This window comes from Notamacropus eugenii, chromosome 2 (genome assembly GCF_028372415.1).
Source record: "Notamacropus eugenii isolate mMacEug1 chromosome 2, mMacEug1.pri_v2, whole genome shotgun sequence".
Lineage (NCBI taxonomy): Eukaryota > Metazoa > Chordata > Mammalia > Diprotodontia > Macropodidae > Notamacropus > Notamacropus eugenii.
In genome coordinates, this window is record NC_092873.1 from 102,268,973 (window position 1) to 102,389,913 (window position 120,941).

Here is a 120,941-nt window from a genome sequence, read left to right on the forward strand (position 1 = left end):
AGAAATAAAGAAATAAAGAATATGACCTAAAGAAATCCTTGGATACTTACAGAACTTTTCATTCTGTAAAATTTGGATTCAGTCAAAAGACTGCACTTAAGGATTTAGAAGGCCACATGTGGCCTGAAGTCCACAGGTTTCCCACCTCTGATCTAGGAAGTCTTTCTGGACTAAAATGAGTAGGCTGAAGAGACAGCGCCTTCCCAAACCCATCCCCCATTCTCCCCTGTCTAAGGCTACACCTTCCCTGAATCCTGGCATTCCTATCCTCACACTACATACACCACCCTCTTGCAGGGCCCCATTAAACTGTAACTGCTGAGATTCATTTCATAGTGTCTGGATCGTGGTTTCTATGACCTTTCTTATGGTGCACATAAGGATATGCTTGTCTCTCAGAATTTGGTAACCTTGAGTGTTATCTTTTCTAGGGAATATAAATGGCTAATATTTAGCTCATTAGAAAATATATACACACAGATTATGAGACCTATTGAGACCTATCCCCTGATGTTAGGATCTTGGTGTATGGGAAATTTGTTCTTTGCTCCCTCCCTTAAAAAATCTGAGTTAGTATTCTCATATGTAGAATTTCATGGGAGAAGTCTAAGCACTGCCATGAAAGGGCTTTTGATCCTGACTTGAGAGAACAAACCAAGGCCATCCACCTAATAATGGCCAGGCAATGTAAAGACAGAACTCCCTGGGAAGATTCATAGCCATATTAATTTGTTTTTATCTTGTATACCTCTGTAGTTTTAATTGCTTCTCATTTTCTTTTGATGTAATTTTTGGGGTTTTTTTTTTTTACCCCCTAAAAATCAGCTAAGAGGTCTTTTCCTGTGACTCCAATTATAACTTCATAGGTAAGTGTTCACCTGGGCCCAAATGGTGCCCTCGCCCCAGGGATCATAGATAAGATCCTTCACATTCCCTTGTTAGACCTCAAGAAAATGAGGAAATACTTCAGTCCTGTATTCTCATGTTTCTTCAATGAAGCATTGTTCTTAAAGATGCCAAAACATAGGTCTGGAAGCAGAAATAATATAAAACCTGCCTCCTCCACTGCTTACCATTCTAAACCGCCCCAAAAGCAGAAAGTACCCCTAACAGAAGCCAGAGACGGAAATTTTCCTGTACAAAGAGAAAGATGGGAAGCCTTATTGAAGCTGTCACACTATCACCTCAGTCAGTTTGGACTCAAATTTGGAGGATCTTGGCACTCACCTCCAATCTCCAGTCCTCCAGAGGCCATGGGTGGCTGTACGGAATAACCTCTAACAAGTCACATTTGAATACATGAGTCTTAAGGTATAAGTTTTCTCCTTTCCTCTTTGCTGTGCCAATGCTAAGTTATCATATAATCATCTTTTGGAAAGACTTTTTCCCCCAAAGGTAGGAATTGAAATGATTGGAGAAATTGATCAGTCAAGTCACCAGTCGATACATGTTTATGTGCCAGGCCCAACAGACATTGTGCTACGCACTGGGCTTAAGGAGAAGTAGAAAAACAGTTCCTGTTCTCAAGAGGTTTATATTCGGGGTGGTGGTATAGAATAAAGAAAGAAATTATTATAAATAATTAATTGTGAAATATTATAAATAATTAGATACATACATATAAAGACCAAACTCACACAGAGAGATTTCATTCAGGCTGCCACGGTGAAGTGGCCCCAATTTACATCTGCTGATGAGAAAGCCAAGGCTTGAAGTTTCTATGTCCTGGATAAAGAAGGTCATCAGTTCATTCCTTGTGTACTTCCCAAGATTTTTATATGATGTCATAGTTGTGAAAAGCCTTAGAAAATATCTTTCTCAATTCCTTCATTTTACAAATGAGGAAACTGAGACCCAGAGTACCAAAGTGCTTTACCCATGATCATACAGGTAAGTAACAGAGATGGAATTTGAAATCCAGTACTGTGGCTCTGTAATTTGAACCCTTTCTACCACACCGTACTGTTCTATTATTTTACAAGGGCAGAAATAGATGTCCTGGAGCCACCTCTGCCTCTGCTTTCTGGAGGCAAAGGAAGGATGGAACCTTTGGGTCTCTACATCACTTTCTTCTCCCTGACATCCCTTACTCCTGAAGAAAAGATGTAATATAATCTCTTGGCAGACCTCACTTTCCATTCTTTAGAGTCTTGTTCCTGTGTAGATGACCAGTTGAACCAGCCCTGAATACCTTGTCCTACTGTCATGTATGATCTTCTAAATCTCAACCCTGGTTCACCCCACCATCTACCTGCTCTGGTCATACTGGATCCTCTGAAAATTAATGTTCTTTCATCTTGATAGGGCGTTCACTGATACATGACAAATATTTTATTCTTCCTCAATTGACTGTCCCACTCAGTAACTGTTTCAAACTTTTTCTCCTCAAGCCCTCAGTGCTCCCTCACCAACCCTCTGTCAGCCAATGGTTGTTGGGGTTTTTTGTTGGTGTTGTTTTGTTTTTTGGGATGGAGAAAATCTGGATTAAGTGACTTGCCCAGGGACATGCAGCCAGTAAGTGTCTGAGGCTGGAATTAAACTTAGGTCCTCCTGACTCCTGGGTCAGTGTTTTATCCACTGTGGCACCTAGCCTCCCCATCTGTCTCAGCAGATGTTGATGACTCCTACTTTACTGAGAAAATAGAGGCCTTCATTCATGATGGTTTTCTCCTTCACTTCAAATGTCCCAAACCTCTCCACACTTTTACCTGTACTCAACCTTAACTCCTGTGTCTGAGGAAGAGGGAGCCTTTCTCCTCAACAAAGTCAACCTATGTCCCTGATCCCAACACTTCCTCTACAGTTTACCCAATCAACCATTCCTTTCCTCTCTCACCTCCAATATCTCTCTAACCACTGACTCTTTTTCCAACCACTACAAATACTCTCAGGTTTATCCTATTAATAAAAAAAATCTTCACATCCTCCTTCATCATATATTTTTCACTGTAAAACTCCTAGATTTATCTACACTCACTTTTTCCACTTTCTTATCATCTAATCTCTCAATCTCTTACAATTTGATTTCTAATCCCACCACTCTACTATATTCCTCCAAAGTTGTCAATCATCCATTTAACTACTAAGTTCAAAGGCTTTTTCTTAATTTTTTTCTTTTTCTTTTTCTTATTCTCTAGACCTCTTTGTGACTTTCAATATCAATAATTTCTCCTGGTGTATTGTTAATGTATTTTTGCTTAATTTGAAGATCTTTCCCATCCATTAATAGGCCCATGTGACCTGCTTAAATCATATGGAAGCCTAAGTCATATGTGGTGTGGGGAGTGTGCTGAATGAGTGGAACAGGAAGGGTGGAACACAACTGGGAGGAAGTGAGTGAGAGCAGTTTGAGCAGAGGGAGAGAGAGGATGCAGGCAGGCAGAAAACTAGGACTGTGAGTGTTTGTGGGAAGGCCTCAGCAGGAGGGGATGGCTTGGAAATGGAAATGTTCCCTGCAGGGATAACGTGTATTAGCTTCTTTGTTGCTATGATGGATTTGGTTTTCTGATGTTGAGACCCGGCTTTCTGGTGTCTAAATAAATATTTTTCTTCTGCCTTCTATATGGAGAGTCTGTTATATTTTGTGATTGAGAACAACTCTGGCATATTCGCAGTCAGCACTGGTGCTGTGAATATGGCCTTGACAATATACCTGGATACTCCCTCCTCCCTTGGCTTCCTTGATACTGATTCTGCTTCTACCTGCCTGGCCAACCTTTTCAGTATCCTTTGCCAGATCATCACCCAGATTCTTTACCTTTGGAATGGTGTTCCCCAGAATTCTATTCTAGACCCCAGCCCTGAGAGGCCCATGAAAAATGTAGAGGATAAAAAGGAAGTAAAGATTTAACAAGTACTTTGTCTATGCTCCACTTAACCTGCCTTCCACTACTGGGCCCATCTTGTAACTTGGTGGGTGGGTACGTTGCCACTGCACACTCTCTCCTGTTTGTTACATGACCTGCAGCAACCAACCAGCATAAGTCTATTTCTAGAATGAGAGGGGCTAAAATAGTATCTTTTTGCTGTGTTTTCAGATGTTACTAAATATAAACAGTAAGAAAACTTGGAAAAAAAAAGTATTAAAACTTGTACCACTTAGCAAAGTAATTTTTTAACATTAATGTGATTTCATGATAGATAAAAATCTTAAATAATAAATGTAATTAACTGATATTAATTGAAATTTCTCTTTTTTTATATGGCTTATTTGCAAAATAGTTTCATTATTAATTATACCTTTACTTGAAAAGTAAGCTGCTAAAAACTTATCTGCATACCGAAGTTCAACCTATTTTAATTTTGGCCCCTAGCTACTGCCAAGTTATGCAAGTCAGTTAGACCCTTTTTTCTCTGTAGACTTTTAATGATCTCATGACTCTCAACTCTACATATCTAGCCCTAATCTCTCTCTGAACTTCAGTCGGGAATCAACTTTCTCTTGGCTATCTTCCCTCAGATACCTCATTGGTACATCAGACTCATTACATCCAAAACAGAGGTCATTATTTTCCACCCAAATTTCTCTGTTTCTATTGAAGGCACTACCATCATTTTAGTGACACAGATTTTCAGAGTCATCCTTCCTCCCATATCTGATCAGTTAGTAGTAGTTTCAATTTGATATGTATAACATCTTCCATCCATCCATCCTTTCTCTCCACTCTAACCCTCATTGCCCTAGTTCAAGTCATTATCACTTTTAGCCTACACCAGAATTGTAAGATGGGGAGGGACACCAAGGCTTTGCTTAAGGACACTAAAATTTAGAGGATGCTAAAAAACATTTAAATACTTTAAATTCAGTGATTCATTAAACAAACATTTAAGTAACAACCTAGGTATTCCGCAATATCCTGAAAATACAAAGACAAGTAAAATCATTCCTACCATCAAGTAGCTTATGTCCTGTTGGGGATGCAAGGTACTAAGTATGTACAAAGCTATGGGGGTCTTTGTGTTTTGTTTTGTTTTTTTCAATTTTAATTGGCATAGGGAACTCCCATTGTAGAACCTTTTTCCATTGACATAGGCGGACATAATTTATAACTTAGAGTTCTGAAGGTATATCTGGGCATTCTAAGGCAGGTGGCTCTCTAAGTATAGAGAGCACTGGGCCTGGAGTCAGGAAGCTGAGTTCAAATCCAACCTTGGACCCTAGCTGTGTGACCAGTCATTTGATCTCTGTTTGCCTCAGTTTCTTCAACTATAAAAATGGGGTAATAATAGCACCCACCTCGATCAAATGATATATTTGTGAAGCACTTAGCAGAATGTCTGGCATACAGTAGGTGCTAAATAAAAGCTTATTCTTTTCCTTTCCCCATCTCTTCTAAGAGATGTATTGACTTGCTTATGGTCACACAACTAGCATGTATACTATGTGTTACAAGCAGGAATCAAACCCAATTCTTCCTAACTCCCTTTACCCACCATGCCACAGTGCCTCTTCTGTACAAAGTACAGAAAAGAGGGAGAAAGGGTGAGGGGAAAGCCAGAAAAAGTCTCTTAAGCATCAGACCTATGCTTTGAAGGAAACTAGGGGTTCCACTAGGCAGAGGTGAGAAGGGAGGAGGAACCATTAGTGCAAAAGCAAAGAGGCTGGAGCTTTTAACACTGTGTTTGCAGGATAGCTAGCAGATGAATTGGAATGGAACAGAGAGGATGCAAAGGAAAGCAATAAAAAAAAAAAAGACTAGAAATGTATTTCTGAAACAGATTGCAAAAGGCTCTAAATACTGGGCCTTGGTATGCTAAGGAGTTTATATTACAGACAACTGAAATTAGCACCTATTTAGCATGAATAATTAGTTGAAATAGGAAGCCACCAGATGTCAGATTTCCTTCTCCCCTCCCCACTTTCTGCAACACTCCAGGTGAACTCTTCCCCAGCCTGGCCTGGCATGGCCTGGCCTGCTCTCTCCTCAGCCCCATCTTCCTTATATCCGTGGGTGTCCTCCTCCAGAGCCTAATGTCCCTAGGGCTGAAGTCTCTCTCTGGGGTCACACACACACACACACACACACACACACACACACACACACAAATTAAATTTATCTTGCTGTTTGACAGAGGTGAATTTTGTGGCACTTGACTCAAGTGACAGAATTACTAGTTATGTTTCTGACCTAGACAACCCTAGCAGCCTTTTAATTGGCCTCTCTGGCCCTAGTCTCTTCCTTTTCCAATCTGTGCTCCACACAGCTGCCAAAATAATCTTTCTAAGTCACTAGAATGACCCTGTGGCTCAATTCAGAAACATTCAGTAGTTCCCCATTGCTCATAGATTGAAGTGCAGAGTCCTTGGCCTGACATTTAAGACCCTCCACCATCTCTCTGTCCAGCCTTATTTCACATTACTTCCTCCCATGCATTTTTCTTTCCAGCCAAGCTAGATGACTAGCTTGTTTCTGCACTTCCAGAAGAGGTAACAAACTTTCCTCTGACCACATGCTTTCCATCTCTCACTGCCTGTATCCCCTGAAGGAAGGTGGTGGCAAGGGGCCAGGCGGGACTGACTTCTGTGCCAGCACGAAGCAACTTCTACCTCCAGTCACCAGCCTGGTCTCCTAAAAGTGATGTGGACAAGTCCTAATGCAACGAGGACCAACCTTCCTTCTGACCTCAGGCCTTCCATCTCCTGATTTGGCCCCTTCCTTGAGGGAAAAGGTAGAGGAAAATAGAGAAGAGCAGGTTTGTTTCTCCTGCTGTGCAGGTTCTACTTTCTCTCCTGCTGCCCTGTTTCTTGCCTAATCTCCAGGCTTTGGAGGGAAAAAGAAGAGTGAAAGGGCATCCTATCTGACCATCTGATTGGGAGCATTGCATCTCATACTGCACTTGTCTCATCTCATACTGCACTCCTTTGGGAAAAGGAGTAATGCCTTCCACCTGATGATGAAATCCTTGCATCTGGTCACAACCTACACATGCCAGTGATTCTGAACCCCTGTGGGTCATCATCCAAACCTTATTCCACATCCTTCATCACCTGATTCTTTTCTCCCATCCATTCAACCTTCCCATCCCAAAGTTCCAACCAAAAGCCACCATCCACTTCCACTGTGCCCTCTGGAATTCCTGTTCCATAGGCAACAATCTTCCCATCATCCTAAATCTTTTCCTCTCTAACTCCATCTTCTTGTAATTGCCAATATTTGTCTCCTTCTTGGTGGCACTGCCTTTCCAGTCCTGGCTACACCTTCACTCATTCCCCTCCACTCAATGGTTGAGGTGAGAGAGTTAGATTATTCCTTGTTTCCCATTTCCACTTCTGGGTCCCCTCTTTATCTCCATCACTCGGTAATACTCCTTCTCTGAGGTTCATGCTATTCATCTCTACCATCCAAATAAAATTCTGGTAGCTATTGTCTATAGACCTCCAGTTGCTAAGAGGGGCCTCTGAGTCTGAAGGTTTGAGTCCTGCCTTTGATTCATATTGCCTGTGTGACCCTGGGAAAATTACTTAACCTCTCTGTGCCCCCAGACAATTCTCTAGAACTATAAATTACAGAGGAAGTACCCAATTGTTTGGGAGATGGAGTTTTCTCATTAAGAATTCCCTGGCCCTGATGAAATCACAGGCCTGAAAAAAACCCAACTCATAGCCTGGGAGGGCTGGAAGCAATCTTGGAAATCATGTCATCCAACCTCTTCATTTTCAACAAGGGAAAACTGGGTGAAATTATCCAACCATTCTGAAGAGCAATTTGGAACTCTGTCCAAAGGGCTAAAATTGTGCGTACCCTTTGATCCAGCAATGCCACTTCTAGATCTGTTTTCCAAAGAAATCATAAAAATGGGGAAAGAATCTGCACGTAAAAAAATTTATAGCAGCTCTTTCTGTGGTGACCAAGAATTGGAAATTGACAGGATGCCCATCAATTGGGGAATGACTGAACAAGTTGTGGTATATGAATGTAATGGATACTATTGTGCTATAAGAAATGATGAACAGGCAGATTTCAGAAAAACCTGGAAAGACTTGAATGAACTGATGCTGAGAGAATTGAGCAGAACCAGGAGAACATTGTCACAGTAACAGTCACGTTGACTTTGATAGACTGGGCTCTTCTCAGCAATATAATGATCTAAGACAGTTCCAAAAGACTCATGATGGAAAATACCGTCTACGTCCAGAGAAAGAACTATGGCATCTGAATGCAGATCAAAGTATACTATTTTCCCTCTCTTTTTTAATTTCTTCTTTCTCATAATTTTTCCCTTTTGTTCTGACTTTTCTTTCACCACATGACTAATGTGGAAATACGTCTAATATGATTGTACATGTATAGCTCATATCAGATTGCATACCGTCTTGGGAAAAGGGGAGAGGATGGAAGGGGGAAAATTTAGGATGCAAAATCTTATAAAAGTGAATGTTGAAAATTAAAAATTAACTAATTTTTTTAAAAGGAGAAACTGGAATGCAGATTGGAGAAGTGATTGGCTAAGGTCATACAGTTCATCAGTGAAACAATTACCAGCCTAGAGTGAATGACTGAGTATAAAATAGAGTTGAGAGAGAAGAAAACCATGATCATAACCAACCTTTTGGGATCCAACTCTTAGTTTCTCAAGGGCATCTCAGGGTGAAGTGCTAAGGGCATAATGTACAGGAAAGAACAGGACATTTTGATTCACAAGACCTGAATTAGAACTCTACTTCTACCCTCTGTGTGGCCTCTGCAAAATCAAGGGTTTGAATTTTGACTTCAGAGAACCTGAAGGTGAAGCATACCTTCTGCCTTGCAAAGAGGTGGTAGACGGTAGGTACAGAATGAGGCATGCATTTTCAGACCTGGTCGGTTTGTTGAATTGTTTTGATTGACTGTAGTTATTTGGCAGTCAGATGGTGCAGTGGATAGAGATAGAGTGTGGGGCCTGGGAGTCAGGAAATGGTTGTTATTGTTTAGTTATTTTTCAGTTGTGTTCAACTCTTCATGACCCCATTTGGGATTTTCTTGGCAGAGATACTGGAGTGGTTTGCCATTTCCTTCTCCAGCTCATTTTACAAATGAGGAAACTGAGGCAAACAGGGTGAAGTGATTTCATCAGGGTCACACAATTAGAAAGTGTCTGAGGCCGTATTTGAACTCAGGAAGATGGAGCCATGTCCAGTTCTCTATCCACTGTATCACCTACCTGCCTACCAGAAGGAATGACGTTGAAATCCAGTCTCAGATACCTATAAGTTATATGATCCTGGACCAAACACTTAACCTCTACCTGCCTCAGTTTCCTCATCTATAAAATGGAAATAATAATGTCACTTACCTCTCTGGGTTGTTGTGAGGATCAAATGAGATGAAAATTGTAAAGTGCTTAGCATAGTGCCTGGCACCTAGTAAGCAGTATTTAAATGTTAGCTCATTATTTTTTTACAAAAAGGGTATTCTACAATGAGAAGAATTATTGGGATGTAATTTAAGAAAAGAGCATTGATGAAATTTTTTTTTAAATTAAAAAAAAATAAAGGGGCATGATTATATGATCTCTTAAGTCTAACCAGCCCAAAATTCCACTGCAGTCTCAGTGTTTTTGCTCCCAAGGGCAAGAGAAATTGCTGCTGGAGGAAGGGGCCAAAATAGAACTAGGGATCTGGGTCTTCCTGGTTCCCTGCTTGCTTCCTTCTACAGTTTCTCCTAAGCCATTGTTTTTCTCTCTCCCTCCCCTCTTCTGTTCATCTCCCCAGGTCCTTTTCTAAGAACTGTGTCTGGTCCCTCAGGCCCAACTGCTCCAAACCAGGATGCCACCCCTCTTCTAAGTAGGTCAGATCTCTGCCCTGAGCTCTGAAACAGGGTGGGAATGAGGATGGCAACAAGGGAACGTGGAGAAATGAACTGAAGCCCACTGAGTGCTCCCTGCTGCCTTGGGATACCTCCATCTATGCCCGTTACTTGGTCAGCGCCCCCTCCAAACCCTTGGTGAGGTCCTAGGGATTTATGAAAGTGATATCATCAATTAGGTCAGTATCCTCACCACCACCCCCTGTTCATTATCTGAAAACTGTTACAGTCTAATGCATAGAGTCCTCTGGGTGCGAGGCATCTGTGTGTGCGTGTGGTCTTGTCTGTTGCTCCATTTCTGACACATGCTGTTTCCTCCTCCCCTCCTCCATAGCATCCTGCCCTTTCTCTCTTTTTATCTGAGTCCTTCTCACCCTTTGGGTCTCTCTAAAACCATTAACTGCCTGAAACCTTCCCTGAGTGCCCCAGCAGACAGGGGCAATCTCTTTTCTGAACTCCTGGAGCACAGACCAATGACATCACTTGCTGGGTGTTCAACATGTAATGTTTTGTGTGATTTGCTAGGTGTTTATCTGTGGAAGTGTTATATCCCTAGATTGATTAAAAGATCCTTGAGGGCAGTAACTCTGTTATGTTTCTTGCATCTTTGCTTATGATAAGTATTCAAGAAGAGCTCTTGATTCTAACTTCAGCTCTTCTATTGATTAGTTAAGTGACCTTGACCCTTCACCTCTAGGCTTCAGCTTCTTTTCAATATATTTTTCTTACATAGATATGCAAAATAGCTCTTTCTCTGATGGCTTCACAAGGATTTTTGAATATGAAATGAGATAGAGGATGTGAAAGTGCTTTGTGAACCGTACAGTATCTTATAAAATGAAAGGAATTATTATTATATTTTGGTGACAATAATAAGCAAAATTAATACAGCACAAAACTTGAGAGTTAGAATGACCTGCATTCATTGTTTTGAGATCCTGGGCAGTCACATAATCTTTGCATGTCTCAAGCAACTAACTAACCCCCTAGCACAGATACATCTTTTAGAAAAAGAATTTCTCCTACCTCAGAATCCCTGCCATCCCCACTCTGTTGAAATCACAAATCCTCCTGTTTAGTTGTATCTAACTCTTCATGCCCCCATTTAGGGTTTTCTTGGTGAAAATACTGGAGTGATTTGTCATTTCCCTCTCCAGCTCATTTTACAGGTAAGGAAACTGAAGCATACAGGGTTAAGTAGCTTACCCAGACTCACACAGCTAATGCATTTCTGAGGTCAGATTTGAACTCAGAAAGATGAGTCTTCCTGACTGCAAGCCTGGCAATCTATCCACTGTGCCACCTAGTTGCCCCTGTAATATAGTATTTGGCTAGTAATAATGCCTTTTCTTCCCTGAATATTCTTGAATCTCTTGTCCCTTGGCTTTTGTGTGGTCACATCTCAACCCTGGGATACTCCAACTGTCTCCTCAGCTTCTACATGTGTGGCTGACAGAGCTGGAGGAAGTCACAGACATGACTGAGTCCACTACAATCTCAACTGGGCGCTCACAGTCGCAAGGTAATCCTTTTATTTCTTCCTAAATGATTCTCAGCATCTCCTACCTCCCTCCACACTCTCAGCTGACTCCCCTCATACTTTACCAAGAAGGTAAAGGCCATTTGCCTTGAGCTCCCTCTTTTCTACATCTCAGACTCCCTTGACATCATCCCACCTTCTTTCTTCCTTTCTGCTAGTCTCTGATGAAGAGGTAATCCTTCTCCTTGCCAAGGCCAATCCCTCTACATGTACCCATGATTCCAAATTCTTCTCTATTCTCCATTAGATCACCCCCAACATCGTCCCTTCTCTTTTTCTAATCTTCAACAACTGCCTATCTACTGATTTCCTCTTTGTAACCAATAAATATGCCCACACCTCCTCCATTTGGGAAAAAAATTCATTATGCTAAACCATCCTCCTAAGCTATTATTCTATAACTCTCCTCCCTTTTCACAGACGAAATCCTAGAAGTCATCTACCCTTGTTGTCTCTACTTCCTCTCCACATACTCTCTTCTAAACTTTCCCCTAGAATCTAACTTCACTGACAATGCTCGACTGAAACTGTTCTCTTCAAAAAACCAGTGGTCTCTTAATTGCAAATTTGATGGGCTTTTCTTGTTCCTCCTTCTTCTTGACCTCTCTTGAAGCATCTGTCACTGTAAAACACCCTCTTCTGTTGGTTGTCCTTGTTGAATCATTCGGTTGTTTCTCACTCTTCATGACCCCATGGACTATAGCATACCAATGCTGTCCATGGGGTTTTCTTGGCAAAAATGTTGGAGTGGTTTGCCATTTCCTTCTCCAACTTATTTTACAGATGAGGAAACTGAGGTGAACAGGGTTAAGTGACTTGCCCAGGGACATGTATTGTCTGAGGCTGCATTTGAAGTCAGATCTTCTTGACTCCAGGCCCAGCAATCTATCCACAAAGCCATGTCTCCAACTGGTGACTTTGTCTTTTTCAGTCTTTTGTGACACTGGTTCTACCTATTTGCCTACTCCTTCTCAGTCTCTTTTGCTATTTCTTCCTCCATGTCATACCTACTAACTATGGCTGTTTCATAAGGCTTTGTCCTTATGTCCTTTTCTCTTCTCTTTATACTCTCTTACTTGGTGACTTCATCAGATCCCATGGGTTTAATCATCATTTCTGTGCAGAAAACACTCAGATCCAACCAGTATCTCTCTTGACTTCTAGTTTAAAAGAATATGTGTGTGTGTGTGTGTGTGTGTGTGTGTGTGTGTGTGTATATATGTATATATATATATATACATATATATATATATATCCACATTGATCCTGTTGTGAAATTGAAAAATTGGAACAAAAGGGAAAAACCATTAGAAAGAAAAAACAAAAACAAGGTGAAAATAGTATGCTTCAATCTGCACTCAGAATCCATCATTCTTTCTCTGAATATGGATAGCGTTTTCCATCATGAGTCTTTTTGGAATTGTCTTAGATCATTGTATTGCTAAAAAGTCCATAAAAGCTGGTCATTGCACAATGTTGCATGTACCATGTTCTCCTGGTTCTGCTCACTTCACTCCAGATCAGTTCATGTAAGTTTTTCCCGGTTTTTCTGAAGTTTGATTGCTCATCATTTCTTATTGCACAATAGCATTCCACTGCATTCATATGCCACAATTTGTTCAGTCATTCCCCAATTGATAGGCAAACCCTCAATGTACAATTCTTTTAACATTTATAGTATTTAATATTTGCCTTACACTGTGCTAAGCACTTTATAATTATAATTATTTTATTTGATCCCAAACAATAACAACAACACTCAAAGGAAGACGCTATTATTATCTCCATTTTACAAATGATAAAACTGAGGAAAAATTTAAGTGACTTGCCTAGGCTCACACAGCTATTAAACATTTGAGACCACATTTAAGTTTTCCTGACTTTAAGAGCAGCACTCTAGCCACTGTACAACCTAGTTGGTCTATCTTATATACATATTGTCCTTCATGCTAGAAGGTAAGTGCTTTTTTAAAAATTTTTGAAAATTTATTTATTTATTTTTAGTTTTCAACACTCATCTCCACAAGATTTTGAGTTCCAAAGTTTCTCCCCATCTCTCGCCTCTCCCCACCCCAAGACACCATGCATTCTGATTACCCCTTTCCCCAATCTGCCCTCCCTTCTATTACACCCCTACCTTCTATCACACTCCTCCCTTCCCTTAGCCCCATCTCCTCTATTTTCTTGTAGGGCAAGATAGATTTCTACATCCCATTACCTGTATATTTTATTTCCCAGCTGCATGTAAAAACAATTTTTTAACATTTGTTCTTAAAACTTTGAGTTCCAGCTGCTCTCCCTTCCTCCCTCCCCATCCATCCTCACTGATAAGGCAAGCAATTCAATATAAGTTATACATGTGTAGTTATGAAAAAGACTTCCATAAAAGTCATGTTGTAAAATACTAACTATATTTCCCTCAATCCTATTCTGTCCCCCATTTATTCTAGTCTCTCTTTTGACCCTGTCCCTTCCCAAAAGTGTTTACTTCTAATGACCCCCTCCTCCTATTTGCTCTCCCTTCTATCATCCTCCCCACACACCACTTATCCTCTTCTCCCCTACTTTCCTGTAGTGTAAAAGATTTTCATTCCAAATTGAGTGTTCATATTAGTCCCTTCTTAAACCAAATCTGATGAGAGTAAGCTTCATTTCCCCTCTCACTTCCCCCCTTTTCCCCTTCATTGAAAAAACTTTTTCTTGCCTCTTTTATGAGAGATAATTTGCCCCATTTCATTTCTCCCTTTCTCTTCCCAATATATTCCTCTCTCACTCCTTAATTTTATTTTTTTATATCATCCCTTCCTATTCAACTCACCCTGTGCCCTCTGTCTTTATGTATATAATCCCTCCATCTACCCAAATATTGAGAAAAGTTTCAAGAATTACAATATTATCTTTTCATGTAGGAATATAAAGAATTCAACTTTAGTAAGTCCCTTATGATTTCTCTTTCCTGTTTACTTTTTCATGCTTCTCTTGATTCTTGTGTTTGAAAGTCAGATTTTCTATTCAGCTCTGGTCTTTTCATCAAGAATGCTTGAAAGTCCTCTATTTCACTAAATGACCATTTTCTCCCTAAAGTATTATACTCAGTTTTGCTGGGTGGGTGATTCTTGGTTTTAGTCCTAGCTCCTTTGACTTCTGGAATATTGTATTCCAAGCCCTGTGATCACTTAATGTAGAAGGTGCTAGATCCTGTGTAATCCTGATTGTAGTTCCACAATACTTGAATTGTTTCTTTCTGACTGCCTGCAATATTTTCTCCTTGACCTGGGAACTCTGGAATTTGGCTACAATATTCCTAGGAGTTTTTCTTTTGAGATCTCTTTCAGGAGGCAATTGGTGAATTCTTTCAATATTTATTTTACCCTCTGGTCCTAGAATATCAGGGAAATTTTCTTTGATAATTTCATGAAAGATAATGTCTAGGCACTTTTTTTGATCGTGGCTTTCAAGTAGTCCCATAATTTTTAAATTGTCTGTCCTGGATCTATTTTCCAGGTCAGTTGTTTTTCCAATGACATATTTCATGTTGTATTCTAGTTTTTCATTCCTTTGGTTTTGTTTTATAATTTCTTGATTTTTCATAAAGTCATTAGCTTCCATTTGCCCCATTCTAATCTTTAAGGAATTATTTTCTTCAGTGAGCTTTTGGATCTCCTTTTCCATCTGGCCAATTCTGCTTTTTAGGGCATTCTTCTCACTGGTTTTTTGGATCTCTTTTGTTATTTGGGGTTAGTCTGTTTTGTAAAGTGTTATTTTCTTCAGCATTTTTTTGGGTCTCTTTTAGCAAGCAGTTGACTTGTTTTTCATCATTTTCTTATATCACTCTCATTTCTCTTCCCAATTTTTGCACTACTTCTCTTACTTGATTTTCAGAATTCTTTTTGAGTTCTTCCATGACCTGAGACTAATTCATATTTTTCTTGGAGGCTTTGGATGGAGGAGCTTTGATTTTGTTTTCTTCTTTTTGCATGTTTTGGTCTTCCTTGTCACCAAAGTAAGATTCTACAGTCTGATTCTTTTTCTGCTTTTTTCTCCTTTCCTCAGCCATTTACTTGACTTTTAAGCTCTTTGTCAAGATGGTTCTCTGCTTCCAGTGGAGGTAGAGGAATGTACTGTCAGCCGCTGAATTCCCCCCACAAACTGTGGGCCAGAAACAGTGGCTGCAGCTGCCCCTGCTGCTGCTGTGGCTGCTGCAGTTTCCTCCATCCCCTCCACCCTCTGCCTCTGTGGGACTGATGCTCAACCACTCCACATTCCTGCACTAGTCCCACAGGATTTTCCCACTGTCCTTCCAATTTATCCTCAGCGTTTTGAGGTCCTGAAGTCTGGAAACTGCCACAGGTGGGAAAGATTAAGTCTCCCCAAGGCCTGATCAGGTCCTCTCTGTGCCAATGGGGCCCAGGCTGGACTACACTCTGCTTCCAGCTTGGTAGGATAGACACTTCCCGGCTACCTTCCAGGCTGTCTTGGGCTAGATATTTGCTTCACTCTGTCATTCTGTGGGTTCTACACCTACAGAATTTGTTTAGAGCCATTTTTACAGGTGCTTGGCTGGACGTGGCTGGAGTGCTCTTGAAAGTCAGTGCTGTTATTCCACCATCTTTGCTCCATCTCTTCAATGTACAATTCTTTGCCACCACAAAAAGAGCTGAACTCTAATTCTACATAAATAACTGTCTATTGGATATTTCTGTCTGTGTGCCCCAGAGATACCTCAAATTCAACATTATCAAATGTAAGCTTATTATCTTTCCCCTAAAACCCTCCCTTCACCCCAACTTCTCTCTTTTTGTTGAGTTCACCAGCATCCTCCCCATTACCCAGGTTTGTAACTTCAGTATCATCTTCCACTCCTTTTTCTCCTTCATCCCGTGTATCTAATAAGTTGCCAAACCTTGTTGATTCTACCTCCATATTATCTCTCAAATCTGACCCCTTCTCTCTACTCATACAATCATACCCATAATTTAGACTCTCAGCACCTGGACTATTGCAATAGCCACCCAATTGATTTCTCTTTCTCAAGTCTCTCCCCTCTATAATCCATCCTCCACCCAGCTACCAAAGTGATATTTCCAAAGTACAGGTCCAATCATGTCACACCTCTGCTCTGGTTGGTCCCTATTATTTCTAGGGTAAACCTTTGTCCAGCGTTTAAGTTGTCTCATTCCCTGGCTCTGACTTAACTTTTCCAGCCTCATTATATATTTCACCTCTTCATGAACTCTCTGGTCCAGCCAAATTAGCTTTCTTTTATATTCCTTAAGGGAAGAAAAAGAAATAAGGATTTCATTGTTGTTCCATTGCTTCAGTCATATCCAACTCTTTGTGACCCCATTTTGGAGTTTGCTTGGCAAAAATATTGGAAGGAGTTACATTTTCCTTCTCCAACTCATTTTTACAGATGAGGAAACCGAGGCAAATAGGGTTAAGTCACTTGCCCAGGGTCACACAGCTAGTAAGAGTCTGAGGCTGGATTCGAATTCTTGAGGCTGAGTTTTCCTAAGTCCAAGTCTAGTGCTCTATCCATTGCATCACCCAACTGCCTAATAAGTATTTATTAAACATGTACTATGTACTAGGCACTGTAAAAAGTGCTTTACAAATAGTATCTCATTTAATCTTCACAACAATTCTATCTCCCATCTCCTGTCTCTATACATTTGCACAGGCTCATCCCATGAATGAATGAATGAAGCATTTATTAGCATTTACTAGAAATAGTGAAAGACAAATAGAAAAGTGAGACAGCCCCTGCTCTCAAGGAGCTCACATGCTAATGGAAGAGCCATGTCAGCTGTAAATCAGATGGAAAGATCTCATGGTACTTAGGGTACAAAACAGATGCTAACTGCTCCTTGTTAATGCCTTTTACGCCAATAAAATCATTTCCATTCCTGATCTTGAACCATTTGACTTTGGTGACAAGAGCTTTCTTTCCTGGGTCTTCAATAGAGCAGTGACCAGGATGCATTTGCATGGGGGCTGCTTCCCAAGGTGATGGATGAAGCGGGTTGGGCTAAAAGCATTGTTATTCCAAAGACTTTTGTGTTCAGGATCTTGGGTTTGCTTCATTAGGGTCTGATGGAAGATGGTGGTCAAATTGGAAGTGGCAACCTGGCACATACCACCTCCTGTCTCTCCCTCAAAGGGTCCTGCTGCTTCAGCCAGGCCAGCAATGAACTACCTTTGTACCTACCACCTTCTATATTCCCTAATTTCCTTTAGAGCTCAACTCAAGCATCCCAATCTCCCATTCTCTGGTCCCCTACTTCCCACCTATTTCTCAGGGTTGTTGTGAAGAACAAATGAGGTATTTGTAAAGCACTTAGCACAGTACTTGGCACACAGGAGGCACTTAATAAATACTTATTCCCTTCCTTCCTTTCTTTGCATTTAATAAGTGCTCAATAAGTGTTTACTGAATTGAATTGGGGGGTTTTCATGTCTTCCCAGCTCAACAGTGCAACTCAGCAGCCCCCAAAGCTGATGATCTCCAAGGCTGCATTAGTGGAAATATAACATCAAGAGCTTGGGATATGAGCATCTAGGCTTTCCTCTTCCTCTACTCCCTTCCCCATACTGAGCTGGCCTTTCTTGGGCTAATCCCTTGGCAATTTGAGTTCAATATTGGAATAAAATGAGACCCTCATAGATTATTCAAAAGTTAACAGAGAGAGATTTACTTAGCAACATAGAATATTCAACAAGGTCAGGCATTGAAGACACCTCAAGATGATTCAGCTAAGAAATGTTCTTTTACCTGAGTCACCTATGATTCTTCCACCAGCCAAGCATTAAAGAATGTGCCTGGAGCTCCTTGTGACTGCTTTGTACTTAGATGATGAGAAAGTAACATCAACAGACTGAGCCAATCAAGTCTCAAGGAAGATTTAATGACTTTTAAGGAAAATGAAGCTTAACTTGCTGAGGGGAGTTGAATATTGCTCCCAACACACACACACACACACACACACACACACAATTTTGTTGTTGTTCAGTTGTTTCAGTCATGTCCAGCTCTCCATGACCCTATCTGGGATTTTCTTGCCAAAGATACTATAGAGGTTTACCTTCTCTGGCTTATTTTATAGATGAGGAAACTGAGGCAAACAGGTTTAAATGACGTGCCCAAAGTCACACAGGTAGTAAATGTCTGAGGCTGGATTTGAACTCAGAAAGATGAATCTCCCTGATCTGGCATTCTATACACTGAGCCACCTAGAGGCCCCCACATATAATTACCTTGTTTTTTGGTATACATCTTCCCTCTGAGATTAGCCATATTGTAAGCAGTACTGTATGCATTTTAAGTGTACATAGATGCCTAAGTTGAGCAAGGGGGTGAGCATGCATGTATGCATTCATATGTGTGCCTATCCATGAGTGTATACTGTGTGGATATATTCAACATGCAGTATGTAATTAACGCATGTATTGTATGCCACTAGATGTAGTTGTAATAATAATAACACATTATATAGCACTTTAAGGTTTGCAAAGTGCTTTCCATATATTATTTCATTTACGCTTCACAAAACCCTGTGAGATCGGTATTATCCCTCTTTTACAGATGAGGAAACTGAGTGAGGTTCAAAGAGATTAAGGGACTTAGTGCAGTGGAAAGAGAACTGAATCTAGAGTTCTAGAAGAGGCAGGTCTTCTGACCTGGGTACAAATTCCACTTCTGAAACTACCTTTGTTATCGTGGGTAAATTTCTGAATCTCCTTGGGCCTCAGTTTTCTCATCTATAAAATGAAAGGTTTGGATCACATGGACTCTAGACCCTCTTCAACTCTACAGCTCTGACTGTAGGACTTTCTCAAGGTTGCACAGCTAGTAAATACTGGACAAAGAATTCTATTCAAGGTCTGCATGACTCCAAGTCCAATACTCTAAGCACTATACCATGCTGCGAATCTGTGCATGCAGTGTGAGGGTGTTTGTGTAGACTGTGATATATATCCATGTGTTTTCATTGTGTATATACACATGTATGTGCAATGTCTCTCTGTGTACCATGTATCTACATGTGCACAATATGGATCTATGTGTGCAACATGTGTATATGTATATATGTAAATGTATGCATATTATTTATCCCCAGAAAAATTGTGTGTGTAGCCATGCAACACCCATAAACTCATAGGCTATTTGAGCTAAAATGACCTTAAAAAATCATCTGGTATAACCCTTTCACTTTGCAGGGTAGGAAATTCATAGGTATATATGTGTTCATAACACAAATATGTATGCACGCATACATATAGCTATCCTTTTATTGTGTAGATCTATCATGATTGTATTATAATAATACAATAATAAATAAAAAATAATAAAGCATTTTTATGGCCTGCAAAGCACTTTGCAAATATCATCTTACTTGATCCTCACAACAACCATAGGATACAGGTGCTATTATCATTGTTCTCATTTTACAGATGAGGAAACTGAGGCAAAGATCAGTTAAGTGACTTGCTAGCTAGTAAGTGTCTAAAACAGGAATTTAACTCAGGTCTTTCTAATTTCGACTGATATGTTCTATCCACTGGGCCATCCAGTACAGCCCCCTCACTGTATAAACAGAAAATTGAGTCTCCCAGAGGTTGAATGACTTCCCCAAGGTCACACATCTAAAAAGAGAGGCAGGATTTGAAGCAAAGTCCTCTGACTCCAGCTCCACTGTACCAAAATACATCCCTGAATACATATATGTTCATGTTTGTGCACATTGTAGATATGCATTTTCATAGGTGTATAGGGGGATATTTGTGTATGGTGTATGTGTGGTCCAAGTATATTTTGTACCCAGTGTGTAGATTTTTATGTGTACATATGTCTACACGTGTATGGACAATCTGCATGTGCACAGGTGCTCATCATGTTCTGTATTCATTGCACAGCGGTTTTGCCTGTATTACAGGCATCTATGTGTATATGTATGTTCAGAGTGTGTGTGTCTGTATGTGCATTGTGCGTGTGCCTCTATGTGTGTGGAGTGCTTTCCCAGTAGTGTTCCCAGGGTGTGTGCATGAAGCACAGGTCTGTGGCCCTTCAAGGTGCACGGTGGGTAGGGGGTCCTTTTCTGGGCACTGCCTGGGCCTAGACGGGCAGGGATGGGGGAGGTGTCTCTGACAGTGAAGCCAGGGGCGGTGTTGGGGGGGTCCCCTCCTTCCTGGCTGTGACTGAGCCCCCGCTCTCCCACCATGCCTGCCAAAATACAGTGAGACAGGGCGTAATTACCGCCACTTACCGCGGCCATTACCCTCAGCGCAGCCGCCACCGTGACACACGACCCGTCAGCTCCTCATTCACGCCATTAAGGGGCCTCATTAGCATCCAGGCTCAGGAGCAAAATTACCCTCACTGCTCATTTCAAGATGTCATCAATTTTAATTTAAGGCCCAAAGATAGTACAATGGGAAGGCACTCTCCAGCCAAGGAACACACGGAGAGGGAGGAGCGGGAGGGAGGAGAGGAACAGGGCAGAGAAGGGGGATGCAGGGAGGAGGAAAGAGGGGATGAGACAGCAGGCAGGGGAGAGGGGGCAGGAGGGGGGAGAGAGAAGGAGAGAAGGAGGGGAGAAAAGGAGGAGGGTATGAGGGAGTGGTCAGAGGAGGGAGGAGAGGAGGAAAGAGGGACCAAGAAAAAGAAGAGGGAAATAGGGGCAAGGAAAGTAATAAAAAGGGGACGAAGGAGAAGAGAGAAAGGGGAAAGAGAGAGTTAAAATGAGAGAGGGAGAGAAAAGAAAGAGGAGAAAGGGAGAAGGGGAAAGGAGAGAAAAAGTGAAGGGAAGAGGATGAGGAAGAAAAGATGGGGAGAGAAGAGGAGAGGTGCTGGGAGACAAGGAGAAAGAAACAGCAGGGAAGGAAGAATGAGAGGAGAGAGGAAAAGATTCAGAGGGAATAATCAAAGAAGGAGAGTGAAGAGAGAGGGGAAGAAAATGAGAGGAGGTATTTGGAAATTCAGGAGACAAGGCCAGGTGATAAAGGAGAAGAGGAGAAAAGAGGACATTTCAAGAAGTTAAGTATAATGGAATCAGTACTGGATTTGGGACGGGGCGGCTGCTTTGGAATTACAGCTCTCCTGCTTTCTACCTTTGTGACTTTGGGGAAGTCCCCTTTCACCTTTCTGGTCCTGTTTCTTCACCTGTAAAACGAGAAGGGTGGACTGGATGATCTCCAGCTCAAAATCCTATGATTTGAATGAAAGGAGAGAAAATAACCCTTTTCCCCTTCCCCATTCAAAGCTTTTCCCAAGTGACCCTCCCCCCTTACAGGAGGGGCCCAAGGCAGCCCAAGTGAAGGCCAGAGGTCCCTCCACCACCCCACACCCTAGGAGGCAATAAAGGAAAGGAAGGAAAAGAAAATCATATAACCCAAATAAAACTAAGAATCAGCTTCAGTGCCTTCTTCAGACAGTAGGAACATGAATTTGTGTATACGTATATTTGTGTGTGTGTGTGTGTGTGTGTGTGTGTGTATACTACCTGTACAGGATCCAGCTGTAGGGATAGTGTATTGATTCCACCACGTTTGAGTACCACCCAGAGCCAAGCATGATATTGACAATCTGTTGATACTCCAGCTCTTATACATTAAGGTCAATAGGGTCCTAGAGATGCCAGGCCTTATCCACAGGTCCCCAGGAAACTCAGGTTAGCCCTAAACCACCACCATGAGGTCACCAGTTTCCTTCAGCTCCTTTTTATCATAGCCTCCTGTTTGCTTGTTATTATTTAACTAAGCAGGACAAGTTAGCTAGGGGAACTCTAGGTGTTCCTCAGCTCCATTTTATAAAGAAAGAAACTGGAGCAAGTGAGGATGAGTGAATTGCCCAGCATCACATTTAGCAGTATCTAAGGCTGGATTTGAACTCTAGTTTTCCTGATTCCAGGTTCAATATTCTAAGCTGCACCATCTATCTAATACCAATGAAGTGAGCTGTCCAGGGTCACTTAGTAGATAAGTAGCAGAGCTGAGATTTGAATGTAGGCCTCTGAATCCAAAACTGGCCTGTCTTTTTGTAATTTGACTTATCACATGGCAAAAAGTATAGCTTTATATATACCAGAAAGACCTGAGCTTGAATCCTGCCTCAGACATTTAACAGGTGTATAAACCTGGGCAAGCCACTTAATCTGTTTCAGCCTAAGTTTTCTCATCTGTAAAATGGTGTAATAGCATTACACCATTACACCAGAGTAGGTGAAGTAGGTGCTGTTACACCTACTTCACAGGGTTGATGTATGGATTAAAGAAATAACGTATGTAAAGCATTTATAAATTTTAAAGAATTATATAAATGTTTTTATGTGTGTGTTTTTGCATATACGTATATTTATATGTGTGTGTATGTATGTGTATATACATACATATATATGTATATGTATATATATATACAGAGAGGGAGAGAGAGGAGGTTTCTATGTATATATGTGAACATCTAAGTGTTACAGTGGATAGAGTACCAGGCCTGCAGTCAGGAAGACTCATCTTCCTAAGTTCAAATCTGGTCTCAGACACTTGCTAGCTGAGTCACCCTGATCAAGTCACTTAACCTTGCTTACCTCAGTTTCCTCATCTGTAAAATGAGCTGGAGAAAGAATGGCAAATGACACCAGTATCTTTGCCAAGAAAATCCCAAATGGGGTCATGAAGAGTCGGACATGTGTGAAAAACGAAACATTATTACAATACTATTTAAATAGTAAGGTGGCCTTGTTGTAGAGACGGGTCTGGGGTCCAAGACCTGGGTTCAAATCCCTACTCTGGCACTCAGGACCTATGTAATCTTATTTAAGTAACAAACTTTTTAGGCCTCAAATTCCTCATCTAGAAAATGATGAGGTTGTACTAAATGATCACTAAGGTATCAATAATCTCCCCAGTTTTGCTCTGAGATCCTTTCCACTCTGAGTAGACATGCCTCTTTTCAGTGGTATTCAGACCCTGGCAGCAGAGAGCAAATCTGAAAACATCAGGTGCGGGGGAAAGGGAATGAGGTCTGTCTGCTTGGGTAGGGCCAGGCCCAGAGGAAATTATGAAGCAGGAATTTTTGTCTTCAGTGCCCTGAACTCTCTTCACTGCCTCATCCTAGTACCCAGTGCTAAGTGTCCAGCCAGTGTCTTCTGAAGGAATAAAATAAATCTGAAAAATTCATTCATGCTACAATTCAGTGTTACTGATCCTGGAGGCTTTCACATTTTAAAAAGAGGACCAGGAAATGTCAGAGATGGAAGGGGCTTCAGAACACTGGCCATAGAATTTCAGAACTAGAAGGGATCTAAGACTTTCAGAATATAATACATTGAACACTAGAACTAGAAAGGACCTTAGAACATAGAATGTGAACAGAACACAGAACAGAGGATGTCAGATATTTAAGGGACCTGAGAACATGGAATGCAAGAATATCGAACAGAGGATGTCTAAACTAGAAAAGACCTTGGAACCTGGAATATGAAGACATAGGATGTCAGGTATATGAGGAACCTTAGAGAACACAGAATATGAGAACACAGGACAAGAGGATGTCCAAACTAGAAAGGATCTTAGAACCTGGAATATGAGGATATAGGACAGAGGATGTCAGGTGTGGAACGTTAGAGAATCCAAAACATGAGAACACAGAACAGAGTATGTTATGGCTAGAAGGGACCTTAAAACACAGAATGTTAGAACCTAGAGCACAGGACACATGTCAGACATAGATCATAAATACAAAGGATATAGAGTTTCAAAGTTGAAAAAGATCTTGGAAACCATTTATTCCAACCCCCTCATATTACAGGATGAACAAACTGGAGTCCAGAAAAGGAAAAATGACTTGTCAAAGACCTCACAATCATTCAGTCTCAAACCTAGTTTTCCTGACTCTCAGGCTCTTTCCACTATACTACAGGAGCCAGAAAAGAGTAATAATATCTTAGCCCCAAAAGAATGAATTTCTAATCATAGTGCTTCAGGCTAGTGGGACAAGTGTATTGGGGAAGGGGATCTTCCCAGATCTGGAGTATTCACTTGGCCCCAGCCCATCTTTGAGGCTGAAAATGGAGGAGCAGAGGGTGGAGAGGTGAAGGCAGACTCCTAATGCTATAGAGGACTCTAACTAGGATGGCTGGGGAATATACCTTGTCCTTCTTAAACCTGTCAGTCCTCCTTGCTGACCCTCCCCCTCAGCCCCCCACCCCTGCTCTTTCCATTTTTCTATTCCTCCCCATCTCCTTATCTCCCTAAAGCCAGTCTCTCCAGATCCCTCATCTACTGCAAAGGAGAAGCCTGGGCCAGGAAGGGGGGGCCAGCAGGTTGAAAAGAATGAAAAGGGCCCTATTCTGTCCCCAGCTTGGTGTCAGGCTGGCTCCTGGGCGCCGGCTCCCCCTGGCCTCTCAGAAGACAGATCGCTCCCTTAATCACTCTGGAAAAGAACCCCAAGCCGATATAATATTATAATTAATTAATTCACTAAAAAGGTATTAAATTTCTCTCCCCCCTGTGGATATTATCTGAATTCATTGACCTTTAGAAAAATCACCCTCTAATTGTAACCAGGTTCAAGTGCATTTTCAGCCCTTCCCTTTTACATTAATAATATCTTCCCGGACTCAGCTTTGGCTGCTTAAATATTGTATAAATTCCACTGCCCCTTTGGAAAAGAGAGAGCAAAGAAAAAGAGAGAGGCAGAAGGAGCCCAAGTCTATAGCGGGGTGGGGAAGGAGAGGACTAGATTGAGTCCAGATCTGGGCTATACTTTGGGGTGAAGGGCCAGAGTGCAGGTTGAAGGGGATTCTTGCTCCCTACCAAAGATTCATGGTCCCTGAAGACTGATCTGGGTAGAGAAGACAGAAGTTTGGGGGTTGGGATGAGTCTGTGAACAAGGGTTTGGAGAGAGGGCACTGAGAAAAAAGGGTCAAATAGGAGGGTTTATAGAACCATGAATGGGGGGAAAGGGCCAGGCAGGAGACATTATAATCTATAGAGCTCTGGCTTTAGGTTCTGATTGTGACATGTTGACCTTATCTATGACCCCAAGCGAGTCCCTTGACCACTCAGTGCTCTAGGCGGCTCTGTAAGAGGTGCTAACCCTCCTTGGGAGAGGGAGTTTCTCCATCCAGGCATTCTGTTGATGAGTGCTATAGCAACTGGGCCTATCCCTATCCCTTCCATGCATGACCCGGGGAAGTCACTTGTCTGTGCTTCAGATTCCTTCTCTGTAAGAAGAGGGGGCCTAATCTAGATGATCCCGGAGGTCTCTTCTAGCTTCTAATCTACAACGCAGCTAAAAACCCGGATTAGGGTGGAGAACCTGCAGGAACAATAAGGGGATTTGTTCTGTAAAGTTTGGATTCAGTCAATGGACTGCCCTTGAGGACTGAGAGGGCCACATGTGGCCCCAAGGCCACAGGTTCCTCACCCCTGGCCCAAATGCTCTCTTGCTGGAGAGGCTGTGGAAGGGATTTGAGCTTCAAGTTGGGGAGACCCTATTAGGGGGCCTCCAATCTCCCTCCCAACCCTTGATTCTGTGACTAAAGTAGAAGTGGAGTTGGAAGAATGATGGGGAAGACGGGGTTGGGAACGTGGGCCTGACCTCTATGGAGACTGCAGCACATCTGGAGGAAAGGGTCCCTATTCCAGAATCAGACACATTCTATGAAAGGATAAGCTACTGCTTCCCTTCTGTCCTTAAAGGGCACCTTGAAGGCAGTTCAGCCTCACTAGCTGATTGCTGTATTTTTAGGGTGAGCACTTACACCTCAGTTCTACAAATCACTGTTGATTTATTGTTGTGTTGATTGTCTAGACTTAAGAAAGTAATAGAGAAGATGCTAATAATGCAGATTAAACTTCAGTGTGTCATATATAATCATGTCATATAATAATATGTAGTGTATTATATGTATATATGTTTAACAACCAGCTCTCTCTGTGTATATATGTATGTATATATGAAGAGCTGGTTGTTAAACATTTACCAGTACACTCCCCTTGGGGTGTTTCCTATTCTAACTGAGGCAACCCCAACAGAGATAGATCAGCTTATCCAACAGTTCTTCCATGGGAAACTCAGCAAATGTGAAAGCCTCAGCATTTCAAAGTGATGTTTAATTTCAATCTCATCCTGTTTTTATTAGGGCTGGGATGACACAAGACCAATAGTACACTTGTAGGCCAATAACACACTGCTAAGCTCTCATTTTTGACCAACACCTCATGAAATTTTAACCCCAGGGAGACTTGATGAGCTACCAAAGAGTCAGGCATGCATGTATGTGACAAAGAGGCTAACTCACTTCCCAGGGATGGAACTTAGCAGGTTAGAGCTGAGAGGGGTCTTAGAGAGCATATGACTCAATTTTACTAAAGAAAATGAAGCCCAGAGAGGGGGGGAGATTTGCTAAAGGTCACACAATGAGTTATCCGGCAGAGCTTAGCGTAAGATCCAGGTTCTCCTTCTTGACCAGGGAAGCTTGGATAAGACCCCAGCTCCCTTGGGGTACAGCATACTTGGAGATGGGGGGCAAATCCATAGGTGGGAAGGAAGTGTACTGAAATGATGGAGAGAAGATGGCAGGAAAGTGGGGAGGTAGTGATAAGGCTAAGAGAAAGGAGAGGAGGGCTCAGACTCCCCCCCATCCCCAAAGGCACATGCCGGGTTTGCCTTGATTTGGATTGTCCCGCCCTCTGATGGACACAGAAGAAACTGCGGCTCATACTCCCTAGTTTTGCCAATGTCTCCTGGTTACTGCTTTCTGGTTCTACCCTATGTTATAAAACGATTGGGAGGCGGCAGCACCCTCCCGTGGGAAGGATCTAACATTACACACTTCAACTAGGTCCCTCATCCCTAGCATTCAGACATTCCCAGGGCCTCACATTCTTGCCCTGTGTCCTCATCATTTCCCCACCCAGAATCCAGAATTGAAAACCTATGTAGGCGCAGGACAGGGTCAGGTCATTACTGCTAGAGCTCCTAAAGGAGCCTGAAGAGAAGGGAAAGAGGGATGAGGCATGAGGAATCAGGTGAGATGGGAGCAATAGATCCTAGAATGTAAGAGCTTGGGGGTGGGGGGGAGGCGGCTGCGTGGAGGAGAGAGGGGCGGAGACTGTGGTCAGGCAAGAGAGATTATCTAATCCAATTTCTTCATTCTGCAGTTGAAGCAGCTGAAGCCGGAAGAAGGCCAGTAACTTGTTCAAGGTCATACATAGTGATGGACTCAGGAGTCTTGGTCCCAGGTACCAGAGTTCTTTCCCAGGACCATGCTGTGTCTCTGGTAATTCACTTACTGTGAATGGGACCTTCTCCTCTATCTGTCACAGAGAGCGGAGCCCCTGTGAGCTCAGATCCTACCCAGGAGACATCTTATCAAACTCCACCAGCACCCAGGGTGAGTGGAGAGAGCTCAAGATAGGATCAGACAGAAAGAGAGGCAGAGACAGACACAGAAAGAAGTGGGGAGAGACATAAGAGCTTTAGATTCTTAAAGGAGGTGGAAGGCAAGCTACAGAAAAGGCTCTCCCAGGCCCCCCCAGAGCACACACCTTTAGTCCTAACACAAGTGCATCTGTCTTCACCCATCTGCACAGCCTCCTCATCTAAGCCACGTCTCTGAACTGAACTCCTGCACCCTCAGCAAGGCCTGGCTCCAGGGGACTGGACCCTGGCAGCAGGTGTTGGTGGGGCCGGGCCAGGCCGCTCCCTCCTTCCCGCTCCACAAGGTCATCCTCATCTCCATCTGACCTTCAGACTAATCCTGGGAGCCTCCACCGAGCCGTCATTAGCACCAGCTCCTCCGCTAGCTCTCCCCTTCCTCACCCCACCCCCCACCCCCGCCTCGAGCCCCCTTTTCTTCTCTCCCCGTGCACATTAATTGCTCAGCGTTGATTTGATCTCCCTATTCTGCACAGAGGAAATTGTCTTCTTCTTGCTCCATTTTCCTCCTGTTTTTTTTTTTTAATTAGGCCCCTCAGCCTCTCAGGGCCCAGCTTGGGGAGGGGTGAGGGTAAGGGACATGGGGGTGGGGGTGCGGGTGTGCAATTTTTAGGGAGGAAGCCATTTTGATCTTTTTGTGGATAAAGCATGTAGAGGGGAACGAGGGGGGCCCCAGATATGGGCTTCATGACAACCCACCCCTCCCCAAATATGCCCTAGAGGCCCCCCATCACATCCAGGACCAGGTCAAGTCTCCAGTTCCCAATTCCCTCTGACAGACCCAAAGAATCCTTTCCCTAGTTCCCCAGAAGAATAAGGCAACTCCCTTGTTTCTGACATAATGAAGTGGGGGAGGCTGTTTTAGGAGGAAGGACAAAGATTCTTCTCTAGAAAAGAATGAATGTGAGGAGTGAATGTGGATACACTATCTCCTCCAGAAGCGTTCGTATCAAACATTGGTGGTCTTTTTTGGAGGGGCATAATGGAGAAACACAAGAATGACCTGTCTTTGAGGGGTGGGGCGGAGAGGAAAATCTCAAGCACATCAATAGCCTTGCATTTTCAGTTGGGAACTGGTACTGGGGTAACATCCCCATTACGGAAAGGGGCTCAGTGGGAGAAGTGATTTCCTCACTACCACCACCACCCCCTTGCCCCATAAGATGAACGGAGTTGGGTCAGTGATTTCCCATTAAGGAGCATTGGGGTAGAATTAGCTTAGCGTGGTCCCAAGCTGCACCCCCCTAACCCCTCCCTGTTTCCTCTCTATCCCCTCCAGCAACATCTGGAGTTGCAAGACTAACATAGAAGCAGCGCCATCTTGTGGCCACATTGGGGGACAGCATCCACTCCTCCCAAATTCCTGCCAGTCATAGGGTGATGGCATGGTTGGAGCATTGGGGAGTGGGAATGGGAAAGGATTGGACATAGGACAGAAGGAAGGTTGCTAGGACCAGGAGAAACTGATCCTGTTCTCTGTCCTAGGGGTGCTTCCCTTCCCACCCCCATTTTCATAAACAGGAGTTTCGAAGCCTAGTACCCAGAAAAGGGAATTCCAGATGTGCTCCCCATCCTCAGGCTCTTGTGGTCAGCTTCTCCTCCTTCCCAGCCCAGCCCCAGAGAGATGGAGAGAAGATATCACCCTGCCAAAGACCCCCAGAGACACAGCACACAGGGGATATACAAAGCAAAGTGTTTTACTAAGGCACAAGGCGGAGGAGGCCAGAGCCTGGCTGCCTCCCCCTGACAGCGCACCCTCACCCCAACCCCACCCCCTGCCCTGGTACCAGCCCCTGTTAAGGAGCTGCCCCTGTGCAGGTGCAGCCACTGGTCTCCCCTGTGGCCCGCCCTCACAAGGTCCTGGGAAAGGAGGCAGTTAGCACCAAAGTAGGGGGCCACTCCAGGTCTGTGGCAAGAGGGGAGGGGAGCACTGGGCTCAAGTCCCTCTCTACAGGGGTCCCAAGACACTGATCTCCATGGAACCAGAGCATTATTGAACCATTGGTGGGGACGAAGAGTGGGGAACAGGGAGACCCTCCCTGGAGATGCTTCTGCTCTTCTCCCTCTACATGTGCACACTCCCCTGGCAGACTCATTGGGGGAAGGGGCCAGGGTCAGAGCTGTAAGCCCCTTCAGAATTCCTGCTCTATGCTGCCACCTGGCATAGCTGGGCCTCTTTTCCCACATTAGACATCCCACCCCATTCAAGCTGATCTCAGCCCTCAGGGACTAGCCCTTCAGGTCTCTCTGTGCAAGAGCAGACAGACTCCTGCCCACGCTAGCCAACTCCATCCCCGCAGAGGGGGAATGGGAAGGGAAGAGAACTATGGGGAACTATGGGGTCCTGGGAGCCAGACTGGCACCCCATGAGATCTCTGACGCCCCGTGGGAGCTCCAGCTCCCAGTCCCTTGAAGCACGTCCTGCATGTCAGGGGCCTGGCTGGGCTGGGAGGCCTAGAATTGGGAGCACAGGGTCTGGAAGAGTGGGGGAGGCAGGAGTGGGGGAACCAGTGTCCACACAAGTCGCTAATCACACACGAGTGCAGATTGGAGGGAGGTGAGAGGAAGGGAGGACTCTCCATCACACATCCCTAACTCCCAACCCCCCAGGGCTTGTCCCTCCTCCCCAGCTCTGAGGGGTGGGAGGGGGGTGGCTGGGGTCACAGCATGTCCCCTTCCTCCATGCTGAAGCTGCTACGCCGGCTGCTGGCCTTGGAGGCCTCAGGTGACATGTTGGAGAAGAGGGGGTCAGAAGCCAAGGGCAACATGGAGTCGTCCAGAAGCATCAGATGGTCCAGCTCTTTCTTGGACAGGGAGGGGAAGAGGGACCCATGCTCGGGCCCCAGGGGGTCAGGGAAACCCTGGGGCCCTTCACCCCCACTGAAACTCAAGTTTTGGCTGAAGTCCAGTTGGTATGGAGACTGCGGTGGCAGTGGCGGGGGTGGTGGTGGTGGCTGAGGAGGCAGAGTCAGAGAGGGCTCTTGGTCAGGGAGCTCAGCAGTGGGGAGTAAGGGCTCCCCCAGGCCCTCCTCGCTGGGGAGCTCTTGTTTCACCACCTGTTGGGCCAATTCAGCCATGTTAACACCAGATGGGGAAGCTGTGGGTAAGCCGTGGACTCGGGCCTGCATCTCCAGCTCCTGCAAGAAATGAGAAAGAGCAGTGGGATTGGGGGAGCATACCCAAGACACCAGTCCTGGCTTCCACAGGATGCCAGAGATAGAAGGGGCCTTAGGATGAGGATGATGGAAAGAGACATAGGACATGGATTCAAATCCCATCTCTGACATTTAACTATCTGTGAGACTTTGGTCAAGTCATCAGATAGCCCTGGGCCTCCACAAAATTAAAGGGTTGGGTTAAATGGTTTGTGAAGTCCAGTTTCTAGATATGTGATCCTCTAGATATGTGTGATTCTTGTTTAAGTAAGAGAGGAGAAAATGGAGTCCCATAGAAGGAAAGTGATTTGTCCAAGGTCTTTCAGTCACTAAGTGCCAGAGCCAAGATTAGAATCCATATCTCCAAATTCTGGGCCTGGCACCTGACAGCTCCATCTCCACCCAAGTTCCCTGTAGATCTCCCAGGAGGTCCAAGGCTAAAGGACCACATTTTGGAGATCATGAGATTCTCCACACTAGTGTTAAAGGCCAGGAGGTGAGACCTGAATGCGAAGCCACAACTGCTTGTTTGTCATCTCCAGGCGCCGAGAGTGGTTCTCCAGGTCCCTGGATTTCTGCAGATCCTTCTGCATCCGACGGATATAATCAACTGAGGCCTTCAAGATAGTCCCCTTGTTCCAGCGCACATCCCTGAAACAAAAGATGGTCACACACGGCCACTTTTGCCCTCCCTGGCCCCAAAAGCAAGCCTTCTTTAGTAGATGTTTCTAATCCTTGTTTCCAGTCCCCATCCCTGGGGAGGGGCAGAGAACCAGGATCCTGCCTCTGCTGCATCTAGACTACTGTAATAGCCTCCTACCTGGTCTCCCTGCCTCTAATCTCTTCCTTCCCCATATGGTAGCCAGTTTAATCTTCCTAAGACAGATCTCTGACTTTGTCAGTCTCTTGCTCAAAGAATTTTATCAAGACTTTAGGATCAAGATCAAATATTTAAGGCCCTCAAGAGCTTGGCTTGAAGCTACCTCTCCAGTCTTTCCTCCCATTACTGTCTTACCTTACACAGGCCTTATGCATTCCAGCCCTTGAACTTTGGCTCAGATTGTACCTCCTTCTGCCATTCCTCTAAGCCCCACCCCCTCCATGAAGCCTTCCCTGACTACCCTGCCACATCTCCCCCTCCTGTGAGCAGAATTAATAATCACTGACATTTACACAGAACTCACAGTGTGCCAGGCACTGTGCTAAATATTTTTACAATTAACTCACTTGATTATTGTAAGCAACAACCTTGGGAAGTAGGTACTACTGTTATTCATATTTACAGGTGAGGAAACTAAGGCAAATGTGGTAAATGACTTGTTCTGGATCACACAGCTATTAAGTGTCTGAGGCCAGATTTGAACTCATGAAGAGGAGTCTTCCTGACTCCAGGATCCTCTATCCACTTTGCCACCTAGTTTCCCTCTATAACTTACTGAGTTGCCATGCTCTAGGCACCAAGCTTCCACTACCTGGTATGGATAGATGGATGGCTGGAATTTATAGTAAGTGTTGGCTCTCCCAACTAAATTCCAAGATGACACCTCACTCTTCTATGTGTTCCCCATAATTGGGTAGCCTGCCCTTCTTAATCCTTGATTCATCAATGATGGTTTAATGTCCTAATCTTATTACTATGATGATACTAAGCTCATCTTTTAGTTTTATTTTTACAAATTCCTGATTTTTCCTGGATTTTCCTATTTATAAAATTTATTCCCTAAAACAACCCTATAAACATGTAGTCTTCATTTATCAAAAATTCATCTATCTGAGACTCAGATAAAATTATTTAACTAAAGTTATATAACTAGTAATAGGTAGATCTAGGATCAGAAATCAGACCTTATGGCTCCTGATGCTCAGTCTTCTATCCCATGTAGCAGCCACACAAGATCAAGACCTTGGCACACAGTAAGTCCACAGGACATCACAGTTTCCTGATGCTCGCCTAATCCTGACTTCTCTAACTTCACTCCTTCCCCACTCCACTCCCTTTCCCAAAGTCTGAACTCACAGGTCATTGGCCTTAGGAATCAGCATGCCCAGTTCTTTGATTCGATCATTGATGTTGAATCTCCTCCTTCTTTCAACTAAAAGTGAAAGATAAGATGGGAGGTGGATGAGGAAGAGACAAATGGTTAAAGAGAATCAGGACACCTACCTTCATCCTGGGGCCCCAAGGTATGACTAGGGGAATCCCTAAAGCCAGAGAGGAAGCATAACTCTAAGACTCAGATGAGACACAACCAATCTCCATCTCTCAGATAACAGGATCCTAGATTTTGAGTGGCCACTGAGTCTAATACTTTTATTTTATGGGTGAGGAAACAGGGTCTGATAGAGGTGAAGTAGCTTGCCCAGAGTCACATAGCAAATGTTTGAGTCAGAATTTGAAATCAGGTCTTCTTGATGTGAAGTCCAGAACTCTATCCATCAGAGCTACCAGCTGCACATCCCATGTAGGTTATAGAGTCATAGGATTATAGTTTTAGAACTGAAAGAAACTTCAGAGGCTATCTGTTCCCATTCCCTCATTTTGCATATTTAGAAACTGAGGCTCAGGGAGGTTGTGACTTGCCTAAGGTCACACAAGTAACAAACACCAAAAGTAGGCTTTGAACCCATGATCTCTGCTTCCAGAGCCAATGCTCCTTTCCTGATACTAACACAATGATATTCCAGAGTTAGAGAACTCATTACCTTCACACAGAAGCAGCCAATTCCTCTTTTGGACAGTGCTCTAACTCTTTGGAAGTTTTTCCTTATACTGATCTGAACTGAAATATTTCTTCTCTTTTCTCCCCTTGGCCTCAGTCTAGGGCCTGAGTCTAGTTGGGGTGAAGGTAAGGAAGACACCACAATTCAGAGTGGAGTCATATTCTGTGACCTTGCTACAATCCCACAGCAACTATCTCCTTGAGGAGAGGGGATAGTGGACATGGGAGTTAGACGGAAAAGAGGACTCAACACAAGCTGTTGGAACAGGCAGAAGGGGAAAGGAAGGCTAGGCAGGAGGCATATAGGGAGGCAGAGTTGTTGTTGAGTCACTGCAATTGCGTCTGATTCCCTAGGACCCTATCTGGGGTTTTCGTTGCAAAGATACCAGTTTGGTTTGCCATTTCTTTCTCCAGCTCATTTTATAGATGAAGAAACTGAGGCAAACAGGGTTAAGTGACTTTCCCAGGGTCACTTGGCTAGTAAGTTTCTGAGTTCAGATTTGAACTCATGAAGAAGAGTCTTTCTGACTCCAGGTCCAGTGTTTTATCCACTGTACCACCTAGATGCTCAGAGGCAAGGCTGGCCCTAGGCAAAGCTATTTAGTAACTGAAATATCTTCAGCTAACCCCTGTTTCCCCACCCCTCACTCTAGTGCACCTTCTTCCCCTTTCAACGTAGGCTTAAAGAATGTCACAACTAGTAGAGAACATGAAAATCATCTGGCCTAACCTCTTTATTTTATAAGTGAAGTCCGTACGGGGGCAGTGACTTGCCCAAGGTCAGTCATAGGTAATTAATTGCAAAGATGGAATTAGAAATCTAGTGCTCTCACTCAGACTAGTGCTTGTCACTGCACAGCAGGACCCCTTCCATCAAGAAGCCCAGGGTGTCCATGTTACTGCCTCTTTCCCATCCTCTAAGGTAGGAGGAAGTCATCTGGCACTCCAATTTGAACTAAAGTATAAAGGCTTAAGCACATCTCAAAGGGACATCAGCCTTTAAAAAAAAAAAAAGGACCAGAGAGAGAGGGTAATGCTTAGTCCTAAGGCTAAAGTGAAGATTCAGATTTCAGGCCTCAGTGGGGGAAGAGACTTGCCAGGGAAGGAACTTTCCTTTTGGGTTGTTTTCTCTTTTTTTTTTTTTTTTTTTATAAAAATCAAACCATGGGGGTAAGAGGCAGCTAGGTGATGCAGTGAGTAGAGCACTGGCCCTGGAGTCAGGAGGACTTGAGTTCAAATCCAGCCTCAGACACTTGACATACTTACTAGCTGTGTGACTTGGGCAAGTCACTCAACCCCAACTGCCTTGCCTTCCCCCCTCCAAAAGAGAAAAAAATCAAACCATGGAGAACAGAAAAGAACAACAGAAAAGGACCTCTAGAGTTAGAAGATTCCGGTTCAAAATCTGCCTCTGGTACTTATTAGCTTTGTGACCCTGGGCGCTCCCTACACCTCAGTTTCCTCATCTGTAAAACGAGGAGGTTAGACTAGCTAGTGTCTGAGGTCCCTTTCAGCTCTACACCTACGTATGAGCTTATGATCTTATAAATCCACTTAGACAGCCTCTGAAGTTGGCTGAAATCAAGTGGTGGGGGTGACATCAGGAAACAGGGATATGTGCTTCTGGACGGATGGAATGGGGAAGAAGATAGGGAGGGGAGAGTAAGGAGGGGTCAGCAGGACTCACTGAGGTTGTGATTGTCTTTCTTCTGTCGCTCCTTGGCCAAGGCTCGGCTCTCAGCATCTGTAATGAGATGGGAGAGGAGAGAGACAACAGCAATCAGTAGCAACATTGACCATGGGTGCAGGGGTAGGAAGGAGGGGGAGACAAGGTGGGGAAGGGATGTAGGAGGCAGAGTGGGTCTTAAACCTGTGAGCTCTCTCTTCTGGGCCAGGTCAGCAGGGCAGGAGCTGCTGGTGACACCTACAAGGGAAGCCGTGACTTGGGGGTCTCCACTGTACACTGTCAGGTGGCTGCTGGACAGAGGCAGCTGTGGGATAAAGGAAAGAAAGGTTTGGGTGAGAACCTCCCTCATCAGAGAAGGGACAGCCTTCAAAAGGGCTCTTTACCCTGGGGAGGTCATCGCAGGAGAGGAGTAAGTTGGATGTAACCAGAGAACTTCAGAGAATCAACAGTGAATACCGTATCTCCTCAGCACAGAGGTGGTGGACTACAGGTATGGAATGAGGCACACATTTTCAGACATGACCAATGGGTTGACTTGTTTCTACGTAACTGTGCTTATGTATCGAAAAGGAAGGGAACCAGAGGAAGAGAGGGAAGTCATTAGAAAGTGCCAATAATGAAAGGAAGAAAGAGAGAAAGAGAGAGGAAGGAAGGAAGGAAGGAAGGAAGGAAGGAAGGAAGGAAGGAAGGAAGGAAGGAAGGAAGGAAGAAAGAAAGGAAAGAAGGAAGGAAGGGAGAGAGAAAAAGAGGAAGGAAAGAGAGAAGGCAAGAAAGAAAAGAGCATCAGTAAAATATTGAGAGAGACAGAGATAGAAAGAGATTGAGGAATGAGTTAGACAAGATCATTTTAGGGAAAGTCACAAGAACCGAAACCTGGGACCCAGTCTTCCTTTAAGAATCTAAGATTTCAGAATTTAACGTCTAGAAAGTGAATAAATTGTTCATGCCCTTTGAACCAAAACTTCCATTACTAGGCATCAATGACCAATAAGTCAGAGACGGAAATAAAGGTCCTATGTACACTAAAATATTCATAGCAACCCTTTTTGCAGTAGCAAAAGCCTGGAAACAAAATAGGTGTCCCCATACCAGGGAAAGGGTGAATAAATTGTGGTACACAAATAGAAAGGAATTATACTGCTCCAGGGGCAGCTAGGTGGCTCAGTAGATAGAACACCAGCCCTGGAGTCAGGAGGGTCTGAGTTCAAATCCAGCCTCAGAGACTTGACACATATTAGCTGTGTGACCTTGGGCAAGTCACTTGATCCTGACTGCCTTGCAAAAACATTAAAAAAAAGAACTATATCACTCCATAAAAAATGAAAAATAAGAGGGAGTTGAGAAACATGAATTGATGTGGAAAATAAAGCCAAGTCAGGAGAATAATATGAACAACTGATAACAATCACAAATTGAAAATTACTCTAAAAGGTGGTGGAAGTCAACTTAAATGCCATGACCAATATGGGTCCTAACACACTTTCCTCTTCTTGACAGAGAGGTAGGAGACGACAGGCATAGGACAGTGCATATGTCCTCAGGCACCCCTGCTGTGTCAGTAGGTCTGGCCTAACTATTTTTCCTTTTTCACAAGGGAGACTCTGTGGGCACCTTTGTTTCTGTTTTTGCCCTCCCTGTCATTGTCGCCCAGTAAAGGAAGCTCTGGGTCTATGGTTTTAACTAAGTCACCTTCTAGGTCCTTAACTCTAAAATCTTCAGGGTGGTTTGGAGTGTGTCTTCGTGTGCATGTGTATGTACATGTATATGTCTGAGGAGGACAGGAGGAAGTAACTGGTGTAAAAAACAAGAACCAGTAAAACAAACAAACAAAAAAAGAATTCAGTGTCTGAGCTACCCTTTTACTGGATTTCTAGCCTTTCTGTTAAACCCTAAGACTTAGGGGCCTTCTGCTCATACTGATATGCTCATGCAGTGCACAGACAGGCAGATGTATTCAGTCAAGAACACAGAATAGGTGTAAATGTACACAGGCATATACATGTACACTCAGCCTTCTCAAACTCTTCTGTTTTTCAGCTCAGGCCCAAACCAGCTCAAGCCAGCTCCGGGCTGCTAACTTACTGAGCCTAACTACTTCTAACAGAAATCAGATTTTCCCTTCACTGGCATGGGCCAGGGGCCAGGAAGCCTGGGAACAACCAGTTCAGCCAGGTGCCCAAAGCTTAGGCAGCAGGTATGAGATGGGGAGATCTATGAGGAAAGGACAGGGATACTTCCTGAGGAAGGGGAGAACCCCAAAACCTCACCTTCCTGGAGTGGCTGCTGTTTCATCAAACTCTTTCAAATCCTATCCTTTTTTGAGCCTCACAAATCCCTTCTGGGGAAAGCTAGGCAGGTTGATACGATTGATTGCCATTTTACAGATAAGAAAATCGAGTTACAAAGAGTCACATGCCCAGGGTCACAGCAGGAATTAGTGTCAGAGCTAGGGCTTGAACTTAAGTCAGCCAAATCCTAAACCAGGATTCTTCCCAGACATTACCCCTGGATGTCGGAAGGGCCTTTCGCCAGCTTAGCTGCCTGAGGGTCTGTTTCCATGGGACTGGGCACTGGGTATACCTCCCTCCTCCTCCCAAAGAGAAGAGCACCTGAACTTACCCACCCAGGCCAGGAGGAGATGACAAATACTAGTACTCCACTCCTCATCTAAAAACACAGCTAGGCCAGTCCTCTCTGTCCTACAGAAACACAGTACCTAATACCACCTCCATGTCTTTGTTCATCTTGTCCCCCTTGGCCCCAATTCTCCCCTATTCCCTGCCCCCCCCCCCCGCCCCCTTTCTCACTGACTGCAAACCCTCCGACTCTTTCAGGGCTGGATTCCAATCCTACCTCCTCTGGGAAGGCCTCCTCCTTGTCTCCTCCAGTGTTCATTGAGTTCCCTCTTCTATTAATTCTTACAGTATTTATAGGCTGCGTCATATAATCAGTCACTTAATTATATTTTGTATCTTTCTCTGTTTGTCTTATGTGTGAGTATGGTAAATAGAGTAAACAGAATGCGGTAAATAGGTAGGAAGCACACTGGCCACTTATTATCTGTGTGACCTTAGGCAAGTCATGTTCCTTACTAGACATTTGTCCCCTCCTCTATAAAATGACAGGGTTAAACCAGTCGGGAAATTCTGGCGCTGTCTCATCTCCTCAGCTAGCATAAGCTCTCTGAGCTTAGGGGCTATGTCTTACCTTGCTCCTATATCCCCCCAAATATCTACTACCTACTCACTGTTTGCCCCACCCTACCCCCCACCCCCACCCTGGCTGTCAATACCGTGTTGGGCATCTGAATCTCCGGATTGATGTATCCCAGAACGTCATCCAAGCGCATGATGTTGTCAATAACATCATCAAGCTGGAAGAAAAATGGCGTATGTAAGTCATATGTCCTCAACGTCTTCTGCTTGGGGGAAGGGGGGATAGATTTGGGATTGGGAGGTACCAGAAAGGGCAGGGATCTGCCTCTAAAGGTGGACAGATAACAACCAGTCACCTAGGCCAGTCACCTGCTGCTCTGTCCCACCTCCCATCCAGCCTGGCTCCTTTGTCCTTAAGGCTAAGAAACCCCAGGGGGAGGGACAGACACAGATTTGGGCAATCTAAGGGAATGGTAACCAACTTCCAACTCCTAGGAATCCTGATTAACAGTTCCTAGAAGACTCAATGAGGGCAAAGCCCTTGTTTTCTCCTAACTTTGTATCTCTCCCAGGCAAGTTTTGCTTAGAGGTAGATGGTGCATGGATACAGCGATAGATCTGCAGTAAGGAAGACCTGTATTCAAATATGGCCTGGGACACTTACTAGCTCTGTGTTATTTAAATTCTGTCTGCCCCAGTTTCCTCATCTGTAAAGTGGGAATATCACCTACCACCAAGGTTGTTGTAAGGATCAAGTAAGAGAATATCTGTAAGGAATTTCCTACAGTACTTGGCACATAGTAGGAGCTTAATAAATGCTTGTTCCCTTCCTTTCTTGCATAGTAAGCACTTAATCTCTTTTTACTGAATTGGGGGGGAGGGGCTTCCCAGCTCAACAGTGTGACTCAGCAGCTCCACAAGCTGAGGGTCTCCAAGGCTGCATTAATGGAAACACAACCTCCAGAGAATGGGATCAAAGAATCCCCCCTTTACTCTGCCCAAGTGAGGTCACAGTTGTGGTCTTGTTTGGAATACCACATTTTAAGGACAGTTGACAAGCTGAAATTCATCCCAAGAAAGGAGACTGGGACAATAAGGCGACTTGGGACCAGGCTAGAGCAAGATCAATTGAAGAAACTTGGGGTGCTCATTTATCGTGAAAAGGAAGAAGCCTGAGGTAAAGGTGAGACATGACCACATTTTTCAAGTATCCCAAGACCTGTCTATGGAATAGAGACTAGAGATATGTTTTATTTAGCATGAGAAGGAAGAAGTAGAAAAAATGGGTATATGGAGAGAGATTTTTGCCTAATGGGAGTTGAACCTGTGATCTCACTGACATAGGGAATTCCAAGGCCAAGAGATATCATCTACCAATATCAGGAAAAAGTTCCTAAAAATCCTTGTTGTTCACCTTCTGCTTCAAAGAGGACCAAAGACATCATGGGATGATGTCTTGACTTGTGCATGACTTAGATTTGAGTGAGGCAGTTTTGTACAGAGTCATCAGCCTCTCTCTCTTTTCCAGACTCATCAAAGTCCAGTGGCAGGACAAAAGTCAGGATGATGGCGATGACCCAGGATGCCATGGATGACCTTGACAATTCTGATGTCTGACCAACTTTGACCTTCTTCATGGCCATTGGAACAAATTGTTTTCATCCACCCATTTTGCTAGGAGAAGCAAAGCTATCCAAAAATGGAATGAACTTCTTCAGGAGATATGAGTGCCCTATCACTGGAGGGAGGACAGGAGCCCAGATAGCCACTTGTCAGAGATAATACAGAGGGAACTCCTATGGAAGCCCAAGTTGGATAGATATCATCTCTGAGGTCCCTTCTAATGCTGAGATTCTCCGACTGGTAGACCTGATGCCATCATCAAGTCACTGTCACAGCAGAGACATCATAAGGCAGCTGGGAAACTAGGTGAATTTACCATCTACCCCTCCCCTCCCATCTTCACTCTGACAATGATGACTTTCAGAAGGTCTTGAAGGGACCCTATTCTCATACTTTCCTCAGTGATTCTCAACTACTTATTGGCCCAATGCTTTGGAAGCACATATTAATCATACTTCTCTGTGTTGCTTGCTTTTCTTTATCAGACTGGGAGTTTCTTTAGTCTAAGAACTGTGTTCCTCTCATCAAAATGGGGGCTATTTAAGGCTATTTATACCAAGGTCTCCCCCATCAGACTGTGGGTACCTGAAGGCAGAGACTGCATCTCTCCCATTGGACTGGAAGCTCCCTGGGGGTAGAGATTGGGACCAAATCAGACTAGCTATTCCTTGAGAGCTTAGCTCATGTTCCCAGGGAACCCTATTCTGACCCTTGAACCCAACCAATCCATGGCCTGACTCACCTCCCTCTCCGGATTGGAGCCAATATTGAGCATAGCCATAGGGCTATTGGGGGCACTATTGCCTGCAGAAGAAGAGAGTACATGGCTGGGCCGGACCCCTGGGGAAGCAGCTGGAGGCGGCTTTGGGGAGCTCTGGGCAGGGCTGATGTGCGCGGCAAACTTGTTCCCGTAGGTCTCAGACAAGTACTCTCGCACTTTCTGGTCTCGTGACTGTTGCAGATGGTAGGAGGTGGGGTTCTCCAGGTATGACTGCACCTACAGCCCCAAAGAGAAAGGGGGAGAAGGTGTCAAAGAGCCCTAGGAGGGACAGCAGTATTCCCACGGGGGAAAGGATTCATCTAGGGTGGGCAGTACCTTCAGGACTTCTCCTGGCACAGGAGGTGGGGACTGGAAGTGGACTGGGGTGTTGATGGCTGGCGTGGGGGGCCCTGGCAACTGCTGCTGCTGCTGCTGTTGCTGCTGCTGCATGTAATGCATCACAGCCTGTTGCTGCATCCGCTCCCGCTGCTCCTCCTGCTGAGCCTGCTCCCTCATGAGCTGCATTCGAAGGCCGATGCGGGACGCCATGGCAGCTGGCTGCAGGCGCCCCAAGGCAAGCTGGATTCCTGTGGGAGAAGCAAAGGACCGATGGAGCTCATGCTCACCCTAAGGAGCAGCCCCACGCTAATGCACATTTACAGTACACTTGACAGACACTCCCTGGTTTGAACCCCAGAATAGCCCTATGAAGCAGATGCTGATATTATCCTCATTTTACAGAGGAAGAAACAGATTCACTTAACAAAGGTTAAGTGACTGGTCCAGGGCCACATAGCCTGTAAATGTCTAAGGCTAGATTTGAACTCAGTGGATAGAGTACCAGGCCTGGAGTCAGGAAGTCTCATTTTCCTTAGTTCAAATCCAGCCTCAGACACTAGCTGGGTGACCCTAGCAAGTCACTTAACCCTGCTTGCCTCAGTTTCCTCATTTGTAAAATGAGCTGAAGAAGAAAATGGCAAACCACTCCACTATCTTTCCCAGAAAACCCTAAATGGGGTCATGAAGAGTAGGGTACAACTGAAAAACAACTAAATAACAACTTCCTGAATCCAAGTCCAACACTCTTGGCTGCACCATCAAGCTGCCTCAGAGGTTAGGTCTTTCTGACTCAAGTTCACCAGTCTGTGGAAGGCAGAGGAAAGAATCAAAGGACCTAGGTTCCAGTCCCTCTTCTGCTATTTCTCCCCTATTTGACCTTGAACCAGTCACTACCCCTGGGCCTCAGTTTCCTCCTCTATAAAACAAGGGGTTTGGAACTGGTCATTTCTCACCCTCCTACCACAATGCACACATTGGTGCTTAATTCAGGGCTAATGTTTAACTGTGGCCTAAGGGGCTAGCTGCCATTCAGTAATCAGGGTAGGTCCAGCTACAGAAGAATTCCCTCTTTAAGATGCAGAAAGTCTCATTTAAACAAATCAATCAGAAAAGATATACATAAGCAATTTGGTTCAATTGAACAAACATTTATGGAATATTTAATATGTACTAAGCACGAAACCAGGCCCTAGAAATAACAATAATAGTTAACATTTATACAGGCCTTTAAAATTTGTAAAGTGCTTTATAAATATTATCTAGCTTGATCCTCACAATAGCCCTGGGAGGTACCTGCCTAATTGTCCCCACTTTACAGAGAAGGAAACTGAGGCAAGAGAGTGATTAAGTGACTTGGCAGGGTCACACATCTAATAAGTATCTGAGGCTGGTTACCAGTACCATCCAGCTACTTCAGGAGTTCCCTGAATACTCCCCCATCAGAATGAGTGCTCCTTCTAAGCAGGGTCTATGTTTCCATCAAAGGAAGCAAAGATGGGGTAGAATCCTGGGTTCAAACCTATATTGGGCTGCTAATTAATTATGTGATCTTAGGTGAATCCCTTCCTGATCCTTAATTTCCTCACCTGTATAAATGAGCTCAATCATCCCTTTCAGATCTGACTTTCTATGACTAGTTAGAAGGTTCTCTTGGATCTCACACATATAATATTCGGATGTTTTGGTTTAATCTAAACATAAACCATCCCCTCAGGCTAATACTGTTGGACATTAGTCCATAAGTTGAGTATTAACTATAACCATCTGTACCTGGCCAAAAAAAAAACCTCATACTACTTTGTTTTATACATCTATACTTTTTTTTCTTAAATATCCTCTCACACCCAATTTGACCCTCACACTAACCACATGTTTCCAGCAGCAACACCTGTATGAATCTACAAACTGCCAAAAAATATCAATTCTATTTGGAAACTCGAGTGTGATTTGGCTATGAAAGAGGTGCCACCATATTTGAAATGTTTTCCCAGGTTAAAATCAAAATGCACATTTGTACAGTGCTTTACTAAACACAGTTAGGTCCCAATTAGTGTGAATAATGCAAGTGGCTAAATAGAATGCATTCAAATTTGCATCATTCAGAGTTTTAATTGCATAAAATGTGGTCACTGGTTCCAGCCCAGTAGAAATATGCAATGTGAATTCGAATACTGGCACCACACCAAGGGGATTCCTTGTTATTACTATTCACTGGGACATGGGGCACGGAAATTCACATCTCTCACAGTATCTTCCCCAAACTCTTCCAAAGAGGCAGTAGACCTATAATGGACCACAGGATGTGGCTCTAAGAAGGGCCCTCAAAGGCTAACTGGTTAAATTATCTCAATTTGACTGGTTCTCAGACCTTCATTAGCTCTCATCTGGGCTATTTGCTGAAGCTTCCTACTTGGTCTTCCTGCCTCAAACCCTCAGGAGGCCTTCCCTAGCCACCCCCTCCCCAGCTGTAAGGGTTTTCTCTTCTGTAATACCTGCCAGCTACTCTGCAAGTATCTGTATATATCCATTTATTTACATGTCGTGTCCCCGGTAAGTTCTGCGAAGGCACGGATTGGTTTTTGCCTTTCTTGTATTCCAGAGACTAGTCACAGTGCTTTGAACATTGTAAACAATCAATCAATACCTATAGTTTGCTCTCTAAGAGCTAAAAGAAATCTTAGAAGCCACCTACTCCAACACCCTGATTTTACAAAGAGAAAACAGAAACCCAGACAGATTAGGTGGCTTACTCCAGGTCATACTCACAGTAAAAATCAGAGTGTGAGATCTGAACCAGGGCCATATTATTTGAGACTGTGCCCTTTCAACTGTCCACACCAACATGGCGGCATAAAGCCAGTATTGAAACCCAAATCCCAAGACCCAAACCCATTGCTCTTTCTACTGTTATCTTGTTGGGTTTTTTTTTTGTCAAGGAGTAAAAATAAGGGAGGGAGCTAGTGGCTCAGTGGATAGAGTGCTGGACCTGGAGTCAGGAAGACCCCAGTTCAAATCCTGTTTCATCCATTTACTACCTGTGTGACCTTGGCCAAGTCACTTAACCTCTGTTTGCCTTAATCCACTGGAGAAGGAAATAGTGAACCATTCCAATGTCCTTGCCAAGAAAATTCCCTGAACAGTATTGATATTCAGACCCGACTAAACAATAACAAAAATAGAGGCCATTTCAAAAAACCAAAATGAAACTTCACTTTTTAAAAATCTAAGGAAAATTCTGGAATAAAATTCATTTCAGTTTAACAGCTATGCCATAACTACCATTGGATCCTAAATTTAGAGATGAAAGAAACTTCAGGGGTTATCTAACTTTTTCATTTTACAGATGAGGAACTGAGGTCTACAACTGTTAAGCGACTGGCCCAGTCATAGAGCTGGGAAGTGTCTGAGGCAGTATTTGAATTCAAATCTGTCTCAAGTCCAAGTCCATGTCCAATCCAGACTGCCTGATCCAGATACCACAGACTGTGTTAGTTCTTGTGCTCAGGTAGTCTTTTCTGAGGAGTAGGGATAGCAGCTCTCATTTAAGGAGAGGTAACTGCTATCGAATGAGGGAACAGGCTTAGAGGGTAAATGACTTGTCCAGGGTCATCTAGCTGAGAATAGATTCCGGTATACCAAGCCCAGCTTAATCCAAAGTGCCACGACCACCACAACCCACTACCACCACCACAGCAGCTCCCTCACACTGTCCCACCTGCGAGAGTGCTCACCTTTGGTTTGGGAAGAGTAGTCAATAGGAGACATGGAGGGGGGGGTGGTGGTCCTACACAGAAGGCCCTCACAGCAGCGGTTTTCCCAAGAACAGAGAAGTGGAGTGGGAAGGAGAGGGAATGGAAGAGGGAGCCGACGGGTGGAGGAGGAAGGAGGGGTGGGGGAGGGAGAGGAGGAAGGGAAGGCAAAGACATAAGTCTTTCCCCACCCACCCCCCATGCCAGTGAACTAGATGAGTTGTTTTTCCAGACTGGATCTACTGCAGAGAGGGAGGAATTTCTGTGCCTTTTGAATCATATACAAGGTATATGCCAGATCACTTGCAAAGTATTTTTGAGACAAGAGCTCTGGCAGTTTATCAGGATGCTGGCTGAAGCCAGAGGAGAAGAATGATCTACCCACGTGTCTGGGGCAGGGGGATGGGGAGGAGCCTCTCTCCAAAGCCGGGGTGGAATCCGGAAGAGCTCCTCCAACCCCAGCCCCAGGAAGATCTGATTGGACCCAGGGGAGAGGCAAAGGGGAGGGAAACCAGGGGCAGGCAGCTAATCTCATTAGCAGCTTTCTCTAAATCCTGGCCCCTCTGGTTCAGCTGGAGCTAGGAGACAATTCCAATCCCACCTTGCCCTTCGGCCACACTCATTCTTCTCTGAGGTCCCTGAGAATCTGAGAGCCTCTCTTGCTGGGCCGCTCATCCAACCCACCCTCACCACACCCCCAATACTCCAGACCCAGGCCTGTAGTCCAGACCCAAGCCCCACCTGGCCTGTGCTCTCCCTCTCCCCCTCCCCTGGTGCAGGCAGACTGAGTCTGATTACTGTGAGAGGAGGCTGGTAAGGGGGCTAGTCCAAGGGGACTGGCAGCACCAGCCGGTGTTGGGGGTGGGAGAGGTGGAGGATGGGGGTGTGATGGCAGGGCACTGACAAGGTTCTTGTTCTTCTCCACAAAGGGACCAGGCGCCAATTATGGGGCAAGGAGGCAAAGCTGGCACTGTTGGAATGGGCTGCTCTGGAAAGAGCCTTACCTAGCACCTACGTGGAGGTCACATCTGCAGAGAGACCAGTCACATCTGGGGTAGGAGTCCAAGAAGATAGACCAGGGAGGGTGACTGGCACAGAATCACAGGGTCAGAGCTAAATGGGACCTCTGAGGCCATCCAGTCTGACACCATTTTACAGAGGAAAAACTGAAGAGAGAGGCTAGGGGACTTGCTTCCCACTGTGACCAATGTATCCAATTTTATTTTATTTATTACTTATTCATTAATTTGTTAAGCACCCACTATGTGCCAGTAGCTATGTATGGCAGTGAGTTGGACTGTATAAGGAAAGCTGGCAGAATCAACGCTTTCAAACTGTGGTGCTGGAGAAGACTGTTAAGTTTCCTTTGGACAATTAGGAGATCAAATCAGTCATTGCATGAAGAAATTCAGATTATTCACTGGAAGGTCACCTACTGAAGCTTAAATACTTTGGCTACATAATGAGAAGATGGAGCTCTTTGGAAAAGACCCTGATGTTGGGAAAGACCAAAAGAAAAAGAAAAAGGGGACTGCGGAGGATGAGAAGGATAGATGTTAGGGAGACAATGAACATGAACTTGGATAGGCATTGGGAGATAGTAGAGGTTAGAAAGGCCTAGCATGCTATGGCCTATTGGGGTCATGAGGAATTGGACTAGACAGAGCAACATGTGCCAGGCATAGTTGAGAACACAACTGTGATACGAAAAGAGGTAAAATATAGTGCCTGCCCTCAAGGGGCTTATAGTCAAATGGGAGAAATGGCATGCAAACAAATATATATACGTGTGTGTATGTACACATACATGCACATATACATTGATGTGTTTATGTGTGTGTATATATATACATATATACGAATATATAAATGCAAATATATATATGATAAGTAGGAGACGATTAACAGGAGGTAGACCCTGGAATTAAAGGGCGTTGGGAGAGGCTTCCTGTAGGAGGTAGGATTTTAGTTGAGACTTAAAGGAAGCTAGAGAGGTCAGTAGTCAAGAGTAGAGGAAGGAGAGCATTCCAGGTATGTAGGCAAGCCAGAGAGAATGCTTGGAGCCCAGAGATAGCGTGTCATGTGTGGAATGGCCAGGAGGCCAGACTCACCGCCTCAGAGTTGGGGAGCAAGATGTAAGAAGACTGGGAAGGTGGGAGAAGGCTAGGTTCTTAAGGACTCTGAATGCCCAGCAGAGCGTTTTGTATCTACTCCTAGAGGCAATAGGGAGCCACTGAGCAGGAAAAGGGAAAGCTCATCTAGTCCAACCCTCTCATTTTTCAGAAAAAACAACCTGAGTCCCCAGGGAGGGAAATGTGACATCTAGTTAGTGGCAGAAGCCAGGTTCTCTTGACTTGTGAGTCCTTTCCACTTAAACCAGCAGTTCTCCCTCAGGACAGCAATCTGAGACCAGGGCCCTGAGGGAATTCAGTTCAACTGGTCTTAACCTGAGACTGGGCAAGGCTGTAGAGAAACAAAACCAATATAATCCCCGCATTCTAGGAGCTCTGGCTTTTACTGGGGTAACCACACCTACCTGGGAAAAATATATGTGGATGAGGAAGAAGAGGCACTCAACTTTGGTACATAGGACCACATGAAGAGAGGTTGGGTCTAAGTGATACCACCCTGGAGAACAAAAGGGCACAAAGCACCTATGCTGGAGGTAAGGGTAAGGTAGAGGCAGTTCATTTATTCGATCATGGAATATTGGGGCAGAGCTGGCCTGACCAGTAATTGGATGGGTGAGTACCTCACAAATACTGTTTGCCCTTCTATGACTAGCCAGGGGCATACCACTAACCCTGCCTTGAGCACCAGGCAGGAACCAGGGATTCATTCATCATCTGCCCTAACTATCCCCTCACCCCAGCTCTGGCTTGGGGATGAAAAACAGATCAATTCATTGATTCCATGTTGGGAGCCTCTAGCTCTCCTCAGACTCCAATGGATTCCCCTACCGAATGCTACCTAAGTTCCCTTTTCAGTTCAGTTTCTCATTCCCTCATATTGTTATTCAGTCTTTTCAGTTGTACCTAACTCTCCATGACCCCATTTGGGGTTTTCTTGGTTAAGATACTGGAGTGATTTGCCATTTCCTTCTCCAGCTTGTTTTATAGATGAAGAAACTGAGGCAAACAGGGTGCCCAGGGTCACCCAGCTAGTAAGTGTCTGAGGCTGAATTTGAACTCAGGAAGATGGACTCTTCCTGAAGCCAGACCTGATGCTTTAGGCACTGTGCCAACTAGCTGCCCCTGTTCCCTCTAAGCCATCCATATCATTCAGCCCCATCTTCCTTATGCTCCTAATACACTCTTTCCTCTCCTTCCATTGTGCACTCTGGAATCTTGTTAGTAAACTTTCCTTCATATTATGCATATAGCCTCCTCATAGAAATTACTTTGTAATTTTGTTTCTCATTTTCAAGGTACATATGGTTTCCCCTAGTAGAAAGTAAGCTACTTTAGGGCAAGAATTATTTAGTTTTTATCTGTATCTCTAGAACCCAGCACAGTGCCTGGCACACAGAAGGCATTTAATAAATGCTCATCGAATTAGATGGAGTCAAGTCAGGAGAGGGCCATCGAAAGAGAAAGTCAAAGGGCACTTTCTACACAACTTCATCATTTTACTGAGGAAATGCTGAGCCAGGCAGTGTCTTTCCAAGGTGACCGCTCTCGCCCATCCTTCGCAGGACCAGGCTCCCCAGGGGCTAACTGACTCTGGCTGATCAGAGGGTCATAAATTTAGCCTGGAAGGGACCTCACAGGCCATCTAATGCAACCCCTCCATTTCATAGATGAGGGAGAGGAGCTGACAATCAGGGAAGTTAAAAGGCTTCAACATTAAATATGGGAGAGGTCTTTGAAGTCAGGTCCTCTGAGACTCCTGAGCAAGGGTAGAGAACCAGCAACCTGCAGGTCACATGTGGCCCTCTAGGTCCTCAAGTGTGGTCCTTTGACTGATTGGATTCAAAGGGCTGCCCTTGAAGACCTAGAGGGCCATATGTGGCCTTGAGGTCATAAGTTCCCCAACCCTGGACTAGAAGCAGTGCCCTTTTCACCATGCCCACTGCCCGGTAGAAATGGGGCCCCTTATCAAGATGTCTACCAATCCTAAGGGATTCACTACACCTCCTACAAAATTCCCCTGCATTTATAGAATCAGGCATGCTTTTTCCTAATCCCTTTCCCATCCATCACCTTATCTGATCCTCATAGTCATGTGCCTGGAGAGGTAAGCAAATTATCTCCATGGAAAGATGAGGAAGATGAAGAAAAATGACTTATATAACCACACAACTAGTTGGTTAAGAAAGAGAGTTAGGGATAGAACCTAGGTGTTCTAGGTCTCCAGATTCCTATTCCAAAACTCAGAGATCTCCCAAACAGGGATGAAGATAGGAACTGCAGCTAGGTGGCAGACTGAAAAAAGTGCCAGGCTTGGAGTCAGGAAGGTTCATCTTTGTGAGTTCAAATATGGCATCAGACAATAACTGTGTGACCCTAGACAAGTCATTTCACTGTTTGCCTCAGTTTCCTCATCTGCAAAATGAACTGGAGAAGGAAATGGCAAACTACTGCAGTATCTTTGCCAAGAGGCAAACAGGATTAAGTAACTTGCCCAGCTAGTGTCTGAGGTTAGATTTGAATTCAGGAAGGTGGGAGTTCTTGACTCCAGGTCCAACATTCTATCTACTGCATCATTCAGCTGCTCCTTTATAGATGCTTATTAATTGACTACCACAGAAAGGAAATCCAGGGGTTTGCAACACAATGGGGCAGAAAGATGGCCAAAATAACCTGTTGGTCTGGACTGGGAGGAGTAGAAGAGATTCACCAGGGGGAGGGGAGGGGGGAGCAGCACCTGAAATGAATTGATTTGAATTTCACACTTTCTTCCCCTTACTCTTACCAAGAGAAGAGCAGTAGGATCAAAGATGGAGAGCTGGAAGCAGCTCTTAGGGATCCTCTAGTCCAGCCCTCCTCACTACAAACCAAAGCCAAGAGTTCAAGTCATGTGCCCAAGGTCACTCAGTGAGTGGCTGAGTCAGCACCTGAACCGAGATCCTTTGTGCCTTTTTTACTACACAACAGTATTATAATAATGAACAAGGAAGATTACTGTGCTATCAGAAATGATGACCATGAAGCCTACAGGGAGGCACACAAGGACTTTCATGAAGTGATGGAAAGTAAAGCAAGCAGAGCCAAGAAAGCAACGGACAAAAATGACTTCAGTGATGTAAATGGAAAGAAAAACCACCATAAAAGAATGACATTAATTATAATTTACATTTACATAGCACCCACTGTGACCCTGGCCAAGTCACTTCACCCTGTTTGCCTCAGTCTCCACATCTGTAAAATGTGCTGGAGAAGGAAATGGCAAACCACTCCGGAATCTTTGCCAAGAAAACTCCAAAACTGGTCAGCAGATAATCAGACACAATTAACAACAACAACCAAAAAAGTACCGTGTGGGGCACCGCTCTAAAGGCTTACAACTATTTTCTCATTTGATCCTTATCATAACCTGGGAGGTAGGGGCTATTATTATCATTCCCATTTTACAGATGAGGAAACTGAGGCAAGCAGAAGTTAAGTGACTTGCTCAAAGTCACACAGCTAATAAATGTCTGAGTTGGATTTGAACTCAGTCTTCCTGACTCCAGGCGCAGCACCACTATCCACGCAGCCTTCTAGTGGCCTTAGAGTGGCAAGGGCTCAGTATTCAGAATCAGGCACAGATTTTCTGGGACAAATCAATCAGTCTTTTTGGAGGGAAAATGACTCAGTCAAGATCACACAGCTATTTAGTGAACTCTGGTTCAAGTCCTCATCACCTTTCTCAATTGGACTCTTGCAGTAGCCTCCTAATTGGGCTCCCCTTCCTCCCACAGCAAGTCCCTTCCCTCTCTAATCTGTCCTCCACCCAATTGCCAAAGAGATAGTCTTAAATATCTCTTTGGAACAGGTTTGAACATGTCACTCCTCTGAAAGATTATTCTGTGCCCCCCTATTGTTTCTTGAATAAAATTTCCCCTCCTCTCTTTGGAAAGGAAAGTCCTTCACAATCCAGCTCCAGCCATCCTTTTCTAGGTTAATTACACCTGACTCTCCCTGTACTGTGGCCAAATTGGATCCCCAGCTGTTCCTCACACATGATCCTCCATCCCCTCCCTATGTGGCTTTGCACAGGGCAATCCTCATGCCCCAAGCAGACTCGCTGCTTCTTCAAGCTCCTTGATTCCTTCAAGGCTCAGTCTCCCCTAGTCCCCCATTAACTGAACATTGATTTTGTGCTTATTTTTAATAGACCTCTATAGGTCCATGTTGCCTTTCCTGAGAGAATTAAAGCTTCTTGAGAAGGGAGATAACTTCATTTGCATCTTCATAGTATGTCCATTGATTAGCATAGCATAATATAGTAAGATTTAGCATTTACGAGGTGCCAAATAAATGCTAAATGAGGATTGATTGATGGGTGAGTAACAGCATAGCTAGATTACTACTGTTATAAACCGAACCCAACACAGAACACAGAATGTCAGAGGGGTAGGAGCCAAGAACATAGAATGTTAGGATATAGAACATAGAATGTCAGGGGGCTTTATTACATAGAATGTTAGATCACAGAACATAGAATGTTAGGTCTGGAAGGAGCCTTAGAATACAGAATGTGAAGACTGGATGGGGCCTTAGAACGGAGGTGTTAAAATGGAGAATGTCACAGCTGGAGGAAACCTTAGAACATAGAATACTAGATCCAGAAGGAGTTTTAGAACATAGCATGTCTGGGTGCTTCACCTTAGAACATGGAATGTTAAGACAGAACACAAAATGTTAGCGATGGAAGGGGCCTAAGAAACCATCTATCTAGTCCAAGTCATTCATTTCACTGAAGAGAAGACTCTACGCTAGTTCTATCGGGGAAAAATGATCAAAGAAGGGATATGAACTCCACTTCGGTACAAGCTCATAGGTAGAACTGTTCAACTCCCACTTTGCTTCTTTTTTTCTGTCAAGAAAAATGATTTTGGAACTGGAAAGGACAGAATAAAATTGTCTGTTAGATAACTGAAACCCAAGATAAATAAGGAGTTAGAGAGTACTTAGGTGGCCCCGAAGGCCCATATGAACTACCTCCTGAAACTGGAGGCCTCAAACAAAAAAGTAAACTTTAACTTTGTTTCCAAATAAAAATCTAGAACATACTAATAAACAGATAGTGACTATCTAGAAAAGGAAGTGGCAATTCCAAAACACCAGCAAGGTTTCATCAATAAGGTAAGCTAGGTGGCACAGCAGATAGAGTGATAGAGCCTGCAGTCAGGAGGACCTGAGTTCAAATCCAGCCTCAGATACATAATTGCTGTGTAACCTTGGACAAGTCACCTTACCTCTAGATGCCTCAGATTCCTCAAATGTAAAATGGGGATACTAATAGCTCATACCTCCCATGAGTTAATATTTGTAAAGTGCTTAGCACAGTACCTGGCATATAGTAAACACCATTTAAATGCTTATCCCCTTCGTCATCAATAATAGGTCACGCAAGATTAAACTTATTTCCTTTTTGGCAGTGTTATTACACAGGTTGATCTGTATACCTAGATCTCAGCAAAAGCACCTGACAAAATCTCTCACACTATTCTTGTGGAAACGATGGAGAGATAATGTGCTGGATAATAGTGTAGTTAGGAGGACTGGGAGCTGGTCAGCCCCAGAGTTGCTGTTAACAGTTTTGTATCAATTTGAAAGAAAGTATCTGACAGATTCTATTTAGCTCCGTGTGTGGCCTGGTTTCAGCTGATATTGTTAGCAACAACTTGGATAAAGGTATAGTTGGCATGACTCTAACAATGGCATATAACACAAAGTCAGGAGGGATAACTCATGCTTTTGATGATATTCAGGATTCAAAAAGATCTTGAACCCTAGGCTAAATGTAATAAGGACAAAACTGAACAGAGACACGTCAAGACTTACACATAGACTGGAAAGATCAATTTCACAAATGCAATCTGGGGAAAACATGACAATATCAGGTTGTCTGAAAAAAGATCAGGAGTCAGATGGGGCAGGGGGACAATTTTTTTTTGTTTGCTTGTTTTCTGGGGTTTCTTTGAGACTGGGTCTCCCTATTATTCTCAGGTCAGAAGTGTAGTGGCTACTCATGGGCCTAATCCCACTACTGATCAGCAAGGGAGCTTTGACCTGTCTCCATTTCCAGTTTGGTCCAGTTTGGTCTCCTTAAAATAGGAGGAAGGAATTAAGCCTTTATATAGCACCCACTATGTTTCAGACATTGTGTTATGTGCTTTCCAAGTATTTCCTCCTTTGATTCTCACAACAACCCTGCAAAGTGGGTGCTGTTATTATTCCCATTTTATGTTTGAAAAAACTGAGGCAGAGAGAGGTTAAGTCAGGAGTGGGGAACCTGTGACCTCAAGGCCACATGTGACCCTCTAGGTCCTCAAGTACTGCCCTTTGACTGAATCCAAATTAAGTTCTGTGAAGTTTGGATTCAATCGAAGGGCTGCACTTGAGGGCCTAGAGGGCCACATGTGGCCTCGAGGCTGCAGGTTCCCTACCCCTACATTAAATGATTTGCCTAGTGTCACACAGCTGAGTGTAGATTTGAACTCAGGTCTTCCTGACCTCAGGCTCAGTACTCTATCCACTGCACCATCTAGCTGTCATAGAACAGACAGTGGTCTCCCTTGCTCCCAAGGGCTCCCCATATTGGTGCCAGATTTAGTGTAGACACCTAGTCAGCCTGGCCCACTACAGCTCTGGAGTTCAAGTGATCCACCAGCCTCCGCCTTCTCAGCAGCAGGGAATTATAGGTGTATGCCAACATGCCTGACTGAGTGAAAATCTAACATGAGTCAACTGTGATATATGGTGGCCAATAAAGGCAATGCTATTGTAAAATCAGAGGTGAGAGTCCAACTTTAGTTTGCTCTAGTCAGACCACATCTAGAGTATTGTATTTGCTTCTGGGCACAATTTAAGAAGGAAATAGGCAAGATGAAAAGCATTGAGAGGACGGGGTATATCAGATGAAGAAGGGTTGAAGGAATGGAAGATGTTTAGCCTAGAAAAGAAGAGATTCATGGAAGTATAATACCCACCTTCAAATACCTGAAAGGCTGGGAGGAAGAAGAGTAATCTGATAGGTTCTAATTGGCCCTACAGGGTAGAAAGAGGAGGAATGGAGAGAAGAAAAAAAGGGGTAACCTGAGGTTTGATGTAAGGAAAGTCTCCTTGTGAATTAGAGGAGCTGCCTCGAGAAATCATGGTTTCTCCCTCACTGGCAAAGAATGGATGTCCAGGAATGTCATAGAGAGGGAGTTTTGTTTATATATGGGTTGGACTAACTAGGTTGGTCACTGAGGCCCTTTCCAGCTCTAGAGATTCTATGAGATGCACAGAGGGGAAGTTACACTTCATGAATTCCCATGGGGACATCAAAGAGAAGGCACTTCCTTCCTGTTGAGTACTCATCTGGAGAAGGCCCCAAGGAAAAAACAAAACAGAGTAACTTGGTGATTAGAGAGTTGGACCCTGAAGATGTAGCTTTTGAACATCATCTTCCCATCCTTCTGTGCTGAGAGGATGATCCCAGCTCATCTAATAGTTTAGGGACAGGAGATCTGAGGAGAGAGTCAGGTGAAGTCAGGAAGAGAGAGAGGAAGTAGAGGAACAAGTATCTGCAGCTCTCTGAGCCTGGTTCCTACCCTGCCTGAAATTCTCAGAGGTCAGGCACACCAGCCCCATGCCCCAGCATGCTTGCTCCCCACAGCCCATGTCCCAAGGAAAGCACTGTTGGAGTTGGTGCCTGGTAGGGCTGGGATTTCTAGCCCTGAGCAAGTCAAGGCAGTCCTGTGGCTAGGGTTGGGAAGGCTTCAAAGGGCTATTGAAGACCAGTGAGGAGTCCCATGGAGATCAACCAAATGCTGACCCAAAAAGCAGACATCTCATGAGACCTGAGGGTTGGGGGCAGGGGAAATGAGAGGAAAGATAGTAGGCATCCAAGTCCAGGGAGCAGGAGGCAGTTTGGAAACTGGGAAGAGAAAGATGAAATGTGGCTTCCCCCATCCTGGAGAATACAAAGCAGTTGGATGGCCCCAAGGCTACGAGGGCCCAGGGGAAATAAACTGATCAAATGGAGTGGGTTGTCTAACCAGGCTAACATCCACCAAACACATCTTCACTTCTGCCACACACAGCATTTCCTCCTGATACACAGTATTACACCAAACACAAAACCAAACATTGCCTTCTCCTGATATACACACACAAAGTCTCTCAATCCCAATCTACACACACACACACACACACACACATACACACACACACACACACACACATACACACCACATACACACACAGACAGACCTTTAATCACTTAACAATGCTCCTTTTCTTGATATAGTCCTTCAAACACACAAAGGTACATACAACTCCCTCCATCTCATACAGTTAACTGCTAATAATAGTTAAGATGTAATCTTTAAGGTTTATAAATATTTATTACTATTTTTTGTTGTTCAGTTGTTTTAGTTTTGTCTGACTCTTCATGACCTCATCTGGGGTTTTCTTTGCAAAGATACAGGAGTGATTTGCCAGTTGCTTCTCCATATATATTTTATAGATGAGGAAATTGAGGCTCACAGAGGTTAAAAGGCTTATCCAGGACCATACAACTAGCATTCAAGGCCAGTCTTCTTGGGTTCACATCTAGTGTTCTATTCACAATCCCAAACTGTCTTTTCATACAGATATATTCATAAGTGCTACACACACGCAGATATTACAGAGATGTTTAATTACATTATTTTTATTATTAATTACAGATGGAGGCATCTCACAGATATAGATAAATGCTTCATTCACATCCAAATTACACATAAATTCCGCTTTACATACAAACACAGGTGCACACTAGTCCCTCCATCTCACATGTATACACAAGGCCTCATTCATACATGCAAGCCCTTCACACACACACAGCTACACATAAATCCATCATACAGAGAGATACACAGAAGGCCACTGCATACAAAGAGACAAACACTAGTCCCTCACATCTCACAGATGCCTCATTCACACATGCATAGATGCCAGTACATCACTCACATGCACGCACGCACACAAGTCCATTGCATACGCAGCAAGACACACACAAGTCCCTCTATCTTTCACACACAGATGCCCTTTGAAAAGCATTTTAAAATTCCACACCCTGAAATTCACATTCTGATGCTCAGGAATTCCTTCCCTAGGGATCTCACCATGCCCTTCTGGCCTCCATAGCCAGCTATCCTTGACTTCCCAGCCCCCTTTGTTGCTTCCTTCTTTCTTTCCTACCTCCAGCACACACTCATCTGGATGCCCTTTCCAGTAGGTCTCCTGGCACACATCCACACCCATCTCTAATAGCTTTCTTCTTACGTTGGGGGTGTATACTTTGTCTCTCCAGCTAAACAGGAAAATCATACCCTCCCACTCCACTGCCAATAAAGGACAGTTAGTCACATTTCTGTAGCCCTTTAAGGTCTACAAAATAACTGTGTGGTCACAAAGACAAACAACTCTGAAACACTTAAGGCCTCTGTTCAGTGCAATGACCACCCGCACTCCAAAGTGCTGTGGCATGCTGCCTACCTCCTGACGGAGGAGTGATGGCACTAGGGTGCAGAATGAGATATACATTTTGGAACTGACCAGCATAAGAATTTGTTTTGCTTGATTATGAATATTTTTTACAATGGGGGTGGGAAATGGGGGAGAAAAAAATGAAAGCTTGTCAATTGACAATTTAATTAATTTGAGAAGAAAAAATAAGATCAACTCCAGGAAGTGGGTCCTATAAGTATTGTGAGCTTTGTCTAAGGCCTGTGGTCATAACACAGTTCAGTGTGGTAAGGTAGATTTGGAGCCCAGGCTGCCTGACCCTAGTCTATTCTAATGCTCTCCCTCCAGTGACATCAGCTCACCTGCACACAGAGAAATTGTTTTTTTGAATGAAGGAATCAATGTTGGGCCAGTTACTCAGCATTAGCTTCCTTTCATAGTCAGCCTCATGAAGAGACAGTTTCTTCAAGTAATACGGACAGGAGGCATGGGGCAGAGAACCCTACAATCAGAGCCAGAACACCATGGGCCCAGGGAAAAGAGATGCCATCTTACATGCTTTCCTTAATATGATGAGTGAATTTTCCTTACTCAATTCCTTATCTCCACCCACCCCCCTTTAAAGATGTCCCTGACTCAATCAATTGCTCACCATTCTTCATTTTCCATTGAGGTCTGCCCAATGAAGGCATCGTGCTCTCTACCCTGCCCACAGATATCTCAGGCCCCCTTCCCTACTCCCACATCCTTCCAACACTAGCTCTGGTTCTGTGATTAGTAATAAAATCAGCGGAAACACTGATAGCATCAACTATCCTATTGTTTCTCTCACCATCCCTGTGTCCCTCTCAGACCAAATCTTCTTTCCCTAGCCCCAATCCTAGCATCAGAGTGGAAAGTCCCTGAAGGCAGAGACTGTCTCACAACTGTCTTTGGATCTTGTGTGATGTGCCTGACTCAGTGCCTGGAGTACCACTGCTTGCTCACTTATTCATCCACTCCCTGAACAGGGAGAAGGCTCTTACCCACAGTGGGAAGGTGGAGGAGCACTTCCTCCTACCCCAATTTTCCAAGGAGGACCAGCAGCCCTGGCCCAACCCAATCCTGTATTCTCACTCTTGTTTTCCACCTTAACAGTGATGAAAAAAAACCACCTCAGCAGAGTCCAACCAAGGGGAAGGATGAGGGACCAAAGAGCTGCCTCAAAGACAATATATCTGCCTCTCACTGAGCCAGTTAACACTATGCCACGAGAGTGCCTCAGGGGAGAATTAAATCAAGCTGGTCAGATAGCAGTACAATTACATGGATCAAAGACTGAGCCCGGGACTTCGAAGGTGGTGCCTGAGTATGGGAGAGAGAAAGAATGTAAGGCTGTGTGGGGGTCCTACCTGTAGCCCAGTCAACTGAGCGTGGTAGATGTGGGGGTGGTTGGGGTGGGAGGAAGGGGACAGGCAGAGCCTGGACTCGGTGTTTATTTTTCTGTGGTTTGTCCCCTCCCCTCCTCAATGCAGGTTTTGTATGAACCTGTCTTCACACATAGCAAAAAAATAAATAAACCCCATTCCATTAGGGATGGGAAAAGGACAGGACCTCACATCCTGGATCTAACGCTACCTGAATGATCTTGGACCGATCATTTAATCTACCAGGGCTTTGCTTCCTTCATCTGTAGAATGAGAGTGCTGGACCCAAACTCCACTTAGTCCCTTTCAGACTGAAATATGTGATTATCATACTTGTAAATATGCGAGAGAGGCCATAAGGTCACAGGGAATCAAAATCAGCCCTCTAGAGGTGGAAGGGACCTCATAAGTCATCCTGTCCAATACCGTCATCCTACAGATCAGGCTCAGAGGATTTTGTGACTTGCACAGTCCCACCAGTAGTTAGTGGCCAATTGTGGATGTGAACCCTGGGAGGCTAATTCCAAATCCAGCCTTCTCTCCATGGTACTGTAGTACAAGGGCAGGTGTCCCAGTGCAAGGGATTGCTCTTGTGATGAGCCAGATGAATGGGAAAGCCCCAAAGGGGGCTCCCTGGGCAGGCCTGAGTCCTGCTGAGAGGGAACATATTTCCAAGGTCATTATGGTGTACTGGGCAAATCCCCCATTCATCCATTCATCTCCTATGCACTATCCAGGAAGAAAGCCCTCTTACCACAATGGACTGGTGAAGGAGCAACTCTTGTTGAGTCATATCTGGCTCTTCATGACCCTGAGGACTGTACTGTCCACTTCTTGGCAAAGATACTGAAGTGGTTTGCCATTTCCTTCTCCAGTGGATTAAGGCAAACTGAGGTTAATTAAATGTCTTGCCCAGGGTCACACAGCTAGTAAGTATCTGAGACCAAATTTGAACTCAGATCTTTCTGACTCCAGGCTCAGCACTCTAACTCTCCAAGGAGGACCTTAGAGTTGTAAAGACTTAAGATGCTAAACTGGAAGTCAAGAAACCCTTGGTTCAAATTCCTCCTCAGACACTTACTAACTGTATAATCCTGGACAAATGAATTAAAATTTCCAGGCCTCAGTTCCCTGCTCTGTAAAATGAGGGTGTTAGACTCCACAGTCTAGTCTTAAGTCTCTTCTAGCTCTAAATCTATCATCCTATGGTAATGCCTCCTCCCCCCACTCCCCTAGGAAAGGACCCAAGGAGAATCACCAGGCAAGGTTTGGGTGTTTTGGTTGGGGTTGGTTTGGTTCTGGGGTGGTTTGGAGTTGTCTTTGTTGTGAGAAAGAGTCAAGGAGTATATTTATTATGAAGACTAACCCCAGTTCTGCTCCCATCCTCCTTCCCCTTCCCTTCCATTGATATCCTGGTAGCCTCAGCACCATCTGTTTATGGCAACCTCAAGGCCAGGCTCTGCACTTTGGCTCATAACTGTGTCCCACTCCCCAAACCCCTCTTTGCCCCCTATCTTCACCAATTAAAATCCTACCAGTCCTTCAAAGCTCAGGTGGCCCTGGGTTCATACACAATTCTCAGCTCTCCTAAAATCACATAACTGACTTTGATGGACTCATTCCTGGTCTTCCTTTTCCCCCACCCAGGTCCTACCTTCAATATCTTTCCTCAAGTTAGTCACTGGTCCTTTTATTCAACCACACTTATAGTAGGTACCAAAGAATACTTCGATACACCCTCAGGGCAATTTTTTAAAAAGCATCTAGTTCCCCTTGTTAAGGTGTTTCCAGTCTGGTAGAAGAGAATAGATTAATGACAAATAAATGTAATACAAATTAGACCCTGATAAGCGGAAAGAGATGCAAATAAAGTACAGAGTTGAGAGGAGAAAGAAATCATATTTGGTGAGGGATGGCATAGTAGATAGAGCACCAGACTTCAAGTCAGGAGATCTGGGTTCAAATCCTACCTCAGATATTTGATTAGCTGTGTTTTTCTGGGCATATCACCTAACCTCTCTGGGCTTCAGTTTCTTCAGCTGTAAAATGAGAGGTTTGTACTCACTAATATCTAAATTCAAGCTTTTGCAGGCCTCTAGGAAGCTTGGTGGTACAGTGGATATATTGCTCAGCCTGGACTCAGGAAGACCTGAGTTCAAATCCAGCCTAAGATGCTTACTAGCTGTGCGACCCTGGGCAAGTCACTTCACTCAGTTTGCCTCAGTTCTTTCATCTGTCAGATGAGTTAGAGAAAGGACTGGCAAACCACTCCAGTATCTTTGCCAAGAAAACCTCAAATGAGGTCACAAAGACTAGGACAAGACTGAACATCAACAAAATATGTCTCTAGATCACACCTTTTTGGCATTTATAGTTCTGGTCTGTATAATATTCCTCCCCTGACTAGGTGGTGCAGTTTATAGAGCACTGGCCTGGAATCAAGAAGATGCTAGTTTGAATCCAGCTTTAAATACTTACTAGTTGACTGACCCTGGGCAAGTTATTTAATCTGCTTGCCTCAGTTTCCTCATGTAAAATGAGGATAACAATAGCACCTACCTCCCAGGGGTGTGGGAATCAAATGAGCTAATATTTATGAAGCACTTTGCAAACCTTAAAGACTGTACAGATGTTAGTTGTTATCACCATTATCATTGTTGCCCATCAGCAGTACAGACACACACGGGCACTCACATAAAATAGTGTATTCATGTTCTTAGATCAGCAAATCCCATCACCAAAATATACAAGGCCATATGCTATTTGGAGCTGGCATTTGGAGAAATCCATTAGAATCCTATAACCTTATGACTTTAGGCATCATTTAGTCCAGGCCCCTCACTTTGAAAAGATTAAGGAAACTGAAGCACAAAAACCAGACTTGTCCAAGGTTCTGCCAGCAGTTGGTCTCAGACTGGGATCTGGATCTTCCAGTTCATAGCCCACTGTTCATTCCAAGACACTATGAGGCTTTCTCTACAGATGTACAATTATTCCAGAGTGGAGCCTTTCACAGGTGAGCTCTGTGACATGAAGGTGACTAGAGTTGAGCTAGCAAGGCTAAAGAAGACTCAAAGGGCCTCAGTTTCTCCTCCTGTAAAATGGGAGACATGGTCGCTAAAAACCTTTGCTGATCTTAATTTCATGATGTCATTTTAATTTTCTTTCTCTAGGCCTCCCCCAACCAATGCCCTCTTTACCATCCCAGAGACTTGTCCAGCCAGATACATACCCTGCCATACCTGTACTCTCTCCTATAATGTCACACTCACCCTGTCTCCACAACAAAAATATCAAACCACCCTATACCACTATAAAAACGTACACAACCCCCACACTACTATTTATATACACCACCCACATACAGACACAACCTGTACATGACTACACATGCATATACAACCCCTATTACACAACCCTTATAACACTAGATGCATATACAAATACTACTACTATAGCTGGCATTTATACAGCACTCTAAAATTGGAAAATATCATCTCATTTGATCCTCATAAGAACCCCAAGAAGTAGGAGGTAATACTGTCCCCATTACTCAGATGAAGAAACTAAGGCTAGTGACTAATCCAGAATCATAAAGCTAGATAGTATCTGAGGCCAGATTTTAACTCAAGTCTTCTTGAATCCAAGTCCAGAATTCTATCCACTGGTCCCCTATTTGCCTATACACAGACACAAGTCCTTACCTCACTATACACTTACACAATTCCCATGCACCATTACAACAAACCCCATACACCATTACATACATATATACAACCTCCCCCATGCAGGACACACCACTGTACGTATAGATCTAATACAACCACCACAGAAACTTTGCTTCCCTCACAAGTACCTTGGCCTTACAAGATCTTCCTAGGCAATACATATACCCTGTCCCCCACCTCAGAATACAACCTGCTCCCCCATCACTTCACCCCTTGCCTCCTATTCATATAATATCCACAATCTAATAGGCACACCCTGTGACCACACCCACTTCCAAGCATTCACAGACCATCTTCTGCAACAGAAATAGATCCACAGACAGAGAGACAGACAGACAGACAGACAGACAGACAGACAGACACACACACACACACACACACACACACACACACACAAGCTTGCCCAGTGGGAAAAAGAGCTAAAGGGTAGGTTACAGGATAAAAGCAAAGATTGTCCAGTATAGCCATTATCTGCCACAGATGATGCATCAGGAACTTATGTCTGATGAGTGCCAATGTCATCCCAAGGTCATGTCAGTATGTCCCTAGACAGGGATGGGGAAGGGAGGCCGAACTTTCCTTTTCACACAGCTCAGTGCTGACCAGCACCACAATGAGTTTGTAGAGGAATAAGGACCTTGGGAGCCAGAGCACTTCAGCTTAAGACTTAATTCTGCTACTTACTACCACTGGGACCTTGGGGAAATTACTTCCTTTTTCTAGGCCTCAGTTTCCTCCTATAAAAAATGAAAAGGTTAGATTAGATGACCTTTTAGGTCCTCTCTGTCTCTAGCAATCGATGACTTTGGGCCTTCTGGGAAGAATTCCTCTTGTTTGGGAGGACAGGGAGAGTTACCCATCAGAGTTCTGTACTGATGCCTCTTGAAGGTCCCTCTGTGTTCCAGAGTCTGCAGAGGCAGGGGAGGAGACAGTGATTAAGCCCTTGTCAGCTAACACTTTTGAGGGGGTTAGTTGACAACTTGGCTGACAGTAAGACAGATTGGGAGTGGTGTGAGGGGGTAGTTGTTGCTGAGAAGGGAGGTAGACAGCAACCAAAGATAAACTTTCCAAGGCCTGCCAGGCCTGCCCTCTGCCCAGACCATAGAAGGGACAGCTCCCCATTGGAACTCGCAGGGGCTCTGGCAACTCCTCCAGCCATTCTCCTTGGACCCACAAGGAGATGCCCCATCAAGATGAGGCCATTTCACTTAAAAGAGAACCAGGTGTCCCATCCCACCCACCCACCCAATATAGAGAGGGGGAAAGGAAGGTTGGCTAAAGTTAATTTGCAGCAGTCCTGTAACAGAGGAAAGGAAAGGGGGTGTGGGGGAAGGAGAGGGGGAATTAACCAAGTTCCAAAATAGCTCACATGGTTCTGCTTGGTTTCACCCTGTGTAATGTTTGGCAGCTTCTGCTTTCAGTCTGACTCACTCCCCGACTTACAGCAGGCGGCCCCAAGGAGGTGGGGGTCTGCAGACAAGCAGGGTCCCCAGGCTCCAAGGCAGAGGGAACCCTCAAATCCATCCCTAGAGTCAGACCAACTTGGACCCTGAGCTCCCCAGTTCACTCCTTCTCCCCCCTCCCCAATCAAGCTTCTCTCTTCTATTTCCCCTTAAATCTAAATTTCTAGGGTGAACCATAGATCACCTCCAAAATCAGCCCAGGCCCAAGATTTCCCTGGGATCAGGGTTGAACATACACTAAAGCCTGGGACCAAGGCAGCCGCTTAGAGTGCAATTCAGTCACATGGTTTCTGTTTCTTCTGTCTCTCAGCAATAATAAACTGACAAACACAAGCATTTGGCTGAGTGGTGAGGAGGGGGAAACAGGACATAACTTGCTGTCTTGTCTCAGTCAGTATGGCTGGGGAGCAGCTCTCCCACTCCAAAGGTACTCAAGTATACTCATCATCCCTGTCTCCTGCCCCCCACCGCCCACACACAGAGCCAGTAGAGTCAAAGGGAGGACACTGGAAAAACAATCTCCCCAGTTGGACGTTTTCTAGAGGAAAAATAAATGCTATCCTACGATATTTAGAGTATTGTCCCTAGAGTCAGAAGACTCTCATTTCAAGCCCCAGTGCCACCATTTACTAGCTGCATGAGCTGTGATAAGTCACATAAAGCTTTGATTGCCCTGTCTGTAAAATGTGAATGAGGGGACAGGTTCTGGAGCTACAATTTCATTAGTGTAGAGAATACCTTTTGTGTAAACTGTCTCTATCCATGTAGATTGGTAACTGTTAAGCAATTTTAAATCTTAGAGAGTTCACTGAAGGCATAGAAAGGTTGTAGTCACATAGCCACAATCTGTCACAGGCAAGATTTGAACCGAGGTCTTTCTGTCTCCAAAGTTAGATAGATATCACGTCTTTCACAGGAGTGTTATTTAAAAAAAAAAACAAAAAACTTTGTAAGCTTTAATATGCATTTGCTGAGAATTTACCACCCTAACTCCCCCACCCACACATGACTTTCATATGAAAATAAAAAAGACTTTTCCCACACAGTCTAACTCAATCCCACTCTTTTCTGCTGCTATGAAACAGTGGTATTGGTATTACCCAAGATTTTCTAGATTTAATGTGCTTTGTCTTTGTCAGGGCACATAGAGTTAAATTAGAAGACTGTTTGGCCAAATATCATAGGATAAGGAGGAAGCCTAAGCAAGTCATAACTCACCTCTCTGCCCCAGTTCAACTCTCTCTCACTCCCTTCCTTTCTTATGTTTTTCCCCCTCCTCTGGAGGTTTAAGGTTCTTGGTCTCTTAATGCACTTTCAATCCTGTGGGAAGATTTAGAAGAAAACAGAAACTGAAACAGTTGCCTGGGCCTTCTTCCTGTGGAACAGAGAGGCAGCCAGGGTGGTATAGTGGAGGGAGCACTGGATCTGGAGTCAGGAAGATCCGAATTCAAATTTAACCTCAGACACTTTCTGTGTGACCTGGGGCAAGTCATTTTTCATGTTTGCCTCAGTTTCCTTAACTATAAAATGGGTGTGATAATAACAGCTCCTACCTCCCAAGGCTGTTGTGAGTTTCAAAGGAAATATTTGTAAAGAACCTGATACATAAGGAATGCTTGTTTCTTTCTTCTTTTCCTTCCTTCCTTCCTTCTGCACTGAAATATCCACCTTGAAAGTAAAAGACATCTTCCATAGAAACACCACTTTTCCATCACTTAACAATTCTCTCCCTCCTCTCAGGCTCTCTTCTCTCTTTCATACAAACCTAATTCTAATTTGGCTCTAACCTCCCAGTGTAGCTTTATCTCACATTTCTCCTCCGTCCATGCTCCTCAAATTTAATTCTACAAACACTGATTAAGCTCATTCTACTTCCAGGTATCGTTGCTAGGTTGGAGATACAAAAGCAAAAAGAAGGATGCAGTCTATTCGCCGCTCCAGGAACACTTCCTACTCTTTCAGTTCAAGAAAAACGTATTTAACACATACCATGAGCAATGCACCAGACAAATTGTTAATTTGGACATTTTGGGGGGTAAGAGAGGGGAACAAGAAAGTACAATAGAACATGTACGTAGATATATGTGTACAAAATAATTCAGCGGAGGTGAAAAAACTCTAAAAACCATGGGCAAAAGGAGAAGCTTTTCAATCTCAGTGTCACAGATCACATCACTCCCTAACTCTAGAATGCCTGCCTACCTTCACCAGCTGAAACGTTACTCATTCTTAAATTTCCAGCTCAAATGTCACTTTCTCCATTATGTCTTCCCAGATTCTCCAACCAAAAATGGCCTTTTTCTCCTCCAAACTCTCAAAGCACTTAGGAACATAGCGGGCATTTAATTAATATTTGTTGGATGAGTGAATGAATAAGTATCATGCTGCTGTTTTGTATTACATATAGCATGCTTGATAAATGTTGAATGTATTCACTGAAGCAATGTTTCATTCTACGTGGGAGGAAATTATTTAAAGAATGGAGAAATGTTAGGAGATGGGAATTCCAATTCACTTTGCCACTAATTGCCATGTTAAGTCTGGGTGAGTCATAGTTCTTTAGTCAATGAAGGTAGGAATCTCAACAATCAATGAAGGTTTTGAAAGGTGACAAAAGACCACGACTCAGATGCTGGAATGATTCATTGCCTCTCACCTGGTGCCAACCCGAGTTCTGGAATGCAGAGATCAAGAGGAAAACCAAACGAAAAGAAAATGGAGTATTGGATGCTCTAAGGCCTGGCTTGGAGATTTTCTGAGTGAACTCTAAAAGCAAGGACTGGACCCAACCCCCCACCAATTCCAAACTCCTGATGGCAACTTCTACAACTGTTTCCACTAAATAGGAATAGAAGGTAGGGGGTAGCGGAGAAGAGAGAAGGAAGTGGAGAGAGATAAAGCTCTTAGGGTCTGATGAATTTAATGAAGAGAGCAATAAAAATGGTTAGCATTTATATAATACTGATTCAGGGCCTCCTGAATGCTACTGGTCTAATGTTTCTGGAAAATATGGCAACTCAGGAAGATAGACTAAGTGGGTTCCAGGGTTCCTTTAAGTTTTACAAAGAATTCTCCATTTATTATCTCATTTAGTCCTCACAACAACCCTGTGATGTAAGGCCAACAAGCATGAATTAAACAACAAAAGTTAATTAAAAGCCTACTAAGTGCAAAGAACTGTATGGCACAATGTCCAAATGCTTTGAGAGTTTGGCGGAGAAAAAGATCTTTTGTGGCTGGAGGATCTTAAGAAGGCATCTTGGAGGAGGTGACATTTGACATTTAAGAATGGAGAATGTTTCAGCTAGTGAAGGTGGGCAGGCATTCTTGATTTAGGGAACTGTGTAAGCAGTAGCACTGAGGTTTAAAGCTTCTCCTCCTACCCACAGTTTTGAGTTTTTTCCCACCAATCATATATGTGTGTGTGTGTATGTATATACACACACACACATATAATATGTCTGTGTTCTATATGTATATATCCATATAGGATGTATATGTGTGTGTGTGTATGTGTGTGTATACACACACATTCTATTCTCGATCCCCACTTTATAGATGAGGAAACTGGGGCTGAAAGAGGTTAACCAACTGGCCCTGAGTCACACAGTTAGGCAGCAGGTAAGGCAAGATTTGAACTCTAAGTCTGCTGTACTGACAAGGAACTTATCGGGAAAGAGAGAAGTTGCCTATCTATAATTCCCCAAGTGCTGAGCAAATCTCTTGCCTTCATAGGGAATACAGGAAGATGTCCATTTGTTTCAATGGAAAGAATGGTGATTCAACATCCAAGGGCCTGGATACAAATCCTACCTGTCACTTGGGTTAGTCACTGCACTTTCTGGACTTTAGCTTCCTCACTTGTTAAACAGAAGGCTTCTAAGGTCCCTTCCAGATCTAAATCTATGATCCAAAGAAATATATGCAGCCCCTGAATTATACCCTATTGTAGGTGTACTCAACACAAAAAAAAACTTTAAAAAGATGATTCCAGTATTATTCACTTATTCATTTAATGAACATGTATCAAGCAATGGTTGTGAGTAGAAAACTAATGCTAAGCATTTGGGAAGATACAAAGGTTAGATAAACAAAATCTGTATCCTCATAGAGCTTAGAACATAGTTGGGGGATAAGACACAAACATAGAGAACCCTAAAGCACAACATTACATCTGAGAAGTACATACCTATTACGTTACAGTTCCATGTGCTATACTAAGTGCTTTACAAATATCTCATTTGATCCTCACAATAACTGTGGGAGATAGGTACTATTATTTTTCTCCATTTTATAAATGAGGAAACTGAAGTTATGTGACTTGCCCAAGGTCACATAGCTAATAAATATCTGAAGCTAGATTTGAACTCGGGTCTTCTTGACTCCAAGCTCCCCACTATATATAGTAGGGCACCTAGCTGCCTCTAAAAAACAGAACGCTAAGTGTGAGTACCTTACTTGAAGACCTAGAGGGAGAAGTCAACAAGAATGGTGAGAAAGAAAAGGGGGATCATGAAGCACGAGGGAATTATAGAGTCAGTGACTTTTGAAAAGGACCAATGACATCAGGAGGGTGATGTCTTGACTTGCAAGTGAATTTAAGTTTAAGTGAGGCAGGGCTACCCAAGGGGCAAGAGAAGATGACATGATGGCCCAGGAGGGGCAGTGGGTGACCTTGGTTTTAGAACTGTAAGGGAAACATGACTAATGTGAAAATGTGTTTGATAAGAATGTATGTGTACAAGCCATATAAGATTGCAAGCTGTCTTGGAGAGGGAGGAGAGAAAGAGGGGGAGAAAATTTAAAACTTATGGAAGTGTTTGTTAAAAACTGAAAAGAAAAAATTAATTTTTTTTTAAAGCAAGTGACAGGACATCAGGGGGAAAAAAGAACTGTAGGGGACATCCAGGTTGTAGGAACTGCAAGAAGAAGCCACAAAGAGATTTGTGGGGTGGGGGAAGGGGAAGGGGAGAATTTCTCCAAACAGAAAGTGAAGCAGAAGCTAGTATATTTGGGCATCTTCAACCTTAAGGCAAGAAGATATTCTCTTTAAGAAAAGAAAAATGGGGCAGGTAGGTGGCACAGTGGACAGAGGACCAGCCCTGGAATCTCAGAGGACATCAGTTCAAATCTGGCCTCAAACACTAGCTGTGTGACCTTGGGTACGTCATTTAACCCTGATGGCCTCCAAAAGAAAGAAAGGAAAAATATTCCTTAAGGGTAGAATGAAGCAAGCATCTTGCAAAGTGTTTTGAAAATACAGGGATAAACAAATGTTTTTTCATTATTATTATTGTGACAGACTGAGTCAAGCCAATTTCAATCAATGACTAAACTTGTGTACCTCTAAATTACAGGATACTTTTTAGTTTGTTACTGAGAAACATCAGGGCATAATGGATGGACAGCTGGCCTCAGGGTCAGGAAGGCCTGAGTTCAAGCCACCTGATGTAGGATCTCATTGTCAGCCAAGTCACTTAACCTCTCTGTTCTCCCTAGCAACGCTCTAAGACAAACTTTCAGAGAAAGTTCAGATCAACATGGGTAGAAGTCCCAACATCTCTCCTCCCCAGCTCCCTACATCTATGGTATCATGGGAATGGTAAAAATACAAACCCAAACCATACCAGAGAAACAGAGACAGAGAAAAAAAACACTCTGAGATTTCTTCACATCGTAGCTTTGTACTCATAGATTACGGGCAATGTATTTTGTGAATATTCTGTGGAGGATGGCTACTAGAGAGAAGATATAGGAAGGGAAGAAAAAGAATGCATATATAGCACCTACTATGTGCCAGGGACTGTGCTAAGCCCTTTAATAAATATTAATGATTAAATAATAAATGAGATAAGTGTTATCTCATTTATTCCTCACAACAACCCTTCAAGGTAGGTACTGCTATTACCCCATTATACAACTGAGGAAATGGAGGCAGAGGGTAAGTGACTTGCCCAGGGTCACACAGCTAGTAAGTGTCTGAAGCCAGATTTAAAACTGGGTTTTCTTGTCTCCAGGCCCAGCTTTCTATCCACTGAGACACTCAGCTGCCTAATAGGGATCTTAGTCAGAATATGAACTTATGTCTTGCTATGTATTATCTGATTTGATCTTTACAACAACCTTGGGAAGTAGGTACCATTATCATCCTTATTTTGTGGATAAGGAAATAGATTGAGAGAGATTAAATCATTTGTCCAGGATGACACAGCTAGTAAGTGTTTCAGGCAGGTTTTGAACTCAGGTCTTCCCAACTCCAAGTCCAGGGCTCTTCCCTTACACCTGCTGAGGGGTGGTGAATGTGCCACCAGACAGAGGCCATGGAAGTAATACACAGGGGAGTCCCTGCTGCAGAGGAGCTGTCTACTCCCTGTGTGGGCACCCTGGGCCAAAGTCCTGTTTGCCCCATGCCAGTTACGACCGCTATAGTAACAATTCACATTGATTGACTTGTTCATGGTTACAAAATAGTTCACAATTATATCCCTCTCGTTTGACTCTTAACGACAGCCCTATGCAGAAAGCAGTAAAATCATGATGATATTATTTTTAGTAACCTCTGAACCGGTAACCCTCAAGTAGAATATAAGCTTCCTGGGGCAAGAACTATCTCCCCTTAGTATCTGTATCCCCAGCACCTAACTAGGTGTCCAGCACATAACAGATGCATTAAAAAAATGCTTGTTGATTGAAAGGCAGATATAGGGTATATAGTTTGCAAAGCACTTTGTTACTTCATCTAACTGGAATCTCATTACAATCCCATGAGGTAGATGCTTTTGTTATTTCTATTTTACTGAAAACTGAGGCTCAAAGAAGTGACTTACCCAGTGTCACCCAACTAGTGTCAGAGGCAGTATTTTACCCCGGGTCCTCCTCCTGCACCCTAAGGTCAGCATATTCTGGAGCCTCTCAGAATGAACTGGGACAAGTGGAGATTCCCAGAAAGGTTATTTCTTAAAGCTGCTCCCTACAGCCTGGCACCTGGAGCAGAAGAGGAATCTATTCGGCAGCATCAATGCCCAGGAGGCCCTGAGCTCATTGCCAGGGCCTCTTGGGAACTGCAGGTAGGGCCCTATCCTCAGATGCCCCTGGTTTTGCCTAGAGGATACACGGAGAGATTCAGAATTGTTCTGGAGGGAGAGACAGCTTGGGTTGGCAGGGCCTAGGCCTGGGGAATCAGGAGCCTTGGGTTCTAGTTCTGGCTAGGTCACTCAGGTACTGTGTGACCTTGGGCAGGTTGCTTCTCCTCTACTGGGCCTCAGTTTCTTCATGAGAATGAGGCAAGCTGATTGCCATAGTAACTTCCACCTCTAACACTGTATGAGACATGAAGTCTCTGAGCTTTTTTTTCTTTTAAAGCCTGCTTCCCTCGAAAAAGAGTAGAGAGGTAGTAGAGATACTGTGCATCAAGAGAAACTGAGATACAGCAGACATGTAAGTTCAGGACCCACACACTACCATGCCTGGAGATATCCTTGCCCAGTTCTTCCAGAATTCCAATCCCTTCACAGCTCTGGGTATCTCCTGGCAACGTCCCCCAGTACCCAAAGGCATAACAAAGGAGGATAGACAGGTTATAGCATCTTTAGTATGTATGGCCCAGCTGGTCTTTCCAGCCAGCTTATGCCTCCCACCCTAACTCCCTCCATTGTGGGGGGCCAGAGGCTTCTGCCTCTCTGCAGGGTGGGAGGAGAGGGGGTGGGGAAATGACCAAGTGGCTGCTGCTGCTGATGTGACTGAGTGCCAGCCCCGGCAGTGGGCAGAGGGCCCAGGCACACAATGGAGCTGTGTGTGCAGCCTAGTGCTACCAAGGAGAGGAACTAGGCAGCTCAGCTTCTGGGGTCAGGCCAGGAATTCAGTTCCCCGGAGAGAGCCACCCCCACCCCCAAAGAGAGGGTCACTCTATTCCCTCTGCACTGCCTGACTTACTCCATAGCACAGGAATATCATCCTCCCTAGGGAGGGGATCAGGAATAGATGTTGCTAGCTCTGGTACCCTTTGACCACCCTTCCCCACCATCCCCCACTGCAACCCCACTTCTATTGGAAGTGGCAGTGTGTTCTGATAGTAGGGTTTGGAACATAGTCTGGGCTCAAATCTCATCTCTGCCACTTATTCACTGTGTGACCTTGGGTAAGTTAATCAGCTTCTCTGGGTCTCAGTTTACTCCTCTATAAAATAAGGAGACTAAGGTTTTTAACCTGGGGTTCATAAATTCCCATAGGGTCTATGTACAGATTTCAGGAGGTCTGTGAATTTAGTTTTTAAACATTTTGATAACTGCATTTCAACATAACTGGTTTCCTTTATAATCCTATGTATTTTATTTTATTCATTTAAAAATATTTTTCTGAGAAGGGTTCTAGAGGTTCCATCAGACTGCCAAAGGGCTGATGATCAACTGAGCTAGGTGATCTCCAAAGGCATCTTCAGGCTCTAAGTCCTAGGGGCCTAGAAGACTAGCTCTTGGCTCTACCTCCTGACCTTCCTGGCTTCCTGAAAGTCCCAACTAAAATTCCATCTTTTACTGGAAGCCTTCCCCAACCTGACTTAATTATGGTGCCTTCTCTGTGTTTAATTATTCCCTATTTATCCTATACATAACTGGCCTGGATATATATATATATATATCTGCACGGTCTCCCCTGTTAGATTGTCAGCTCCTTGGGGGCAGGGACCGTCTTTTGCCTCTTTTTGTACTCCCAGAGCTTAGCATAGTGTCTAGCACATAGTAGGCACTTCATAAATGTTTATTGATTGATTATTGAGACTAGGCCAATTGCCCTATACCTAGTCTTCTATTTCAATTGCCTAAAGAAGAAGGTCTCAAGAATGAACATCTTACCTCTGAACCCAGGTAGGGCTGAACCTCAGGGAAAGGGCGCAAGGAAATCCGTGGTATTGCCCCCAAACTGCTAGTCTGACCCCATTTAACCCCATGCCTCAGTATCCAGTTATCTCAAGAGGAAATGGGGAATAGTGAAAAGACCCCCTGGGGTTGGAATCCCAAGCCCTGGGTCCAAGCCTTGGCCCCCCAGTTACTAGCTGTTTGATTATGAGTAAGTCACTGGTCCTCCCAAAACTTCACTGTCTTTATCCATAAAAAGGGGGTAATAGCTGTCCTCCTACCTCAGTGAAGAAGGATGTCTTTGAAAAAAGCACCATCTCAATGGAAGGAACTGTAGTGACCATTATTATTATCTGTACCTTATCACAGGCCTGCCAGGGCTAGGTCAGGGTCTAGCATTTCTGTTCTGTGGAACTGACAAGAGCTAAAAAGATGCTTGGGCACCATCCTTGCCTGGCAGCTTCTCAGGCCACCAGCAAGCTCTGGGGCCAAGCCAAGCTAGGATTTGCTCTGTGACAGGTGTAATTTCCCAGGGGGATGAGTCACCAGGCCTGGCAGCAGCCTGGCCTATCCAGAGGATGGACAGGGAGAATCTCTCCTCCCCCTGCTCTGGCAGATACCTCCATACCAGAATATCCACTGTGGTTTGGTGTCTGTGCGTGCCCATCCAAAGGGGCAATCAGGGTTTTCCAAGTCTGCCACATGGGGACCAAATGGGACAAAGGGTGGGAGGGTCATACCCATCAAGGCCACCTCACTCTTAGGTGGAGTGAATGATTCCCTCTGTGGAATGATTTCAGGGAACTGGGAAGGCCCTGATTCAACAACCCCCAAATTAAAAATATCCTCCTCCACCTGTTGGTATGGAAGTCTACCTTTAGAGCATCATCTCTTTGGTTTAAGATTCTGATCCCAGTTGAAAGGAAGGAGCCATACAGTGGAGAGAGTAGAGTGCTATCTTAGACTTAGAATCAAGAGGACCTGAATTTGAATCCTACTTCAGTCTTAGTTTTTCTCAGTTGTAAAATGGGGATAATACTGGCAAACCTGGGGATAACAATTTCACAGTGGTTATCGTAAGGATCAAATGCATTCTGGAAACTCTCAACCATTTTTTAAGGGTTCTTTACCTGTGATCCTTGAACTGTTCTGCTTTCTTTTAAAATATTTTCATAACTGTATTCCAATGTAATTTGTTTCCTTTGTAATCTAATATATTTTTATTTTATGCATTTAAAAATATTATTCTGACAAAGGGTTCATAGGCTTCACTAGGTTGCCAGAGTCGTCCCTGACACAAAAGAGATTAAGTACTACTGCATTATACAAATGGCAGCTATTGTTATTACAAAAGAAAAAGAAATAACCCAGGTGGAAATACTATCTCAGCACAACATATTGGAAAGAGTAGAAGGGGATCAAGGCAGATCATTTCATATCTGTGGACCTCAGTTTCCCCATTTGTAAAATGAAAGGAAATGAACTAAATAACAATTCATTTGTACACTGGGCTTTGAAGTTGGCAAAGCTTTTTTTATATAACTACTCTGCCAGGTAATTAGTGCCAGTCTTGTTATCCCCATTATGTATTCAGTAATACTGGCCTCCATGTTGTTTCTGCAACAAGATACTCCATCTTTCGGCTCCAGGCATTTTCACTGCCTGTCTCCCATGCCTAGAACACTCATCTCCCTGTTCATCTCTTGGCTTCCCTGGCTTCCGTTGAGTCCCAGCTAAAATCTCACCTACCACAAGAAGTCTTTCCCAATCCCCCTTCATTCTAGTGCCTTCTCTCTGTTGATTATCTCCAATTCATCCCATACAAATCTTGATTGAACATAGCTGTCTGTTTTCTGTCTCCCCTTGAGAGCAGGAATTATCTTTTGCCTCTCTTTGTATCTCCAGCACTTAGCACAATGCCGAGCATATAGTGAGTGCTTTAAAATGTTCATTGGCTGATTAACTGATAGTGTGTCTGGGATGAGGTTTGAACACAGCATGCTTGGCTCCAAGGCCAGAGAAGTATTCGCTGTATTCTAAGGTCCTTTCCAGTTCTAAACGCAATGATCCTTACACTATTCTCTGGTCATTTCCATATAAATAACAGAAGTGAAGGATGGTCTGGAATGAGAGAAGAAGAAAAGAGAGGAATGAAAGGTTCCAAGGGCCCTGGGAAGCAGCAAGGGGAGGAGCCTCAAGCACTAAAGAAAAGGAGCACAGATTACAAGTAAAGACAAGCCTCTCTTTCACAATTTTACCGAGGGTTAGTTCTAGCCTCTTTCGTCAAAAAAATGCTAATGCAAGTTTAGGCTGTCTTACTAGAGACATTCATCGAAGACAGCATTTAATGGGAACAAGCATAAAGTACCCTAGTAGGGGGCAAAAAATCTACTGCATAAGGTTTGGGATAGGGAAATGGGCTAGACAAGCAGTTTCTATAGAAAAGATCTGAGGGTAGAGTCATGGTAGCCAAAAAAAGTTAATGGGCTGTTGGACTGTATCAGTAGGCATAATTAGGATCAATGCGTGGAAATTAGAAAGAGATAGATTTCATCTGAATAAAAGGAATGACTTTCTAACAATTTGGGATGTCCAAAACCAAAGTGAGCTGCCCCTTCCTGAAGGTCTTCAAGCAAAAGCTAGATGAGTGCTTGAACAAAGTTGAACAAGGAATCGCTCTTTAGGGACAGGTTGGACCAGGTGTCCTCTGAGGTTCCTTCCATTTTTAAATTCTCTGACCCTATGAATGAAAAAACAGAAGTTTTCATGTTCATGAAAAGCAACCACACATTTCAGATGCATTCCTTTCCATTTTCCATGAGTCCCTTAGAGGAAAGCACTGCAAAAAACAAACAAACAAACAAACAAAAAACAAAAACAAAAAACCTAAAGCCCAGAATCAGGATATAAAAACTTGTTCCCGCGGGCTGCCTCCCACAGTAGTGGAAGGCTGGTCACAACTGTAACCATCACAACTTCACGCAAGGTGGGACAGAGAAGCATGTTCAGTAGTCAGGAACACCTGCCTCCTACACTCGACCCGAAGTCCAAAAAATTAGTTATGCATGACAGCCTACTCTCAGACGCACCCAGTCCCAAAGAGTCTTACATAGATACACTCAGGGCAGCCTACTCATCGTTGCCAAAAGGCACAGGTGCATCTCAGTGAAAGTGGGGGAAGGTCTCTAGACTCTCCCATACTCCCATGAGTACACCCCACCCCATCTCATCTAGAATGTCAGGGCTAGATGGGGTTTTAGAACAAAGAATGTTAGCACACAGAATACAGAATGTTAGAGCATGGAGGAAACTTAGAACATAGCATATTAAAACACAGAGCTGGAAACGACCTTAGAACAAAGAACAGAAAACATAGGATGTTAGAGATAAAGGAATCTCGAAGAATATAAGCTCCATGAAGGCAGGAATGGCATTATTTAACTGTCTTTGTATCTCCAGTGTCTAGCACAGTACCTGACACAAGGTATCTGATAAATGACTGATGTTTGATTGACTGTATAGTCTGACCCATACACGTTACAGAAAAAGAAACTGCCCAAGATCATGTAATGAGTTAATAGCAGTGTTAAGTGAAGAATTCAGGTTTTCTGATTCCCAGCTCAATACTCAATTTAATTCAATCCAACAAACATTTATAAAGATTTGTATATGGCAGGCACTAGGCATAAAAAGTCAGAAAAAGCACCTGCCCTCAAGGAGTTTATGATCTACCTCCCATGGTGAAACAACACATACACAATTTATAGCAGTTCTTTTTGTGGTGGCCAAGAACGAGAAAGAAGGAAGGACACCCATCAATTGGGGAATGGTTGAACAAGTTGTGGTATATGAATGTAACGGAATACTACTGTTTCATAAGAAATGATGAGCAGGCAGACCTCAGAAAAATCTGCAAAGGTTTACATGAACTGGTGCTGAGTGAAGTGAGCAGAATCAGGAGAACACTGTACACAGCAACAGCCACATTGTACAATGACTGATTTTGATAGACTTAGCTCTTCTCGGCAATGCAAGGACCTAAAATAATTCCAAAAGACTCACGATGGAAAATGCTATCCACATACACAGAAAGAAGCATGGAGTCTGAATGCAGATCGAAGCACACTATTTTCTCTCTTTTTTTGTTTAGTTTAATTTTGTTTTTTCTTTCTCATGGTTCTTCCCATTCATTTTAATTCTTCTATGCAACATGACTAATGTGCAAATACATTTAATAAGAATGCATATGTAGAGCCTATATCGGATTGTCTTGGGGAGGGGGAGGAAAGGGAGGCAGAGAAAATTTAAAACTTATGGAAGTAAAGGTTGAAAACAAAACAAAAAATAAATTATTAAAAAACAACACAAATACAAATAAGTAAATATAAGATATAAGATAGCAATAGGGACTAAACCAGTTATTTCATTGTTTTAGGGAACTCCTGGTGAGGAAAGGCCCTTCAACAACTCAAGTCAGCAATTTCTTGGCAACTTAGAACCTTAAAGAATTGCCTATGGTGCTGACGTGTTAAATGACTATCCTCGAGGTCACATAACCAAAGTGTGTTAGAGGCCTTGAACTTGAGTCTTCCTAGCCCTGGGGCTAGCTCCCTATCCAAGACATCATGCTACCTCTGTATGTAGACAAAACAAATACAGTCATTTTTCTTAGCAGGGTGGGAAGAGCACTGGGGTCAACAGGGTGCCATGGCAGCCAAAAAACACTAATGGCTTCTTGGGCTATATTAACAAGAAGAATTAGGACCAACAGGTGGAAGTTAGAAAGGGGCAGATTTCAACTCAACATAAGGAGTGTTTTCTAACAATTAGAGCTGTCCAAAAATGAAGTGGGCTGCCCTGAGAGGTCATGAGCTCCCCATCTCTGATGAGGATGACCACTTATTAGAGAGAGTGAGGAAAGGATAGGAGGTAGCACCTGAGCTGAACTTGTATGAAACTACGAATTCCAGTGAGTGGAAGTAAGGAGAGAGAATATTCTAGGCATGCCCATGCAAAGACACCAAGGTGGGAGGTGGAATGTTGTGTATAGAAAACAAGCCAGTTTGGTTAGAATGAAGTGTGAATAGGGGTAAATGGTGGGAAATTAGTCTCAAAAGACAGGATAGAGCCAGCCTGAATCCTTGTCTTCTCTTTACTTCTCTTTATGGAGAGTCTTCCCCAACCCTTCTTAATTCCAGTGCCTTCCCTCAGTTAATTATTTCCTATTTATCCTGTCTATAGCTAGCTTTGTATAGATTTCTTTGCATGTCTCCCCCCCATTGGATTGTAAGCTCCTAAGGGCAGGGACTGTCTTTTGCCTCCTTTTGTATCTCCAGAACTTAGCATACTATCTGGCACATAGTAGGTGCTTAACAGATATTTATTGATTGATTCTTTTGGTTCATTCTTGGCATTTTTTAGTAACTTTTTCCTTCCTCTTGAGTTTTATTCCTCTTCCAATCTCTCCCATCCTCTCTCTACTTATCTACAGTACAAAAAGCATGGGATTTGGAATCAGATCTGGGTCACTAGTTTTTTGACTGGGCAAATCCCTCAACCTCCTTGTACCTTCCATCTTCACCTGTATTTCATTTGTAAATACTTATACCTCACAGGCTTCTTTTAAAGAATATCTCTGGGCAATATAAAGCTAAATATTAATGTGAATTATTGTCATTTCTTCTATTTTTCCCACTTCATACTGGTGAGTGCTCCAAGAATAAGATTTCCCACTGCACTCAAAACTACATCTCTCTCTGATCTTTCACCCTTCCTACTCCTGTTCCCTTTCTAACCTCAAACAAAACCCACCCTCTCAGGTCTCTAGGCCTTTGCTTATATTGTTCTCTGTGCCCTGTCCCTCCCCCCCCGTCTTGCCAATTAAATTCCTACCAATCCTAGAAAGCCAAACTCAAAATGTCATCTCCTCCTCCTCCAGAAAGCCTTCCTAGATCTCAGTCCGGCCTTGCTCACACCCACACCCATACCCTTGAGTATTTTCCAAACTCTAGTCTGACACAGCAATTTTTAGCATCTCTCCATTACACCCATCCTATGATACTGCAATTATCTGTAAACAGGTCCTATCCACCCAGAAGCTCCATGAGGGTACGGATCTTGTCATATCTAACAATGCTCTGCATGGAATAGGTGTTATTTATTGAATGAATTATGTGGTAACTTCCATTCCTCAGAGGAAAAAAGAAAATATGGGTCTCGAATATAATCAATATCCCATATCTATGTAAGGAAGCTTGGATAAACAAGATGGAGCTGGGTGGGTGGAAGCTAGTATATATCAGGAAAATGGATGATCCAAAGAAGGACCAGACTTTGGAGGCCTCAGGATTATCCATCACAATCTCACAGACACTCAGAGTTGGAGTGGGACTCAGAGGAAAGGAGGGAGGAAGGAAGGAAGGAAGGAAGGGAGGAAGGGAGGGAGGGAGGAAGGAAGGGAGGAAGGGAGGGAGGGAGGAAGGAAGGAAGGAAGGAAGGAAGGAAGGAAGGAAGGAAGGAAGGAGCAAAGGAAGAAGGGAGGGAGGGGAGGAAGAAGAAAGAGGAAGGGAGGAAGGGAGGGAAGGAATGAAGGAAGGCATCTCTTTTGAGATTCAGCTTGGAAGGACCTCTTCCATGAAGCCTTTCTTGATTCTCCCTCAACTGTTAATCTCTTCTGCCTCAATTTTCCTTATATCATAATTATTTATGTAGATATAGTTTCCTCCAAGTAAAATATAAACTCCATGCAGGCAGCTGACAAAGTAGTACATTTCAAAAGCACAGGCCTGACAGTGTCACTCAAAAAGTTCCCAGTTCAAAAAGTTCCCTATCTCCCCATTGCCTCTAGGATAAAACATGAATTCCTTTAATTGGCATTTAAAACTCTTCACAATCTGGCTCCAGCCAGATCAAGGTTTATTTCCAGGTTTATTACATATTACCTCACTTCATGAATTCTGCATTTTGGCCTATTCATTGTTCCTCAAACTACACAGTCCATTTCCCACCTTCACACCTTTACACCTTTGTCCTCCATGCCTAGAAAGCACTCCTTCCTTCCCCCACTTCTTAAATTCCCCAGCTTCCTGCAATGTTCAGCTCCACTGAAGGCCTTTCCTGGTCCTTCTCCTGGTTCCCTCTTAGATATTTTGTCTTATTGTTTTCCCTGGTAGAAAGAAGGGACTGTCTCACATGTGTATTTGGTGTATCCCCAGCATTTAGCTGGCATGTAGCAGGTGCTCCATAGAGTATGGTTGCTTTATTGATTGCACACAGTAGGTGCTCAATCAATGCTTCTCTACTCATAGTAGAAGTTTATCAAAGTTTCTTGAGGGGGAACAGCCCTTGAGTCGCCACCTGTACAATGGGGCTCTCCTTTCTCCATACATATACCACTCACGTGTAAGCACCAGTGTTTCTGTGGAGCTGCCCCAGGTGGTGGGCGTCAGGAGGGAAAGCAGCCAGGGGCCTTTCTTCCTCCCCATCCTCCTGCAGCCTGTCAAGCTCCTGACTTTCTAAACAATCCATGTCTGTTTGATTCCTTTCCTCTGCTGCCAGAGCACTGTCAGGGCCCAGGTCTGGAAGAAGACCAGGGTGTCCTCTAAGAGAAAAGGTCAACCAAATGCCAAACATTTATTAAGCACCATGCATTCATTAAACACCCTCACTGTACCAGTCCCTGGGAGTACAGAGACAAAAATGAAACAGTTCCTGCCTTCTCCCCTTACATTCTACATATACTCAGAGAATAAATACAAACCATGTAGAAAATTAAAGAGGAGGGCAACTAGGTGGTGGATAGAGCAATGGGCCTAGAGTCAGGAAGATCTGAGTTCAGATCTGGCCTCAGATACTTACTAGCTATGTAGCCTTGGACACAACCCTGTTTGCCTCAGTTTCCTCATCTGTAAAATAAGCTGGAGAAAGAGAAGGCAAACTACTCTAGTGCCTTTGCCAAGAAAACCCCAATGGGGTCATGAAGAATCAGACCTGACTGAAAATGATGAAACAAAGGAATTAGGGGAGGGGGTACTAACAACTGAGGGAATCAGGAAAGGACTCATCAGGCAGTTGAGCTGCATTTGGAGGGAAGTTAGGGATTCTAAAAGGTAGAGGGGAGGAAGAAGTGTGCATTTCATGCATTTCAAACATGGAAGATATCCTAGACCAAAGCATGGAATGTTAGAGGAAAGTATCAGTCCTAGTGTGCCATGGGACTGGTAGAGGCAGCTATTGGACAAAAATGGCCAGATCTAGAACGAGACACTGACTTTTTGGATGGCCAATATGCTTCCTGGCCAGTAAACAATCAATCCTGGGCCATTGTCATGACCAGGCAGAGTTACTGGATCCTCAGATCTGTAGCTGGAAGGGACAAGTCCTCCACCAACTCTTCTTCACTAAGCTTCTACTTATGTACCCATCGATGGTCCAATATTGTTATTGTCATCCTCCTTCTCAAATGCTTTATGATTTATAAAGAGTTTTATACAGGGTGTCCCAAAAGTCTTAGGGAAAGCTATTAAAGCTTAAAGCTGCACTTAGATTTTTGGGACACCCTGTTCAAGGCATCTCATTTGCTCCTAACTACCCTCATGATGGTCAGGGCAGAAAAGCATGATATAGGAGATAGAGAGCTAAATTCAGAGCAAGGAAGACCTGGATTTGAATCTCACCTCCAACATTTCCTAGCTTTGTGACTATGGGCAAGTCATGTAACATCTCTCTGACTCTCAGTTTCTCCATCTGTAAAAATATGGATTTCCATATCTATAGCACCTATCTCAGGGTGGTTGTGAGGTTCAGATTCAAAGTGTTCTGAAAACCCTAAGGCACTAAATAAATATCAGTTATAAATATCAATGAATCCCCACTTTACAAATCAGGAATCTGAGATGATAGAATTTAATGAAGTGAGACCAATGATGGGACTTGCACAAGATCACAACAGTCACAGAATCTGATTTGAGAGACTTGCCTCAGATCCTAGGATGAAGATCAAGAGATTTTAGAAGTGGAAGGAAACCAATTCACTCCCTCATTTTACAGATGAACAAGCTGAAACCCACGAGTCCAAGTAACTTGCTAAATGTCACCCAGTTAATAAATGGAAGAGTCAGGATTTGAACCCATGTCTTCTGGCTCTAAATCTGATGTTCTGTCTGTGAGAAGAAGATACCCCCTGTTTCCTTCCTATCAAGACTCCTTGGCCAGCATCATTCCACTCTCTCATCCTCCCACCCCTCTTCAATAAGCAACAAGACCAGGTGCTGGCAAAATTTAAAAGCTGAGTTAAAAATAGAGCCAGTAATGAGGCATCTCTATGAATAGCTCCAACAAATGGCCCAATGGAGAGGCCAGATTCCTGCCAGGAAGAGCCCTGCCCCCACCCGAGGGCCCTGCCCACCTCAGTCTTTCACACTCCAAAGCTCTCTGAGCATGGGGGATATTTATACCCATTTGTGAGCCATGACACAGACATTGACATGGCTCAGAGGATGACATACATTCCTGTCCCATAAGCCAGGCAGTCCATAGCCCCAGGTTAGGGGTGACGAAGAGCCAAGTGTTGGGGAAGAGTCATCATATGGAGAAGAAATGCCAGGGAACCAGAGAACGAGTTCTGTTACATAGGCAGATCATTGTTCCTTCCCTTTCCATTTAGCTAAGAGCAGCTAAACTACCCCACCTTGTAGCGTGCTGGAAGAACCTGAGGCCCAGAGAAGGTTTAATAGAGATCTGTCTGCTATTATGCAATAAAGATAGAATCCAATCTCAGGTAGTGTGGTTCCCTCTCGAAGAGCATGGGATTCAGTCATAGAACCTGGGTTCAAATCCCAGCTCTGCCTCTTGTTATGTGGTTGACCTTGGGCCAGTGATTTTTCTGAGACTCAGTATTCTCAGCAGTAAAATGGGGCTGGGGGATTTGTCTAAGTGGTTCCTTTAAACTCTAAATTTATGATCCTATAAGATTCTGCTCATAAGAGATTCTTACCATCTTGGAAACTGCCCTGTTTTGGGGGCAACCTGAGATAAAGATCTATCCATTCCAACCCCTTCATTTTACAGATGGGAAACTGAGGTCCAAAAGAGTTGCCACAGCCTTCCTCTGTTAGAGGAGAAAGAATCTTGGCTTGAACCTGGGTCCTGTCATTTGCTATCCACATGGCCTTGCTTGGACAAGGCACTAAACCTCTTCACTGCCTGCCCGCCCCACCCCATGCCTGGAACCTCTCCCTTCTGATGTCTACCTCCTGGTTTCTCTGGCTTCCTTCAAGTCAAATCCAAAATCCTACCTTCTGCAAAAAGCATTTCCCCATCCCCCATTAGTGCTAGTGCCTTTCTTCTGAAATTCTCCCCTGCCCTCATTTACCTTTAGATATATCTTTTATGTTTTTGTTTTTTGTTTTTTTGCTGTTTGCAAGTTGTCTCTCTCACTAGACAGTGAGTTTATGGAGGGCAGGGAATATTTTTGCCTTTCCTTTTTTCCCTAGTATTTAGTAGGTTCTTGCTGACCTGTTGAGTCTCTGGGACTCAATTCCCTCATTTACGAAATGAAAACATTTCACCAGATATCCTCTAATGTCTCTTCCAGCTCTACATCTGTGGTCCCAAGAACATTAGCAACCAAATACTCATCCTTTTCATTCATCAAGCCAGCCCAATTATTTCCTGAATGCACCATATATGCCCAGAACATCATGCCAGGCTCTGTCTTGGCCACCCTTCAATCCTGAGCTCTGTGATAGATAGCATTGAAGCAGTGGGAGCAAGGGGGTGGTGGGATGGTGGAAAGGTCTGGAGGGATGGGGCAATAGCAGCAGCAAACCCAAACAAAGCAAGAAGGGGAAGGAAGTGAGAGGAGTGTGGTAGAATACAAAGAAGCAGAGGCTGGAGACCAGGTTCTCCAAAACTAACTACATGACCTTGAGCATGTTATTTCAACTCCTTAAGTGTCAGTCTCCTCACCCAAAATTTATGGAGTCATAGACCTAGAGCTCTAAGCTCTCAAAGGAACTGAGAGGTCATCTAATCTAGCCCCTTACTTTACAGATGAAGAAACTAAGATGCAGATGGAGAAATGTTTTGCCCAACCTCACTCAGGTATAACAAGTCCAGATCTAGGATTTGAACTCAGGATTTGAGACTCCAAGCATACTGCCCTTTCCATCACACTATTCTTAAAATAAAGGGACAGATCTAGGTGACTTCTAGGATGCCTTTCCAATTCTAGGAATCTTAATGTTCTAGCAGGCCTACTCTGGTGCTGGTCCTTCTGGCTCTGCTCTGTTAGAAAGCAGAGACACGAACCTGAAGCATAAATGAGATCCATTAGACTCCATTCTGAACTGGGCCCTGGGTCCAGTTCCTCACATCTGATGGCAGTCAGTAAAGATAGAAGACCTCAACTCCAGAGAATTGAAGGGGAAAAGGATGAAAGGGAATAAACATTTGTCAAGTACTATGTTAAGTATTTTACAAATGTTATCTTATTTGATCCTTATAATAATCCTGAGAGGAAGATGCTATTACTAACTCCATTTTACAGATGAGGAAACTGAAGCAGATAGAGTGACCTGCCCAGGATCGCGGAACTGGTAAATATCTGAACTTCATTTGAACTCAGGCCTTCCTGACTCCAGATCCAGCCCTCTATCCAGTGAGCCACCTAGCTGCCTCCAAGGAAAACAGAGATTAAGCGACCTGCCCAGGATCACAGAGGTAATAAGCGTCTGAGGCTGGATTTGAACTCAGGTCTTTCTGACTCCAGATCAAGTGATCTATCTACTTTACTAACTGATTGAAGGCAAAATCTTTCAGAGAATAAACTCTCCCAGGGAGGGTCTGGGACTCAGCCTTGAATGACCCTTCCCTTCCATCCACCCAGCTAGCTGCCACCACTCATAGAGAATGCTCCTTGACAGTGCTGTGCCTTTCTGAGAGCAAGAGTGCCTGGCCCTGGAATTTAGAAAGCAGACACGGATCCTCCCAATGGACATAGGCAATGGCTATTTGGCAGGGGTCTCTCCAGCTTCCTTGAGGACAGGGATAGTGCTATTTTGTCTTTGTAGTACAGTGCCTGCTTCAAGCATCTGTGACTCCATCCATGTGGGTACTCCCTTCAATCAACCAATCAAAAAACAAGTCTTGATTAAGGGTATATGTATGCTAGATACTGGGGATATAAATACAAAAGTGAGACCCTCCCTGTCCTCAAAGAGATGATATTCCACTGGGCCCATAATCAGGGCTTTGCTAGGACCTACCATAACTTGGTTCTGCTGGCTTAGCCTACCTGAAAGCCCAGGGCTCCATCCTCTGGCTCCCTCTGGGAGCCCAGAAGGGACCTCCCCCTCCCCCCACTAATCTTCCAGCCCCAGCTGGCAGAAAAGATACTAGAGACTCTTAGAAGATCCCAAGAAGCAAACCCATAAGTGCTCTTTCTGGGAAAAGATCCAACCACTGAGCTTCCCCATGACTTTCTTTACCCTTATCCCAATGACAGGCCAGGGTATTTCCCTCTGCCACAGCGACAAGGCAGTGGTGACTCCAGAGTACTCTCCGCCCCTGTGGGCTTGACCTGTCCTCTCCCTCACTCTTCCTACCACTCTAGTCATGGGATTGAGGGAGAGAACGCTGAGCCGAGGCAGCTGATCTCCCCATGACTTCCCCTAGTTCTTCCATCTTGATTCACATAACTAGCCGCTAGTCTCAGTGTCCTGGCTGCTTCTGGGGAAGCTGGGCAAAGAGAACTCGGGAGCTGAACATGAACCCAGGAGAAGGCAAGTAAAAGAGAAAACAAGTAAGAAGGAGAGAAAGTAAATCCTCCTCAGAATGCAAGGCCTTCTTAATATAAGATTATAGCTCTCATTTCGATACAGCTTTAAAGACTCCAAAATGCTTTCCTCCCAAAAGCCTTTTGAGGTAAATCATAGTATCATAGATCTGAGCTGCCAAGGAATCTTTCTCTTCTATCATCATCATCATCATCATCACCATCATCATCCTCATCATCATGGTTTGGTCCTTATTACAGATGAGGAAACCAGGTCTCAGTGAAGTCAAGAGATTTGCCTGCAATAATAATAGCGTACAGTGCTTTACAGTTATAAAGCACTTTATCTCTCATTTGTCATCCAGACCCTCTGAGGCTGCCCTGAGAGTCAGGCTTATCACCAGCCACAGCCCTCAGTGACCAAATTTTGGCTTAGACACTGCTTGGGGACACTTGGGAGCTTGGAAGGAAGGGCAGTGCCCAACCCTATTGGATCAAAATATCTGACTAGAAAGCCAGCCCCAGAGTCAGGAAGACCTAAATTCCAGTCCCACCTCTGACATAGATTGGCTGTATGACCCTGGACAAGTCGTTTAACTTAGTGTCCCTAGCAACTCTCCAAGGCAATAAGTTGCAGACAAAGTGCCAAGTTACATTGAAAGAGAGTATTCCCTTATTGGGAGTTCCTTCATCAATGAAATCGCAGGTTCAGTACAAAAATAAAATGACCAATGAAAAACCCCATGAGGCAGGTGGGGTAAGTATGATCACTCCTATTTTACAGATGAGACAACTGAGGCTCAGGGAGGTGAGGTTACTTGCCTAAGGTCAGACTAGTCAGTGTTAAAACTGGGATTCAAACATAGGATCTTTAGCTTTACTCACAGTCAACAGGCATTCAGGGAGCTTCATTTCACTGCCCAGAAGGAGCCCCAGGTCTCCTTCCTCCACTCTGCTGCTCCATCATGCTGAGCCATCCCTAGGCCAGGCCAGAGATAGAATTCAACTGTCCCTTTACACAAACCTTCAGCTGCTCTAGTCTCTGGCCCCCAGGAAAGTATCCTCCAGGCCCATTCCCAGTAACCTCTTCTGTCTTCTCCCCTAAATCCCTATTCTTCAAACACCAGTTCAAGTCCCTCATCATCCTGGAAGCCTTCCCTGAGTTCTCTTAATCCCGGTTGAAAGGATTTCCCCCAACTTTGAAGAGCTATGCTATTCCTGAGGTATGAGAAATTAGACATTAGGCACCCCCCTTCGACACTGAGACAGCATTGCTTAGGATTGTTAGCTGTCCCTGTGAGGCAAGCACAGTCTTACTTCCCCCACAAGACCATATGCTCATTACAGGCAAAGGCTGTGTGAGCCTCATGCCCGGACTCAGCACAGCTTGGTTTCTTGTAAATAACAGGGTCCACAAGAAATGTTTGTCAATAGACAGGTAAACTAGCAGAACAGAAAGAGCTCTGGATTTAGAGTCAGAAATCTGGATTCCAATCCTGCTTCTGCCAGTCACTAGCCATGTGACCTTGGGCAATTCAAATGCTCTCTCTTAAACTCAGTTCCCAATCTGTAAAACAACTGGACTAGATCAGGGGTTCTTAATCTTTTTTCTGTCAGATCCTTTGACAGATTGTTGAAGTCTATGGAACCCTTCTTAGAATAATGTTTTTAAATGAATAAAATAAAATACATAGGCTTACAAAGGAAAACAATTATAGTGAGGTATAGTTAACTATGTATAAGTATGTATTATAATATAATATATAATATAATAACTACATATTTAAATAAATTATTATGTATTTTAACAGAATATATAATATAAAACATATTTAAATGAATATATTATGATAGATATAGATAAATTTTAATAAAATAAGTGCACAGAGCCCAGGTTCAGAACCTGTGGTCTAAATGATCTGCAAGGTCTCTCAGAGAAGTAAATCCTATGATCAAGGTTGATACAGGAAGAAGACACTGCCATCTTCTCCCCCTGTATGACATTGGGCAAGTCACTCAGCTTTCTTGGGTCTCAGCTTTCTAATCTGTAAAATGAAGGGAATGGACCCTGTGGTTTCTGAGGTCCCTTTCAGAACAAGAGCAGAGATTCTATGATCCGTAAGGCCCCTTCCGGCTACAGATACTTTGATTCTCTGGGACTGGGCACTGCTCTTCCTTCCAGGCTCCTAAGTGTATTCAAAAATCAGTGGTAAGCAGTGTCTAAACCAAGATTTGGTCACTGAGGGCTGGGGCTGGTGATAAGCCTGGTGCCTCTTTCTATACTTCCTCTCTCTAAAACCAGTGCTGGTTCATCTCTCACAAAATACCCCAAGCCACAGTTCCCCACTGTCCCCCCAAGCCCTTCCTAGGCTTAATCCCTTTCACCAGATCTCCCATCATCCCTTTCCCCCCCAGACAGTAATCCTAAGGCCCATCTAGTTGGCCAAGGCTCACACCCCACCCTTACTAGCCCTCCCCTACTGACCAAGGGCAGTATTATGTACCTTAAGGCCCCCCTCTCCTACCAGGCAGTCAGGGAGGCACTCTGGGAGGGATGGCTGGAATGCTCCCGTCTCTAGGACTCTGGAGCCTGAAGTCTGCAGCCCCATTCAGTGCCCAGACATCTCCCAAAGCCCTCCCTTCAGGCCCAGAGTTTCCTCATTTTTCTTGGGGTGCTATTTCTCACTCAGCCTCCAGTGGCCCTACCAAGACAGGAAGTTGCACAAGCTGTTTCAAGATACAAATGTGACCAAGGATTACTAACCGGGCAGAATGAGCCACAAGCCAGGAAGACTTTATACTCCCATACTGGAACACTCATCAGCCCTGAATTCAAATCTCACCCTCTCCTGGGGACTCCAAAAGTCACTGGCAAGAGGTAACCTCCATCTCAATACCAAGTCCTATGCAGACAATGGCCTTTTATCCTCTTCACCCAACACTCTAGCCAAAGTGACCATTTGTACACCCAACTCAGTGTTGGTATCTCCAGGAGCCCTGCCTTCACCTTGACCTTTACTGCCCAGAAAATGAATGGAAACTGAGGCACAAGGAATAGAGAGAGAAAAGAGCTTGGCCTAAGTCAAATTCCTGGCCAGGTCCTGCTCAAATCATGTAGGATCAGGTTTCCCACTGGCCCCTCTCCAGAGAGAGCAATACTCCTCTCATGCCTACAGCCTTAAACTGCTGAATCTCAGGTTTGGGAGCAACATCAAAATAGCACTGGTCTCCAGTTCACAACCTTTTCTGACTCACACAGCCAGAGGACTGAGAAACTGCGAGCAAGAAGTGGGCCTTGAATGTCATAAAATAATACTAAAAAGACTAGCTGGCATTTATCTAGCATTTTGGTTGCAAAGCACTTTACACACATTATCTCATTTAATCCTTATAACGCTCTTGGGAGGTAGGATTTGGTGAGGGTCTAATTTTGGGTACAAATCAGTGTGGAAACCCCCTTCACTGTTAAAGATCAGCCATTCCCACAGCTTTGAGTCTTAGAGAGTCCCCTCTCAAATGGGGTCACTGAGAGATCAAGTGACTTGCCCATGGGTCACACAGCCAGTAGGTGCCAGAAATAAGACTCAAATTCGAGGATTTTTCTGGACTTCCAGGGTGGCCTTATCTGTTCACTATGAGGTGCTGACTCATGTAAGCTAAGTACTACAGCTACTATCATTCTCATTTTACAGATGAGGAAATCATGACTATCTTTGAGAACTCTTCAACAATCTTGACATTAAGAATATGAGTAATCATCAACCAATAAACATTTATTTAAGCACCTACTATGTGCCAGGCAGAGTACTAAGCACAGGGGAGATAAAAAGTCCCACCCTCAAGAAGCTTAATAGCAATAACCAATATTTATAGAGAGGTTTGCAAAGCAAATTACAAAAAAATTATCTCATTTGATCCTCACAACAACCCTGGAGGGACAGGGTGCTATTATTAACCCCTATTTTTCAGATAAAGCAGGCAAGGGTTAGGTGACTTGCTCAGGGATCATGCAGCTACTATCTAAGGTTGGATTTTTTTAAAAAATGTTTTTAATATTTTTAATTTTTCTTAATTTTGTTTTTAAATTTTGCTTTCATCCAACCAGCATTTATTAAGCACCTTTTATACATCAGGCACTGGGTTAAGTTCTGAGGCCACAAAGAGAAAAAATCATCCTGGTGAACAAACAAAAAGTACAATGAGATCTTAAACTTTCCGTCCCTTTCAGGCAGTTAGCTGTGTGAGGAGAAAGATGTGCTCTGCCAGAGAACACAATTACAAAACTTTATTCCCTTGGTTAGGTCGTTTCCATAAAAATTTTATAGAGAATGCAATTCCTTCCCTTCTTACAGAGGTGGGGGACCCTGGGTACTGAATGTTGTCTAAACTATCAGATTCCATTTATATGTTGGTTGTTCTGGCTTAACTGTCTTTCTTTTCCTTCTTACTCTTTTAGTTTTTGTTACAGGGGACCCTTTTCTGGGGAGAAATCCAGAGAGGAGAGAGATGTGTTCACAAACAAAGGTGATATTTTTTTTTTGTAAAAAACAGAAGACTTCCATAAAAATGTTTTTTAAACATTTTTGCAGAAATAGAAAAAAAGGTTTCTAGGTTGGTAAATAGTTACCAATAATCTTTCAGTTGCCTATTTCGGGAGTAGGATACTTGACAATCGAAAATGAGGAATTGTTCAAAAGTGGATGTCATCAGAGAAATGGAGGATTAGGGAACATACTGGGTCATGTATCAAGAACAAGAGGGAAGCAATAAAGAGCTGAGTTCTACATCGGTATCTGCATGATGGCAAGAGATCTAGAAAACAGCTGTCAGCCTGCACATTCAAGGGATGACAAAGACAAAAGTCATACGGGACAGAAGAACATGGATAGGTTGTCATCTGCACCTCTGGAGAGAAGAACAGGGGTGAGATCACAGATTCATAATGTATGAAAGCAGAGATGAGGAAACTGAAACAAAGAATGCTCCTAAGGGTCACATAGCTAAAGGTCAGATCAGAATCTAGGTTCTTCAATTCGAGCATTCTTTCCATGGCACATCACCTCTTACAGCGTGATAAAACGAACCGAACAATGACAACAGGCAATCACAAAAGATGAAATAAATAACTTTGATCACTTGAAATGGAAAGGCTTTTGCATGAACAAAATCTACACAGGATGAAAAGAGAAAATGTCAATGGGGGTGGGGGAAACTTGTATCAAATATCTTACATTAGGATTTGATATTCAACATACATGTACATAGGGAACTATCAAAAATATATAAGACCAAAAATTATTCTCCAATGGATATAATGAAAAGAAATATAAAAAATTCTCAAAAGAACTGCGAACTATTAACAATCATGAAAGACTGCTGCAAATTACTAATGGAAATACAAATCACAGCAACTCTGAGGTTTCACCTTACATCCAACAAATTGGCAAAGATGAAAAAGATGGAAATAGTCAGCGATGAAGGGGCTGTAAGACAGGTTCATGAAACCATTGTTATTGGAGATGTGAACTGGTCCAGCCATTCTGGAAAATGATTCTGACTTATTATGCTAAAAATTACTAAGAGGTCTATACCCTTTGATTCTAGGCATATACCTTCAAGGAGTTCAGAGACAGAAAAGGCCCAAAAGATTCCTAGCAGCACTTTTTATGACAGTAAAGACATGGAAACAAAGCAAATGCTCATAGGGTGGGGAAGAGTTAAAACAAATTTTAGAACGTGAAAGTCATGGGATATTACTGTACCATAAGAAGTGATGAATATGAAAAATTCTGAAAAGCATGTAAATACTTATATGAACTGACGCAGAGGGAAATATAATAGAAGAAAAATAATAGTGATAACAAAGAAAAAGGAAAGGACAAAAAAACAACATTATAATTATAATGATCAAGTGTGGAATCAGAGGTTTGAGAAAGCGCACCATCTCCTCTCTGTAGAAGTGAGGAGCTTATGGATGTGGAATATTACACATATATTGGTCTTGCTACATTGTTTTGGGGGTTTTTTTCTTGATTTTTTATTCTCTGTAGTAAAGACTGAGTTTGGCTCACAAGAGAGGGGAAGGGAGACATATTCAGAAATGAAGATGCCATAGAAACAAAGAAAATTAAAATTAAAAGAAGACAAAGACTCTCAGAGTTGGAAGAGCCATTTAGCCCAATACGTATTTGAATCAGACTCTTCTCAGCAGTAGTTCTTCACTTCTGCTGCTTCAGAGCTACTTCCTGGCTCTCTCCCAAAGCTTCCTCTGTGCAGACCAGCATCTCCACCTCCTTTCTCTGATAATTGAGTCCCTGGGTTCTGATAGATTTTGCCTTATCTCAGTGGGGTCCCAGACATCCTCTTTAATTCAAAGACTACTCTAAGTCATTCTGTCATATGCTACTCCCTCTTCTAGCTCCTCTTCACACTGTGTCTTCCTTCTTTTGGATGTATCTTAAGAGCAGGGACTATCTTTCTGCTAGTGCTGTGTGAAGCACATAGTAAGTATTTAATAAATGCTCTATCTATCTATCTATCTATCTATCTATCTATCTATCTATCTAAAAGACCTCAAGTCATGAAGAACTTGATGTCTCCCAACATAGCCCATCCCACTTGTGTTTGGAAGTTCCTACTTGAACTCAAACTTTCCTCCTGCAAACTTCCAGTTTTTGAGGCAGACCCCTACCCTGTACACTTTAGGGTTCCTAGCACCCCTGAACCACAACAAGGCCAAGCAGACCAGCTGAAATCCCTTTTCTATGGGAAAGTCCAGGAAATATGTGAAGCGAATTGACATGTCCTAAGGGAAGGGAGAAACATCTGTAGGTTCTTTCAATGGCAGGAACACTGAATCAAAGGTCTAGAGTTGGAAGGAGTCTCTGAAGCCATTTTCTAGATGAGGAAATTGAGGCCCAGAGAGTTGGGATGATTTGCTGAAACTGAATAAATAAGAACTCCAGTCACCATTGGCTTTAAAGCCAAAACAGGCAAACTAAGTGCTGTGTATAGTGATTTTGGAAACACAGAGGCCTTCTCCTCTTTGAGAAAAACCCCCAAACTGATCTCCCACTTGCTTGGGGGCTATTTCTAATTTCAAAACAAAAACTTGATTCCAGTAGCTTAAAATTCCCACCTTCCTCCTCACCTCCACCCCAAGTTAAATGCAAATACCCCTAGGAAGGGTCATAGAAAGAACCATTTACCAATCACTTATCTCTCGCCATGAATGAATCTAGCAGATTCTTTCCAGATAACAGATGTCAATAGAAGAGAGGAATGCAAGGGATTCCTCTTATCTTCCACCGGTAACAATGGGTCAGAGTAGAAGAAGCAAAATGGGAAAGGCGGAGACCAAGAGGAGGACTGCCTTCTACCAGGAGGGCATAGGACCTAGAACTGAAAGTGGACCTTGGTGATCATTTGGCCCAACCCTCTCATTTTACAGATGAGGAAATTGGGGCCCACAGAGGGGAAGTCACTTGCCCAGGGTCACAAAGGTAGTGAGTAGCAGAGTCATGTTTCCAGGCCAGTTTCTCTGACTTGGGACCAGAGTTCTTTTCCAGCATATCATACTGTATTCCTCCTGGGGACAGTGGGCCTTTTTAAAGTCACAAGGAGTGAGTTAGGGCACAGGCTGCCCCTCGCACTAGGACCAGGGGATATAATCTGAGGAGGGTTTGGGTAGGTGGGGTAGAAGGGGCACTGGGTTTCCTATCATCTGATTGCCAATCACTAATCCAGGGGAGAACAGGACAGAGGCTGGCAAAGGGGCCCCAGATAAGGGGCCCAATTCACTTGGCTTATCACCCTAGTTTATCACCTGTTGGTCCAAGGGACAAAGTCAGAAGTGGTTTGCCCCAACCCTGAGCTTCCCCCAGAGCCCCTCACTTTAGCCGCCTTCATCAATGGGCCAGGAGGCCTTGAAGAGCCCTCAGAACAGGGCCATCCCACTTCCCTCTAGACAGCAAGATGCCTCTCTCTCTGCCTCTTAACCTAGACTGGAACCTGTAGAAACTGCTGAGTCTGAGGCCCACAGTCACCTGACTCCTCAAACTGTCTGACCTATGGAACTCTGGGACTAAGGGAGAAGAGGCAGGGGAGATTTCCATCCCCAGGTTTGAAAGCCCTTCCCTCCCCTCAAGACATAATGATAATAATGATACCTTACTATTATGGGATCCTGCTTTTCAAGGTACCCATTATTTCATTTCATCCTTACAACAACCCCCTAAAGAGAGGTAGGGCAGATCTCATTATCCCTATTTTAGATGAGAAAACTGAGGGCCAGAAACAGAATGGCTTATTCCTAAAGGCTACCAGGAGCTGTGGCAAAACCCAGAACTGCCCAGCAGGACACATTACTCCACCTTCCCTAAACCCTGTCACTTCAAAACTGAAAGGGCCCCAGGACCATGCAAATCTGGGGCTGAAAGAGACCTCAGAGACCATCTAGTCCAAACCTCTAATTTTACAAATGAGGAAACTGAGGCCTAGGGGAGGTTTAAGTAACTTGCCTGAGGTCACATAGGGTATAAGAATCAGAGGCAGGATTTGAACTCATATCCTCTAACTTTAGGGTCAGTGTACTTTTCTCTGACTTATGCTGGGGTGACTGGCAAGGTAGGAGTGGTTTTCTGGGTTGGGTTTTTGGCATCTGTAGGTATGCTGTCTTCAATGCTTCCTACATGAGGCCTTCCCTAATACTCCCAGTGTCCACCTCTGCAAAAAAAGAGATTTGTTTTACCTTGCATTTATTTTGTATATAGCTAATTATGGAGAATTTTTCTTTCCTGGAGGTAAAGATTTATACTTTTGTCTTTGCAGCCACAGTACTTGGAACACAGTAGGCATTCTTTTTTGAGTCCCCTTGTATCCCCAGCCCCCATCCTCCAAACTCCCAAATTAAGACTGCACCTTCAGGCAGGAGAACTTCAAACTTTCTATGGGACTTCTCCCATAGAAACAAAAACGTACTCTCCTCTAATGGTTTATGGCACTTTGGGAAGGATGCCTACCCCACCGATGACCTCTGTATCTCCAAGGCTCAATCTCTATCTCAGATACCCTATGCCAGTCATCCCTAGCATAGGGTAAACAGAGTTTTGTCCCTGGATGTATGGAAGGGAGATAGGGAGGGCAGCCTCCCCATTGCCATCACAGACCCAACCCACTAACCCTGCACCTCCCTTTGACATATTCCAGAACTAAAGGGCAAAGCCAATCCTAAAGGACCTCTCATTGTCTGCTGAGGCCCCCTCCCTGCCACCACCATCATTCCCTCTAGAGTAGTTTGGGCCAATGAAAAGAATACTGGGTTTGGAGTCAGATGAACATGGCCTAGTGCAAAAAAAATGCTGGATTTGAATCTGAGGACATGGGTTCAGAACCAGGTTCTCCTACTTAACATCTGAGTAATCTTAAATCCCCTAAACCTTCCTCATCTGAAAAATAAGGGAGTTGGCCTACATGACTTCCAAGGCCCTTTCTGATTCTAAGACTCTGATCACATTTCAAATGCTGGCTCTGATATAGATTACCTGATTGACCTTAGTCAAGTCTTTTCACCCTGTCTGAGGGTCATTTTCTCCCTTCATAAAATAAAGGAGTTAGACTAAATCTCTGATCTCTAAGTTCCCCTTCAGCTCCAAAGCTCATGGTCCTAAGTACAAACACATACCCCTACTTGATCAAGAGGCTCTGAGTCAGCCCCTAAAACTCTACCCTAAAATTAGGTTCCATACATATTCTGTTCCATCCTCCACGTGAGCTTGCAAACATACACTCCCTACCACCCACAATATCCTTGGGACTATTCTTCTGTGGCTCTTGGCACCACCCAGTTGGAAGATTAGGTCAGCAATGTGCAGAGTCCCAGGGCATTCCATTCCCGGGAGATGGTCCCCAGCCTGAGGCTAGGGTTCCTGGGAGGAGAACAGGGTCAGTGTACAGCAAATGCATGACATGGGGAGCTGACAGTTTTGTTGTAGGCATACAAGGCAGTGGCTGGCAGCGATATTAGTTGACCCTACCCAAGAATCCAAAGGGGTCATCTTTAGCTAGGAGAGCAGCTTTAGGCCCTTGGTGAGTCAATAGCCCATTTGGGACTGTCAGAGAAAATTTAGTACAGAGTTTTACACATGACAGGTGTTCAGTAAATGTTTGTCGTTGAGTGAGTGAATGAACGAAGGAATGAATGAATGAATGAAGAAGGGCAGAGGTAACAGAGGGCCATGGGCAAGCCCACGGGATTCTGGAACCATGGAGAACTGCAGAGATGAGGAGATCTGGGAGAAAGAGGAATTGGTGGGTCTGGGCCTTAAATATTCTACTTCTAGGAATCTCCAACAGTCTTCTAAACAAGTCATGGGGTCACAGTGAAATTCTGCTGCAAAAGAACAAAGTGGAGCTAAAGGAGAGAGGAACTACAAAAAAGAGGAAGAGAGGGGCATGGAGACAAAGGAGAGAGGAGACAGAGCCGGGTGGAGGCAGAAAGAAAGGGGCCAAAGGGGAGATGAAAGGAAGGCAGAGAAAAGAAGGAAATGGAGATGTGGGGAAAGTAGAGGGCAAGGGAGAAGGAAGCAGAGGAAGGGAGAGGATGAAAGAGATACAGGGGAAGAGGGACAGAGGAGAAGGTTGAGGGAAGAGGAAAAGGTCAAAAGAAAGGAAGACATTGTAAGGAATGGCTCTCTGAGGGTCAAGAATTCAGAGGGAAATTTAGAAAATGGAAAAACAAAAAATATTCTTAAAAAAAATTTTTTTAAAGGAGACATAAAGAGAGAAGGGGATAGGAATTATGGGCAGCTAGGTGGCACAGTAAATAGAGTACCAGGCCTGGAGTCAAGAAGACCTGAGTTCAAATCTGGCCTCAGACACTTACTAGCTGTGTGACCCTTGGCAAGTCACTTGACCCTGTTTGCCTCAGTTTCTTCACCTGAAAATGAGGTGGAGAAGGAAATGGCAAACCACTCCAGTAGCTTTACCAAGAAAACTCCAAAAGGGGTCACAAGGCCTCAGACATGACTGACCGACAACAAGGAGTTGTGGAGAAAGGAGTAAGGGGAGAAGAGGAGATAGTGGGACCAAGGTATACAGGGGAAAGGAAAAAATGGGGGATGGGGGAATTGTTGAGTAAGTTGATCCCTGAGCAGGATGGGTATTCTCAGAGACAGCTGTCCTTTCAGAACATAGTAGGTCAGAGTTGGTAACTGGGCAGAAGGACAGTAGATCAGCAATGACCAGGCCCAAGGATGCCTGAGTCATCAAGCCCAATTTAGCACAGGCATCCCAGGCATATGGCCACAGAGACACCAATAAGAAGACAAGTGGATCAAAGGCCATAGTGGTTTCCAGAGTTTCCAAAGGGAGAGGGATTCCCAAGCCCATTTTTCTGTGGCCACTGTGTTTCTCAGCTCAATTTCCAGTGCAAAGGAAGATAAGGCATACTGGGATATAGAAGAAGAAGCACAGAGAAGGAGAGAGAAGGGTAACCAGTAGAAGCCACAATGGGATATAGAATTCATGGAATGCTAGGACTATATATTTAGAGTTGAAATGGACCTTAGGGACCACCAAGTGCAATTCCCCATCTTTTTACAGCTGAGGCAATTGAGACCCAGAGAGATAAAGCATCTTGCCTAAGGTCACATAAGTAATAAGAACTCAGATTCCAAACCTAGGAAAAGTTTACTCAACCCCCAAAACCTTCAAGCTAAGCAAGAGATATTCCTTAGGGATGTATGATTAAAAAAAAGCTGCCTTTCAGGTTAATTCGGGCCTTCCACCTGAGAGATTCCTAAGCAACGGGAGGTGGGACCCCTCTGAGCCATGTTAAAGTTAAAAGAGGGTTAAGAGAAGTGGGAGCGACCTTCATCCATCTCACACAAAGATGAGAAAACAGGTCGAGAAAGAAGTGACTTGTCAGACCATGATTAAATAAATCGAGTGGGTGCCAGAGAAAATCTGAACCCAGGTCTTCTGGTTTTGGAGTCTATGTTCTTTTCACTAGATGATTCCACTCAATTTCTGATGTTCTTATAGACTTCCTTATATTTTCAGGCATGTCAATCTAGTTGACCCAATAAGGTAGCAAGCTCTTAGAAGGCAGAGACCCCTGTCTTTTCTTATCTAATAATAACTTAGCTTTCTTTTTACAAAGCATTTTGGTTCTAAAACACTCTCAATCAATTTAGCTTTCATTCCCTACCTGGAAAGCCACAACCCAAACAGGTATCAAATATGATGAGGAAAGTGATTTGTCCACAGTCAGTTGGGAAGCATCACAGTAGAGACTAGAACTCAGGCCTCCTGACCTAGGCCCAGTCTCTGTTTATCTTCTGTAGGGGCTAAGAGAGGGCATAGACACAGGGGAGGCAGGTGCTTCATAGTATTTAATTAATACAATTGAACAGAATAAAGGCACCCTGTGGTTGTAGACAGAACACTGGCCAGAAATCCAGGAGAGAGTGCTGGGTTCTAGGGGGACTCTGGACAAGCTGCCTCATGTCTATTGATTCTTGGTTTTCTCAACAGGAAAATAAAAGGGTCAAGGTGAGTGAAGCTTACCCCTCTCCCTTCCAAGGAGTGGTTCTATGATCCTAAATCAGTCCCCAAAGCCACAGACCCCATCCTGACAAGGAACAGCTGAAAGGACCTCAGAGAGTCCAGGAAGGAGGGAATTGGGGGGGGGGGAGGGGTGTTGGAACAGCAGCCAGGTCCCGGTGTTGGTGTTCTGAAATGGGCAGTATAATGTGTCACCTCCCTGGCTGGGCTTCTCCCTGCAGGGACCACCAGGAGCTACAGCAGCTGTTGCTTCTGAACCCATAATAAACAAGTCAAAGGACAGGCTGTGACTTCACTGCTTAAGCAGGAGAAAACAAACCTGTCACCACTCTTCCCCTCCCCCACTCCACTGCCTAGTATATCTCTACCAACACATACCTAGTAGTGACATAGGAAGGAGAAAGGATAAGGGAAAGGGAAGGGGGAAGGGGAAAGGAAAGAGAGGGGGGAGAGGGGAAAAGGAAGGAGAAAGAATGGGAAATGGAAGGAGAATGAGAAAGGGAAGGAGAATGGGAGAGGAAAGGATAAGGGGAAGAGGCAGGTAAAGGGGAAAGGGAAGGAGAAAAGGAAGGGGAAAGGGAAAGAGGAAACACTGCCTTAGGATGAAATGAAGAGAGCTCAGAATTCATTTAGTCTACCTTTCCCACCAACACCCATTTTATTGATGAGGAAATTGAGGCCCAGAGAGGTTTTAGTGACCTTCCCATTATCACACAGGTAATAAAATGGCAGAGCCAGGATGAGAACCCAGGACTTTTGACTCCAAAGTCAATGTATATTCATTAATATTTCTTATGATTCCTCAACTGGATTTTGAGTTCTTTAAGGCAAGGACTACATCTCTTACTCTTTCTGTTCAGCCCCTACAGTGCCTAGTACAGTGCTGGGCACATAGCAGTAGGGCTTGATAAGTATTTGTTGATTGACAGGCACCAAAGTAGAGAATATACTTCTCAGACCTGGAGGAGCCCACGTGACCCCCTATCTCCGGGGGCTCCTTTCCTCCATACTCCACCAGGCAGCATAGTCCCCAGCACAGAGTCGGCGATGACAGCAAGTAGAATCATATATCCAGAGATGGACGAGCCTTCAGAAGTCAGCTAGACTAACTGCCTCATTTCATGGAATGGGAAACTGAGTCCCAGGAAAATTAAGAAACTTGTTGAAAGGTAGAGTAAGCAGGAGAGGCAGAATCTGAACACAGGTCTAGTGTTCTTTCCACTGTATCACAGCTCCCCTCTGCTCTTGGGAGCACTTAGGGTCCCAGGACTGCCAAACATTCACAGGCGTTTCCTCCTCAATCACAAAATAATAGTTGGAAGGGGTCTTAGAGATAATCAAGTCCAACCTTTCCCCCAACTTTACAGATGAAGAAACTGAGAAGTCATGCTTACCAACCAAGAAAACCCCAAATGGGGCCATGAAGATTTGGACACAACTTAAATGATGGAATAACAGCAAAGTACAGTGGAAGGAGAGCTGGATTCAGTCAGAGAACATGAGTTCTAATCCTGATTTTGCCACTAACTCTTTGTGTGACCTTGTACAAATTACTTCCTATCTCGGGCCTGTCTCCTCACTGGTAAAATGAGGGAGCTACATTAGATAATTTCTAAGTTCCTTTCAAGCTGTAAATCCTGTTCTCTCCTCCTTATTCTGACCAGGTCACCAAGGAAAATGATCAGAAACCTTTCCTGCTTAGCATATGGTAAACACTTAATAAATTCTCTATCTACCCAATTAATTATCTTCTATCTGCCTATATCTTCTCTCTACTTATCTTGTATTCATCCAAGCTAGCTATTTATTGATCTTCTATATAACTATTTTTCTTCTATCTTTATCTACACATCTATCTTCTATTTATTTTCTAGCTATTTTCTATTTAGTTATTTGTCTTCTATCTACATATCTGCTATCTACCTATATTCTATGTATCTTCTATCTATCTTCTATCTACCTATTTTCTCTCTATCTTCTATCTATCTATTCATCTTCTCTCTGTCTTCTATTTATTTTCCATCTAGCTAGCTATTTATTTATTTTCTATCTCTGACATTGGCCATTCTCAAAGAGAGGACTTCAAAAGTTTTCTCCCAATCCCACAGTTAAACATAACCAATTGTCATCTAAGCAAGCCAGCCTAACTGAAACAGCAGGGCATCCTGGGGGAGAGACAGAAGGTGTGATCTACCAGATGAATCAAATCAAGATCACCACTTCAATCACTACCTCCCCTCAGATGCCAATGGACACCGCCTAGGACCCTGTGCCCAGGAATGTTGGAAACAACTGTAGACCATTGGTCCTGCTTCCAACCTGGCCCCCACAGCCACCAATGAGGAGACCAATCACTATATGCATGGGATCTACTTCTGTTGACTAGTTGCTACCAATGAACTCAAGAGCCCTGGGACTGGTAGCAGGTTCTACTTCCAGCCCAGCACTCATAACCATGAGATGGAGAGACAACTCCCATGGAGATGCAGCCAACCTGGCGATTGCTGTAGCTACTGAAAACCAGAAGAGAAGCATCTCACCTCCTAAGTCCTTGCTATGGTCAGATGGTTCTACATCGGAAACTGATATGATTTCAGCAGTAGAAATGACAGTAAAGAAGAGGTATGACCAGAGGCTTTGTCCTTGTACCTGAGGACCATGAGACCTTGCCATCTGACTTGCAGCCAAAACTTCTATGTGTCTTCTCCCCCGTTGGAATGTGAACTCCATGGGAGCAGGAACCATCTTAGTTTTGTTTGGCACATCCCTAGGGATATACGGGGCTTACTAAGTAGATTTTCATTCATTTCTGTAGCTAAGATAAATCTTCAAGTAGTTTACCTACATTTGCTTCAGAAAATTGGCCTATTTCATTGAAAATGGGAGAGGCCTAGGTTGGCTTAAAGGGGGTTAGAGGGACAAAAGGGGGCCTGCCCTGAAGAAGCCTGAACAAGAAGGGGTGGCAGACTAGGAATGTGAAATACTGCATATTCTGTCACCATTCTATAATCCTGCTGCCTTCTTTTCTTGCTCTGTGACCCGTAGACCTTCCAGTTCAACTCAGACCCAGTCTACCAGGAAGATGGATCAACCAGTTTGTGCCCAGCATGGCACTGAATGTGATAAAGGATATAAGATAACTTGAAAGACATTCCCAAACTATGGGAATTTACAGTCTGATTGGAAGAGAAAAGATCCACAAACATGAAAATGTTTGAGATCTAACCTTACACACGCTCACTCACACACACCCATACTCACATACATATTCACATTCACATTCACATTCACTCACACACACTCATGCTCAAATCTATACTCCCAGTACCTTGAACATAAGGGGACTTAGTTTAAAATCTGGAGTGGTTATACAGAATTATCTCTAAGCCATGGGAGTTCCCTAGAAATTATATTAATTGCAGATCCAAACAACTAATTCTGGCATCCTATACTCAACTGTCCTCTCAAAAAATTTTTTAAATTTTTTTCATTGATATGTTTAATATGATTGTACATGCAAAGCCTATATCAGAGTGTTTGTTGTCTTATGGAGGAGGGGAGGATAAGAGGGAGAAAAAAATTGAAACTCAAAATCTTATAAAAATTAATTTTGTAAACATGTAATTGGAAAAAATAAAATACTAAGTGGAAAAAATAAAAACAAAAATTTTTTTTCTTTTCTGAATATATTCTTTCCTCCTTCCCTCATCTCTTGTATCAAATAATTTTTAAAATAAAAAGGAGAATAAAAGCTGTTGATTAAAACCACCAAGTGATTTCTTCATCTTGGGTCTCAGTTTTCTCACCTGTCAAATGAGGAAGATTGGTTCCTTCTGGGTCTAAATCTTATAATGGACCTGGGTTCTAGTCCTGGCTTTGCCACTAAATCCCTATGTGACCCTTTGAGGGTTGGGGGAGTGTTTCCATATGGAAAATGAGGGAGCTGAACTACATGTCTGCTAAAGTCTCTTACAACTCCAAAGTTGAGGAGTTTTAAGATTTTTGTTTCGGTTGCTCCCTCAAACCAACGATTCTCCCACATGATAGGTCTGGCCATTGTTAGCCACAATCTGCCTTATAGCTCCCTTTGCAATAAGGCAAGAAGCAGAATTCTCCCTACATACCCCTATGTATCCAAATATCAAGTTCATCATAGACTTTCAGGCCTTAGATCTACAGGAAGGCGCTTTGGGTGAGGCATCAGATGGAGAGAACCACTTTCTAACCCTAGTTTGGGGCTGAAACCTTAAAACTTGCATAAATCTGCCATTGGGGACAGCTAGGTGGCACAGTGGATTTGGGGGAGGAAGGATAGCACCTTGACTATGGAGGAGCTGAGTTCAAATGTGACTTCAGATGCCTACTAGCTGTGTGACCCTGGGCAAGTCCCTTACTGGTTTGCCTCAGTTTCCTCATCTGTTACAGGAGCTGGAAAAGAAAAAGACAAAATACCCCAGTCTCTTTTCCAAGAAAACCCCAAAAGGGGTCCTGAAGAGTGGACCATGACTAATTGACTAAACAACAAAAAAAAAATCCATCCCACGGCAAGGAAAGAAATTGTCTGGGGAAGGAGCCAACTCATTGTAAAAGAAAGATCTCTGAGCTGGAAGTGAAGACAGCCTGAGTTCAAATCATAACTCTGCCAAATATTACTGGTACAACCTTGGGCAATTCACTTCCCATCTTTGGGCCTCAGTTTCCTCCTCTGTAAAATGAGGGAGTTGGACTAGACAGCTATTGAGGACCCATCCAGCTCTAAAGATATGATCCTTTGAATTCATGCTAGGCTGTGAGATGTTTCCTTCTTGACACAGTAAAACTTTTCCTGAATAGGCCTGAAATGTCTCTCTCCAGCCTGGTTCTAGCTAAGACTGACTTTTGTAGAAGAGAGCTTGGGATAGTTATAGAACTTCTTTGGGCCTCAGTTTTCCCTATCCGGGAAAGAAGTTAATATTATTTGTGCTACCAATTTCATAGGGTGATTGGGAGACAAGAGGGTTAGATGATCTCTTATGTCCTCTTTCAAGACACAGAGCAAATCATCCTTGCCTCAGTTTCCTCACCACTAAAATAAGACGGTTGGACTAGGTGGCTTTTAAGGTTCCTTCCAGCATAAGAACTCTGGACCTGTGACACAATGATCCTTTCCTGGGAATGTGCTCGCATGCCCAGGTGGCTCAGCCCATACTCAAGGACTCTCAATAGTTTCAGAGGATAGCAAAATTCCAAGGGTATACAAGGTAGCCAGAGCCTCAGTCTCAACTTTAACGTCATCTCCACCATGAATCTGTCTAGAAAACAGCTAGACTGAAATCAGGAAGACCTGAGTTCAAATCCAATTTCAGATACTTACCAGCTGTGTGACTCTGGACAACTCACTTAACCCCTTTGTGTTTCAGTTTACCCATCTATCAAATGGGGATATCAATAGCACCAATCTCCCAGAGTTGTTGTGAGGATCAAATGAGATAATAATTTTTTAAGTGCTTACACAGTGCCTTGGCACATAGGGGCACTATATAAATGTTAGCTATAAGCCTTCCATAGTCACCCCATAATGGTAGGGATCTTTTAGCCCTCCTCAGATCTCGTACAACATTTTGCTCTGCCACTGTCTTTCTCAGTTTCCCCAGGTGCAATATGAGGTCCTTTCTAGTTCTAAATCTATGACAATCACTTATCCTCTTTCATTCTGTATTATTATTTTCTGTATTTGTACTTTTCCCCGCACTAGACTACCAGTGCCATGAGGACAAGGCTGCTGTCTGATCTAATTTTTTTATTCCTCACACATACCCCTCAGTGCCTAGCACAGCAGGTGCCTAATAATAAGCATTTGAATTCAATTGAAGCCTATGTGGTTCATTACCAGCACAACCACCCTCTTTCCCAAGGGGGCAGGGAGCCAGACTGGTTTTTAGAGCCAGCATATTCTGGGCAGCCCCTGCTAGAGCCACAAACTGCCTGCTACTTTGAAAAGGAAGAAACAGGAGTCACTGCAAGACCAGGAACCAAAGAAAGGGGGAAGGTTCAGGCACTGTTGGGTATATACAGGTGCTGAGAAGTGATAAAACATACAATTATAGTGAGAAACTGAACTAGAAATAGGAAGAGCAAGAAGCCAGACACTCAAGAAGTCATCAAGTCTTGGGAGAATAGAACTTAGGCCAGCCTGGGGGCTTCCTCCTGTCTTATAGGAAATGGGCTACATGGAGGAGGAGTGGGGAGTGTGGGAGCAGACACTGGGCCCTCCACTTCAGACAGCACCTGGAAGCCTGAATTCATTGTTACCTGCCCCATCTCCCCCTTCCCCACCCTACCGTCCTAGGAATCACTGCACTAGATAAGCAACTTCTTCTTCCAGAATTTCTCATTCAGTAAACATTTATTAAATGCCTACTGTTTACTGAAGGGAGGAAACTAGAGGGAAAATTCATGTGAGACATGATGCAACCCTCCTGAACTTAACAGTCTAGCAGGGGGATAAGACATAGAACAACCAAACCTTTGTTGAGTGCCTACTGTGTCTCTTAGTTCAGGAGTCTGAGCCTATCTTTCTTCCCTTAATCCTCTATCATCCAAGGATCCCAGGTACCTCACTGGTGAGGAAGGTAAGATCTGGGAACACCAGTACCACAAGGGTTTCTGGCTCTCCCTGTCTCCTCCCCTTCCACGGCTGCCCCCCACCCCCACCCCTATCAAAAGAGCATCTGGCACTGACCAAATGTTTGAGTCCTTCAGGAGTGGAGCCAGTGACTTTTTTCTGATTATAAGATTCCCCCGCCTGAGTGTACTTTGGGCTGCTATCCTTCTGTGCTAGGAATGGAGAAAATAGGGCATAGAAGATATGGTAGATTTACCCACAACCTCAGCAATTACAGACTAGGGAATTCGAATACCAAATTGTTAGACTGCCCCTCTTGGCCTTCCAGAAGACAGGGAATTAGTGAATGAATGAATGAATGAATGAATGAATGAACGAATGAGTGAATGAATGAACGAATGAATGTGCAAAACACTTGCAAGCAGGTATCAAGCTAACTTCAGACACAAGGTTCAGGTTCTGGTTGGACAACAGCCACTGGAAGAGGGAGTGCCTTAGGTCTGGGGCAGTAGAAAGAGCTAGGAGAACTGGGTTCTAGTCCAGACTCTGCTGCTAACTTTCTATGTGAGCTTGGGCAAGGAGCTTCCCCACTTTAGGACTTGCTCTAATTTCTTTATAAAATAAAGGTGTACTTAAGCCTCTTCCAAACTTTGTAAATCTGAATTTGCACCCAAAGTCCCAACCATTCTGGGATCTTTGCCCCATGGCAGGAGCCTCAAAGGCTGCAAAGGGGGAATGTATCACTCTGAGGTTAGAGATTAAGCGAGAAGTAACCTCCAGTCTAACGTGGACAGACAGCAAACCCCTTGGACCAGGTTGCTGTTTTAGTCTCTGTCTCTCCCTTTTCTCCATTCACTTCTAGACTTGCTGGGACAGAAGAACAAACCCCGGAGACTGTCCTCCAAGCCCTCAATGGGCGAAGGGACCGGAAAGAAAGGGTAGGCTGCCACCTCTCAGTTCAGTCTCGGACCCCAGGGAAGTGTTGAGCAGGGCAGGACTTTTATTCAGAAACCGGCAGAGACAAGTATTAATTCAGACAAGCTAAAGACAAACCAGGGAGGGGAGTGATTTGACGCCCAGAGATACTGCTGAGGGCAGGGGAAAGAGTGGCTAATCCAGAGACCAAGAAGTGGTTAGGTGTCGCAAGAAAGTGTGAATTGTAAAGAGTGGAAAGGAAGTGAAGGGAGTGGGGAACCCAGGGTTTCTGCGGAAGGAGGGGAGTCCAGGGGCAGAGGCGACAAGGGTAGAGCCAGGTCCGGGGACTAAGGCTGGGGTCTGAAGATCTTTAAAGCTGGTGCCCCGCCCCCGAGAAAGGTGCTCGGCGGCCGGGGCGGGCCAGGCGACAGCAGCGGGAACCTGCTCACGCAGCCCCAAGCGGCCCCAGGGCGGCGGAGCGGAAAGCTATGGAAAGCCTGGGTCAGGGAAGGAGAAAGGGGTGGGGCGGAGGGGACCCGGGCTGGCCAGAGCCCCTGTCATCGGCCGGAGGGGCAGGGGCAGGAAAGTTGGCGAATCCCGGGCCCTGGGACGGACAGGAATCCGGAGTCTGCGGCCTTGGCAGGGAGTAGGGGCGCACTGATTTAGGGGCGGAGCAGCCATGGCACCGGGAAGCGGGGGCACTGGGCGGGCAGGGGGGCGGGCTACAAGTTATTCGGGGCTTAGCAGAGGAAGGGAACGCTCGGAGGGAGAGGACTGCGGGTGCATTCTCCCGAGTCCCGGTGTTGGCACTCTTTGGAGACAAGACGGAGCTAGCTAGCGAGGAGAGTTCGCGTTAGAAAAGAGGGAGAAGAGCAGAAAGCTACTCTCTGGGGAGAGGGTGCAGCCAGTGGGGGCAACTTCTCCCAGCCTGGAGGGGGGAGGTGGGGTGAAGAGGCAAGGGGAATGGGATGGTCCCTCCCTTGCGAGCCTGGCCCCCCCCATGGGCGGGACGCTGCTCCGGACCTGCCCCCTCTTCGACCATCAGGCGGAGCCTGGCCCGGGCCGGACACGGCCCCCGCACACCTCCCCCGGCCCCCCTTCCGCGCCCCGCCCGCCCCTGCAGCCCCCGCCGGGTCGGGGGAGGAGGGGGTGACGGAGGGCGGGAGAGGAAGAGAGCTGGGCCACCGTCCTTTCCCGTCTAGTCCCACTAACTCCCAAGTTCACTCCCACGCCTCCCTCCCCTTACACCCCACAGCTCCCTGGGCCGGGGGAGGCCCCAGCCCGGGCCCCTCCCGCCTGGTTACATAAGGTCCCGGCGCGGCCGCCCCCCCACCCCACCCCCGCCCTGCCCGAGTCCCGGGGGAGAGGCCGGTGCGCCCACCCCCCGGCCTGCGGGACAGCGCCGGCCCCGCGGGGACAGAGGGGACACAGCCTGGTCGGGACGGGGCAGGGGATTCCCCATCTTCTCCTTCTAGCTCTCGCCTGGTCCAACCCACTGCCCCCGGTCCAGCCACCTGTCTCCGATACCCAAAGGAGGCAGGAGAAGCTTCTGTGCGAAGCGGGAGCCAGGAATCCGGGTCCGGAGTCCGAGGTCCCGGCCCCCCCTCCGTCCTCCTCTGGCCCGGCTCACCTCGACCTGAAGGTCAATCGGCCCGAGCGGCTCCGGCAACTTGTTCAAGTTCAGGTGCCCGGGCCGGGAGCTGGCGCGCGCCCCGCTCCGCCCCTCCGGGGCCTCCTCTGGGCTCGACGCTGCTGCCCAGGCGGCTCGCCCTGTCCACTGGTCGCCCTGCCGCCGCCGCCGCCTCTGCTGCTGCTGCTAGGGCTAGGGCTACGGCGGCGGCTCCTCCTCCTGCTCCGCCGCCGGGTACCCCGCAGCCGCGACTCCCCCGGGTTCTCTGCAACCACCCGCTCTTCCTTTTCTCCGCCGCCGCCGCCGCTGCCGCCGCTGTTGCTGTCACCGCGAACCCCGGCGCCCGGGCTCCGGCTGTCACCTTCTCACCCACTTCCCGCCGCGCCCGGCAGAGGGCAGCACCCGCCCCCTCGGCCTCCTCCGCCCCGCCCCGCCCCGCCCCCATGCTGCCTGGGAATTGTAGTCTTTCCTGATCTTGTAGTCTCCGGACTCTGAGATTTACCTCCGCAGGGCACGTTGGGAGTTGCAGTCTCCGTCCTTCCTGAGTACTTGGAGTTTGGCTTCCTGAAGCACGATGTGCTAAGTGCATTGTAATTTAATATAGAGACCTCAACTATTTAACTGAGGCCCAGAGGCCCAGTGAATTGTCCCAGGTTATACAGCTGGGAAAAAGTAGAATCAGAATTTGAACCCATGTCTTCCTTCCCTACATCCTTTTACCTACAGACTAGGGCAGCTAGGTGGTGCAGCAGATAGAGCACCAGCGCGGGAGTCAGGAGTCACCTCAGACACTTGACACTCACTAGCTGTGTGACCTTGGGCAAGTCACTTAACCCCAATTGCCTCACCCTGGGTCATCTCCAGTCATCCTGATGAATATCTGGTCACTGAATTCACATAGTTCTGGAGAAGTGAGGCTGGTGGCCTGCACAGCCCTCCCTCACTCAAACAAAGTCAAGTGCAAGTCATGTCATCCTTTCTCTGATGGCATGGTCTTCAGCAACAAAGGAACACACACACCTACAGACTAATTAAAATAGCTAGAACTTCACTGTTATCTCATTTTATCTCAGAACAGCACTTGGGGCTGAAGGTAGGGCAAGTACCATTATTATCTCAGTTTTATAGAGGTGAAGTTGAGGCAGAGAAGGCAAAAGACTTGCTGAGAGTTACACAACTAATAAGCTTCTAACAAGATTTAAACTCAAATGTTCGTGATTCTAGTATACTGCTCTACTCACCTAGCGGTCTTGACTTTGTATCTGGCCCCCATGGATAGGTTCTTTCTTTCTCTTTCCTGTCACACGAGATGTCACCAGCAGCATGCCCTACTTTAATTCTGTTCTAATCCAGGGAAATCAAGAGATTTGTGTCCAATCTTCCCCTTCTGTAGAAAGTTTGTAAGAATCAGGGGCTGATCAGATCTTTGGGGACTCCTGTCTATTGATTATACTATCAGAGTCAGAAGTAATTTGTTCCCACTTGACTTTGCTTTTAACTAGAGGTATGACCTTAGGCAAGTCATGGACTTTTCTGGACCTTGATTTTAAAGGCGTTGATAACCTCTAATATCTGCATTTTAGGACCTAAGAGATTACTTCTGACTTGCACTACCTGTTGTGTTGGAGGGAATTACTTTGTAAGTGTTAAATGTTCTTCCTCCACTCACCAAAAAAAAAAATCTTGGATGGCTCACTATTACCTCTAGGACACAATACAAAATGCTTAGGTTGACGTTTAAAGCCCTGCACAATCTGGCTCCCTCGTTCCTATGCCGTTTTATTTCCTATTACTCCCCTTCAGGAACAAGCCTGCTCTGTTCTCTCCCCACAAAACTCTGTCTCTGGGCATTTGCACTATGGACTCCCCATATGTAGCAGGCATCCTCTCCTCTCCACCTCTACCTTCTTTCAAAGATTCTCCTGTTCCCCACACTCCGTACTTATTCTCCTCTACTCATTGACCCTCTCTCCTTGAAATCATTTTATATTATTCTACCTATAGTATGTCTTTGCTTTTCTTTATGTGTTAAATCCCACCCCTATTAAAATGTAAGCTTCCCCGAGGGCAGGGGCCACTCTGGCATAGATCCTTGCACCTGACTGCTGAATTGAACAGAGTGACAATTATTACCCATGAGGCCTTGGGGAAAAAGAACCTGTAGACTGAGGGTCTTGGCCATGAAATACATGTTCCCCAGTGCCCAGGTTCACTGACTCCAAATCCAGTATTTTTTCTACTTCATATTGTTCAGTCTTTTTCAGTTATGTCTGACTCTTTGACCCCATTAGGGGTTTTCTTGGCAAAAATACTAGAGTGATTTGCATATCCTTCTCCAGATCATTTGACAGATGAGGAAATTGAGGCAAACAGGGTGAAGTGACTTATCCAAGGACACACAGCTACTAAGTGTCTGAGGTTAGATTTGAATTCTGGAAGATGAGTCTTTCTGACATCAGACCTGGCATTCTATTCACTATGCCACCTAACTGACTCACTTTAAAGAGAGATGGAGGGAGTTGTCCAAAGTCAGCCAACATGTAGGCACTTCCAGTCCAATGGTCTTGGTACTCTACCATGTCTGACAAATTTTATTTCACTGGTCTCTCACAATGACCCTTTAAGGTAGGTAGTGTCAATATCATGATTTTTATTCTACATGGGAATAAACTGAGACTGGGAGGATATAAGCGAATTCCTCAAGTTTATATAGCTAGTAAATGGCAAAACTAGAATTTAAACCCAGGTCTTCTAACTCCTCAGTTTTTCTCTGAGATTACACCCTGATATTTTTTTGCCCTCTGCTCTCTGTTCTGCAGCCTCTGGGGCTGAGGGTCTTTCTCTTCCAGTCTTAAATTAGTCCTAGGTAGGCCTTAGAATGAAGAGATGCTTCATCTGGAATTGAATTGCTGGATCTGAGTTGAGCTAACTGCTCATTCCTTCATATAACCAAGAACAAGATTTTTCAAGATGGAAACTGGCCCTGTCCCTAGTCACTTGACAGCCCAAGATTTGAACTTGAGAGAAAGAAGACGGGGAAAGGCTATAACTCCACTGTCCTCTAAAAGTGGTCCTCCTCCTCCTTCCTTCCTGGGCTGTAGTATAAGCCAGGACTGGTTCATGCTTCAGTCTTCACAAGAAGTGCATTTAAAAATACCTGTCTATGTAAATAGGTTTAGAGAAGGGAGAGGGGAGAGCCAAGAGGATACTACATAGAAATGCTTTGTGTCAGATTTCTGTGTTTTGTATTTTTCAGGTAAACCACTTTCAGTAGAGAAGAAGGATAGGGAGAGACAGAGACAGAATTCAGTAGAGGAAAGGGTTAAGGTCATTCTACCCTGTTTCCAACTCTAATTCAAGTGCATAGACTCTTTGGGTGCTACTTTACTATGGGTACATGTGGAGTGACTTGAGGTTTCAGCTCCTTTAGTGAAGATTCTTCTTGGTCATACAAAACAATATTTCCCCCTTTCTCACAAAACTTAAGAGACTTGAAAATGTAAATAAATAGAAAATAAATACGTACCCACATTTCACAGACAATAAAGTAATTAGAATCTGCTTTCCAAGGTGGTCTCTCTGGAGCCTCAAGCGTTAACCCTTAACCCAGACTTTCTCAATACTACCACAATAGGAGAAAAGCTGACATTTCAGTTTACCAGGGTTTGAATCTTTGCACCCAAGTGCCAACGCTCTTGATGAGTCAATCACAAAATGACCTTGCATGGCAAGCTGGACTTACATATATTAAGGGTTGGCACTGATTCCTACAAGTGATTAACTGTTGAATAAAGTTTAAATGCTTTAATAAAACTGAAAAAACAAAACAAAAATACCTATCTGTATGTGCCTGTGTGTCCTCATGTCTATAGCGAGCAAGCTCAAGTTGTTAAGTCAAGGCACTATAGCAGTGCTCTAGCAAAGAGCAGAGTTATACAGTAGCAAGTGCCAGAATTGAGAGGCAGAGATCTGGGTTCCAATCCCAGCTCTTTTCCCTTTGTGATTTTTGGTAAATCACTTCTGTCCATACCAGAGGTTTGACATTCTTATAATGAAGAACCTGGCCTAGAGCTACCTTCCAGCTGTCAATCCTCGGAAGCCAGTAACCCAATTTCCTGGATTCTGTCCCTGAATAACCAGTTTCCATCTTGAAAAATCTTGCTCTAGGTTATATGAAGGAATGAGCAGTTAGCTCAACTCAAATCCAGCAATGCTACATACTGCCAAGCACTAGACTTGGAAGAAAATTTGATTTCAAACCCAGTGACCTTGGACAAGTCACTTAAGTGCTCTGTGCCTCAGTTTCCTCATCTGTAAAATGGGAATAATAATAATAGTGCCCACCTTCCAGGACTGTGATTAGGATTAAATGGGATCATGTACAGTGCTTGGCAAACCTTAAAGCAATCTCCAAATGCTTTTTGTTGTTGTTTGGTTGTTTCAGTTGTGACTCTTTATGACTCCATTGGGGGTATTCTTGGCAGAGATACTGGAGTGGTTTGTCCTTTCCTTCTCCAGCTCATTTTACATATGAAGAAATTGAGGCAAACAGGGTTAAGTGACTTGCCCAGGGTCACCCAGCTAGTAGGTGTCTGAGGCCAGATCTGAAATCAGATTTTCCTGACTCCAGGCCTGTTCCAGGCTAGTTAATATTATCCATAATGATATTATCCATTCCTTTCTATAGATTTTGAACTGATATTACTCTCTGTAGGAGAAGAAAAAGCCAAGCATTTATTAAATATTTACAATATGCCAGGCACTGGGTTAATTGCTTTACAAATGTTAATTACCTCATTTGATCCTCACAACAATATTATCCCCATTTTATAACTAAAGAAAATAACTTAAATATATGTTGAGTGACTTTCTCAGGGTCACACAGCTCGGAAGTGTCTGGGATCATATTTGAACTCAGATCTTCCTGACTACAAGCCCAGCATTCTTATCTAGTTGCTGTTCTTGGATCCTTTCAGTTCTGAGGCTTGATTTGAACTCAGGTTTTGCTTATTCCAGGCCTATTGTTCTATCCACCACACCCCCTAGCTATTCATATCATCCCTCTCTAATCCATGCTCCACACCACTCCCTGAGTAATCTTTCTAATGTGCTAGGAGGATCATGTCTATTAAAAAATCTTCAGTGGCTCCCCATGCCTTAGAAAGTATAAATTGCTTATTCAGGTGTTCAAGGCCTGCCTTATACAGCCTTTAACTACTTGTCCAGTCTTATGTCATATTAATACTACTCCCCTTTATACTTTCCACATTCTAATCAAACTGAACTTTCTGTACGACTTTTCTCTCCTGTCATTTCTCATCGCTAGGTCTGAACTTGACCTCAGATAGCGTGATGTCATGGGGGAAACAATAAACACCAAGATTTGGTACTTAAAGACATAATTTAGCACTTTTCACACAAATAAAGCAGATCAGATCTAAACAATTAGAAAAAAATCAATTGTTCACAGGTAGACCAAGCTAATATATAAAAATGACAACTCTACTTAATTTATTTTTTCAGTGCCATACCAATCAAACTATCACAAATTTATTTTATAGAGCTAGAAAAAATAATAACAAAATCCATCTGAAAGAACAAAAGGTCAAGAATATAAAAGGAATTAATGGGAGGAAATGGAAAGATAGGTTGTCTAGCTATATCAGATCTAAAACTACATTATAAAGCAGCAATCATCCTATTTGGCACTGGCTAAGAAAGATCAGTGGAATAGATTTGGTAAACAAGACGGAGTAGTAAAAGACTATAGTAATCTACTATTTGATAAACCCCAAAATTTGAGCTTCTGGGATAAGAACTCACTATTTAATAACAATTCCTAAGAAAACTGGAAAATAATATGGTGGAAAATAGGCATAGACCAGCATCTCACACCCTATACCAAGATAAAGTTGAAATGAGTACATGATTTAGACATGAAGGGTGATATCATAAGCAAATTAGGAGAACAAGAAATAGTTTACCTGTCAGGTCTATGGAGAAGGGAAGAATTTATGACCAAACGAGGCATAGAGAATATTATGAAATGCAAAATGATTAATTTTGATTGCATTAAATTAAAAAGTTTTGCCCAAACAAGATTAGAAGGGAAACAGAAAGCTAGGAAATAATTTTTACAGTCAACATTTCAGACAAAGGCCTTATTTCTAAAATATATAGAGAAATGTGTCAAATGTATAAGAATACAAGTCATTTCCTAATTAATAAGTGATCAAAGGATATAAACAGGCAGTTTTCAGATGAAGAAATTAAAGCTATCTACAATCATAGGAAAAAATACTCTAATTACTATTGATTAGAGAAATGCAAATTAAAACAACTCTGAGGCACGACCTCACAATTATCATATTGCCAAATATGACAGAAAATGATAAATGTTGGAGATGTGGGAAAATTGGAATACTAATTCATTGTTGGTGGAGTTGTGAATTGATCCAACCATTCTGGACAGCAATTTGGAACTATGCCCAAAAGTCTATAAAAATGTGCATACTCTTTTGACCCAGAATTGCCACTTCTAGATCTGTATCCCAAAGAGATCATAAAAAAGGGGAAAGGACTCATATATACAGAAATATTTGTAGCACCTCTTTTTATGGTAGCAAAGAAGTGGAAATTGAGGGGATGCCCATCCATTGGGGAATGACCGAACAAGTTGTGGTATATGAATGTAATAGAATACTATTGTACAATAAGAAATGATGAGCAGGCAGATTTCAGAAAAACCTTGGAAAGACTTACATGAACTGATGCTGAGTGAAATGAGCAGAACATGAAGAACGTTGTACACAGCAACAGCAAAATTGTGTAACCATCAGCTATAACAGATCTAGCTCTTCTCAGCATGCAAGGATCTAAGACAGCTCCACAAGGCTCATGAAGGAAAACGCTATCTATATCCAAGAAAGAACTATGGAGTCTAAACGAAGACTGAAGCTTATTATTTTTACTTTTTTATTGTTTTTTCTTTCTCATTGTTTTTTCCTCTTGTTCTGATTCTTCTTTCAGAACCTGACTAATGTGGGAATATGTTTAACATGATTATACATGATTAATCTGTATCAGATTGCTTATTGTCTTGGGGAGGGAGGAGGAAAAGGAGAAAAAATTGGAATTCAAAATCTGACAAAAATGAATGTTGAAAACTATCTTTACATGTAATTGGAAAAAAAATATTAAGTGCAAAAAAAAAAAACCCCCCAAAGATAGAAGGAAATAAAGTCAAGTTGTCCAAAGGTAGGGGGAAAAAAGACATGCGTTGGAGTCTTGGCTCTTCTATTTACTAGCTATGTAACCTTAAATGAGTCACTTAATCATTTTAAGCCTTTGTTTTCTCATCTGCAAAATGAAGGGGTTGGACTAGATTGTTTCTAAGGTCTTTTTCTGTTCTAAAATTTGTAACCTTTTAAAAAATTATTCATTATTTTTTATCATAATTAATTTATTTGTTTTAAGTTTTCAACAATCACTTCCATAAATTTAAAATTTTCTCTTTTTCAGTCTTCCCTCCTTCCCCAAAACGGCATGTAATTTTATATGGGTTCTACACATACATTCTTATTAAACACGTTTTCACATTAGTCATGTTGCATAGAAGAATTAAAACGAATGGGAGAAACCAGGAGAAAAACCTAAACAAAACAAAGCATAACACAAGAGAAAATAGTCTGCTTCATTCTGCATTCTCTCTCTATAGTTCTTTCTCTGGATGTGGGTGGCATTTTGCATCATGAGTCATTTGGAAATGTTTTAGCTCCTTTCATTGCTATGAAGGGCTAAGTTTATCAGATACAGTCCTCACACACTGTGGCTCTTACTGTATATAATGTTCTCCTGGTTCTGCTCACTTCACTCAGCATCAGTTCATATAAATCTTTCCAGGTTTTTCTGAAGTTCCTGTTTATCATTTCTTATAGCACAGTAGTATTCCATTATGTTCATATACCACGACTTGTTTAGCCATTCCCCAAATGATGGACATTCCCTCAGTTTCCAGTTTTTGGCCACCACAAAAAGAGCTGCTATAAATATTTTTGTACATGTGGGACCCTTTCCCATTTTTCCGATCTCTTGGGGATACAATCCTAGAAGCGGTATTGCTGGGTCTCCCTTCTATCACACCCCTCCCTTCTCCTATCCTCAACCCCTCTACTTTCTTGGAGGACAAAATAGATTTCTATATTCCATTGCCTGTATATCTTATTTCCCAGTTGCCTGTAAAAACAATTTTTAACATTCATTTTTAAAACTTTGAATTCCAACTTCTCTCCCTTCCTCCTTCCCTACCCATCCCCACTGAGACGGCAAACAATTTGATATATGTTATACATGTGTAGTTATGCATGTTGTGGAAGACTATATTTCCCTCCATCCTATTCTGCCCCCCATTTATTCTATTCTCCATTTTGACTATATCCTTCTTCAAAAGTATTTACTTCTAATTACCCCCTCCCTTCTATCATCGCCCCCCCCACTTATCCCCTTCTCCCCTACTTTCCTGTAGTATAATATAGAGTTTCATAGCAAATTGTGTATGCATGTTATTCCCTCCTTAAGCCAAATGTGATGAGAGTAAGGTTCACTTTTTCCCCTCTCACCTCACCTCTCTTCCCTTACATTGAAAAAATCTTTTTCTTGCCTCTTTTATGTGAGAGATAATTTGCCCCATTCTATTTTTCCCATTCTCCTCCCAATATATTCCTCTCTCACCCCTTAATTTTATTTTTTTTAGATATCATCCCTTCCTATTCAACTCACCCCATTCCCTTAATCCCTCCAACTACCTAGTACTGAGAAAACTCTCTGATAGCAGAGACCATTTCTTGTCTAAACTTTGTCTATCCCCCAGGGTCAGGTATTGGTTTCTGCACATAGGAGGTGCTCAGTAAAAGTTTGGTGCTGTTGTCTCACTCTTTTGTTTCATAGTTTGGCTTTCTTAAGGGATGGGGGGAAGGCTCCTTCTTGCTGTAATCTTGACAGTAACCTACATAAAAACAAGATCTGAATCTCTTTGAATCCCTAATGTGTAACATAATGCCTTCATCACTTAATAAATCCCTGTTGGATAATATAAAATTGATTCTCTTGGCAGAGAATATATTGATTTCAGGGGCTCCCCCTTATAAAATATCAGGTTAGACAAGAAGTATTTTGAGGACCCATTTATTTTCAGGCAAAGTCAGAAAGTGACTACCAAGAGGCAATAGAGAGCCCGGGAAAGAGATACTTGGGGAGTAAGGACTAGGAATGGAAAAAAAGGAGAGAGGGAATACGTCTGGGCAGCCAGTGAGCAAGTCTATGCAACAGTGGCAAAGCTCACCTTATTGTTGTTTGTGTCATAGACGGAATAGCAGGATCTGAGGAAGATGTCTCCAAAGACCTAGAGGGGTTGGTCATTCTGGAGAAGCCAGGTAGGTGGGCTCAATCCCTACAGTGCAGTAGTCATTCTTATGTTCAATACAGAGGGTTGGTGGAGGACAGAGCAGTAAACCTTCATCACACTTTCTCAGAAGGCTACCCAATTGAGAATGGTCTTCATAAAAACACCTAACTTGGGTCTAGACTCTCCCAAGCCCAGGGCCCCAGTCTCATGCTTATCCTTTCCCAGCCCTAATCCCACCTAAAGAGTAGAAGATCAAAATTCAATGCTGTGAAATTATAATGACCAAGCCTGATCCCAAAGAAAACTTCTGAGAAGGCACCTCAACCTGGAACGGAACACTGTATGCAATGGCAGATATTTTCCATATCCTGGTTAGTTATGTTGAATTTTTTCCCCCTTCTTTTTTATTCTTTAATTATTTTTCTCTGGGAAGGGATACATTGGGAAATGTAAGTGATACAAAAACAATAGACGTCACTAAAAACCTATTTTTTTAAAACAAGAGTAGACAGAGCAAGTAATCAACTACCCAGGAGACTCTAAGTGGAAATCAAATGACCTCTATTCACAAATTTCTCTTCTGATGCTCTAGACTCTACCACTACAAAATTAATCCTTTCAACTAAACACTTCCTGTTCTGGGTGTTCCCTTTTATTTTGCCCAGATTCCTGGGAGGGGTAACACATAATTGCTAGCAATAATAATAATAATAGTTCACATTAATATATCTCAATATACATATCTTTTGTTGATATTATTGTTCAATCATGTCCTATTCTTTGTGATCCCTTTTCTTGGCAAAGATACTGGAATGGTTTACTATTTTCTTTTTCAGTTCATTTTACAGATGAGGAACTGAGGCAAACAGGGTTAAGTGACTTGCCCAAGGTCACACACCTAGTAAATGTTTGAGGTGGATTTGAATTCAGATCTTCCTGACTCCAGTCCTTGTCTCTATCTACTGTGTCACTTAGCTGTGATATTTTATGTATATAGAATCATCAGATTTAAGCCTGGAAGGGACCTAGAGGTCATCTAGTGAAGCCTCCTCATTTTACAGATGAGGAAACAGGTTCAGAGAGATAAAATGACTTCCTACTACATTCTAGAACTGATATTAGAACACAGACCTCCTGTAACCAGCTTCTGGGGCTTGCATCTTCCTGTTATTTTTGTTATTTGTCCTTTGTTTCAAAGAAGACCAATGACGTCACAGGGTGATGTCTTAACTTTCTCATGAATTGGATTTAAGTGAAGCAGAGTTGAATGAAGTCATTAGCCTCACTTTCTCTTCCAGTCATCAAAATACAATGACAAGACAAAAGTCAAGATGATTTTTGACGACCCAGGATGCAGTGGGTGACCTTGGTGTCTTCCATGTCTAAGCAAGCGGTCAGCACTCCACAGCACCTGCCGCAGCCACCTTCATAGCTGTTGGAACAAATTGTTCTCATCCACCCATTCCTCTGTTAGAAGTCTTTACATGCTTGGGATAGACATCCTACTAACTCATTGACAGGTTTGAGACCCATCAGTTACTCTCAACCTAGTTTAGCCCGTCTGCCAAGATGTTTTTACCAGGGTGTGGCTGTTGCCCATGCTACAGCTAGAGCCAAGTTGTGCAGGTCTGTTTTAATGGTTGCTTGACATCAGTTATCTTATAATGAAATCTCAGGATCTAACACCTTGAGAAAGAGGGAGAAGTGAGAAAAGGAGTTTGTCACCATCAAGTGTTTATTGAGGGGTTGTCTTGGTGTGTGTCTGGGCAGGGGGTAATAACCCCAATCAATACAACTTTTAAGATTGTACCAAGAGTAGTCATGCAAGCATTATCCCCTCTTTTATTGATTGGGAAATTTGAGCTCAGAAAAGTGAAGTAAATTGCCCAGGGTTACCCAGCTAGTTAGTGTCAGACTTGGGACTTCCAATTCCAAGAAGCAAAGCTATCTCTGCCCTAAAGAAGTCTATGGAAAGGTTTTGACTCAGAAAAAGGACAGATGAATAGCAGGAGAATTTAGGATAGACACCAGGAAGAACTTTCCTTAGGCCCAGGGATTTAGGTGGATGATGGAAATTGTATTCTCTCCCCCTATTCCGTGGAAGTCCTTCAAAGGAGATGTCTGTCTGGATTGACTTGGATAGGGGCTTTGTGCTAGGAAACAAAGAGGAATCACAGTGATCTCTGGAGGGTCGTAGCTAGATGAATTTCTGTGATTAGAGATGATTTTAAGATGTTCATCTTGGGTAGTAGAGTGGCTAGAACATAAGACTTCCTGGAATTAGGAAGACCTGAATTCAAATCTTGCCTTAGAGTGTACCTGCTATATAAGTCTCTTAACCTTTCTAAGTTTCAATCTCCTCATCTGTCATTCTAAATCTATGCACTTTTAGTGGGCTATGGTATGACTTTGTGACCCTGGACCAGTCTATTGCCTCTCTTTGCCTCAGCTTCCTCATCTAGAAGATGAAGGGTTTGGATGTAATGGCCTTGAAAGTCCCTTCTCAGCTATACTTCTTTTGGTGGGGACTCGGAAGGGACTTGATAGAGGAGTGTCTTGTCCTTGGACAGCCTCTTCCTGGCCTCTTAGAACTGAAGCACTCCTTCCTGGGCTTATTCTAGGTTCTCCATTGGGGGTCAAGCTACTGGCTGGGAGCTACTGGCTCCCAGGGTTGCCAGGCCTTTGTGGACACCAGCACCTCCCTTTCCCCTGTTCCTCAGCAGTACACGAGTGCTTTCCTTCAGGCAACAGGAGGCCAGCAGGAACAGTATAGAAAAGTATGTTTAGCTTCAATTAATATTTAATAAGTGCCTACTGTAAGCTAGAGAAACAAAGACTGAAAAAAAGCATAGTCTTTGTCCTTAATGAGTTTTTTTTTGTCTACTGGGTGATGGGTATCACATGCATACAGTTAAGTATAGCACAAAGTGTCTTGCAATGGGGGCGAAGGAGAGACCCATATATTTCCTTGGCTCCCTGTCCCAGGTTGGGGTAGCCCCTCCCTTTACTCCTGTCACTCACTATGGCTATTAACTCCTTTTCAGCAGTGCTCATCCACCTTTGGTGTCCACCTGTGACCCAGTTCTCACCTGTGTGACCCTGGGAAAGTCCCCTAACCCTGTTTGCTTCAGTTTCTTCATCTGTAAAATGAGCTGGAGAAGGAAATGGCAAAATACTTCAGTGCCTTTGCCAAGAAAACCTTAACTGAGATCACAGAAAGTCAGACATGACTGATACAACTGAACAACAACCAATCAGGGAAGGTTTCATATAAGAGTTGAGCATTTTGAGGTTTGCAAAGCATTTTACAAATATTATCTCATTTGATCCTCACAATAACCATGGCAGGTAAGTGTTTTCTTGTCCTCATTTTGCAGCTGAAGAAACCGAGGCATAGGGATATTAGTTGACTTCGATAGGACCACAAAGCCACTAAGTGTCAGAGGCAAGATTCAAACTCAGATCTTCCTGACTCCTAACTGCTACATATAGTGCTATGTCACTAATGGAGGCCCACGGTTAATAGAGAGAGATGACTATCTGCACTGCAATTCAATGGTTCTAAGAAGGAAGGAGAATTAGCTAGATGGAGCAGTGCCCAGCTTGAAGTCAGGAAGAGATCCTCATGAATTCAAATCCAGCCTCAGATACTTACTAACTGTGTGACCTTGGGTAAGCCACTTAATGCTATTTGCCTCAGTTTCCTCATCTGTAAAATGAGCTAGAGAAGGAAATGGCAAACTGCTCTAGAATCTTTTCCAAGGAAACACCAAATGGTGTCACACAGGATGGAAATGACTAAAGAAGAAGAAAGAAGGAAGGAAGAAAAGAGAGTCAGAGAGAAGGTAGGAGCTGTGAGTTAGTTGTATGAAAAGTCTCCCAAATGAATGTTCCATGGATGGGATAGCTCTGTTTAAGGTCTTGTCATGTCTCTATGCTAACTGGCTCTGCTTGTACATGGAAATGACTATGACACTCAAAACCACAGTTCATAGACAACAGAAAAGACTTGAATTCTCAGGAAAGAAGCAGAGGGTTGCTTCCATGAAGCCTTCCTTAGCTAAAAGTAATCTCTTTTCCTCCAGTTTTCCAGAAGCACTTTGTCCAGATCTTTCCTTTGGTCCCATCACACCCTCTTTTCTGTTATACTTACCTGTTATATTGTCTGCATACGCAGGAAACCAAGACACATTTTTACCCTACAAGTTGATTTGCCCCTCCTCTCTCTCTCTCTCTCTCTCTCTCTCTCTCTCTCTCTCTCTCTCTCTCTCTCTCTCTCTCCCCCCCCCTTTTTTTTTTAGCCCCTTTTCTCTTTTAAGTCATAGCTCTTCTCCTCCTCCTTTCTGGAAAGGTTTCTTGAAAAGCCCTGAAGTAATTTGCTTAATCTATTCCAACAGTCGTGGAGGAAGATGCAAGATAGTAAGACAAATAGAGAGTGGGACAGACAGCTTTGAAGAGTCCTCAGACTCAGCGGGAAATACTAACACCAGCAGGAAACAAAACCGACAGGAATGGAAGGGATAAGGGAAAATGGACTGACTCACTTGAAGCTAGAAAATGTAGTTGTGGTTTAATAGGGTAAGCTAGGAGTATACCCACAGCGCCCTGAGTCTGCCAGGGCATACTGGTAAATGTTTAACAACTGGCTCTTGGGAGGAAATGTATGCATGTACAAACTTTAAAGTTTAATCTGCATCATTAACATTTTCTTCATCACTCTCCTAGGTCTAGCTAATAATCAATAAAATGGTAAATCAAGCCCTGATTTGTAGCTTGCTGATTTTGGAGGTGTAAATATTCACACTGAAAATTTAATAATCAGCTCTCCTGAGAGAAATTTCCTCATTCCTAGGAGTGAACAGTGACTGTGAGGTTCTGGGTTTGTTAAAAATAAAACCAGAAACTCTAACAATGTCATCCCTAAGCACCCATTTCAAAGCTGATCTTCTGGAAAGAAGGAAATGAACGCCATCTGCTGGAGGGAAGCTAAACTTTAGCTTTGAAG

The 120,941-nt window shown here is 43.9% G+C and overlaps 1 protein-coding gene across 3 annotated transcripts; it reads right to left on the minus strand.

The window, feature by feature from the left end:
* Positions 1-29,444: 29,444 nt before the first annotated feature.
* On the minus strand, positions 29,445-106,660 carry TFEB (transcription factor EB). Of its 3 annotated transcripts, XM_072642061.1 has the most exons (10): positions 106,534-106,660; positions 64,412-64,513; positions 41,200-41,450; positions 40,846-41,100; positions 38,618-38,698; positions 35,509-35,629; positions 35,326-35,382; positions 32,936-33,011; positions 31,422-31,569; positions 29,445-30,900 (listed from the first exon to the last, which is right to left on the minus strand). In XM_072642061.1, the coding sequence occupies exons 3-10, from the start codon at positions 41,410-41,412 to the stop codon at positions 30,424-30,426; spliced, it is 1,428 nt and encodes a 475-aa protein (XP_072498162.1). In that variant the 5' UTR covers positions 41,413-41,450; positions 64,412-64,513; positions 106,534-106,660; the 3' UTR covers positions 29,445-30,423. The 3 variants fall into 3 exon arrangements, with proteins under 3 accessions (XP_072498162.1, XP_072498161.1, XP_072498163.1); XM_072642060.1 differs by lacking the exon at positions 64,412-64,513 and having other exon boundaries at positions 106,534-106,645; XM_072642062.1 differs by lacking the exons at positions 64,412-64,513; positions 106,534-106,660 and adding an exon at positions 87,325-93,965.
* Between the last annotated feature and the right edge of the window lie 14,281 nt (positions 106,661-120,941).

Bases quoted from the DNA above. Each gene is read 5' to 3' on its own strand.
- TFEB (XM_072642061.1), bottom strand. From the start codon at position 41,412: ATGGCGTCCCGCATCGGCCTTCGAATGCAGCTCATGAGGGAGCAGGCT. The intron at 38,699-40,845 runs GTGAGTCAGGCC...TTTTTCTTCCAG, and splicing joins GCTCCAATCCGGAGAGGGAG to CTTGATGATGTTATTGACAA. The intron at 30,901-31,421 runs GTCTCACCTCCT...CATTTCTTGCAG, and splicing joins AGTTGTGGCTTCGCATTCAG to GAGCTGGAGATGCAGGCCCG.